General features: G+C 40.8%; 5 protein-coding genes across 11 annotated transcripts; 3 read left to right on the plus strand and 2 right to left on the minus strand.

Moving 5' to 3' along the window:
* The first annotated feature begins 8043 nt into the window (after window positions 1–8043).
* On the plus strand, window positions 8044–46272 carry FAM169A (family with sequence similarity 169 member A). 3 transcript variants are annotated; one of them, XM_085213645.1, is made up of 13 exons: window positions 8044–8101; window positions 27178–27315; window positions 28529–28628; window positions 29725–29810; window positions 31688–31859; window positions 32399–32578; window positions 34559–34681; window positions 34889–34968; window positions 38467–38521; window positions 38859–38997; window positions 39458–39620; window positions 41049–41252; window positions 41930–46272. In XM_085213645.1, exons 1-13 carry the CDS (start codon window positions 8060–8062, stop codon window positions 42497–42499), a joined length of 2052 nt encoding a protein of 683 aa, XP_085069771.1. In that variant the 5' UTR covers window positions 8044–8059; the 3' UTR covers window positions 42500–46272. The 3 variants fall into 3 exon arrangements, with proteins under 3 accessions (XP_085069771.1, XP_085069768.1, XP_085069772.1); XM_085213642.1 differs by having other exon boundaries at window positions 8060–8194; XM_085213646.1 differs by lacking the exons at window positions 28529–28628; window positions 29725–29810 and having other exon boundaries at window positions 8060–8194.
* A 2306-nt stretch (window positions 46273–48578) lies between these two features.
* Window positions 48579–52647, minus strand: NSA2 (NSA2 ribosome biogenesis factor). Its single transcript, XM_085213651.1, has 6 exons — window positions 52488–52647; window positions 52075–52262; window positions 51304–51454; window positions 50775–50954; window positions 49458–49650; window positions 48579–48833 (listed from the first exon to the last, which is right to left on the minus strand). The coding sequence occupies exons 1-6, from the start codon at window positions 52488–52490 to the stop codon at window positions 48766–48768; spliced, it is 783 nt and encodes a 260-aa protein (XP_085069777.1). The 5' UTR covers window positions 52491–52647; the 3' UTR covers window positions 48579–48765.
* Window positions 52648–52766: 119 nt separating this feature from the next.
* Window positions 52767–72113, plus strand: GFM2 (GTP dependent ribosome recycling factor mitochondrial 2). 3 transcript variants are annotated; one of them, XM_085213640.1, is made up of 21 exons: window positions 52767–53108; window positions 53230–53319; window positions 54010–54094; window positions 54850–54895; window positions 56165–56262; window positions 57320–57445; window positions 57821–57909; window positions 59071–59159; window positions 59402–59462; window positions 59552–59737; window positions 62845–62925; window positions 64447–64595; window positions 65058–65201; window positions 65283–65382; window positions 65973–66162; window positions 67744–67820; window positions 68331–68469; window positions 68632–68817; window positions 70247–70362; window positions 70587–70769; window positions 71231–72113. In XM_085213640.1, the coding sequence occupies exons 2-21, from the start codon at window positions 53257–53259 to the stop codon at window positions 71357–71359; spliced, it is 2337 nt and encodes a 778-aa protein (XP_085069766.1). In that variant the 5' UTR covers window positions 52767–53108; window positions 53230–53256; the 3' UTR covers window positions 71360–72113. The 3 variants fall into 3 exon arrangements, with proteins under 3 accessions (XP_085069766.1, XP_085069765.1, XP_085069767.1); XM_085213639.1 differs by having other exon boundaries at window positions 52767–53027; XM_085213641.1 differs by lacking the exons at window positions 52767–53108; window positions 53230–53319; window positions 54010–54094; window positions 54850–54895 and adding an exon at window positions 55029–55081.
* Window positions 72114–72675: 562 nt separating this feature from the next.
* HEXB (hexosaminidase subunit beta) lies at window positions 72676–87859 on the minus strand. Its single transcript, XM_085213647.1, has 14 exons — window positions 87513–87859; window positions 87253–87404; window positions 84501–84566; window positions 83701–83747; window positions 83378–83488; window positions 81249–81350; window positions 80792–80921; window positions 78585–78765; window positions 77444–77530; window positions 76779–76851; window positions 75959–76133; window positions 75074–75164; window positions 74764–74868; window positions 72676–72867 (listed from the first exon to the last, which is right to left on the minus strand). Exons 1-14 carry the CDS (start codon window positions 87803–87805, stop codon window positions 72804–72806), a joined length of 1677 nt encoding a protein of 558 aa, XP_085069773.1. The 5' UTR covers window positions 87806–87859; the 3' UTR covers window positions 72676–72803.
* Window positions 87860–114393: 26534 nt separating this feature from the next.
* ENC1 (ectodermal-neural cortex 1) lies at window positions 114394–127578 on the plus strand. Of its 3 annotated transcripts, none has more exons than XM_085213426.1 (3): window positions 114394–114597; window positions 119483–121293; window positions 124509–127578. In XM_085213426.1, exon 2 carries the CDS (start codon window positions 119495–119497, stop codon window positions 121262–121264), a length of 1770 nt encoding a protein of 589 aa, XP_085069552.1. In that variant the 5' UTR covers window positions 114394–114597; window positions 119483–119494; the 3' UTR covers window positions 121265–121293; window positions 124509–127578. The 3 variants fall into 3 exon arrangements, with proteins under 3 accessions (XP_085069552.1, XP_085069550.1, XP_085069551.1); XM_085213424.1 differs by lacking the exon at window positions 114394–114597 and adding an exon at window positions 114645–114794; XM_085213425.1 differs by lacking the exon at window positions 114394–114597 and adding an exon at window positions 114836–115011.
* Window positions 127579–142906: the final 15328 nt, after the last annotated feature.

Genomic DNA, 142906 nt, shown 5'->3' on the forward strand with positions numbered 1-142906 from the left:
ATAAAAGGAACGAACACGTGAGGAGGAGGAAGAATAACATGTGTGGCATAACACAGTACTGCAAACACAACTGAAAATGAGTCTTGATCTATCCTACCAGCCTTGACTGCTAGTATGCCTGGTATGAATTACCCTTCCAAGTGGTTTAGTCTACACAGTAATGTTAGCTTATAAGGCTAATGATGATAAAAGATATTGAAGAGACTGAAGTATTCAGTACCTAATTTTTAATAATAAAAATTTAATAATAAAATTTTAATACATTTAGTCTTTATGAGACAGATAATTGTGATGAAATATCATGATTAATTTTAATGAAAAAAAAATAGGAACAGAATAATTGAAAACCAAATAGAGTAATATTTAGAGAGGCTGAAAACAACTTTTGCGCATACATTGACACAATCTCTGACCTGCTAGCATTTATATTCTAGGATGGAAAAGGTGAGCTCCAAAAAGAACACCAGTTTTCAACAAGAAGAAAAAAAAAGGAGGAGGAGAGATGTAAACTCTGTCCTGCTTGGCTGCCAAACAATTACTGGAATAAAATCTTATGCAACTTCTTACTAAAAAGCGAGCGATAAAGAATTACACAGTCAGGATTTGTCAGGTACTACAAAGCTAATTCTTCTTTGACAGGATAACTGAATAGTAGGTAAAGAGGAAATGTCTGAAGAGATTTTTTTTTTTTCCAGTTTAAAAGGATTCACAAAATTGGTTTCACCTGACAAAGTTGTAAAAAATTGTAAGAGCATGTTTTGTATGAAATCTGAACAGTATATCCACAACTGGTAGAAGAACTGAATTCAGAGAATGTTCATTCATTATCTATAGCTGGAAGGGACTTAAAATAGGGCTCTTGAGAGAACTACCTTACCTCCAGCTGCATTTCATTTTTTTTTAATGCCAACTTTTATGATGCAGTACACAGTATGATTATTGTATTTGTGGGTGACACCTCAGCAGGAGAAAACCAAAGAATACAAAGGGAGCTGAACAAATTGGAGAAGTTGCACTGAATATCACTTTACTGTTTTTAGGGAAAAAAAAAAAAAAAATTAGAAACACTGTATTTGAAAAGAGAAATAAAAGGTACATTCATAACAGAGAGACTAAAAGGGCACATAACAGTCCTTAGAAAAGGACCTGAGTTTTATAGTACATCACAAGTTGAATGTGGATCAGCAGAGAACATTACTGACAGAGAAGCAATTCTCTTCAAAAGACCACAGGATAATTCAGGTTGATCTTCAGGATGTTGCTAGTCCTAGTTTCTTCTCAACACATGTCCACCTGTGTGGTCAACTCAGGTTGCACTGGGCCTTATACAGTCTGCTAATGAAAATCTTCAACCGCAGAGGGCTGCACAGACTCTCTGGACAACCTGTTCTGAAGTTTACTGTCTTCATCATGAAAATGTGATTTTTTTAATGGCTAGTCATAATCTCTTTTCTTTCAAATTTTAAAAGGATATATGAAAAGAAGTAGTGATGACTATGGGCATTATTTTGGTCTACTCAGACTAGTGGAATCTCAATTCTCCAGCTTATAGCTTTTCTAACATTTTTCCCAATGTGTTTTACTTCACTTTAAAAGTGACAAGCTGTAGTGCTGAGAGAACAAGAAAGAATGAAAAAGGGAATGGAAACTATCTCTGTGACAAGCGTGACGTGCGGAATCAAACTCTGTAACCCAAGTAAGATGACAAAGCAGCTATGTTTATTCCACCGGTGTGTATACGCTGGATGCAAGGGGGATAGACCCGCCTAACTTGCACCCCATGAGGAAAAAGCGTGCTACAGATGTAGGCCAAACTAATACATAATCAATTGTTTCCAGGAGTTCGGGTACATATTCATTAGATTTCCAAGAACACCTTAGCATGCAGACTCTCCCCCCTGTATGTGCATAGTGAGTTGTGGGGGTCTCCTCCTGGTGGTTGTGGGGTGAAGAATCATAGTCTTCCTCGCTGTAAATCTCTGACCTGCGAGAGGGGCAGCCCCCCAAACTGGTTTCTGCTTGCCCTGTGGACATCTAATCACCTCACTGCTAGATGTCCTCAGGCTGTTCTCAAACCTTTATTTTTATGGTCTTCATCCCTCTCATTATCTCAGACACAGTTTCTGTCATCCCTTATTTTTCTAACAAGCTCTACATTCTTGCTTCTATAAACTATCTCTAACTACCCCCCTATCCTTATTCACTGTGAAGACCTTTTCTCACTCTTTTACTATGAGGCCCTTCTCAGCCTTCAAGCATGAAAACACATGGTGGTTACTGAGACCAACGTACAGCACTACGTGTGAAAACGTTGTCTTAGGCTGTAAGGAAGCAATCATGCTCATGGATACAATGACAAGGCACAAATAGCAATTGATCTGATATGTAATCTGGTTAAACACCAAAGAAAGGTTTGGTGTTTTTTGTTTGTTTTTAATACAGGGCTAATTTTGTGGATTCCTCTTCACTGGAGGTAAAAGAGCAAGTCTAGATAAAAATCTGACAAAGTTGTGCCCAGGATCAGCCCTCCCTCAGTACAAAGGGATGGTCTGGGAATCCTTCTGGTTCTCCGAGAAGGCTTGCTGCTATTAGATGGAATTAAAGTTGTAAAAAAGCATGCTAGGTTGTCAATATCCTCTCTGCCCTCCTTATACTCCCACAAAGGTCTTACATGCTTGTCTCTGTGACCTTATTACTCCCTGTCCAGTTTTAGAGCTGTGGTGACCTTCTTCACGACCTCTGGTTCTTTCTAGGCCAAATGACCCTTTGTTGGCACTTTCCCACCTGCAAAACAGTCTTCCCTACCTGTTGTGACGTAAGTACTTACTGTTTATAATGCTTTTGAGGAGATTCATCAGGTTTCCAGGCACTTCTTCAGAAGTTCTTTCTATTACCTTGTCCCAAAATAGTACCTCTTCTTCCCCACACAAAATGCTCTTCAGTAATGACAAAAAGAAATAAAGACTTGACATTTGTATTCATTCACTGCAGAAATGCTTCAGCAGCTGCTCTCCTCAGCTGTTTCCTTTGGAGCCAGTGGGAAAGGGTAGGCATGGTCACACAGCACTGAGTGCTGATGCCACTGCTCTCCTGTGCCCAGAACCGGCCTCCAGTATAGACAGACTCTCCCCATGAGGAGGTGTAGGGGAACCAGCCTATAGAAACAAACAGTACGTAAGGAGAGGTGCAAGAATAAGTGAGATTTAAATGCAATTTTCACTCTGAATTTTGGGAATAAAAAAGCAGATTTGCTTTTAAAAATGTGACTCTCAGTAGATGAGGTTGCTGCTTTTCAAGCAACAAAATAATCTGAATAAATAAACTGCTAAAAATTAAACAGAATAATTACTGAATTCATGTTTTGTGATGAGAAATGCATACACATATTGGTAGATGGAAAAAAGAAAAGCTCTTTTCTACATCATCGGCACTAAATGTGTTCAGCTGGAACAATTGTTCTCAGCATTTTCTGCACTGCAGACCTCTGGTTTGCATTGTATATTTACTGTAAAATTAATCCTAGGACAGCATATTCATTTTTCATAATTATCTTTCAGAAGTGGTCAGAAACCCACAGGGATGCATATCCACATATTAAAATCAATATGTTAGACAAGTGAAAATATAAGGCAGTGAGAACTTTTAACCTGCAAAAAAATAGGATAAGCCATTCCTGCCATAGGCAAAAGAACCTATGTTTCTTTTGGAGATGTTGAAGCTATGGGATGAACTCCTCCTGGCTCTGGGACTCCTGCCTGTGTGTGGTTATGTGTGTGGGGGACTTCCATTGTGCTTCCATTTCCTCCTTGTCATAAAACTTGAATCCTGCCATTGATAGGGGATTGTCATATGAGAGCTGCTTTGGTACTAATTGAAAAAATCTTTCTGTACTGCAGAGAAGTACAGGGGAAGTGCATGTATTTCTGCCAGAAGTTAGAGTAAAATTGCAGTTGAATTTTTATTTTTTAACAATTGCAAGGGGTAACTGCCTTGTAATTAATTTGCTTATACTCATCGTCGTAGAAAGTTGTGCTCACAGATAGCTTTGATTGGTGAACTAAAAATGTAAACTAACACTATGAATTTCTTCACACTACCTTGTTCTTGTCACAACACAATATATACTAAGATAAAATAAATCCAGCTTGATGACTTTGTTCTTGTTCTTCCCTATTTAAGTAATGTCTTGCAAATGTAGTGCAGTTTATTTGAAAACTCTGTCATCTGTGTCTTTCCCCACTTTCTTCCCATGTGTGCCCTGTAAAGACCCTTCCTAACACTTGAAGTCTGCAGCTAGTCAACACATGGCTAAGTTTTTCTGCACAGGGTGAATGGGGTTGCTGCAATGTTTCATCTCACGTCAGTAAAGCTGTGAAGGGCTGTAAGCCTTGAGACCAGCAGGAGTAGTAAGTCATGACGCCAGCAAGAGGATAGAGGCCACAGGGCCAGGTTTCTAATTAACTACGTAATAAGTGCATTGTACAGGGAAATGGGAGCAGGAGAAATGCATCCTGTAGAAGCCAGACTACTGATCGCAGGCAGTACTGGAGGATGTGGACAGATAAACAGTGAACAATCTACATATTTGAGCAAGAAGATTTAGGCAGTTTTAGAACTGTGTAGAGTTGCTTTTTGTCTTTGTGAAGTGTTCTCTCTTGGGTTGCTCTGTGATCTAGAACACCTTCAAAACCTAAATTTTCCCCTTGGTGTTTCCAAACACACTGACAATTCTCTGTGTTAGTAGTGACTTTTTGTAATCAATAGTAGAGCTGATGTGGTTAAAGGCTGCACACTGTGCACACCAGTATGTGTACCTGCGTAGACAACACATCTCTGACTGCAATATCTGCATGATGCAAGAAAAGGTCTATGTGTGGCTTACAATCCAGTTCTACCTGTATGAGGTAAAAAAGGTAAACAGCTATGTGATACGACTCCTCAAAACAACATTACTGAAGGATTATGCAGATTCATTCTTATCTTCCTGCTTTTTACAGGAGAAAGATCTCTACTTGGTTTATCTGCAGCCCCTATGGTTTGTCTATTGATGCCCATTCTGTATGTGAGAAGTACGGAGATTTTATCAAGAAATGGAAGATGCAGATGAGCAAAACTTATGAAATAACCTTGAACTGATCCAAGAAAAAGTCTTCATCTCCTTGTAAAACTTACTGTAACCACACTAAAATGTTTCCTACTAGAAAACAGAGTATCTCTCTGGAATGTTTCAGTGAATAGGGGCTGGGCACATTAAATTCTGAGTGGGAAAACAGAACTCCTATGCTACTTGGAGGAATAAGGGAGATTTCAGGCTATGAAATTAGAAATTAAAATAGAGATGTTCACTTAGGACATGTAAATTCTGCTATATACTGTTGGATAATGAAACTTCTTATGATACAGAAAAATCCTTTTGCAAGCGGACTAAGCTGACCAGAAATGGAGGTTTCTACATTTCTTCCAATAGTACCAAAATATAAAAAGAAAGAAGAAAAAAATTCTTACAAGATTTTGAAACACAAAAGTTTGTTAATGAGTCATTTGGATAAATCAAATAACTCACAAACTGATATGCTGAGATCATTTACTGGAGTGAACGTGGCCCTGCAAGGGATGTCAAGGCTGCATTTGTCCCTCATGTGGAGACTGGTGAGGTAAGCTAAAGAGGAGGAAGCTGGAAGGAAGATGCACTGGGTAGAGCTGGTCTAAGTGCTCTTAAAGACTTTGTCGATAAAAGGAATTACGAGATGCACATTTCATTTCTTCCTTTCCATCTTTTTTCCTCTACATCTATTTTCATAACATCCCTACTTTTAAGATTTCCCCTTCTTGGAAGTGAAAAGATAGAAATACAGCAAGATGGTCACTGGCTGTGATTTTATACTGTTATGCATGCTTGGTTTGTTTTGCTTGGGTCTTGTTACATAAATGTTGCAAAAAGATTGTCCTTTTTTTCCACATGGATTAGGCTGATTCATTAGTGATGAACTAATAAGTCCTTCTTGGCTGCTGAATCTTGCTGGCCTACTGTTGGACTCTGACACGCCTGCAGTCGCCAAACTTCCGCCAGTGGCATCTGCCACCAGTCCTTTACATGTCAAACCCTTTCACTGGAACACCCCAGTGTTTGGCTGTTAGATTCTTGATTTTCTCTAGTGATTGATGCGAGTATCACTCGCTGTAATATCTGCTAAAAAGTACATTTCAATTACATCACATGACCCTGCAAAGCTTCTGTTAGGTCATTTAGCAAACGATATTGACAAATACACCACCACTTTTTCTTTTTATTTATTTATTTTTTAACTGGAAAGACACTTAACCTAACCTATGCAGGCTAAGGGCATCTCATTCAGTGGAGATTAAAAAGGGGAGATCAAAAAGTGGAGTGTGGGAATACAAGAGAGAACATTCAGAGCAGACGCTGTTGAGCAAGATGAACAGTATGAGAAAACTGAGAAGGCTGAGAACTAAGGATATCTCTAGAAAAAGAGAAAAGCAAAAGAAATGGCCCAGGGCTCCGACTGGATAAGGAATGTTTGTGGAATACTTTGTTGACATGTAAAGGAGGATGGGAAAGTTCTAAGGGTGGATGGGAAAGCTAGAAAAGGAAACTTCTGAATGTATATGAGTTATCTGAGAACCTGTAATAAAAGATTTCAATCGTTCACATCTGAGTCCACGCCTGGTTGCCACCAATCAACAACTTAGACAAATGTCTCCCAGTCTTGGTCTTGCCTCACTGCAAGATGGGCTAGGGAATTCAGTAAGGTTCCTTCCAACATGACATTTCTTAGAAAGCATCAGTTGCTCTTTGAGACTGGGGAAAGAAAATATAAAATTACAGAGTAAGATGCCAGATCTTCCACTTGTACTTTATCTCTTTAATGCAAAGGTTTTATGAAAATATTTATTTCTGGGACCACATCCTTTTCCTGTGTCCAACTAAGGGCTGTGATGGGACACAATTTTACTGTGTAAACAACCCTGGCAACCCAAAATGCCCATCACTTCAATTCCACACAATGCAATCTGTGAGATTCCCCGTTGAATATAGTACATGCCAGTAGTGTCAGCAATCCTTTTAGAAGGTTCAACATGCAAAGAAAACATGATATAGGAGAGGAGAAATGGATACACAAACACATAGTGAGAGTTATACAAGTATACAAAAAAGCAGTGGTATCTTCTGACAGCTGTTCTTTAAGCCCCACAGTGTAAGTTAGGTTAGAGAGAAAGAAGAAAGTGGGCATTTCCTCATGCATTTTGCACAGAGACATAAAAGCAGAAAGAAATAATAACAATAAAAAATAACAAAATGCAGATTATTTTTAAACATTGGTGAAGGTGACATGTGAGGGCAATTTTTTATTGCAAGATGTCTTCTTTCTCCTCACAGGTTTTTAATAGCACATCCATATCTTAAGCAAGTAAGGAGGAAAATATTTTATTACATCACATATTGTTAAGGTTGCCTTTGCAATATTACACTATCTACCAAATGAACATGCTAAGAGATGAAGAATTTTCCATCCAAGAGGGTAGGAATTTTAATTTATCTTGACAGAAAAAAAAAAAAGAGGCAGGATGCAGGGTTAAATGGTCATCTTGTGTCTTATGCTATTATTTATGCTACATCATTGCAAAGCAGTCACGCTGTGTAAAATTTTTTTCTGCCTTTCTTCGACCAGGAAGAGCAAAATACAACCAGTACAAATCAGGAGGGAGAAAACGAGGTAGCACAGACCCCGGTCCGCTTGCACGAGCTGCAGGAGCCACCTCCGCGCTCGCAGCGCCCACTGACGCGACGCACCGCGCGATTTCGCTGCTCTTCGCCCCGCGCTCCCCCCGAGCCCGGACCCCTGTGTCGCCAGCCCACGCGCGGCCCCCTCGCTTCCACCCCGGGGCGGTGCCAGCCTCCTTTGTGCGCCGGGTCCTCGCGGAGACGGCGGCCGGGGGATGGATCAGGTACGTCCGTAGCAGCCATGGCGGGGCCAGCGGCGCGTCGGGGCGTAGCAGATGGAGTGCGTCACGACGAGGGGCGGGGTGCGGCGGAGGGATGATATCAGGCGCCGGGCGGCAGGAGCCGGGAACGGAGGAGGTGAGTCTGCGAGCGCTGCTGGGGAGCCCTCGTCCCCTCTCATCCCTGAGCCGCGTTCTCCTCCTGCCCCGCGGGAGGCCTCCCGGGGCTGAGGTGAGGCTGCTCCTGAACGGCCGACTTGCTGGAGCCCCCCGCGGCGTGCGAGCCTGCCCGGGGGGTGGGTGGGCGCGCTCGGAAGCCGGGGAGGGGAGCGAGAGAGGCCCGGCCCTGCCGTGCCCTACCATGCCCTGCCCTGCGGGGCGTGCAGCCCGCCGGCGGCAGGTGGACTGGCCGCGGAGCCCGGCTCCAGGTGTCCGTCGCCCCTGGCGGGCAGTGCCCGAACCCGGCCGCCTTCCAGGGCCGTGGTGGGGAAGGGGGGGGGGCTGAGGCCCGGGATGGGGGCGGGGTGGCTCCGCCGGGCTCTCCCCTCGGCGGGACCGGGTGCCATTCGTCTCGGCCGGGCTGAGCCCCGCGGAGGGCGAGCCGCCCGCTGCCAAGTTCTGGGTGAGTTTTGAGGAAAGCAGCACCTTTTCTTCTGGCCCGGGCCGGTCTGCGTGGTGTAGAGCCAGCCATCTTTTGTGGAAGGAGTCTATTGTACCGCTGCTATTTGCATATTTAGGCACGTATGTATGTGAGCTCTGCTATCTGCGGGTACATTGTGTGTGTGTGTTTGGAAGTAAAAATGACCGTGTTACAACAGATGCTTCCACAAAAGATAGCTGTGTGTGTGTGTGTGTGTGAACTGTGTATGGGGATAGAATCATAGAATGCCCAGGTTGAAAAGGACCACAGTGATCATCTAGTTTCAACCCCCCTGCTGTCTGCAGGGTCGCCAACCAGCAGACCAGGCTGCCCAGAGCCACATCCAGCCTGGATGCACATGCATGCTCTCTCTTCTCTTTTCGTACACGTGATATGTGAGGTTAAGCATTTTATTTTAAGGGAGAGTCAGTTCTTCCGTTGTAAAACAAGGGGAAGCATCCTGCCTAAGGTGTTTGGTATAGCATTGCCATCCTGCTTATGGAGGGTTAAATCCGACCTGAGAAAGTGGATTATTCTGGGAACTTGGGTTATAGCACCGGGTTTTATGTCCGTTAATGGAAAACAAAATGCATCAACCCTCTGGTTTTATATTTGAGCTCATGTCCTAGTTAGAGAACAAATTAAGAGTCATCTCTGGGTGCCATTGGCTGTGGTGTTTGTGTTATTAAAAATGAGTAATTCAGAACACCTGCCTATCATTTGGAGATAGAGTCCAGTGATGCTTGGTTCCACATTCATGGAATCATTATGGTTGGAAAAGACCACTGAGATCACCTAGTCTAACCACTAGCCCATCCCCACCATATCCACTATCCACATCCCTCAGTGCCACATCTCCACGCTTCTTGAACACCTCCAGGGTCAGTGACTCCACCGTTTTCCTAGGCAGCCTGTGCCATTCTGCCTTTCTTCGACCAGGAAGAGCAAAAATTTTTCTTAATAACCAACCTGAACATCCTCTGCTGCACTGTGGAGACGTTCCATCTCATCCTATTGTTGTGTGTGAATGTGTGCACAAGTCAGAAAAATAATTTTTTTTCTGCTTGTTATTCTGCTTATTTGTGGATACTGGGCAGCATTATTGGACCAGCTCTTGTGTGTAACTTGACAGTTTTTAAGAGGAGTTAGCATAGTGTCATAATGCTCAGGGTAGTAAATTTGGTGCTGTGTTGCTGCTGGAAGTCCTGCAGGAGGCTGCTACAGATGAATGATTGTGGTCACTCCTCTCCTTCAAACTCTCCTCTATGGGAACTTCATGCATCTTCTGTCTGATTCCTTAAACACACCAGCATCTTCAATTGAAACCTGCCAGACTTAAACATTGATAATTTCTCACTTCTTAAGAATGGTCAATAAGCACGTGTTTCACTGGGGCACCTATTTCTCTCTGTCCCAGTGCTTTTCTGTGTGAGGTTTAAGCTATACATATTTTAAGTTCAAGTGTTATTGACCTCTTATTTCAACACCATTTTACAAACAAAAAGCCTGTTGGGACACTGAGATCTGTATTTTAGTTGCTTTCCGATCTTTCTTTCTCCAGTCTGGTCTTACTTAGCATCTGCCATGTTTGGAAGTGAATGTGAATGTTTCAGTGTCATTGTCTACTGATGTGAAAGACAGATGCTACTGTATTTTTTTCATTGAGATCTCACAGCAGTGCATGTCAGGACACACAGTACCACATTTTTGGAGTGTTTCATCATGTAACTCCTTTACAATGAAGCAGTACTCAGACAAATGATTTGTAAGAAAATATTCCTAATTTCATTCATGTGCACATCAACGTAATGTCTCTTCATTAATTAAACATGTTTTTTTTATGTCTATTAGTTTTGCTAAGGTAACACAACTTAAAAGGGAAGCTTTACCTTCATTACTTGCACAGACATCTTTTTCATGCAAACTGGTTTAAATAATTCTAATATGTAGCTATTAGAGATCAGAATCTTAACCAGTACAAGGTAGTTGGAATTCACTTGGGTCTTTAGGCTGATGTTCAGTAGTGTTTCTGTTTCTTATTTTAAATGCGAGAAAATAAATGTTTGTGTGAAATTCTGTAGCAGTAGAAAAGCTCATGAGAGTAGAACAGCCCTTTACTTATGTTCTTAGGCACGAGACTTGATTTATCAATATCTCTAATTTGTATCATTCAATGAATATTGGGTACTTTTTTTTAATTAAATCAAATTAACTTCAATTTTCCTCCCAAGCTTCTGTTTCTACTGCTTCCTGTATAGACTAAGCAATCTTGAGTGCAAAAGCCTGCTTTAATATTGTTTTGTCTACTGCATTTTTTATAAAAAGTATGTGTTGTCTTGAGAGCTGTTAGCTGTCATTCTAACAGGTATTTGTGTTTATTTTTTGTTGGGCTTTTTTTTTTGGTTTTTTTTTTTTTTGCTACTGCTGACTTTTTTTGTGAGGGGAAAGCAGGTAGCTAAGTCAATGGAATGTGACAGCTAGTATTTATTTAGTCAGTATAAATTTAGCTGGTGTTCAATGAGCCTGAGATTTTGAGGACTTTTTGAGATTGCTCCTAAAATATGTAAAAATTCTTCCTCAAAAAAAGTAGCAAGTTTTCAAAACTTCCCTAAAATCTCACTAAAACTTAGTAAGAATTATCAGAGCTAATGTATCTCTTGTTTTTTCAAAGTTAACTGGAAAGTCCTGTGTTCTATGTGATATATCTAAATATCTCCATGTATTTAAACAATTCCTTGAGTTGCAAATCTAAAAAGATTAGATTTTTTTTTCTGAATTGTGTAGTAAACTGTTGTTGTGCAGCTATTCAGAGTAGCATTTAGGCTTTTTATTTTTTCTCTTGGTCCTGTATTTCATTTTCATAGTAACGTATCGTGATTTTATTGTTATCACTGTAGATTAGGAGATACACGTTGTCAATGCCTCACCCTTCTCCTTATGGTTAGACATCCTTTAAGGGCTGAGGTGATTCAGTTACTCTTTCTTCTAGGTTTCATCAAAACATGTAAAGTAGGGATAGTTAAAAAGCTTCTTAATTCTGTGGAATCGCTGTAGAGGAAGAATAATCAGGAAGGATCAAGTCAGAGTCCCTGAGGCACTGCTAGAACAACAGACCTTATTCAGAAGTTGTGGCCACTGCAGTGGCCAGTCCCAAGCCAGGACTGTTGATGAACTTTGAAGAATATATAATACTGCATCAGCCTGAGTTAATGTTACCCTTTCAGTATGCCAGATGGATAAGTATGAAATGTGCTTAGGTTAGCCAGTAAGTTACTAGAAGATTTTTGTGTAACTCTTCTGCAGGTAGTAAGTCCTGCAGCTGTGAAGCCTTTCTCATAACTGCTGCAGAATTAACCATCAAAATTTGTTTCAGCAAATTTGAATGATCTGTGGGTGGATAATAATGAAATTGCTGGGGTTGTCAGGAACCAGTAACAGCAGAAATGTTATTGCAATGCAGTGCAGACTGCCTAATGATGATTAACTTATCTGTGTTCATAATGCACCTCAGCTATAAAAAGAAGTAGTATCTGTATCTCTAGAGGAGAGACGGTTACTAGTTTTGCTTTGTAGATAAAGGCCTAAATCATTCTTTCAAAATTTTGAGTACATCCAGAACAGGATAGCTTTGATACTGAAAGGTATGACTTATTAATGTGGCACATATTACTGTGAGAATGGGAAATGTGGTATGTTCCCAGAAGCATGTTACGTTTTTGGAAGTATATTTGATGGAAGAATGGTTGATGATGGAGATAAGGACAGGATGGCACGAGGGAGGAGACTGTGTGCACATTCCTTTCTATATTACAGACATCCTTGCTGACATTCTCAGATGTAGACCTTCAGTCTTGTAGTAACTTGTTCACCAGTAGCTAGTGAATTCATGCTAACAAATATTTGATATTACTGCTGTATCAGGCTGAACTGATTCAGGAATGGTTATACAGGGGCAGTTGTGAGGAATCAAAATGAACCAGCTGCAAGTTTGAGACTGCTGGAAGCAAAGGCAAACAAATGTGTAGGAATGTGAACTATGTGATGAGGAGTTTGCTAAATATTGGTCTTGATAGCAATAGGTATGGACAATAGGGAGAAGTGGGTAAGACTGTGCCCTGAGCTGCTGCTGATTTGTTTGGGCCCATTGGAAAGCTTAGAGAAGAAGGATGAGAGCAGTTGATTTCTAAACAGATTCCTGAGAGTTTTGAGCAATGGAATAATACTCCTTTGATGTTTTAGTTTTCCTTTATTCTGGGAGTAGGACTTTTACATAAACAAGAAATGCTGGAATTTACTCCTTATTTTTACTTCTAGCTGGAACAGCTTAGATGATGTCTTACTGTTTGCTGGCTTCTGAATCACACTAATATTAATTTGCCTTTGTTTCTTGAATGATTCTTTTTCAGAGGACAAAGTTTACTTTTTAATTTGTATATGCCATTTTTCCATCCTTTTGAAGATGTTTGAAGGTGCAATGAAAGCAAACATACCAACAAATCCAGCTGTGAGCTGGATTAGAGTTGGGATAGTCTGTGTTGTCTTTGTACAGGTGATGAAGCATAGGTGCTCTTTTCCAGGGTTATATGAAAGTTCGTATACCTACCATTGTATTTGCTAGCATGTTGTCTATGGCCTGTGATGGTAACTTGACATATCTCTTTACAAAATGACTGGCCTCAACCTGACATTCAGAAATGGCTTCTTGGCATATCTGTGACTGAAAGTCCTGATTACTAGCTTTGAATGTTATTCTGTAATGTGTCTGTAACGTTCATGTCACCTGAATTTCATGCTATCTTTCTCTGAAATAGTTTTATTTACTTCGTCTTTCTAGTAGTCTTTATCTTCTGGTTTTCTTTAATCCCATGCAGTTTTGGTAAATGAAGTTCATTATTTTGTTTTGCACTGGCAAGGCAACATCTGTGTACAGCTGAAAGAACTTGCTGCTGTAGAACACACTGCAAGAGGCAGGTGAAAATTCAGAATTCATTTTTATCCAACACCATATTTTTAGCTGTCTGTCACCTTCTGAAGGTAATAGTAATAATGGTTAGGGATATCTGCTCATTTCCTGTGTGGAAATAGAGTAAATCAAAGGTTTTAAGGTAAACTAAGGTTTAAGTTCTTACTGTTCCAAATGTGTTGTACTTACTGCAGTGCCAATTTCCAGAATTATGGTCCTCAGTTTTATAGTAAATGGGCCATGTGACTGTATACTCAGACTATGAAAAGCCTCAATTCCACCTTAATCTGTGAGGAAGTTGACTGATAAAAACCTGTAGTTACAGCCCTTCGTATCAGATTTACCTGTCTCATATCCTGGAATTCTGGGACATTCCCATATTTTTACTGACCCTTTTACTGACCCTTTTACTGACCCTTCTCTTCTTTTTGTTTGGATCACACGAAAAAAAACAAGGTAAATACTGCTCTCAGTTATAGGTCTCTTCTTCCAAATGACTTTTGGAAACTGGGAGAGGGAAGATCTCTTCTACTCACATACAATAAAAAAAAAATAGAGCAGGAGATGGAATACCACTTATCATTTGCATTTCCTGGGGCTTTTCTGCTGAAAGTGAGAGCATCCTTAGACTTCATGGCATAGTGGTTGCTCAGACAGTTTTAATTCTTCCTGTGTTATGGAAGAGTTGATGAACTGCTGTTCACCATTAGTAGCTACAGTCACCATCACATTTGAGTTTTCATCTGGAATATTCTCAAAGCACCTATAGAGAGAGTTGCTGTTGTTCAGCTGATGAGCAGTAACTCAGACGGGATAACATGAGGCTGACCTAATCTGCACAGCTTTGTCAACTGCCCCACCTGGGACAGAGAAGAGGACAACACAACCCAAAGTTTTGAAAATAAAAACAAATGCATACATAGAGTTTCTGCAGTGCCATTCTCACCACTAGATTAGTTGTGTTAGGTTTGGAAGTCCATCAGCTGTCTAATTGTATTTGGTGTTTTTTTTCTAAGTGTGATCAAGAGAAGAGTTTGCTTCATTGATCTCATCTCTGTACATGATATAGCCTATATCAGAAGGGCTGGTTTAGCAATAGGGATCAGTATACTAATTTAAGGACCAGTATATTAGTTTAGCGAAAGACATCAGAAGTGCTAGTTCTAAAACTTTCCAGTTTAGCTTTGCTTGGTATGTGAGCAGCCTTGTTTTTGTCAACAATTCTGCTTTTCAGGAGTACTGGAGTCATAGTAGAGTATTTTTATCTTTGCATCCCCAGGTGCAAGGACTTTTTTCCTTGGATTTCGCATATTGGTTTGGGTTATAGTGTATCAAGATAGAAAGTCGCTCGTTGTGACATAACAAGCAATGAAAATATGATAAATTGGTGAAAACCAGCTGAAGGTTGGCCAGAAGTCACTGTAATGAAGCTGAAGGAGAAATTAAGGGGATGAAGCCAGGTGGTCTTAGACCAACTTAGATGCAGTCATGTGTGCCAAGAAGGAAATTGGCATATATTAATGAGTTCTTGGAAAAGATTGAGCATGTGTGCCAGTGTATTGCATCTTTACTGTTTAAATGTAGAACTTGAACCCTGAGAGCACACAATTGATTTATCAATTCACCTGGTATATATCATGAGGAATAAAGGAATGTTGGCTTTCCAACACTATGTTGGATTTTGAGTGTTTTCTTCCTGGATTTTGGATGGCACTTCCAAAATGGAGGGATGTTAGAGTATGATAACTTAGCAAGATACCACATGGGAGTAGGAGGTTATCTTCTGATAGTAAGAGGCAGGTAAAACTGAAAAAATATAGTGAAGGAAGATTTTTTTACTTATTATACAGAGGAACATCTTTTGGAAGAGGTACCTGGAGAAGCAGGAGTGCTGAGGGACATGAGGTGAGAAGTGAGCAGGGCAAGATCAGTGCAGCTGGCTGCCTCCCAGAGGAAGGCAGGCTGTTGGTTTACAAGTGATGAGCTGTAGGAAGGCTGTTCTTTAAAAACAGAAGCTGTGTTGTATAAAGTGCAGAAATAAAATCAGAGCTGAGGGTGGAGCTGGAGAACTGCAGAACAGTAACTTGAAAATGCTGAGGAATGGAAGAGAGAAAGAGGAGTGACTGGAAAGGTAAGTCGTGACCAATTTTGTGTGGGGTTATTTTTTTTTGAAAACACTATGCAGACTTGTCTTGTAGAGAAGAAGCCGCAGAGGAAGAATGAGTGCTGAGCACCAGAGATCAGTTGCATGTCAAGAGATGAGGATCTAGGAAGTAAAAATCTTGCTTAGCCCCACTGTTCTGTCTTACTGGTGTTTATGATCTTCAAGCAAAACTGGAATTGATTTAATTCTGTGTGTATATTTACTTCAAATCTGAGAGGTAGAAATCTTTCATGCATTCTTTTCCATAAGAAACTTCAGCTTTATTAGTTGTGACTCTTTGAAGTTGACTCAAACATAGACTTTGAACATGGTTAGGAAAGTGTGCCAGAAACATACTTTTGTGTATCAATTTTTGCAGTCTCTGTACTGAATAAAGTGCTCTTCAAGAAACCAAGTGATGATCTCATTAAATGTTCAGGAAAATGTTAATAACAGGTTAGTATTTTGTATACTGAAGCACTTAGTCTTTGATTGAATAGGCTACACAACCTAATGCCTAATTTTAATCACTCGAGGAAAACATCAACAGTGTCAGACTGGTGCTTAATCAAGCATCTGCTTAAGAACCTTACCTAGCTATGGTGGGTTTTAGAATGTAGTTGCATAACCAAGTCTCCTAATTCTGTCGTGTGGTATTATTCTTGACAACTGGTAAGATCTCAGTCCTATTTTCATTATTTCCTATTTTTCCTATTTTCATATTTCATTTGAAGCTGACATCAGGAGTCATGTTTACTGTAAGAGAAACTCATTTAATTGAAGGCGCTTCTAATATTGTTCATATATTAAGGTATACTTTTGTTACATATTTTTATCTGGTTCTGCAGAAGTAGATTTTGGCAACAGTTTGATCTTCTGTAGCTACCAGATTTTAATATTTTCATTACATGTTAGAGCATTCTGAATAAATTTAATTGCATAAATGCTTTTTTTTTAAAAAAAAAAAAAAAAAGATTGCATTGTACAGAAATTAATGTACTATCCTCTTTCTTTTAAAGGAAAAACAAGTCATATGCAAATACTTATATATGTGAAAGACCTCTTTTTCTTCATTAGTCAGCATTTAATTCCACAAGATACTGTATGAACCCAGACAAATAAACCTTTCAGCCATAGCTCTTGCTTACCTCAACTGAAGTCATTTTATAGCAGAATTGGAAAGTAGATCCTTTGTGTAGATCTCATAGTTCTATGCTATGCAGGTAAATTAAATTATGGTAGCTAATTAACAGACGGCAAAGACTCATTGTATTTACATTTAAATGAACTGCTTTCATTTGTCTGTGATAGAAAACCAGAGCTGCATAAGCTGCTTCCAGCAGATTATGGATTTCGTGGTTGACACAGTAATCCAGAGTGCTTGGTGAATGTTGACAGCAGTTTTTAAATCACTGTCCTGTGCTTCCATAAGAGGTTTTGTTGTTGTTGGTTGGGCCTTTGTAAGGTTGGAAGATTGTTATTTAGAGTTTACTGGGATTTCCTATTAAAACAAATGATGTAGATGAAAATATTTTTCATATTTTTCTAGGAAAACAAACCTCTGCGAACCAGGGCAAATTTATGAGTTGGCAAGAACTTGAATTTAAAATTGACAAGACAGTTTTCTTTAAAAACTTGAACAAAACCCATGCAGCAGGAAGTGATATTTATATGCGTTAGTAGTGTGATGCAGATGATGACTTGAAGCATAGTTAAGGAATATATAAAAGCAAACTTCTGGAATTAAAATCTAAGAAAACATCCCTTCAAATTTGTGGCTATTTGAGTGGGGAGGGTTGAAGTTGTCTGTTCAGTGTGGCAGATCAAGTAGCCTGTTAATTCCTCAAGCCTGTAAGATTTTTTTTTTTTTTCCCCAAGAAATCCTGATTTATATTCTTTTGCTTAAAAAGCAACATCTTTCCTGAAATGTTGTCTTCTTGCTTCAGTCTTTATTTGTTACATTGCAAATTAAAACAAACAGTTTTAAGGATTAGAAATAATTATAAAATATGAAAGCTGTTACGATAGTAACCTAAATTGGTTGTTGTACAGACATTCCCTATGTATTTCGAACTATAGGGTTAGTAATAAGCAAGACAGATAACTGATCACTTAAATCTGTATGGAGAGTACCGTAGTGTAAGTTTAAAACTTAAGTTTTTATGTTACAAAAGGATGAATAACCTTTTAACCTAATCTTTTCAGACTCTGTTGGGATAGAAATGAGTGAAAAGTCCAAATGCACAATATATTACAAACACCTCCCCATTCATCTTTGAAGTAAATAATTCTGAACAAAAAAAGCAGAAGTGATGGGAAGATTTTTGTGTATGTTACAGCTGATAGTCTAAGCAAATAAACAGCTGTGGAATATGGCTGTTAATAGAACAGTGTGATAGTAGGACTAAACAGTTTTTATTATTTTGGTGGCAGGAATCGTGTTGTTTTTTGTTGTTGGTTTTTTTTTTTTTTTACTATAAGCTGGAAGATTAAATATACTACTTCTTTTTAATCACTTTTTATTGTTATTTCGACTTTTATGTGGCTTCCACTTTCACTGAACTAGCAATTGAACGTAGCAAGATGGGAAACTAAAATAGCAAAACAGAAATGATGTTCCTGCTGCTGTGATTGAGAAGGCGATTGTCAGCTTAGTGCATCGTCAGCTCTGATGCTGGAGCAGGCTCGGGACTTGCACAGTCCCGTGTCTTGTTTTTTTCTGGAATGACAGAAGCTGCACAGGGAGATTTAGTTTGTAATTTAAGTTTCTTCTCACATTGCTGCCCCAGGTGCAGCATGTAGATGGACTTCTGTATCATCGTTAATCGCAAGAGTCCTTGAGAAGTTCTGTGATGCAGTACTCTAGTGATTGTCTAAATACTTTAAACTAACGGGCTGTGTTGAAGTTCACTTTTTGTCAGAGTAGGCCAGAACTTTGTTACAGGAGTGGACCCACTGTGTGCGTGTACATTGGCTGTGATTGGATTAGTTGCCCTGGTTTAGCAAAAATGTTCTGCTGATCATAGCTTGAGCACCATGATGTGCTTGCTGCTAGTTTCAAATTCTGACTTAAAGGATTTCCTGTTTTTTAAATACAAATTCAAGTCTGAAGATTGATAAGAAGTTACGCAGCAGTTGATTTAATTTTACGCATCTGTGGTCAGTTGGTTTATGTTGTAAGCTTGCTGGTGGATTATTGATGATTTTCAGTTGTATTGTTTAAGCATACTTCTAGTATGGAGTATCTCATGGCCTTGGTGAAGTATTCCTCACACTGATATTTCTGAGGTACTGATTAGTACAGCTTCATAGGTGAGGAGTTGATGCAGATCGAGTAATATGTCTTCACTCACATTAAGTCTGCTAGAGCTGTAAATTTATCCTCATTCCTCTGAAGCCTTGGCTAGCTACCTGACCACTTGGACTTCAGTACCTCTAAGACAGAGGCACACAAAGTAGGTTTTAAACTGTATTTATGCTCTGTTAAATAGCTGCGAGGAACAGTATAGCTTTTTGGCTTCTTATTTTTGTCATATAATGGCATTCAGTACTGAAGATCTACAGTGGGATGACTGCTTCTCTTGATTTCCAGAGCCTGCTGAAATCCTCATATGGGCTAGAAGCTGTGTGGTCTGAGCCTCTGTCCTTTGTCTTCCTTCATCTTCATATGCTTCTAAGATGGCACTGGTGCTGCAGCTATAACTGACATTTAAATCAGCTTGCAAGGCTACCTGCTTACTCTCTAGAAGAAAAAAATTCAATCTTAATGCTTACACTAATGAAGATTTTGTGAGCTAAGAACTACCTCAATTGCACAGGAATGTGCTTTACTCATCCTGTTAAATGTGTTTTTGTTGTTTGTTGAATTGATCTATTATCCTTTATTGCTGCAGATGTTCCCAAAAAGGATGTGCCTTTTCTCACGTAATGACTTGTGTAATGTTGAGGAAAGGAAATGTGATACAATTCCACATTAAAGGAAATATTGCTTGTATTTGTTTACTATGTACAGTCTTTAATACCATTATGTGAAAATATATGGTTATGAAGAGTTTAAGATTTATTTTCTTTCAGTTGAAACGTGAAAAGAATAACTTGCATCATCTGGAAAAAAAAAAAATCTTCCTCTTCCTTTCTGCTATTTATTTAATACAAATGGTTGTGATGAGTTTAGTTGCTTGAGACTACATCGTGTGTGTGCAGTCAGCCTGATTGTTGGCTGGCCAACTGGAGTGGCACCTCATGAGCAGAGCATGATCCTGCAGCGTATGATAAGGATTTGACCTGACAGTTTTACAGTAACGCTACGCATGGAGGCTTAGAGCAACAAAAAAGGGTATGGTGGACTTCATGGCTGAGACCTGTACTATTCTTGCTGTATAGAAAAACACATGATGCTCTTTTCAGGAAAAACAGAAAAGCTTTCTTTCCTCTTTCACATATTGCTCAAGAGTCTTTGTGGACCCATCTGTACCTTGTACTTTTTTAAAGACACTGACAAAGCAATTGTGGTTTAATTTGGGGAATTTTAATTTATTACTATTGGTAGTCATTTACTTTGTTTTTTAGTAGGTTAGTTTGCCTTTCAAAATGAAGATGCTTGCATTTTGGATTGTTAGACTACTTTTCTATGATCTTCTGTAGATTAGCATGGGGCAATCGTTTATCAGCTCTTCAGTGCTTTCAGTATGGTTTTGTAACTATATTGTTAATGATTTATTCAGGGATCTAGTGAACTGATATGTTGTGAAATATTTTAGATCTTACCAACCATAAGGCAGAAGTAATACCACAAAAAAAATTGTGACTTTACATGTTTAGTCTGTTTCATGATGCAAATAGTAAGTGATTATTAAGCAGGAATGTTGAGTTCTCTGTGATGGTTTACTCTTGGAAACTGACTGCATTCTTCCCTCTTGCAATGATATATGTTGAAAAAGTTATCAGTGCAGTTATTTTGTGTGAAGATGTAATTAATGAATTATACGAAAATAGAAAATAATCCAAGCAGCTGAGTAGGAAAATCATAAAATTATTCTCAAAATAATTCAATAAATTTATTGAATTATTTTGAGAATAATGAATTAGTGGAAAGCAGTTTTTGGCTTCTTTTTTTAATAAGCAAAGATGTGATTGTTGCTTTAATTTTTCTAAGTGATGTCATGATCATAACTTAGATAATTACTAAACTTCTAACTGCATGTTTTTTCCTTTCGACCCACACTACTTTATTTTGAAACATGTCAGGAATTTTTACCTAGAGGCTTTCAGTTTTAACTTGTAACTTGAATGTTTCTTTGTCATACAAAAGCAAAAACTCAGCTCACTCATCTGTTATTCTTAGGTTTATCTAAGCAGTTTAATAATTTCTTTAATCTTTCTCTTCTTTCTGCCTGCAGACAGAATTTCCTTTTTTTTTTTTTTTTTTTTTTTTTTTTTCCAGGTCTGTATTCCTTCAAAGCAGAGGGAGTGTTGTGCTGTTGCAGTCAACCAGGTGATAAAGCTTCATCCTACGGTGGAAGCAGTGGCAGTCTCACATCTCATGTAACTTCCTGTTCAGGCTGTTGCAATGTGTCTCTATCAAGATGGTACACTTACTAAGGGTTCTAAATTTCTTAGGTGTTTGGTGAAGGCTGTTTATTTCTTGATGTTACAAAATTGCACCATTAGTGCAGTTTTGTCCTGAACAGACTTGATTTTTAAGCTTTCATTTGCTCTTCCTTACCTTCAGCCATTTAAAATATCCAGAGCTGCAGTGTCTCACCCATCAACTGGGGGATAAATTTACCTAGTATAGGAATCTGTAAGAAGAGGATCTGAGATGAGTAATGCTCCTGATATGGAAACTCCAGTTAGGAGTTCAGTATTAGTGGAATGGATCCAGACCTTACTGTGGAAGGAACTGGAAGCTAGGAAGAGGCTTCAAAGTGAGATGATTAGATCTGCCTGACTGCCTCTGGCACTTGACATGACTAAGAAAATTAGGATAAAACGTTCAATTAGAAGGGGCCTCCAAGGACTGACCACTTCAGAACTACCCTGAAGGTCAAAGACATTACTGAGGGCATTGTCCAATGTCTCTTGAGTACTGACAGGCACAGAAATCAGCCACCTCTCCATGAAGCCTGTTCCAGTGTCTGACCACCCTCATGGCACAGAAATGTTTCCCAGTGCCCAGCCTAACTCTCCCCTGGCAGCTCTGTGCCATTCCTGGTCTGCCATCAGTTCCCAGGAGGAGAATCTGACACCTCTGCTGTTCCCCTCCTCAGGGAGCTGCAGGGAGCACTGAGGTCCTCTCGGCCTCCTCCTCGCCAGTCTGGGCAACACAAGTGTCCTCAGCCTCTCCTCACAGGACACACCTTCCTGCCCTGTCACGAGCTGTGTTCCCTCCTGGATGCTTCAAGTTCCCCAAAATGCATTTTGATGGTTAATTCTGCAGCAGCTTCACAGCTGCAGAACTTACTACCTGCAGAAGACTTATACAAAAATCTTCTAGCAACTTATTGGCTAAGCAAAGCACATTTCATATTATCCATCTGGAATATTGAAAGGATAACATTAACTCAGGCTGATGCAGTATTATATATTCTTCAGAGCTCATCAACAGTTCCTGCTTGGGACTGTGCACCAGTGCAGTGGTCACAACTTCCGAATAAGGTCTGTTGTTCTAGCAGTGCCTCAGGGACTCTGACTTGATGGATGCTTTAACATCCTTTTTATCATACAGTGTGGAGTATGAGGTTGTGCCAACACAAAGTATAGCCGGAGAATTCTCTCTTTTGACAAGATGGCTGTGCTTTGTTAATGCACTTAATGTGGGGGATTTGTCTGCAAGGCCCCTCCAGTTCAGTGTCATCAGCAAACTTGCTGAGAGTGCACTCCACTCCTGCACCCAAATCACTGACAGAAATGTGGAATGGGACAAGCCCTGGAATTGAGCCCTAGGGAATGCTGCTGGTGCCTGGCTTCCAGCTGAGTGTAAATTGTGAGTTTAAAATGTGTGCTAAAATATTGCTGGTGGTGTCTGTATTTGCTAGCACTGAGAAGATCTCTTTTGGATGAATGGTTCCTCCAGAAGAGATTAAATCCATGAACTGGTGCTAGTTTGTACTTCAGAGAGTTTGAGCTCTAACATGAAAGGAGCTGCTGATGGGTCCATGTATAGTTTTATAGACTTGACAGAGCTTTAAAAGAAGAAAATTCAGTGTTTTTCTGGTGTTCACATTAATTTTAATCTGAAATTACTTCAGCAAGATCTTGGATTGACAGTATTTGAGGAGTTCTTGCTCCTGTGGTGTCAGTACTTTAGTTCTTACCTTGTCATCTCCCTTAAATGTCCTGCTAGTCTGTTGGGGGACTCTGATTTTTAACTAGCTTGTAGTATATCCTGTTCACAGTTGAAATACTTCTGGAAATAGCCAGCTGCTAGCCAGACTGGGTGGCCAGTTATGTAGGAAAGTTCTTAATAACAAATCAACTTCTTCAGATATTTAAATGCGAGCTTTTCAAAATAAATCAGCTGCTTCTTCCTCTTGTTATCTTAGAGCTGTTTACTTTGAAACTGTCTGGCCACTTGTTGCTGTGTTGTTGTTCTGTGGCTTCAGCAACATAGGTTAGGAGTAAGACAACTGTGTAGCTCTGCCCATGGCTCTGGCCTGTCTCATGATGACAGCTGGGCTGTCCATTCATGCACTGCTCTTGCAGGAGGTGCAGAATGGCATGTGGCTTGCAGCTGGAGTTATTTGCACTGAAGGGTGTAGCAGAGAGTTGGGTGGACTTTCCTAAGTGTTGATGTGAAAGGAGGTATTGGAGGGAATTGCTGGCTGGTACAAGCCAGCCAGTAAGTGTTGAAGATATTGGTAAGTTTCTCTGATGTTTAGATTCTGTTGTCTTGAATTTCAAGTCAGAAGTGATGGGTGTGAAGGAGGCCTGGTGAGAAGAAGTGAGTTTGGGGTGAATGAAACACCTCAGGATGAAAGAATGGTCTTGCCACACTTCTGCCTGCTCTCCCATACACACAGACTGAAACCTTCCTTTTCCGCTTATTGAGCACTGTTCGGGCTCATGTACCTCTTCATAGGCTGGACATTAATAGGCACCATCCTAATTAACATAGAATCATAGAATCACAAGGTTGGAAAAGACCTATAAGATCATCTAATCCAACTGTCTTCTCATTACCACTGCTACCACAAGCTACTGAACCGTATCTCGCAGCTCCTCATCCAGATGCCTCTTGAACACTGCCAGGGATGGTGACTCCACGACCTCTCTGGGCAGGCCATTCCAGTGCCTGACCACTCTCTGAGAGAAAAAGTTCTTCCTTATGTCTAATCTAAACCTCCTCTGATACAACTTGCGGCCATTTCCCCAGGTCCTGTCCGTTGCCTGGGAGAAGAGGCCAAACCCCTCTTCACCCCAACCTCCCTTCAGGAAGTTGTAGAGTGCAATGAGGTCTCCCCTGAGCCTCCTCTTCTCCAGACTAAACAATCCCAGCTCCCTCAGCTGCTCCTCATCAGACTTGTGCTCCAGACCCTTCACCAGTTTAGTTGCCCTTCTCTGGACACGCTCCAGGGCCTCAACATCTTTCCTGTAGTGAGGGGCCCAAAACTGAACACAATACTTGAGGTGCAGCCTCACCAGTGCTGAGTAGAGGGGGATGATCACCTCCCTACTCTTGCTGGCCACATTATTTCTAATGCAGGCCAGGATGCCATTGGCCCTCTTGGCCACCTGGGCACGCTGTCGGCTCATGTTCAGCCGAGCATCAACCAACACCCCCAGGTCTCTTTCTTCTTCACAATCAATTCTGGAGAATTGGGGGTTGTTGTGGCCAAAGTGCAGGACCCGACACTTGGCCTTGTTGAACCTCATCCCATTCTTCTCAGTCCAGCAATGCAACTTATCTAGATCCCTCTGTAGGGTTTCCCTACTCTCAGGCAGATCCACACCACCTCCCATCGTGGTGTCATCTGCAAACTTACTGAGGGTGCACTCAATTCCCCTCATCTAGGTCGTCATCTATATTAATATTAATAAATATATTAAACAAGATGGGCCCCAGTACCGACCCACTCATAACGGGTCACCAGCTGGACTTAACTCCATTAACCACTACCCGTTGGGCATAGCCCTCTAACCAGTTCCTTATCCAAAGAAGTGTATATCTGTCCAGACCACGGGCAGCCAGTTTCCCCAGCAGAAGCCTGTGAGAGGCCGTGTCAAAGGCTTTGCTGAACTTCAGGTAGACTACATCAACGGCCTTTCCCTCATTTACCAGGCTGGTCACCCAGTCATAGAAGGAGATGAGGTTGGTCAAGCATGACCTGCCCTTCATGAACCCGTGCTGGCTGGGCCTGATCCCCTGGACAACACGCACGTGCTGTGCAATCTCACCCAAGATGATTTGCTCCATTACTTTCCCCAGTATCAAGGTCAGGCTAACAGGCTTATAGTTCTCCGGATCCTCCTTATGGCCCTTCTTGAAGATAGGAGTCACATCAATGTGTGATCACTCCAATCCTCTGGGACCTTTCCAGTTAACCAAGAGCGCTGATGGATGGCCGAGAGGGGATCGGCAATCACCCCCATCAGTTCCCTCAGCACCCGAGGGTGTAGCCCATCCGGTCCCATAGACTTGTGACAGTCCAGATGGAGGAGAAGCTCTCTGACTGTCTCCACCTGAATCGCCGGGGGTATATTCTGTATAGGGTCCCAGACTTCAAGATCAGGGCATAAAATACCCAGTGGATAACTGGTCTGGCTATTAAAGGCAGTTGTAAAGAAGGCATTGAGGACCTCAGCCTTCTCCTTGTCCTCAGTGGCCACATTCCCTGCTGCATCAAGTATAGGATGAGAAATGTCCTTGGTTCTTCTTTTGCCATTGATATATTTATAAAAGGATTTTTTATTGTCTTTTACTGCACTGGCCAATCTGAGTTCAAGTTGGGCTTTTGCCTTCCTAACTTCCTCCCTGCATACCTTAGCTACTCCCTTGTAATCCCCCCAAGTAGCCTGCCCCCTCTTCCAGAGGACATAGACACTCTTTTTCTCCCTGAGTCTCAACAATAGTCCCCGGCTCATCCACACCGGTCGTCTTCCCCTGCAGCTCGCCTTGCGGTACTCAGGGACAGCCTGTTCTGGCGCCTTTAAGATTTCTGTCTTGAGGTGCATCCAGGCTTCCTGGACCCCTTTACCCTTGAGAAGCGACTCCCAAGGGACCCGTGCTACAAATGCCCTGAACAGATCAAAGTCCGCCCTCTGGAAGTTCAAGAAAGTAGTTTTACTTGTCACTCTTGACTTCTTCAAGAATAGAGAATTCTACAATTCACGGTCGCTCTGCCCAAGACAGTCCCCAACCTTCACTTCTCCCACCAGCCCTTCTCTGTTAGCAAAAACCAGGTCTAGCAGGGCACCATCCCTGATAGGCTCTCCTACCAGTTGCATAAGGAAGCTGTCTTCCACGCAGTCTAGAAACCTCCTGGACTGCTTCCTCTGTGCTGTATTATATTTCCAACATATATCAAGGAAGTTAAAGTCTCCCATGAGAACAAGTGCTGGCGATGCCAGATGACGTACCAGAGTCATTTCTCCCCTCTGGCTTAAATGTGAAAGATGTGGTTATACTTTATGCCAGTTGAAATGACACATTTAAGTACTGTGGAGAGAGGCAGGGCTGAGGAAGAAGAGGCAAAATTAAGTTTGTTTTTGAAGACATCGGTGCCTTTGTCACCTGTCAACGGTTTACGGGCTGGTTCGGCCCGGTTCCGTGACTAGAAGGGCGGAGGGATCCGCGGATCCGCGCCCCCGGAAAAAAAGAAAATAGGGGACCCCGAAATAATTGAAAACAGTGGCAACAATCTGAGGTAAAACAAAGTAATTTCCTAAATATGGTATCAACAGAATTTTATAAGGAGAGAGAGAATGTGAAATTGATGGTGGATCGGCCTTACCACAACGCTGAGATGAGAAGCGCAGGCAGAGAAGCGCAGGCGAGAAGCGCAGGCAGAGAAGCGCAGGCAGAGAAGCGCAGGCAGAGAAGCGCAAGCGAAGCAGTGCAGGCAAAGAAGAGAGCATCAAGTGACCTTGCCGGGAGTTATATCTCCTCGCTGACCGCAAAGCCCCCTGGGGAAACGTAGCTGCTCTTCTCCTCTGGACAGGCACCCGGAACTTGAGCATCAGCAGTCAAACCCCCAGTGCATTGCATGATGTTATGATGTGGAATACCGATAATGAAAAATCATGAAATCATGACATCACCCTAGGCTGTACTTGTGTTTGAAAACTAAGCTATGTAGCCAAGGTCGAGTCATACTCAGTGCTTGATTTGAACAGTCTCTCCAGACAGCAGCCAAGGGGGTTATGTATCTATCTTAGTTTTTAATTTTTAATAGCTATGAGTAATAGACTATGCATTGTTTCCCTCAAGCTATCTCCAGTGATAAGTTTTCTTTTTTTTTGTTTTTCAAGATAATGGCATTCCCTGTGGATATGTTGAATGGCTACACTCATGAAGACTTGGAGAGCTCTGCAGAGGACTACTTGTCTGAACTTCGTTATAGGGATCCAAATCAGCCTGAATTCTTATCCCTGTCAGACCACAGCAAAGTAAGAACGAGCAAATAACTTAGTCCCAGTTCTCTTGATACACCTGTGGATTTAAAATACTTAAAAATACCTGTCTATAACTGTTGAATTGTATCAGTATTTAGACATCTTTTTTTCTAAATTCCTATTTGTTTTATTCTGTAATTGCAGAAAATCTGGGTGTTACTATTTACTGCTTCTAGGCAATGCATCTGTATGCATAGTTAAGGGGCTCGTGATTTACTAAAACTAAATGCCTCAGTCTGCATCTCTTCCAGTGATCTTGATGGCAGAATTCAATTTTTGATTAACAAATTTTACTGATTTCAGAAGTGATTATTTTACTTTCTTTTTATGAAAAATATTCACTGCAGTTAGGAATTCTAGCAGAGGCTGACTATGTCATTTCATGTTTTAAACACTTAACCCTTGAATGATCTTGATTCTATTTAGATGAACACTTCTAGTAGTAACAATAAAAACAGCAGCACGTAGCTAGCTTTAATGAAAGATTTGTCTGTGCTAATGTCATGGTTAGTGGCATAGCATATCATAATCCTTTTCATATTGTTTTCTAGGAAAGAAAGTCTATTTAACACAGTATTAACTTCTGTCTAGTCTTTGTTTATTAACAAAATACTGAAAGCATGTGAATTTAAATAGCAAAATGCATTTTCAAAAAGGTGTCAGCTCCCTAAAGATTGATTTATTTGACTATTCTTATGTTGTTGTTGAGAGGAAAATTAAGCATGCAAACCTGAGATTCATAAAGGGTGTGCAATTTTAGCGAAGAAGATGCTTTTGAATCAAGCCTTTCTACCTTGGTACATCAGGGTTCATGTAACAAACAGCAGTTCAGCTCTGCCAGATTATTTTTGTGCCTACCTGCCTGCTTTGTTCTTCTGTTGGTTTTGGCAGCTTAAGTAGCTGGAGCAGATACAGACACCTAACTACAGTTGTGCATAGTAAGCTGCAATCAGCAGAGAGCTGTAACAGTATCGGTTACTGTAGCTAAATCTGCAGAGCCTGAGCTTGAGCTTTTTGCAATGTAAACTTTCTAGGAAGAAATGTCTGAAGTGATGGCCAGGATCTGATGCTTCTCTTTTACAATTAACCATTAAGCATTTGGTTTTCAGCATTCGTCTTGCTTACCCTGCTAAACCATTCTCTCTGTATATTTTATTAATGATGTATTAGTAAGAGTCTACTGAAGTATTGTACACTCTTGTTTCAGATTCCTATTAGCTTGTCAAATGTGGGCTTCGTTCCTCTTTATGGTGGAGAGCAGACACACAGAGTTCTTGCTTTGTTTGCACCAGAGGACTCTCTCACAGGTTTCATTTTAAAATTCTAATCTGTGTTGCTGTTTCTTTTTCTGTGATGAATACATGTAACCCACCCCTTGCTCATTCCACACTAGCATAGCTTATAACTTTGTTACTTCTGTATTAATTGTTTACTGCCTACTTGTTCCTATACTATTCTTTTTGTTGTGAATTCATGTACAAAAGTGATTGAACTTTGCCTGCTGATTAGAGTAGGGCTGGACCTTTTGAATACACAGTATGTGTAGCATAATAACACATTACTCATCTGAATCAAAGTACAATATGCGTCTCTTGATTACTTGGATGTACACATCACCTCTCCAAATAATTTGTTGAGCATTCATAAATCCATTAATTTGCTGATGAACTTAGAAGCTTTTGATTAGAAGTGATTGCTCAGTACCATTTGTGAATTTGTCTTTACCTTCAGTTCCTGACATAGCTCTGGCTAAGATAACATCTCACTGATATATATATATATATATATATATTTTTTTTTTCCCCCTCACTTTTCCTTGTGTTTTTTTCCCCTTTTCTCCCTTACAGTCTTCCATATAGTACTAGGTATATGATATCCAAGTGTGCCACAAATGCTAGCAGAGCATTCTTCCTAAACACTAATCGTCTGGCCATCAGCCTTCTTACACTCACGTGACTCTCTAGAACAGATCTATATCCATTCAGTATCTATCTCAATTCACAACCCAGAAATAAAGTATGCACACACACTAGACTCCTCTTCGCAGGCCCAGATTGTGATGAAAAGAGGTACTAGAGTACAGTGGTGAAGGACAGCATTTGTGTCTGAAAAGCAGTTTCTGTGTTATACTGTACAAAATCTACATCTAATTTTACTGTTTTTGCTTTTAAAGCAAGATTTTAACGGGACAGTTGCGTAAGGGAGGGGAACAAAGGGGGTATGTAGCACCAGGAATATTGTGCTAAGGTAGTGTAGTAAAAGCTGCATTAATCTAGTGCCAGGTAGTAGATGTTTACTTTAATTACTATAGTGGTATTCCTTATTGTTTGACAGCTACAATTAATATCTTCTTTTGGAATGATAAGAATCACTAATTTTTTTTCGCTTGTTGACTCTCTCAAGCTGTAGCCCTGTTTCTTGCTGACCGGTGGTGGTTAGTTGATGACATTTTGAAAACATCTGTTCCTTCTAGAGAAGGGCTTCAGCAGGTAAAGTTTTATGGTGTTTACCTAGCACTTGTTTCTATCCTTCAACATGTGATGGCAACTAACTATTGTCTGAGATAATACGCTCTTCTACTTTATTCAGAAATGAGTTAGCTACCTTACATAAGAAAACAAGGGAGAAAGGAGTAGTACTAGTGGGAAGAGAATTTTCTAGTGAAAGTGTTTACAGAGCACTTCAGTGCATTAATTATGTATGCAAGGTATTTCCATGTTAATGGTGCTAAGACATCATTAAGTGGAATGCATTATAATGAGTGTGGCCAGTAGGTCGAGGGAGGTGAACTTCCTTTCTCTACTCTGTCCTATCAAGACCACATCTGGAGTACTATGTCCAGTTCTGGGCTCTCCAGTTCAAAAAAAAGAAAAATCATGTAGAAAGAGACCAGTGGAGCACCATAAAGATGATTAGGAGCCTGAAGCATCTCCCATATGAGGAAAGGTTGAGAGACCTAGATGTATTCAGACTGAGAGGTGACTGTAAATATTTTTAGAAATATCTGAAGTGCAGGACCCGAATGGGTGGTATCACATTCTTTTCAGTGTTCTGCAGCAACAGGAAAAGAGGCAATGGGCAAAATAAATTCTTTACTTTGAGGATGATAGAGCACTGGAACAGGCTGCCCATGGAGTTTGGGGAATCTCTTTCTATGCAGATATTCAGCACCCACCTGGATGCTTTCTTGTGTGATCTACTGTAGAGAGCCTGCTTTAACAGGGAGTTGGATTAGATAATCTCCAGAGATTATCTAATCCAATGTTGGAAGGTCCCTTCCAACACCTGTGATTCTATGAAATGTTTTTTCCTTACTCTTCAGAATGCAGTATATTTGGTTATACTGGAACATCTTTCCATGGAGCACTGTGTTACAGGAATACATATCAGTCTTATTGGGAAACTGGTAAACTAAAAATATTGAAAGGAACCTGTTTGATAGAGAAGCATTGGAGCTAGTGTTCTGCAGTAGGCAACACATGGGGTTTGGGAAAACAACTTGTTGGTATCTGCTTTTTTTGTTCATTAAGCTTTGTCAAGACTACTAACACTTGTGCTGTTTTTTTTTCCTGAAACTGGAAACCTCTATCTTTCCAGGAACTTCATTTTTATCTGCTGGTGGAATTTGGGCAGTCTTTGAATCTTGTATTAGATTCACTCTAGATAATTTGGCATGTTGCATTGTTTTCTGTGTTCTTCGTAAGTGTAGGACGGTGTGCAACAAGAAAAGCTGAATCTCTACAGGTGGGGTAGCTGAAACCTTAGGCATTGGAAAGGGAACATGGTTCCTTCATTCTTCCTTTACAGTGGTTAGGATAGTAGTAAATTTAAATCACATTTGTGAGAGAAACCCTGCAGGACAGAGAAAATGGTATTGAATTTCTTGTTTTGTCCCACAGAAAATGCTGCAACTGGTTTTCCCACTGCATTGCACTCTGTGCTTATCACTGTGTCAGCAATCATTGAGTGTGCTAAATCCTGCTACCCAGTGTGTTTTCTAATGCCTCCTCTGTAGGATTTCAGTTACCTGCTAGCCTGGGAAGATTGAGGCTGCCATACTGCTATTGTAGCGACAACAGTTTTCAGTTAAAACATTCCCCGCCTCACACACCCCTGGTACCTCTCTTTTATCCATTGGATTGGGATTGACATGTTGTGAAAGATACTCGATCTGTGGTAGTGCTTTATACTTTCTATGGCATGAAACTATATCCAAGCTCTCAAACCTAGGAGCTTGTCTAGGTTGAACCTGCTTGTCTTGACTCCATTTACAGATTTGTTAGCTGGCAACTTTGAAGAATAAAATATCTGCTGTGTATCACCTGAATTGATCACTCTTCTGAAATGTTATTCTGTGTTTCTTTAGGTGAATTCTGTGGGGGAGAGGATAGTTCTGTATGTTCTGAATCGAATTATCTATCGCAAAAATGAAATGGAGAGAAATGAGACCCCATTCCTTTGTCACAACAGTGATGACTATGCTAAGATCATGTGGAGAAAAGGAGAGGCTGTTGGGTTCTATTCTGTTAAACCTGCAGGTAAAAGACTTATGAACTGTGGGGAAATGGGGAATGGAGATAAGGAGGTTATTTGGAAAAATAGCCTTAGAAGCCTTGCAAGTCTAGTGCGTTGGTGTTTTCCTGAAGTCAGGAAAAGCCAGACTGCAGTTAAAATTTCTTGCTAGTAGTTCTTGGTTCTTAGTTAATCTCCACGTGGAGATCTTCAGATACAGACGGTTAGGAAAGAGTAGTGGAGCTTGATAAGTTTGCCAGAGGGCATCTAACTGATGTAACTATCTGTCCTCATTTTTAAAATGAAGCACATTTGTTAGTCTCAAGACAAAGTATATCTTATAGGCAACTATATGCTTCTCTGCTTCTCTCTCTTTCCTTATTAGGAGAAAGGGTTGTGGTTTTTCATTTTTGTTTTCTGCTTGTTTGGTTTTTTTTCTTGCTTTTGATGTGGTTCGCAGTAACTGGCAAAATGAGGTCTTCAAGATAGATACTCTAGATACTCTAAAAATACTCTAAAAATCTACTGAAATAATAATGGATATTTCTTGTTTCTATTAATTCAGGAGCTTCTGTAAGCCCATACCATACTTACTGTTACCAGCTACCAGTGCTGGACACAATCTTTGTAAGAAAGAAGTGTCGTGGGAAAGACCTGGGGCTAATGATATTAGAAGACTTTGTGGAATCTTTTACTGAAGCCCCTCTTGGTCTACGGTATCCACTATCATCTTTCTTGTTCAAAGGCAAGTTCTTTGATTTATTATTCTGATCTTCTTTGTGCTTTCTTCACATGTCACATTATTGCTGTCATTCCAGCTGTGTATTTATGGCCACATCCTCAGTTTGTGTGAAATGTTCTGCTCTTCATTGAAGGCTGAAAATCCTGATTTGTATAATATTGCCGAGTATTTCCTGATTAGAGTTTAATCCTCTGTATGAAGTTAAATTATTGGATTTCTGTTGGCTTTATGCCTAGCTGTGCAGGTTACAGCTGTATTCCTTCCAGAGTGGGCTGAGTTGTTCTGGGTATGATCTCTCTGTATGTATCTTCTTTGTACCACCTTTTGCTTACTTGCTTGAAAGTCTCAAAAGGTCATTGAATTCATTCTTTCTCAGATCGTCTTGTCAGGTGAGCATGCTAGGCTGTTTAACTTAAATACACAAAGGAAAAAAAACGTGCAAGGAAACCACTTCTGGCTTTTTCATTGATAGCCTGGGAGAGTGATGTCGCTAAGAACCACAAACGTTCAGGAAACAATATTGCTTGGGACTATTCAGGGAAGAAATGTTTCCTTTGCCCAGGTTCTCTGGGCTTGTCTTATTTTCTGTATATCTGCCAGGCTTATTTCGCTTATTTCTGTTAACATTTTCATCTGGCCTTCCTACTTAGCCTCTGGAAATTTTCTACTTTTCTAATTACTGCTGTTTCCTGTTGGATCTGGCTGGAGAATTTTTTTTTTTCTCCTGCTAGTTTTAGCCAACAAATTTTACTGAATATAATTTAACAGCTAATCCGTTTCCCTGTTGGAGCAGTCATGGAGTGACTGTGTTGATGGGTAAGAGAAGAACAGCTGATACCCTTTTCTTAACTTTTGTAAGGCATTTCACATGGTCCCCTGCAATGGTCCTTGCCTCTAAACTGGAGAGAGAGAGAGATTTGGTTGGATTATTCATTGGTTAAGGAATTGGCTTTATGGCTGTATTCAAGTAGTTGCATTCCACAACTCAGTTTCCAGATGGACACCAAGATGCCTCTCTGGGGTTAGTGCTGGAACCAATACTGTTTAAAATCCTTAATGACATAAACAGTGGGATTGAGTGCACTCTCAGCAAGATTTTGGGTGATGCCAAACTGAGCGGTGCAGTTGATAGGCTAGAGGAAATAGATGCTGTCCAGAGGGACCTTGACACTCTTGAGGGTGGTACATGTGGACTTCATGAAGTTCAACATGGCTCCATCAGATCTGGACAATCCCAAAGATGAAAAAAGGCTAGGTGATGAATGGATTGAGAGTAGTTCTGTGAAGAAGGATTTGAGAGTGCTGGTGGATGTGTAGTAGTACAACATGAGCTTGGTGGGGGCACTCGTAGTTCAGGAAGCCAACTGAACAGAGATGTGCATTAAAAGAGGCATGGCTAGCATCAGAAAGGCATTATACTTGTTATAATGGATTCAGATAAGAGCCTGCGAAAAAAGGCTGAGGGAGGCTTGTTCAGCCTGGAGAAGAGGAGGGCACAGAGGAGACCTTACCGCAGCCTTTCGAAACTTAAGGGGGGCTTATAAAAGAGATGGATAGAGACTTTTTACAAGGACCTGTACAGACAGGGCAATGTGTACTTTCTGCTGAAAGAGAGTAGACGCAAGTTAGATATAAGGAAGAAATTCTTTACTCAGAGGTTGTCGAGGCACTGGAACAGGCTGCCCAGAGAAACTTGTGATCAGCAGGGACAGTGAGAAATTAAGTTATAAAACTCTGAAGAGGGTGCTTTGAGAAGAAGGGGGAAAAAAGCCCTTCAAATTTTATTTTCAGCTGATGATAGTAACAGAAAGCAAGGAAATCATGTTTGTTTAGACTGGGCTGTTTTGTCAAGCAGTTCTTTCTGTGGTGATTGATGAAAGACTGCAAATTAACTTATTTCAGATAAACCTCAAAAATGGAGGTAAGAATGAATATATACTGTTTCTAATACAGTTTTGTTTGTTTGTTTTTTTCTCTTCTCAGCTTGTAATCACTATTTTGAGAAGCACCCTGGGAATAATGACCTTTTTTGCGAAGTGGAAGGAGCTGGATTTTGGTTCCAGAGAAAATCCATTGTCTCTGTATTGCAAAAGAAAGAACTCGCAAGTATGGATGATTTTATTTTGTTGTTCCCTTATGGTTTATGAAAGTTGTATTGGTTTGACAGTGACTTCTGTGAACGTTGCCTATGGAGACTAGTAGAAAGACTTCTTCGCTGTTGTTCTGGTATCATATTAGAAGTGGTTAATTGATATATGAAGATACTATAGCTGTCTTTTTTTCCCCATTGTCACTGAATGTTTTTATTAACAGAGGGCTCTCAGAAAGCAAGTGTGAGTTTCCGGCAATCTGCAGCAAATGAACGGAAGACTGAGCCAGAAACACAGCTAAGTGTAGGTACACATACAGTTTCTTCTTTACTAATAAAGCTTGAACTGTAAGAGTCTTCCATAATCATATCATATACTAACTCTAACTACCAGTTCTTCATGGTCAGTATATGTTTTTAACTCTACAAAAGAACGAATTTCTGAACTTAATGAAGGATTTTAGCAGATTAATGCGTGTAATCCAACTAAATGCTGTGCATGTTTGATATTTGTTTCAAGTTCTTGAAGAGCAGTCTTTGGTTTTGCAGGCAACCTATACTTTCCATGCCTGTCTTCCAGCCCTCTGCATGGCTCTCTGGACCCAATCCAACAGCTCTGTGCTGTTGTTGTTTATTTCAGAATTTAATTGGCTCACATCTCCATTATAAAAGACAAGTGCTTTAGTTACTTTTTGCATGGAAGTTGTCTTCCACTAATGTGACAAACTAACTTGGGATTAAAAATACCCCCTTGGTTGTGGGGAAAAAGAGGTCCTCACTTTTTTCTGCTGAGGTCTGTGTAGGGAGGTCTGTGTTACAACTATTTGCATAATAGTTGGGGTTGTCACTTTCTAATGGTATAGAAGAGGAGAGAGTTTCAACTGGCTCTGAGATTGAACTGTCTAGAAAGGCTGTTGAACAGCAGAATCACAGGAGAAGTGGAGAAAATGAGGAAAAGTGCTTATAGAAGTTCACATTCACATCACAGTTCAATACAATTGAAAATGTTTGTTTGGCATTCTGGGCTGCAGATTATCTGTATAGGAGTAGGAGTACTGCAACTTCCTGCAAAGTAGTGACATTCTTAATCTCTTTAATCTCTGTATGGTAAGAAGCAATAACTCATAGTTGTCTTTGATGTGTATGCTAGTTTTAAGGTTATAACAGTCTTGACACCATCATCACTGATAATCACTAATGATCATTTCACCAAAAAGATCCAAAACCTCATATTTTGGTTGTATAGCTATATAGGTATCCTTGGAGGGAACAGCAAAGAGATATTAGTAGTTTTTAAGACATTCATGGCTCTTTTTGAAGAACAGTAAAGTAACAGATTCCAAAGTGCTCCCAACACCTCCCAGCTTGAAAGAATTACTGGCACCCCTTTACTGGCACTTCTCTGCTGTACTGTGTACAGCTCTACATGGAAAATACAAGCTGTCTGCACAACCAGACTGTTCTTCAAGAACTGGAAACAAGGCTCTGCAATGCTTTGAAAGCTGTTGGATCACTAAATAAAACAAAACCAGAACAAAAAAACAGAAAAACTCACCTTTCCTTAAAGCTGAAGAAAAACATCCTGTGAAGTTATGCTTTCACATTATTTTATAGTGTTTTATTTTATGTTTTAATGCTAGAATGATTTATCATTACTCTATAAATTCTTATATATTGAAAGCTTGATTGGAACTGTTTCAAACTGCAGAATCTGCATGGGGCCACTTGTTGTGGGTTGTTTTTTTTGTGTGTGTTTGGTTGGTGGGTTTTTTTTTGTTTGTTTTTGTTTTTTTTTTTGTTTTTTTTGAGTTGTGCTGAAAATTAGGTTAAAAAAGAAGCAGGAAACTGGATGCAGGTTATTGCCAATGCTATGTTACCTACAGCAGCTAAGAGCAATAGCTATATTCTTACTTTGATATTTGTAATTTGTGCACACCTCAGATTGTCATGTGCTCAAACACAAAATCCTCTTCTAACTTGCAGAAAAGAAATTGAGATACTGGGATGGTATGGATGAGAGAAGGAAAAGAACATAAGGAGAGAGGGTTTAACAGTGTGTGCTGGCTGTGCTTGCAACCTGTGTCACTGCTGCATCAGTAGGCTCTTTTTTTTTTTTTTTTTTTTTTGCTGATCTGATCTCTTAAAGATAACCTATGGGATACTGTCTTTTGTTGACTACATGGTTAAAATAAAACTACGAAATAGAATTCAAGTATAATAAGTGTCCTGTTAAATTTTGTCAGCTACACTAGTATGGACCCTTCTCTTTGTACAGAAAAGAAAGGCTCCTAGCATCCTATAGATTCCTGTTTTAAAGTGAATAATCAAGAAAAAAACCTTGTTATTTATATCGGGTTACTTTCAGGTCTTATGTTGGAGCCAGAATAAAAATGCAGAAAAAATATTCATGCTTTTAGTAAAGATGATTTTAGAAAAATGAGTTAGGAGATAAGAAACATCCATTGCTGCTTTGGAAGAAGCAGCTTAACTTCATCCCAGTCAGACCATCACAGTTCTTGTCTAGTCACTTTGGAAACAATTTTCCATTCTTAATTGAAATCACTGGTAGTGGACACTATGCTACATTTGGATGGCTTTCTGGTGAGGCCATCTGGGATAATTGACCCTTCCTCTATCAAAGTGTGCACTTAAGCATGTTATTTCAATAGTGAAGTACTTTTATTTACTTTCTCCATGAGAGATGACCTGCCTTTGATCGGCAGCTGTGCCAGCTTTCTCTCTCTTCCAGCTAATATCCTTGGGCTTTGCAAGGCCCACTCCATAAACACTGCTGGTCTCACCACACACTTGCTTCCACTTGTCTTTTAGCTGCACTGGGGCCTTCCTAGATGGGGCTTTACAAGACTTTGGTCTTCAGAGCTGGCTCTGCTGAGACTCTTGTTTTCTCAGCTTTTTCCTAACCTGCTCTATCTGTTCCAGGGCAGATATGCACAGACACCTGTTATTTTCTTTGCCATATAACAGAAATAAGGGAATTACACTTGAAACACTTAAGAATGGACAAATAACAAGCCAGTAATGGAAGACGGCAGTTTCATTATCTGAACATTTCTGCCATTTTTTACTCTAAGCAAATAATATATCAAATTTCTTCTTAATCAAGATCTGCTAGTTAGTAGAGGAATTGAATGTATTTGCAAAGTCTCTTTAGGGCAGTATTTAGGGCAGCTGGGAATATTTTGCCAGCTGTCTGATGTCTTTTTGCCAGACTCTCTCAGACCTGGATTAAAGTTGACTATATATGCATTTAAAAACAAAAGAAACTTTTGCATTAAAATTATTAGGACTTTCAAGACATAATACAATTCTTTTAACCGTCTTGTTTACTTAAATTGCTATTTTTGTACAGACTTGTTTCTAAAACAGATTCAGAACAGAAAAGAATTACCTTCAATTCAGACTGTGCTTTAATGTGAAGGGCTCTTACAGTTTACTGTGGCAAGAAAATAAATATTCATGTACCAAAATTCTTGTCAGCAGCAATCACTTGCGTATTAATCAAAACAGACTTGCTATAACAATGCAAATTGCTTGAAAATTTTGTCTTCAATCTTCTTTAAAGCACATTTTTTGCTTTCAAGTGTAGAGTACTCTAAAGCAAAAGCTTTCAGTGCTGTGTGTATGTAAGTATATACATACTAAATTAGGAGTGGTTATAGTCACTCTTCCCCACTATCAGTTCCATAAAAATATTTTCAAAGATACAACCATAGATAGGGAATTGAAGGTATTTCAGAGATTTCTGAATTTTTGAGTAATACTGGGTTTGCTTTTTTATCAGGCTGACTCTCAAAAAGACCAAGAATCATTGGATGACCATGAAAGCACATCTGAAGGTAAGAATAATGTTGATTATCAGTATTGTAATTATAATGGATTAGTAGGTCAGCAAGCTCTTTTATTGCCTTCTAGCTTAGCGCGTTCATCTAAGAAGCATGTGGAAAGATGCCTTCCTCTATGGTGCTGTGGCCCAACTCAAGCACATTTGGAAGTCTTTGGATAAAATTATTTGTTATGGGTCTTACTAAAAAGCTATGTATGTATATTCAGAAAATAAGTACCACAGTGAAATGCTGTTTTACTTGCACTTAGTAGCTTTAATGAATGATCAGGGTATATATCTTAAACTGCATTTGTTCACCTGAGCTTGTTTATTTGTTTATTTTTCTGAAGAGCCGAGCGTAGCACACGTTTCCATTCAGACACGAATCAGTCATTTAAAACGTCCCAAGACAGGAAAAAATAGCCAGGAATCTGGACCTGAAATATCGCAAGGAGATGAGGAAAATGTTCCTCGTGCATCAGCAGGCAGGTAAAGGAGATGATTTTTTATTATTTTTTATTCTTTTGCTCGGGCAGTCACCAATTATAGTAGTTTTTCCCACTGTGGTAACTAGAATTTCTTCTGTTTTATTTATACTTTGCTTGCTTGATCTTAAAATTACTGTAGATAAAGCCTGTTGTGAGAAAAGAAATTGAAACATATGGAGAATGATAGCACCAAAACATCCATTTCTGATACAGATACTGGAAATAACTATAATAAAATAGGGAGGCATTAAGTTGTATTTATAAGTGAACTTTGTTCTATCATAGATTGGTCATCATTAGAGTAAAAATATCTGTACTCATACAGCACAGACTATTGCTGTAATAACTGGAGGTGTATCTGCAGTGCTGTGCAGTCTGGGAGACATCTCTGTCTCTGACCTCTTGTTATGCTGGCATAAAATAAAATCTGACTGGGGTCTACATATAACTATTTGCTACAGGCCAGAACTTCCCACTCGCACATCTAAACGCTTAGAAGTTATTGAGGAAGAACCTGAGGTTGATGTTGAAAGTGGTGAGGAAATGATCACTTCAGAAGAGGACCAGAGTGTATTAGAAACTGAGCTACATACATCACCATCTGAGAAGTTGAGTGAGAAGGAGGTAAGATGGTTTCTAATAATCACAGGAGATGACTGTATTCAGAGTGTGGCTACAGTTTCCATTGAATATGTTTCCTTGCTGCCTTGATCTATGTGATTGTTCAGTTTTTGCACCAATGCTTTGTTGAGTAGCATATCGGAGAAGCTAAAACTTGTACAGAATTACTGATAATAGAAAATTCTTTTAAACTTATTGCATCAGGCATGACATTGCTAGCTGTTTGAGGGAAGGGGTTATCTCTCTCTGCTCTGTGCTGATGTAGCCTCACCTCAAGCACAATGTGTAGTTTTTGGCAGAATATAAAAAGAATATAAAACTATTAGAGAGCATCTAAATAAGAGCTGTGAAGATGGTGAAAGGTTGAGAGGACGAGATGTTTGAGGAGCAGCTGATATCTTTGGTTTGTTCAGCCCAGAGAAGAGCAGTCTGAGTGGAGGCATCATGGCAACTTCAGCCCCTCATCAAGGGAGCTGAGGGGCAGCACTGAGTTGTGCTCTCTGGTGACAGTGGCAGGGCCCAAGAGAATTGATGAAGAGGCCTCATGGGAGGGTCAGGTTGGTAATTAGGAAAAAGTTCTTCACCAGAGTGTGGCTGGATACTGGAACAGGTTCCCTGGGATGGTGGTCATAACATAAAGCCTGTTGGAATTCAGGAGATGTTTGAAGAAGTGATCTTGAAGGTAAGATTTGGCTTTTGGATGTTCCTGTGTGGAGTCAGGTGCTGGAGTTGATGATCTTGTGGGTCCCTTCGAAATCACAGTATTTCATGATTTTTTTGAAGTAGAGTTCTTAGGCTCTTCAGCAGAATAAATGTTTAGCTTGTTTATTGACATAGCGTTCTTGATTAATTTGAGCTTCTTAGATATTGCAGAGAACTGGAATAAGGTCAAGGTCTGATCCAGCACCTCTGAAAAAAGGGAAAAAGATTAACTGAAGAAATCAATAGGTGATGTGCTTCACTGACAACTGTTGCCTCTTTCTTCTCACTGTAAAGCTTGCTTGGCTTTATAGATAAAAGTTGGATTTAAACAAAGTCTTGTTACTGTATACAAGCTTAAATTTAGATCTTGGAGTATCCTTAGTGCCTGATGATACCTACAGGATTTTATATTCTTACTGATTTCTGAGAAAGTGGAAAATAAACTGTGCTGGGCTCATCATCTTGCATATCAAGGAATGATTGTAGCATATATGCTACTCGGTTTGGCTGTTAACTGTAAGCTATAGTCAGAAACTTAGGAGAGGTAACAATGCCAAGTTAATGTGCTGGATTAGTAATTGCATAGCTGGTATGTGCTGGATTTACTATGTATTTCAAGCTACCTGAAGGTAGGTGCTTTTCTTACTAAAGAACAAATTTACAACACATACACTGCTTGTGTTAGGGATAAATCTTGGCATAATCTTGACTTTAAAATGTAATTTTTAGGGAACTCCATCTGAATCTCTTAATGGGGAGGTAGCAGAAGAAACTAGTAAGACCTTCATTATCACTGAAGAGGAAACTGCAAGTGAAGTCCTAGGAGTTGAATCAAAGTTGCAGGCTGAGAGTCAAGAAGAACCCTTAACACTGCTTGTTCCATTAATCCTTGAGTCTTCAACAAAGCCTTCAGAAGACACTGTGTCAGAGAAGGTGAGAGAATTGAAACAAAATGTTGTTTTTCATTTGGAATGTACATATTTTGCTGTTTCCTCTTTCTGTTATGTAACAGTTAGGAGGAGGCCCCCACCACTGTACGAAATTCTTGGGAGATGCAGTTACTAGGCCAGATGATGCAAATCCATTGACAAAATATACTACCATTTCTGCTTTGATATGCAGAAGTGGGGCATATATTTACGATAATTTTCTCCAGTATCCCTTGGCAGTACTGAAACAGCTCTTTCTGAATTGTTTGTTGGATATGTCTGAAAGCAACATCTATATTTTATCTACTACATCTTCACTGATTGAGTATACAAGCAATTAATTACTGGTAAAATACTCTTCAATAACACAGATTTTACCATCAGTGGTTTTGAAACACTGGTATTTTTCCATGGGTATAATTTCAGAATATGTCTACTCTTTTTTTTTTTTTTTTTTTTTATAGTTTGAATATGAAAACATAGTGGGGTACTCTGGATATCAAATTCAGTTCACAAAATAGTTTTGTGCAATGAGGAGGAGAGGGTTGGTTAATTGACTGTATATGCATTAATGGGAACTGTTGAATGCCAAAATATCCTTTGTAGTTGCTAGCTGAGGTTAAAAGTTGTTCATCCTCTTCTATCTTAAATTAATAATCCCTTTGTTTTGGACACCCTCAGGTTTTAAATGCAAATGATTCAGAAGTACTGACTGAAGAAAGTGCAATGGTGGAGAAGAAGGGCATTGAGGAAGACAAGCAAGAATCTGAAGAAAAAAAATCATCCACTGAAAATGTAAATGCTTTAACATCAAAGGAAGAAGTCTCAAACAATGGGCTACCAAACTCTACCAAAAGTGAAGCAGTTAAAGAAGCTGATTCTGAAAGCGTGGCACGCAAACCAGCTTCCTCAGTGGAAGATCAAAATGAGGAAGCAGAGCAGAACTCACAGGAGGCTTCTGTTGCTTTGGGTCAGAGCTCCTTGATAGTGGTTGAACTGGAGAGTGTTTCTTTTCAGCAGCCTTCTGGACAGGAAGGACAGAAGAACCAGACAGAAGAGCACTTGGAGGAGTCTTCTGAGCAGACAGAGCAGTACACGCAGACAGAGCAGTACACGCAGACATCAGAGCGGGCGGCTGACAGCAGCTCTGAGGAAGCAGAAATTGAGGTGCCCGTTGTGGATCGGAGAAACTTGCGGAGAAAGGCCAAAGGTTACAAAGGTCCACCCAAGAAAAAAGGAAAGCCGGCTTAAAATAAGTTGTTAATTCATCTATTTGTACAAAAAAAACTTATGTAAAACACTAGGGTGTAACTGAAACATATAGGACACAGACATTCAAAATAAATACTGGGTTGGACTTCCTTTTGAGATTCATCACCTTTGCTCAAGATTTCTTAAATTTTTAACCAGTAGACATTGATCTTCTTCAGAGTATGAAAATAAGCAGCTCGTCTCCTTCTTTTATAAAGCATACATGCTAAATAAAGTTGTGCTAGCAAAGGAACAGTTTGCATATTTCAGGTGTCAGTCTTGGAAGGAAAAATGAAGTGTGAAATTCTGGCTTTGTTAAAGTTACTAAAATTTTCATAGAATTTCATGAGGCCATTCATCACAAATTATTTTAAAAGAATTTAAAACATTCGAGTGTTCTGCATCTCTCCGCAGTAGAGAACAAGAAACATCCCTCCTCTCTTCTTGTTAACTCCCCACAGGCTTTTTCAGATGAGATTAGAAGAATGCCAGATTGTAATTCTAGGTCTCAAAATATACAAGAAGTTATAACTCTGTAGATCAAAACAGCATAATGGAGCATCTATCCTTCATTGAGTCAAACTGGAGAGAATGGCTCTGCTTCTGACTCCAAACTAGCAAATTTGATTTGCTAATCACTTGAAACAGCTGAGTTACCAGTAACAAAAGCAGCGCAGCATCTACCATAGCACACACCTGAAATAAAGTTTAGAGTTTAGAGTTGTGTGCACAGTAAACTATATCTGTAGCTTCCGAAGTGAATGTCTTATTAAGTGTGAGTTTTCCCAGAATGTATGGAGTGAGGGCTCCAGTACACTTACGAAATTGTTTGAACAGCCTTCCTAACTACTTGCATGTGCTGAATGGATACTTGCTTACTTGTTATGTTATGGGACAAGACAATTTTTGATCTAGTATTGGTCTGATTGGAAGTGGTGCTTTGTGTTTTCCGGATAATTAGCTGATGCTGTTAAAATGTTGTAACTGCCAGGTATGTGACTCCTGTGAACTCTGAAATTTCAGGTGATTGTGACATTTATTAGTGTCAAAGTATTAGTGGATGTTTCAGCGAATGCTTTTTTTTTTTTTTTTTTTTTTTTTCCAAACTTCTATGCCTTTAGGTGTTATCAGGAGATTGTTGCAAATATTTGTGATTCCCACTTCCTTTTTGTAAATTGATTGTAATTTCTAGACGATTCCCAGTTCATAGATCTTACTAAAAACAGGAACTAAACCTTGCTATATACAAGCAGAAATACAAACAGGCTATTATGCATATTTATTTTCAGAAATTCTCCTAGCAAAGTATATATTTAATATAATTTGTCAGCTTTACATTGAGTTACTCCTTAATTTGCAATATGTTTATATCAGTAAGTGAAATTCCTCTTGTAAAGAGCTGAAAAGTAAGGAATAAGAAAGAACAGTGGTTCTAGTAACATGAAATCACACGGCTATTTGCCGTGCTATCTAATCTTAGATTAATAAACTAGTCTCCTACTGTGACTTGGAAGTGCTGGGCTTCTGAAAATTGATATTAGGCTTCGCTTGAATAGTTGCAGTGCTGTCTTAATTTTTATCCCTCCATGAAGCTGAAGTAAGAATCTATTTTATGCCTATAGTTTAAGCCTATTTATAAAGTGTTTTAGCTAAGATGTACTCTTATTATTTATTTCACCTGTTGAAGTACAATCCTATTTTTAATCTGTTAAAAAAAAGGCTTATGTGGGAGGTGTTGCTTTTGTTTTTATTAGACACATGTATTACACAAATTTTTGATTCAAACTTCAGAGTTCAGAGTGGATAAGATAACTGAGTTTGTTGGATGTTGAGCATGGTTGTAACTCCCTGTCAACGTGCAGTTACTACTTATGAACACTGCAACTGACAAATGTTCAAGATCTCTTATGGTTGTTTGTAAACACATTCAAGTGAACCTTAAGAATTCCTAAAACTAATTAAACATTTTTTATATAGCATATGGAACAAAACTTGTTACCGATAGTATGATTTGTCTTATAATGCAAAGTTACTGTAGAAAAACAACAACAACAACAACAACAAAAATACATACAAAGCACACATCTGTTACATTGCTAAGGATGAACCTGATAGTTTAAAAAATGCTCTTTGTATGCAGTTTTTAGTCATTCATTTTGTGTTTGCTAGAGCAAACTTTACTACGTACTAATCTGTTAAATACTTCAATTGGTACAAATATATTCACATTCAAGAATTCTGTTGTTCACAAACAACTGGGAGCCACTTATTTCCCTTAGATGGATTTTTTTTTATGCATATGTTTGTCATTTGGTTTTCCCTGTAAGGATGGAAAACCCGTTGTGAGAAGGTTATTTAACTTCTGATATTTCTTTTCGTGGCTAAGTTGGAACTAGTTTCAATTAGTATCTTATTCTTTGGACATTTATGTATTGAATGCAGGGAAAACAGAATTATTAAATGAGGTCAGTCTTGGTTTCTGCTGAAAACAGTCAGGTATCTGATCAAATTCCAGAAAGTTTTGAAATACTGAGCTAAAATTCATGTCTTTGGGTGTACTCTTGGGTAGCTAGCTCTGTTTGTTTGGGGTACCTGAGATAGTAGCTAATGGCCTGATTGTTATCTACCTATTGTGGGCAGTCATGGTGCAATTAGCAGTTCTAATAAGCAGTATGGTCTTGAAATCTAGAAATAGTTCTTAACTGTGATCACAGGAGTACTTCGAGCTAGAGTGGAGTTTGTTTCTCTAATAATTTCTTGGGCATCAGTTGTCTTGCAGTAAATATTGAGTAGCCAGACCAAACTACTGATTTAAATAATAGTTTGTATTGTTGTGATGATTGTCCAGTTGGAACAGTAGTTTAATAATCTATACCTTTCGTTACATTGAAGCAAGGAAACTTATCTGACAGCAGTATCGACTGAAATGTTTTACCTTGGGAAAAACTGTTTTATGCCTTGACAGTTTTTCTTTTGTCGGTTCACTGTCTGACTTGAATTGCTAAAGAATTTAAGATCTTACCACACCAGCAACCAATGATTAAAACATCAAGTTCATTTGTTTGTACCAGATACTGTTACGGTATGCTGAGAACTAGATGTGTATGGTGAAAGCGAGCAGTATTATTTTGAGCTTTATTTAGCCTGGGAATGGAGTTTAAAGAATCTTTATTTGTGATTTCAACCTCACACTTAAATAGTAAATGGTTTTGTGTTTGAATGCATCACTTGTTAAAACGTTTCTCTTGTACTGCTGCTTAATTTTCAATAGAACTTGCTTTGTCTCTCATGGTTTTTTATGGTTTCTTCATTTCTTGCAGAATTCTTGTTTGCCATTCTTATGTTCCATAGCCCTTTACATAAAAATATGTATTTATTCCAATTTGGTTTAAATTTGCTTTAAATAGGTCATACTTTGTTTGTTGGTGTACTTCTTTTCCATTTCATTTGTGGGTGTCAGTAATCAAATCGATCATTTAGAACTTATCAACACTACTGGGATGAAAACAGCAATAAATAGGCCTAAGTTTCATCCTTTCCTCGAGTGACCGTTAAAAGATATTACCATGGGGATATACTTCTATATTTATTTTCATGAATGTGGTGTTAGATGTTTTTTAAACTAGTGTTTATAAATCCTATGAAAAATGTGATGCTGTTCTAGAGTACTGTACTTAGAGCTAGTTAGTGCGTTCTGAATTTTCCTTTCTTTGTATTGTCTTGACTGCTTTGGAAATGTTTTGAAAAAGTAATAAAACTTATTTTGTGATTTATTTTTAAGTATTTGATTCCTTTCTGCTATGCAGGAGGCATCTTTTAAAGTGGTTTAATTCACTAGAACAAAACAGTGTAGTTACATTAGGTGGTATTTTGCAATCTATTATCTTGCAATCTGTCTGCTACCGAAGAGCTTTAAATGCTGTAAGCATATTCATTGAAAAAGAATTCCTGTACTTTAAAAAAAAAAAAAAAAAAAACCGTATTAACTTATGCATCTTACGAAGCAGCCTATTCTACAGCTTTTTAAGTATGTTTACTGTATGCATTTTGCAGTTCCCATCATCCTGCAGTACTATGATCTTATCAACTCTGTATAGTGTTTAAAATGTAATTTTATTTGCAATAATTGTATTACTCAGCCAACAAGTCATGTATTTACAACACAAAATATAGTAGTGCTCTTGAGGCAGCTGAGTTTATTCATGTTATTAAAATGCATTAAAAGGTAATGTAACATTTTGACAAAATGCCCTCTCCCCAAGCAAATTACTTACTAGCTTGTGACCTGCTTTTAGTTTTGAATCACTTACCATTGCAGAAATAGACAAGAACCATAGTCAGTTACAGTACAGAGTCCAGTCTAAGGCAAACTGGTAAACTAACAAAGTAGCCTGTAAGAGAGGGAAACAGTTAAAGTACTGCTTTTGTAAGATGGTGTAAGAGAAATCACAGAACGTGCAGAAGCAGGAGGCTCCTGGCTAGAGTTCCTGATCTGGAAATGCTGTTACGGTCATGAACATGATTGGAGCATCGCTTGTACATGAGGCTGAGAGTTTAGTTAAAAGGTCTGAGGCTGGGGCAGCAGACATCTTTCCCTTCTGTACAAATACCTGCTCTGAGGGCATAAAGATGGAACCAGATTCTTAGTGGAGCTCAGTAACAGAATCACAGAATCAGAATCACAGAACGAGAAGCAGTGGCTACAAACTGAAAAAATTCCATTAAACTTCCTAACTTATAAACACTCAGGGTGGTCAAACACTGGATCTCATTGCCCATCGCAAGTCACCATCCCTAGAGATAGTTAAAACCTGTCTGAACATGGTCCTCAGACCACTATAGTTGACTCTGATTTAAGTAGGAGGCTTAGACAGTTTCGGCAGGTTCTTTCAAATTTTATCTGCCATCATCTGATACTCTGCTTATTCCTGTAGCTTGTTGCAGGCATGACAGGTGCAAGTAGCTGCCTCTTTTGTGTTTAAAAACAACCCCCCAGACTTCTCACTATTTGGCTTCTGAAGAACCTTGAGCTTTGTTTGAAAGTCCCCTCTTACAATGTTGTCGGAATAAGAGGGTTCTCATAAACTGGAAAAAATTAAGGATTTTACTTCAAATTTGTGCTTAAAAGCTCCTCTGCTTGAACTGAAGTACTCTGTAAAAATAGGAATAAATGGTGTGTATATCAGTGTGTGTTTGTAGTGATAGATGGTGCCTAGTTTATTTACCACAAAATTCTTGTCTGGAAGAAGTCAGTGTAAAAGCAGTTTTTGTTTCCTGTATTTTGAAGATGGAAGCTAAATATACACTACCAACTGATGCTTGCGACTTCAGTTTCACTGTAATGTTTCTTAAAAGCACCCAAGATTGCTGTGGTGAATTGTAATATCAGTACTGTTGTGCCACTCTCACATTACTGCCTTCTGATATTTAAAGGAATATTACAAACAGGAGGGAAATCAACTTTCTACACAGGCCGATAGCGACAGGACAAAGGAGAATGTTTTAGTTTTAAACTAAAGGAGGGAAGATTTAGATTAGGTGTCAGGGAGAAGTCTTTCACTGAGTAGGTGGTGAGGCACTGGTACAGGCTGCCCAGAGAAGCTGTAGATGCCCTATCCCTGGAGCTGTTCCAAGATTGGGCTGCATGGGGTGTTGGGCAACCTAATCTAGTATCTGATCTAGTGGCTGGCAACCTTGCCTGGGGCAGGGGGGTTGCAACCCAGTAATCCTTGAGGTCCCAAGCCATTCTGTGATTCCCTTCCTGCACACTCACATAGCATTTGTGATCCAAACCCATCCTTCTCCAGGGCAAATACCAAACTGAGAGTTAAATTTCTAATGTCAGTCTGCAGCAAGACTGCATTCTTCCACACCCCAACTGCATTCCCAGCAGCAGGCTGCAAGTTCTTACGTATCTCCATAACTTCAGCTTTACAGTAAACCATCGCAGGAGATAATGGCTGTACTTCCTGTCACTAGGGATGTGAGCTAAATATTTACAGAAAATAATCTAAGCCGCTTGACTGCTGCTCTAGAATCACGAAGAGTAAGATCAAATCCGTAACATAGTAGCAAAACATAAAAATTGAATCTCTTTATTTGGACAGTGGTTAGATAAAGAAACAGATTTTAAGTATAAAAATCTGAACAGTCTTTTCTGGCACACTTAAGGGGTCAGCATGCCTGACTGGTTGAAGGTTCCAGAGATCTTCCAAAGTTGTTGAAACTCCACTGATTTTGTAGAAGGCAGTGTCCAGTGTGTAGTATCAAACAAGCAGAACTGCATTAATACAGCCATCATTTTCTGGATTGTTTGTTACTTGTGCATATTTTCCTAAAGAGAAAAGGAAATTAAAAGTTATATAGTAAATTACAATTCTTCCATTTTGAAAATTTAATCCACAAGGCCCCTTGGAAGTGGAAGGAATTCCTGTTTCAAAATTGAATGCACTACAAATCTAATGCAGCTCATCAGCTTTCTGATCAGCTGCAAACTTCAGTTCTCAAAATATCTTGCTCACGCTGTCTTTATAACATACACAGAACCTCGAGGAATTCATAAAAATCATAGGTTCTGTCATAGTCCAAGTCAGCCTCATTGTTAAAACAAGTTACTCAGATTCGATGAAGATGTTTGTGCACATGACTTTCACTGAAAACATGGCATAATCATTCATAATTCACATGGATAAATCTTAACAGCCTTGTAATACTGCTTGATATGATTGCTTATGTCCTGCAAGTCCTTTTTCTGATCTTCACCTAATTTGATGTTCAAAGTGTGAACTGAAAGCCTAAGATTAAAACTTTTCAAAGCTGTCCCGGAGTTGCCCCTGCTACAACCAAAACTCAACAGGGATAAATTATTACACTTTACAAGACGTGGGCTTCTCAATACACTCAGGCAATAAAGACTTAAAACTTGTTCTGAAGTGCTGCTACTAGATAAAGTACTTACCCCAAATAACTTTGCCCCCTTGTGTCACGAGGCCCAGTTCACTCACATTCACTTCAATGACAGTACCTTTGGTAATTACACCCAAACTTGTATACAAAGGAGAAGAAGGATTCTTTTTTACACCAAGGATAGGCAGGCAAAAAGTAGCTTTAAGTTCAGGATGTGTCACATGTGCCTTCTTGAAACGTAAGCCCTGTAGCACAAGGTGTTAGAAAACATTAGTATATACTTCAAGTCCTCACAGCTAATTTAACACTTCTAGCATTACATCCTCAGGTTTATGCATTTTATGAAACCGGGAAGAACAAAACAAGTCAGAACACAGAAAGTAATTTGCTTACTATAGAAGGCTTGTTAAGAACGTGATTAATGACGAAGTTAGGTACTTTTTTTTTTAAACAGCTAGTTTCAGAATGCAGTTTCTTTAACAGTAATAAAACAACAATCGCTTCCACAAATAAAGTGCATTTCATGAAGAAGTGAGGTGTTCATTGTAAAGCATTACCAGTTTTTAGACTTAATTTTTTTCCTTCATACTTGTAAACCTGAAAATGCTTTTCATGTATTGTGAACAATTAAACACTCATCTATTACACCTCTTTCTGTCTAGGTAGCTGTACACTGTAATGGGGACTTTATCGCTAAATACAATATCACTTTGTGTGTCAATAAAATCTATCCAAGGCTTCTACTCAGTATTTATATAAATAAACTACACTGTCATAATGAATCTGATTTTTCTTCTGTGCTGCTAGACTGCTAAGGCCTGTACACTGTTACTTGTATTTGTGGAAGAAAAGGCCAGGCAGATACAACAGCTACTTTGCATACTGTCACCACTACTGTGCATTCAGCTTAGCTAACAAATCAGAAGGAGGGAGTACTTGAGTCTGACAGGTTAGCCCCTGCAGCTGACAGAATCCTAGTAGCTTGAAAAAGAAAGAAGCTTTTGAAGTGCTTCTGCTGAAGATCTTCCCATGCTAATTTGAGAACTTATGGCTTTAACTTATTAATGTCATCTCAGTTATGGGAGTCTGGATGTAAATATTCCAATGCAGACAGAGACTGCAGGGGTACCTCCAGCTAGTCTAAGTTCAGATTTCAGAAAGGAAAGTAATACGAATTTTCTAAGTCAGTAGTAATCAAGTGCATTGTCATAGAAGAAGTTCCTAGATGAAACTTCATTCTACTTCATCTAGCTTTCCAGATGGTCTTTAAGGTCCCTTCCATCCAAAGCCATTCTGTGTGATTCTTTGCCAAACCCCAAACAGTTAAAATAATTACTACCAAAGTATCTGAAAGTTTCAAGAACATTACCATTGGTCGAATGAATCGTTCATACTTAGGAGGTTTCCTAGTAAAGCCATCTCCAACAAAACAAACTTTCGTAACCATTCTCTTCCAGGCCTTCTTCTTTCTCTTTCCTGTACGAATCACCTTTAAAACTTCTGTTTCTCCCTGCGCTCGGACCTTTGGCAAAGGAACCTCCCATTTCCCCTATAGGAAACACAACTGTTATTAGGTATGTGCCATTTCTAAATGAAACAGGATAGTCAAAGTATAAAATAAAATTTAACTAATCAGAGTAGCTGTAAACCATGTGTTTTATGCAACTAATAGCTACTTATAATAGCTACTTATTTTAATTAGCATTTAAGCTTATGGAAATCAAGACTTTGCATATGCTTACTTTGCTCAAGGCGGCTATGCTATGCAAAGTTTTACCTTTTGTACAAGATCAATAATCAGACCTTGCTTGTAAGCTGGATGCCACTTAAGCATCAATAACACAGTGATCATCACCACAGGAAATACTAAGTATCTGAATTTTAATCCAGCTACTTACAGCTTTTTCTTTTCGTTTCTGTTTGATCATGTTAGAGAGAACCTTAGCCCGGGACTGGCCCTCTCTGTCCAGCAGATATGCTGGTACAGCTCCTTTAGGTGTTTTTTCCTCATTCTTTTCCTTTGTATTTCTCTTCTCATGCATCTTAATTCTTCAAGGAGAAACAAACAGCAACAGCAACACAATATTAAGAACAGAAAAGAAGCAAGTTTTGAGATACAATAGCTTAGGTTGTGCCTATTCAAAATATTCTTTAAAGGAAGAACAGAGTTTACATTTAAGGAACAGAGCCCAAGTACTTTTCATAGGAAGCCAATAGTTTCTCTTAACACAACAGCTGGCAGATTAAAGCCCTCTGAAGCCTGTCAGTTTGTTCAGACTGTAATACAAGACACTTACCAAGGAACTGCCTTAAAGCAAAGGGCCTAACAGACAAAGCCAAGCCTATTCTGTAGTCATACTGCCATTAGATTGAAAGCCAATAAAGTGTTTTTGTATTCTGCCACAATTACGTTATTGCAATTGCTATTACTAATTAATGCATGTACTAAGGAATGCTTTTAGGAAGAGTGTTCATTGCAATGGTAAAAAATAAAAAATAAAAAAGGCACTGAGAAGAGAGGACATCAGAAGTGTCTTAAGCACTCTGTAACAGCATTAAGCAAGATGTAAGAAGTAAAAGGTGCCACACAGCTGACAGCCAGGCCTTTGTGGCAGTCTCAATCCCGCAGACGCCGTGCAGAAGCACAATGCCAGGACAGCGCTACTCACGTCTTCTTCATCTGGATCTTCTCGGCATGCCGCTGCTTGTGGTACAGCTTGGCCTTCAGCCCAATCATCTTCTTGGCCTTCCTGGAGCGCTCGTGAGCCTCGCGCCCTTCCTTCTTCCTCTTTCTCTCATGGTAGTCCAGCCGGTAGCCGTACCGCTTGCGGTGCAGCTCGATGTGCTCGTTCTGCGGCTGTGGGCACAGGACAGCGCGTTCAGTGCCTCACGCCACTGGACGAGACCGGAGAGCACCCCATCCGCACGGGACAGCGGGGCCGCCTCCGTCCCCGTCCCCGTCCTCCGTCCTCCGTCCCCCGTCCTCCGTCCCCGTCCCCGTCCTCCGTCCTCCGTCCCCCGTCCTCCGTCCCCCGTCCTCCTGTCCCTGTCCCTGTCCCCGTCCCCCGTCCCCCGGCCCCACCATGGCGGCGGCCGCACGTCCCGCTCACTCCACGCCGCTCGCCCTTGCGCAGCGAAAAGGGCCGTCCCTTCTTCAGGCCGTCCCGGGTGGAAACGCGCCCTGCGGCGCTTTGGTTCCGTCTTGAAGACGGGCGGCACCCTGCTCTGCCAAAGGGTCTGCGACCCGGCTCGGTGGGGCAAGAAAGGGGCGAAACGAACAGAAAAGGCCGGAGTGGCTGTTCGCCCGCCTGTGCCTGTCAGCCGGCGGTGGGAGTGAGGAAGGCAGGGCCGCGGGGGAACGCAATGAGGAGCGCACCTTCCGGTGCGACGAGGCGTCTGCTGGGCCGGCTCGGCGCTGTTGTGCAGTGCGACGGACACCGTGGTGCGCCCTGCGGCGCTTTGGCCATGTAGCGTCTGATTTTGTCTGCTTTAAAAAGCATACTTTTCACCGCCTTCAAGAGCAAAAGAGTGCGTTCCCGGAACCAGCACTCTGTGTGGAACGCGTTGCTGCGTGTTCTGCTCTGCTAGCTGCGGCTTTCCATGGGAAATGCGCTCGCAAACCGTGAGTGTGTGTGGCTGTGCCGTGTGGTGAAGGACCCACAGTACTGCGACTGCAGTCTGACGAGAGAAAGAGCGATCCGAGGTGAAAAGCTGTTGAGTTCCCTCATGTGTTCATGTGAAAACAGCGCCCACAAAGGACAGTACAGCTTCCAGAAAGCAATAGGCCTTCGGTGCAGTGCTTATCTTATTTTATTTTTTGGCAGAGAACGTCTTTAGAGACAGCAGCCAGGATGTGGAGAATCATGAGGAAGCTTTCAGGGAATGCATTGAAATTGTCAAGTTTGTGCAGTCAGGTAAACGCCTTCCCAAATTGTAATACTTAATGCGTGTATTTAAAAAGATCACCTAAGTTACATCGAGTAAACCATTTTATTGCATTTTATTTTATTTTGGTCTTTTGAGATAAAATAAGTAACATAAACTCTTGTTGAAGTCAGGCTTCTCATGTGGAAGTTGTGTCATTTTTTTTCTAAAGTCTTTTAAACACCTCTGATACACAACATTTTTTACTGTTGCATTTGTATGGTATTTAGGCACGTGTAAAATGCTGTGGCTGCTGACTACTTGTTTTGATAATATCACACATTTTTACTGGGCTTCCCGAATACAGTTTTGTTTGCACACTTGTTTGAGCTCAGGCTGTGCTGCTACTTCCACACTGGTGGCGATTTCAGTTTATGTAAAGACCTAATGAGCATCAGTTGATTCAGATCACATTTATATTTTGTTTTGTACAACTGGAAAAATTATGCATGTGGTTGCCCAAGGATGCCCCATCCCTGGAAGCATTCAAGGCCAGCCTGGTCTGGTGGTTGGTGACCCTGCACATAGCTGGGGGGTTGAAACTAGATGATCGTTGTGGTCCTTTTCAACCCAGGCCATTCTATGATTCTATGATTGTATGCTTACAAATTAATAATGAGTTATGGTTATTAGTTCATTATTGTGATAGTTGTGTGTTCTCTATTTCCTTCCATTGCCAGCATGCATGTTTCAGGAAGCCAAAAGTTATAGTCCTAAGTGTGACGCAGCAAAACAGCAGTGAAAGGAACTACAGCTCTCCATCCGGTATGCTTTCAGATTGTATTTTTATTCTTCTGAATTTAATTTATGACTTACTAGTGGGAGTTACTTAGAAGTGAGTATAATTGCCTTCAAAGTTTCATTGATAACATTTGGCATTTGAAACACAGAGTTAAAAGTTCAAGGAAAGAATGGTTTTGAATTGCTGTTGTTTTCTCAGTGGTTTTGTAGTAGAAGGATTTAGGAAATAAGAAAAAGGGAAAACAGGTGGAAAAGCCAGATTAGCTATGAAGGATGCAGTAATCCCTGTCCAGTTGCCTGAAGTATTAATACTAATAGGTCATTGGCTAATTGATGATAGCCAGCATGTTGCACAAAAGCAAAGAGAGACATCTATGGTTGAATAGAAGGAAGTCTGAAGTTACCATCATTCTCTTTTCTTTGCAGAGTTAGGACGAAAGAGAATTGTGGCCTGGTTAGTTACTGCTTCTTCAGAGTTCACCAAATTTCACTGATCTGATGACACTTTTTTTTCCTTGTGTTGTTTTTTTCCTGTTATTTCCAAGTTCAAGCTCTGAAGAGTTCTGTGTGTGAAAGAGATTGAGAAATGTTTTGAAAGTGAAATACATATCTTTAGTAATTTGGGATGGGTGAGAATTAGGAGTTTTCAAGAGTTGTGGCTCTGAATCTTTGTTTCAGATAAGCTTTTTAGGAGTTTTCTTAATTCACTTAATTTTGTTAAAATCAATAATTTCTTGTTGGGATCAGTCTGGCAAGTCTTTTGTTTTCTTTGTCTCCAGGAGATGTTAAATCTCTGCGTTCTGTCATTAATCCTCATATATCCAGGTACGTCATTGTAGCTTATTCTCCCTATGTAACTGATAGTGAGAGGAACTGATGTAGTACAATGTCAAGGGCGGTTGCTATTGGTGTTACTTAAATACATGTTTTAAATTGCAGTTCATACTTCCTCATTTTCAACTTTCTGACGTTGCAATGTGAGTGTCAGGGAGATCTTGACTGAAAAAAAATGTGAGTCTTTTGATAGTGTTGAAATGAAAAATGATCTCTCAGAGAAGCTGAAAGTCCACAGTGTTTGCTGATGGGTAAATAAGGGGGAGGAGCTTCTTGGCATGCAGTCCACTACCATGGGCAACACTGTATTCCTTGTGTTTAGCTGTAGAGATGATGATTGTCCTTATTAATGAGGGCAAAGCAATTAGGGGCTGGGCTGTGATAGAAATGGCATGAGGGGTGCAGTTCCTGTAAGACTGCCTCTTCTTGACAGCTAATTCAGCTAATCATAATGATGGCAGCTAATCACAAGCCTACAGTGAGAAGAGCTGCTTGGAAGCCTCTTGGCAAGATACCTCAGAAAAGATCTGTCTGAACAAAATCTCATGCAAGTTCTCATGAAGCTGTATGCTAGATTTGGGACATAAATATCAACACTTACGAATATCTTATGGTCAGTGGATGGGGCCAGGCTCTTTTGAGCGGTGCCCAGCAATAGGACAGAGGGGCAGCAGGCACAAACTGCAGCACAGTAAGTACCATACAAACAAGAGGAAAAACTTTACTGTGATGGTGACAGAGCATTGGAACATGTTGTCTAGAGAGGCTGCAGAGTCTCCTTCTCTGCAGGTATTCAAAACCCACCTGGACACTTTCCTGTGCAACCTACCCCAGGGAACCTGCTTTAGCAAGGGGCTGGGGAGTATGATCTCCAGAAGTCCCTTACAACCTCTGTGATACTGCTGGTTCTGTGATACTGTTTTAGTCACCAGGATTTAGGGGTTGGAACATACAAGAAGGTGATGGGGCTGTTCCCATCCGTAGAGGGGGAATGTTAGTGCAGAATGAGGCTAAGCAGGTACAGAAGTGAAGTGTGGGAACCTGTTCCAGAACTATTGAGTATTGCCATTTTGAAGAAAATTCACCATTTCAGTGCTGTCATACTTCAGAATCAGCACGTATGTTGTATCAGTTAAGCGACAGGGGAAAAAACCCTGTTCATCTTGTGTGCTATGCTTAGTGAGTGTGAATTGTTCATGCCAAAAATTGGAATCACTGGAAAAAAAGTGCCACAGTAAAGGCTGTATTTGCTTTATGCAGAATCCGTAACATTGGTATCATGGCCCATATTGACGCAGGGAAAACAACAACAACGGAAAGAATGCTGTATTACTCTGGATACATAAGAACACTTGGAGGTTAGCAATATATATGTATTTTTATTTCCATAGCTGTGAGAGATTTGACAATTGTGGCAATCTCATGCAATGAGATTGATGGTACAATTTTTAGCATAGAACATTTTGTTTAAAAAGTTGTTTTTCAATTTAATGAAATTGCAATCTGTTTTCTATTGTGTTTGAATGTGGTTGCACTTGTGATTCTAAAGCAGTTGAGAGCTTCTTGATTCATTTTTTTTTTCTTTTTGTTTTTCATACCTTGTTATTTGTTTAACACTTACGCAGAAGTTCGTTTTGTTTTATGTATTGTTCACTGATTGTTTTGGCAAAGCTGCTCCTCCGGATCCATTTTGATGTGTCAAGGGGCCAGATTACCAAAAACTAATCTGTATTTTAAGTCCTACCACAGGAAGAATTCCTTTCTGCAGCAACTCTCACTGCAATCTTTTAAGACTGAGAAAATCAAAGCAGCCTTCATTTATGGTACCTTTGACCTTTTTAAATTTAGTGGCGTTTCCTCTGCTACACAGGAGAATGTTAGAAGTTGTGAGCCTTGGGGACTGATTGAACTTGGTGGTATGCTTATTTGAAACTATGGGACTTTCTCTCTTTTTTATTAAAAATAAAAATAATAAAAATTCTTAGTTTTTTAAACTGAAGTCTATCTTTAAGTTTCAACTATTAAATTTTAAAATGTCAGGTTGTATACAAAGAGTGCAGCCTGTCATTTCAAAAGTGTCATTCATTCATGATTTTGGACTTTGGTGTAATTTTTTAAGTTTCTCATGGTGTTGCTTAACTTTTAAGTTTCTACACAGTGTATTTCTTTGATTAAAAATGAAAAGAAGGTTGCTGGAATTGCTTGTTTTCAACTTACAAATGATTTGTTCCTTACATTGGCAACCTGGGTGTATGGGCCAATGTTATAATTCCATGACTTAGAGTAGTTTTCATAACTTGATCATTTACAAAAGGGGAAGTATTTCCAAATATCTCTCTCTGTCTTTATTTCAAGACAGCTTCAGTCTTTGAATTATTTATGTACCCATCTGTAATCCTGTTTTCTTGCTCACAGATGTTGATGATGGAGACACAGTAACAGATTTTATGGTACAAGAACGAGAACGTGGTATTACCATTCAATCTGCTGCTGTTACTTTTGACTGGAAGGACTACAGAATCAATCTGATTGACACCCCAGGTACTGTGCATTAGTGGTACTCCTGTAATAATTTGAAAGAGTAGATGAGGTGAAGCATTGCTGAATTTAGGTTCTGAATGTAGTACGATATTTGGCTGGTTGAATTGCTGCAGCAAATAAGCCTGCACTGAGTTCTGTTGATCTTTGACTAGTTAGTGTTTTCTGCAGCCTGGTCTGACTTGTTTAAGGTTAGCTCAGGAACAGCCTGTGTGTTTCAAGGACTTAAGGGTGTAGTTCTCTGAAAGGTAAGACAGTAATTGTGACATGTTTTTAAACATTAAAGAAAAAAGTTGTAATGATCTGTTGATGTTGCTTGTTTGAGTTATGATAATGGTAATTCATGTTATGAATTTGAGTTTTTTCAATATTTTGTAGGTCATGTGGACTTCACAGTGGAAGTTGAACGTTGCTTGAGAGTGCTGGATGGAGCAGTAGCAGTGTTTGATGCTTCAGCTGGTGTCGAGGTAAAAATGACTGGTAACGTTTTTTATTTCGAGATTACTTAAAAGAAGCTGAAATTATTACCTTAAGTGTATAGGAATTCCTATGGTAATGAGGGAGAAATAAACGGGGTTCTCTCTAAAGTCTGTTATCTATTGTTGCTTTGGTTACTGCTTTGTTTTGTTGTTTAGCTTTTTTTATCAAATGCGGATTGATATGAAGGCTTCTGGCTAGCTCCAGCTGTGGATAGAAATGGCCATCAGTTCACATCTTATTTCCTGCTTCCATGTAAAAAATTAATAATTTTCACCCAGAATTAACCCCTCCTCCCCACACTGTGCCCTGTTTAATAAACTCACTGGGGCATAGTGCAGAAAATGTGTAGCCAGGCTAGTGTTTGACTTTGACTTGGTGCTTCAATTCCATAGAGAAGTTACATGTCATGTGGAACACTGAATTCAATACGTATGCTAGGTAAAGGATGAGGGAACTCTTGGTCAGTGTTAGTCACATTTTTAACATACTACTGGAAAGCATTTACTTAGTGTTGTATATGAGCCTGAAACCCTCCACAGCCATCAGCAACAAAAAATTAGAGCTGCTTGTGTTTTGTTTTGTTCTGGTTTTTTTCTGAATATTTGTAGGAAATGTATTATTTCCATGTGCTGATAGCAGACTTTTTCTAAATCTGCACTGATTTTCATGCATACCTGTTTTAAGATTCAGTGGAAAATGAGCCTCACAAAAGACACAGCAGTATGTAAATAATTAGCTTAACCACACTAATTTGCCGTGTTCTCTGTGTAGCATTAGAAGTACATGTATAAGTGTTTTGGCAATATCTTAAGCCTTAAGTGTAGGCTGCCACACTCCAGTGAATAACTTCATTGTAGATCCCATGTAGTGCTTGTCTTCTCTCCATGTTCTCTTTGCTCTATGCCCTTAGTGGAGGAAAGACAACAGATGAAGGAAGAGCTGTGACAGAGCTGCTTGTGGAGCTCCTCTGTGTGGATAGATAAGGGCTTGTCACAACGCATTCAGCACAGTTCCCTTCTCTACTCTGAGCTCAATCTCTTAGCAGCAGGAATACAAGGTGAAGGAAAGATGTTTGATTTCTTGTCTTAGGAAATGTATATATAGTTCCTCTGTCAATACTAATGTTACCATTTTGCCTTTTTGTGTAGGCCCAAACTCTGACAGTGTGGAGACAAGCAGACAAACATCAGATACCACGAATCTGCTTTTTGAACAAGATGGACAAAAATAGGGCAAGGTATTCATACAGTTGTTTTAATCGCTGTTAAAAGCCTCATAAGAGAATGTTTCTGGTCAAATTGAAGCTGTTCTGTTGAGCACAGAACTAGTAATTTATGTTAATATGTACTGTACACATCTTTCATTGTTTGGTTACGTATGTTGTGTAATTGTGGAAGTACTTTTTACAACAAATAAGAGTAAACTTTTTTTTACTTTATCATTAAATTTATTGTAACAATATCTGTTGTTTTAATATAGTTTTACATATGCTGTTGAGAGTATCAAACAAAAGTTGAAGACAAAACCTTTGCTTTTACAGGTAAGCTTAGAAATTTACCTGCATTTCTTTTGAATTGAACACCTTTATTATTTTCTTTTAACTCTCTAAAATTTCTGTTCTACTTGCAGTTGCCCATTGGGGAAGCCAAAACCTTCAGAGGACTGGTTGATGTTGTGACTAAGGAGCAAATGATTTGGAAACCTACATCTGATTTGGATGATGGAAAACTTTTTGAGCAAAAGCCACTGCTAGAGTCGGATGATCCCAGCCTGTTCCAAGAAGTGCAGGATGCTAGAAATACCTTAATAGAACAAGTAAAGTTCTAAAGTAAATGCATATTGCATTTAAAACAGTTATTTAGAACAAAGGGACCTTTGGAGGCATCTGGTGCAATGATTTGCTAAAAACAGGGCTAACTTCAGCTTTAGATCGAGTTGCTCTGGCCCTTGTTCAGCTGTGCTTTCAGGGTTTCTAAGGATGGAAATTCAGTCTTTCTAGGCAACGTATCCCAGTGTTTGATCATTTTTGCAGACACATTATTTCTTTTTGTCCGTATAGAAATTTCCTGAGTTGTTATGGCAGCGCTTCTCGTCCTTTCCTTGTGCACCTCTCTATGTAAAGAATCTGGCTTTGTTTTCCCTGAAACAACCATTTCAGATCGTGGGTAGTAGGAGGCAGCATATACATTCTTCCTTTTCCCAAATTAAACATACTCATCTCTTTGGGTCTCCCACTGTGTTCTGACATACCATCTTGTGGTTTTCAGTTGGATTTCCCACTGTTTGTATGTTTTTTTGTGCTGGGAAACCTAAAATCACGGTGTCTAAAATGTAGCTTCACAAGTAGAGGGTGAGTAGCTGGTGATAACTGCTTGCCTTTATCCACTCAGTACTTCTGCTGATACAGCCCATTATGCAGTTAGCATTTGTCAAAGGGTGTGTTGCTGATTTATTCTCGTTGATCAAGCAGGACCAGAAGTTGTCTTTATCTCCACAGACCTACTTCCTAGGTATTTGATCCCCATTCTGTATTAGTACATGGATTTGTTTTGTCACAGGTGCAAGGTACTGCATTTGTCCTTGATGAACTGATTTCAAATTTTCTTCATTTGCTTTTCTTTGATAAAAGACTTTTACTGCATATTGTGACGTGTGATGGCAGAACGTGCTTAATATAGTCAGCTGGACTCTGTGGCTGCATGGCTGCGTGTTACTTGTGCAAAATGGCAAATACTCCCTATTTCATAAATAGTGAGCTCATTAAAAAAAGACCCTAAATTTAGTATCAAGTTGGTTAACATGGCATCTTTTGCCATCTTAGATCCCAAAGGATACTTGGAACATTCACATTGGGCTCAAACCCAGAACCTGCAGCTTATTCATACTCTTCTGGAATGACAACTAGAAACTGGATGAGTTATCAGGGTCTGTTCCAAATAACACTAAATGCTATGCTAGAGGAAACTGGATCTCATCATAAAGAGCAAATCCATCCATAAGGTCCATTGGAGAGATGAGAGGAAATTGTAATAGAAGCATGGTTTGCCTGATCCTAGCGTCTAATGGGTTTTGCAGAGCTGAGACAGCTTAGAAGTTGAAGAATAATAAAGTGAAAGAGTGTCTGTGAGCTACGCAGGACTTTTGAAATAGTTTCCTTCCAGACTGTTTTTCTTTGAGCTAACTTAAAAGTCCCACATTGTTCTGTGTAAATACAATGGTAAGAGCTGGTTGTACTTCAGAGACTCCAAGCACATCTAATCTCCAAGTTAAAAAGGTGGTTTTGTAACCTGTTTGCTGTTCCACAGCTTAGAACTTTAATTGCTTTAATACAGCCTTAGAAATGTAGTGGCAGTTACATCCAAACGTAATGCTTTATATGCAGAAATACAAGAAGTTAACAGTTACGTTTGTCAGAGGTTTTGATCCATTTTGCTATAAGAACTGCCTTCCATGCAAATTTGGATCACATATTGCTAGATATGATAGATGATGATGGGCTTCCTGTTGCATGTAAAACATCAGTCTGAGTGATCCATTTTGATGTGCTGAGTTCAGTAAAATACACCACGTTTTCAGAATATTCAGGTTTTAAATGGGAATGTTGTTGCTCAGCCTCTCCTCTTAAGAAATCTCAGATAGAAATCAGGATAAGAACAGTGTTTTTTTAAATTTTTTTTTACTATTTTTTTTTTTTTTTAGCTTCTGGGCCTTTCCTGAAGCAGGATGCCGTGGCCCAGTAGTGTGATAATTCAGATAACCTCCTTTTTTTTTTTTTGCTCTACTTTAACAGAAATTTAAAATGTAAAATTTAGTAATTTGACTACTGGTCATCTCGTAAACTTGGCTTTCATTTAACCAAATAAACACAAGATTTCTTTTCTCTCTCTCGTGTTTTATCTGTTGGCTTAATTAGACTTCTAATTGCTTATCAATGATTTCTTTCAATACTTGGTCAATTCCTGTCGTAGCTACTGGAAGGAGCATAGTACCTTAGTGGATGTGCAGTGGAGCAATGGTATATGTGAGTCAAGGTTTGAAGTATATTTAATTAATAAGCTAATCAGAACAGTTTGAAAACACTGATGATCTCTTAGACCTACAAGCTTATGACATGAAGAAGGTCAAAATACCCTGAAGGCTTATCTGGTTTTTTTTTTTTTTTTTTTTTTTTCTAGCTGCATCCACTGGCTCACAAAGGTCACTTTCTGCTTAGTTCAGAGTTCAGCTTTTTTACAGCTCAAAGTATATTCTGTTGTGCCCTCCATGGCTGTCACAATACAGCTGCAGGCTTTTTCATTTTTGGGGAGACATCCCAACATTCTTTCTCCTACTGATGTTATGCCTGGCAGTAGCTTTAAGACATTGATTTTTTTTTTTTTTTTTCCCTTGTGCTTTCTTGAAACTATTATTTGCATAATTTTCTCTGTAAAACTGGTTCTGTAAAGGCTCTTGCTTTTTTTCTTCAGAGGAGATTAATTCTGCAAAAGCAGTATAAAAGCCTTGAACACTGGGAAGGACTGCAAAAGCTTGTCTACCTAGCTTATGCTGTCAAGTAGAATATAATTAAAATACTGCATTTTTAAAAATAATTTAACATGCTTTGCTTAGCTCTCACAATAGTTGCATTATTGAGAGAGGGATGAAACAGTTTTGCTTATAAGTAACATTCTGTAATACAAGTGAAGGATTTATTTTTTAATATGAAATTTAAATGATACTCGTAAATCTGAGGAGAAAATTTATAATAAGTGAGTTGAGATAGGAGATGTGAAATGTATCTTCTGTACCGCTTAAGTTTATGATCTCTGATATGTTTAAAAGCTTAATTCCTTCTCTATTTTGCTGAATTTTCTAACTATCTTTTGTGACCAGTGTGGAAACTACTATCTACCAAATAATAAGGCAGAACTGTTCTATTGAAGGTTGCAGATCTGGATGATGAATTTGCTGAACTGATTCTAGGAGAATACAGTGAAAATTTTGACCTAATACCATCCAACAAGGTAATTTTTACTTTTTGTTATTTATAAATATATTTTCACTATCTGTCATCTTGAAGGTTGGGACTACTTTGCCTGATACGTCTGATACTGTGCAGATACGGTTTTACAGTTGTGCATTTTTTAATGAACAAAAAATTCACCAGATTTTATAGTGATTCTATGGTATTGTGAACTTAGGACAGAATACATTCAAGCTTAATATGAATTATATATGATAATATGGTAATTCTCAAACATGCAGGGCAGAGCTGTAACAGTTCAACCTTTATGGGTGATCTTCATTGACAGGCTGCTGCAAAAAAGTTTAGAGAAACGTGATGAAATCTCCAGATAGAATCAGCCTCGTGTGTCTGAACTACAGGGTCTCGCTAACAAAAGTAGCATTTCAGTCGCGAGGAGTTGGTTGGCTCTTGAGACATTACATGTTGAAACTGGTGAGGCAAAACTTTCTGAATAAAAAAGAGTGATTTTTTTGTAGTTTGAATTTAGTAGCACAGTCTCACATGCTCTGACTGGAAAATGATAGCCTTGCTAAAATATTTTTTTTAACTGGTAGAAGTGAATAAATTAATTATTCTTGTCTGTAAATAACATATTGATGTCTATCAAATTTGTACTGGAATAAATGGGCTTTCCCAATAAAGTTGTTACAGGGGAAAGATGAGAACTTATAAATGCAACACCAAATAATGACTGTACTAAAACAACAGAACACAGGCACTTTTACATGGAGGACTAGAAGCTGGCAAAGCTTATAATCAGTGTGAAAGTAACATCTTCACACTGCAAAGACGTAAGCAAAAATCAGCGTTGTTTAAAATCTTGAAACAGGATCCTTCTGAGTAATTTAATGAAGCAACTAATCTTTATTGTTCTTGAGAACTGGGCCTCTGCAGGCTATCTCCAGCCAATGGAAGGTGTTGGGCAGCACTGTGCATGCAAGAGCAGATACTGACAGCAGTTCTGATAAGTAACTTGGCTGTCCATCAGCCATCCATATGCTTGCAGATGGCACTGCCCTGCAACAGCACAGTGTACTGTCTGTGCAGATGCTGCTGCCCAAGACAAACGTGGTAGTTCCAGTCATCTTTCTTACTCTGTGTTGTGTGCATTACTTGCTATAATCTGCTTATTCCCAGTTTCTGGAATCACTTTATGAATACTTACTGCTACCTGCAAAGCCTGCTGGTTATGTGGTGACAACTTACATGTCAAAGTGGTACTTTAGTACAATGTTTGAAGTCTGTTAGATCTCCTAGGGCATTTTTTGGCACACTAATAGTATAGTCTTATTGTCATGCTTAATGAAGTGAAAAAGGTGCTATTTACCAGTAGTAAATATTCTTTGTTAATTTTTTTTTTCTGTAAATGAAAAAAATCTATAAAAGCGTTTGTCATTTCCTCGGTGTTTGAGTGAAATCTGATAGTAATATCTGGAATAGCTGGAATAGCTGGAATGCTAAGGTTAAAGTGCTGTTTACAACTCAACAGAAAGCCCTTTTTTTTTTTTTTTTTTTGCAGCTACAGTCTGCCATACGCAGAGTCACCCTTGCTCAGAAAGCTGTACCAGTGCTCTGTGGCAGTGCATTGAAGAACAAAGGAGTGCAGCCATTACTGGATGCTATTACTCTGTATTTGCCCGCACCTCATGAGCGTTCCTATGAGTTTCTGTAAGTGAAGTAAGAAAGGGAAGGTCAATGAAAAGGAAAAGCAAGTAGGAAAAGTATAAAGAGAGAAAATAATATTGACCACTAATATCTTTACAAATGCTTATTGGTTTTAGATGTTAAATATACAGTACAGATGTGCAGACCTAAAAGTAATCGAGTACTGAACCTGCCGTGCAATTAGAGTTCCAGTCTTTTAGTCTGAGAATACTGACATTTTACAGTCGGAGTGTTGGAGTCTGGGGATCATCTCTAGTATTGGTTGAGTCACATTACCTCTACCATATTTTACTAGAACTGAAAAAGCTTAAGTTAGCATATTTGGTACATGTATATATAAAAGTCTCTGCTAATATTGCTATTAGACATATACAGGTTCTTAAGTGAGTGGACGTTTATATAAGAGTGGGTTGGAGGTGGATTAGTCCTATAAGTGTGTTTTTTCTTGTGGCTTCTGTTTTGCAGACAGTGGTACAATGATGATGACCTATGTGCCCTGGCATTTAAAGTTCTGCATGATAAGTGTCGTGGACCATTAGTTTTCATTCGCATTTATTCAGGTTCACTGAAACCTCAGTCGGCTGTATATAATATTAACAAAAGTTGCACGTGAGTACAAGCAGGCTGTGGGTTAGTGTAGCATTTGGATGTCTGTTGAAGTGATGAACAATTAAATGATTTAATGTGCAGGGAGAGAATGAGCCGTCTGCTCTTGCCTTTTGCTGATCAACAAATTGAAATACCATCACTAATGCCTGGAAACATTGCCCTTGCTGTTGGCTTAAAACAGGTAATTGAAAATACTTACTCTTAAAAAAAGCTTGTTTTACTAGTGTGTCTTCCACCTCCGTGCTCCTGTATCTCAAATATGTTCATATCTTGATTGTTGTTATATACGCAAATTTGCATTATTTTAAGTATACGTAATAAACTTCCCCCTAAACTGGAAAATTACAGTGCAGACGTAAATAAATGATGTAAGAAAGTCTGTGCTGATACGTGGAAAGAGCTGAACCTCAAGACGTATTTTAATAGGGTTCTAACCTTGTATTTATAATGTAACTCTCACAATACCAATGCTGCGTAATGCCCTAGGGAGGCCTCAGAGTGATATTGAAAGTTAGTTTTAAAAAAACAGCAGTATAAGTTGGAATATACTTCTTTCATGGTCCCATTAGCTGACTAATCAAGTGTTTCAGTGCCTGAGCAGGCTGGATAGATATCATTTGCCCACATTTTCCAAAATGTAACCTATTCTGGAATGCATAAGCACATTTTCATATACCGATGTGCTGTTCTCTGTGACTTTGGTTTCATTTTAACAACCCCCTATCCCCTACTGCTTCCTCTCTTGTGGAATCATTGGGAACTGATCTGTAGAGTGCCACTGGAGATACACTAGTGTCATCAAAAGTTTCAGCTGTAGCTGCAGCACGCCAAGCTGGAAGAAGCGCTGGGGGAGAGCAGAGGAACACTGGTGACATAGAGAGACTTCTGCTGGCAGGTGTTGAGGTTCCGGAGCCTGTCTTCTTCTGTACCATTGAACCTCCTTCAATGGCCAAACAACAAGGTACAGTGTAGCTACAGAGGAGGAAAGGCGTTTTAGATTGTGGTTGTCAGTATTTTTGCTGTTACTACTCCAGTGATTTTTGTGTTTGAAAAAAGTGGTAATTCTTAATTTTGAAGGCATAGAGGCATTTGTCTCCCAGAATCATAGAATGGCCTGGGTTGAAAAGGACCACAATGATCATCTAGTTTCAACCCCCCTGCTGTGTGCAGGGTCACCAACCACCAGACCAGGCTGCCCAGAGCCACATCCAACCTGGCTTTGAATGCCTCCAGGGATGGGGCATCCACAACCTCCTTGGGCAACCTGTTCCAGTGCATCACCACCCTTTGTGTGAAAAACTTCCTCCTAATATCTAACCTAAACCTCCCCTGTCTCAGTTTAAAACTATTCCCCTTTGTCCTATTACTATCCACCCTCATAAACAGCCGTTCCCCCTCCTGCATATATGCTCCCTTCAAGTATTGGAAATTTCCTTCTTCCTTTCTTACTATCATGCTTAGTTTTACTGCAGTTATGCAAGGATGCTGTGCAGTGTCTCTGTACAGCAAGCCTTGAGCTATCTTATGCTTTTTTTCAGTCAGCATTCACAGTTTTATAGCGTTGTGCAAAGTCTTCTCTTAACCAAAACTGCTGTATGCCTAGTTAGGGTTTGTCTATGCAGTGTGACCTTTAATCTTGCTGTCTTTCACAAAAATCCGTATCAGAGTACCTGTTTGAAAGTTTTTACAATCCATTGACATTCCAACAAAGCTGATCATATTTGGAGGGTGAAGGCGAAAGAAAAATAAGTACCACTGTAATATGATGGCATGGAGCAAGGTGGAAAGTAGATTTTGCACAACCTGTCTTGCAGTCTGAGCTGCTGGGTTGCGAACTGTTTCTGTCACGTTTTTGGTTTTGTTTTTTTTTTTTTCCCAAATTCTGTGAAGTAGATAAATGCAGTTTCAGCTGTGAGTTTATTTTTCCATCATTGCTCTTTTTTATAGCTATTTTCTTTGGCAATTGTACAGCATAATGGGGAATCAGAAAAAAATACTTGCATTTTAACTTCTTGTTGAGCTCATCTGTAAAAATATAGGTAAATCATATAAGATGGTTATTTTTCCCATCTGTAAAAAGGGAATGGTGCTTTTTACTGTTTGATGAAACACTTACATTTTCATGTATGTCTTTTATTTTACACTATACAAGTGTAAAATACGACTTGGAAAAATGTATTTTTCGTGATAGAATTTAAACAGGTTATTTTTCCAGTAAGCTATTATTTTTATTCGAAGGCTTCTGTCTCTAAATGTTGCATGGAGATTGTTCAGCTTTTGCTTGCTGTCATTAAATTTTGCTATTTAAGAACACTAATCAGTTATGGAAGCACTCTAGCATGCAATTAATTTGTTGGAGAGAAGTTGCAAGTTGCGTATAATTTGAGTTGAGTGTCTACAAAAATACATGCTTCTCTAGCGTTCTTTAGACTATTTCTGAGAATAGGATATGACCTTACAAGGAAAGTGATGTTTAGGGATTCACCGTGATTTTCAAATTACTGAAGACTCTTTGGATATGGTGCTTGTTGTTTATGTACAGACTTGGATAATGCATTGAGCTGCCTTCAGCGTGAAGATCCAAGTTTAAAAGTGAAAATAGATCCTGACACAGGGCAGGTAAGATGAATCTTCTATTCCTCACCTTGTAGTTAAACTTTATTTTAGAACTGTCAGGACCACTCTTCAGTTAGTTTACGTACTTAGATTACTGTGAATGAAAAGCTTATCTCAGTGTTCGTATCATGTGGGTACAAAGCTGTGAGCCTCTAAACAAACTAAAATTGAGCCTTGTGCACATCTACTTTACAGAATAAAGGAGGTCATCCTATTTTCTGCATATGTGTTAAGAGTTCTTCGTGAAGTTAGAAGAATTTGAATTATGTAATCTTTAAGCTAATGTAAGATGTTCTTTTACCTAGTGGTTTTACAACAGGAATTGCTGTTTCACTTAGGATGTTTCTTGGATGACATGAAGTAGTCCTGTTGTTTGTTTTTCTCAAGGGTCCTTAGAATTTGAAATACTTTTAAGAAGGTAGTAAGAGCCTGTGAGCCCTTGTTTAAACAGTTCTTATGAAAACCTGAGTTTTCTATGTTCTTCTGCCTCTCTCTTAACTGTCATCTCATTAGACCATTCTCTGTGGCATGGGAGAACTGCATATAGAGATCATTCATGACCGAATCAAACGTGAATATGGAATAGAGACATATTTGGGGCCACTTCAGATAGCCTACAGAGAAACCATCCTGAATGCTGCACAAGCCACGGGTAAAAAGAAGGAATCTAAGAAATATCTTGTATCTTGTTCTGTTACTTGATTTACTTGAAAAGATTTTTTGTTATACTTAACTGCTTAAAATTCATCAGAAAGTTACTTATTTATGTCTTGTTTATTTTGCCTCCAAATTCCTGTTCATTTGTTTCCTGAAGATGTATTGGACAAAGTAGTAGGAGATAAAAGACACTTTGTGACTACAGAGCTAGAGGTGAGGCCTGTGTCAGGAGAAAGAACGGTGACCAAACCTATCATTGAATATGCTGAGAGTGTCATTGAGGTGCTACCCAAAGAACTCCAGGAAGCAATAGAAAATGGAATCACAAATTCATGTGTTCAAGGTAAAGGAAGTGCTATAATAGCTACACTGGTCTAACTTTTCTGCAACAATCAATTCAGTATGATTCTGGGAGGAAAAAAAATCTGGTAGCTTGAAAGCAAAAATATATTCCCTATGAATATACTTCAGGTACAAAGGAAGTTCTGGAATTTTCTTAATTACAAAAATGGCTACATACTCCTTTTGCCAGACCAGCAGTGGAAGGCAGCATGCCTTTGGTTTTAAGCTTGACTTCTTCTAAGTCCATTTATAATATTCATTTTCTTTGGTATGTTTTTTGATCTAGTGTAATAGGTAAGGCACTTGTTTGATGACATCATGTAAAGCATAGCATTGTGACGTGAACTGGTTTTGAAGCCCAACATGTCAATACCACACTTACATTATTTACTGATATTTTTTTTTTTTTAATTTTTGTAAATTCATGAAAGTATATGAAGTGTATGTACTAATATATTAACAAAATAAAAATAAAAAGCCTTATCTTATTGTAAAGTGTGGGGTCTCTTAAGAACAGTCTCTTACATTTAGTTTAAAACATTATTTAGTAATTTGTGACCAAAGGACTCTCCCTTACAGTAAACTAACGGATAGTGATTTAATAAAAAAGAATTACTACTGAAGAGGCAGCATGTGGTGTTTCTTTTGAAATTGCTTTGTATCTGGCCGTGAAATGAGTCTTGACTGCTTTTTTCACACACCATGAAGACTCTTCAGAATTGTGCAGTCTACAGCATAAAATTCTTACCACTAAAGGCTTTTTTTCCTTTAAAAGTCCATTTAGCCATGTGTTCTGCAAGAAAAAGCTGTGTGTATCATTCTTTTTTTTTTTTTTTCCTCAGACATGTTTCAAGCACCATATCCAGCCTAACAGTGTTTTTGGTCTAGTTAAGATTTCTCAGTTGTAGTGAGTTAAACTGCATAGGTTATTAGAAAGGCAGGTGATATTTTATGGAATCGAGTTAATGCTGCAGTTTTGGTAATGTGTTGATACTAGGAATTTCCTGCAGTCACTCTTGTTGAAAATACAGAAGATATTCTGCTTTTAAGTTAAACAAAAGACTCCATTACTTTTTTCTTTTTCAGTTGATGTCTTGTTTTAGCAGATGAATTTTAGATATTGTAACTTTTAAGACAGTTTCGGAACAGTTGTTTGGATGAGTGTGCTCAGGAACTTTCAATTCTGAAAATCATTAGCTGTGTTTTTGATAAGGAGAATAAATGAGTCTATATGCTTTTCTCTGTAGGCAAAGCTATGTAATGATAAAACAAAATAACAAGTAGCCATGCCCTTGGACATAAGGAGGAGAAGGGAAAGAGAAAAACGAGATCCTGGAACTTTTTTTTTTTTTTCCTCCTCTGTGTCATAATATTCTGAAAAGAAAGTGTCTGTTTTTTAATGCACTTCTTTTCTTTTTCTTTCTTCTTAGGACCCTTGCTAGGTTTTCCTGTTCAGGATATAGACGTGACAGTGCAGTCACTGACAGTGCATCCTGATACCTCCGACACAATGATATCAGCCTGCATCTCCCGTTGCTTGCAAAAGGTATAGCAAAGCCGTAAGCTGTTGTAGAGCACAGGAGCATGATGTATCACTGGGAAAAAGAGGTATATCATTATCTGGCAATCGTTCTTGAACATTGTAACTTGGGGAATTTATAGCTTTTTGAGGTAGAAAATTTGAGTGGCAGTACTAACGAACCTTGTAAGCATTTCTTATGTCAGTTTTTTAAAAAGGATTTGGCATAACCCTCCATCATTTCCATGCAGGCTTTGAAAAAAGCTGGTATTCAAATACTGGAACCCCTGATGAGCCTAGAAATCACAGTAAGTGAAGATCACCTCAGTGCAGCACTTGCTGACCTTGCACAACGAAGAGGCAGTATTCAGGAAATCCAGAGTCGTCAAGATAACAAAGTTGTGATTGCTGCTGTTCCACTAGCAGAAATGATGGTACGTAACTGTTGTAATGCATAAGAAGACTTACAGACTTCAGATCACTTTTCCTGTTATATATAAGCAAATTTGGAATTGATGTTTTTAATTGTAATTTAATGATGGAAGGTCTGAAACAAGTTATTCAGAGGTTGTGTGGATTTAGAGCCTATTTTGTTACTGTGCTTGCAGTATTTTGAACATGATTCAGTTTGTTAAAATGGTATGTTTTCAGTTTTATGCCAGAGTAGTAGTAAAAGCTGGTTTTACAGAGAATAGTAAAAAAAAACAAAACAAAACAAGGTTAATTTTTGTGTGCGTTGCCCTTTTAATATAGTAATGTTAAAAAAATTACTAGAGTGTTGCAGTGTACTTAAGATTCTGTCCCTTTTTCTCTAGACATTTACGAGCCTTCTCTGCTAGTTTATCTTCTCTGTCCCTGAATTAGGTGATATGTATGTTTTCTGTTTTTTATTCAGGGCTACTCAACAGTTCTGCGTTCTTTAACATCAGGCTCAGCAACTTTTACTTTGGAGTTAGCCAGTTATCAAGCCCTGAACAGTCAAGAGCAAAGTGCACTTCTTCAAAGGAGGATGGGGTTGGTGTGACTGCTTTGCTCAGTAGAAAAATAAAGATACGACCTATCCTCCATAATAAATATTTCCAGGAAACTGCCTACATTGACCAGTATGCTCTTCTGTGACTGATTATGGTAAATGATCATAGAATCATAGAATTATTCAGGTTGGAAGGGACCTCGAGGATCATCAAGTCCAACCAGCCTGACCATAGTACCCTAACTCTAACAACCCTCTGCTAAATCATATCTCTGAGCATCACATCCAACTGGCTCTTAAACACATCCAGGGACGGTGACTCAACCACCTCCCTGGGGAGCCTATGCCAATGTTTAACCACCCTTTCTGTAAAGAAGTGTTTCCTAACGTTTACCTTGGTGCAACTTGAGGCCATTTCCCCTCGTCTTGTCACCTGTCACCAGTGAGAAGAGACCTACCCCGCTCTCACTGTAAGCACCTTTCAGATACTGGAAGAGAGTAATAAGGACTCCCCTCAGCCGCCTCTTCCCCATGATGAATTAGCTGCAGCATGATAGACATCTGCTTTTGACTTTCCAAGGGAACATTCAAGAGACTGTGTTCTTCAGGCAAAGCCTTCTAATTGCAGGGCGGCCCACTAGAGATGCAGCCACAATCTGCTGCCTTGGCAGTCCTTATCTTACAGATAACCACAGTGAGAAGTGATGCAAGTCCTATGTAAAGGAATGAACATTATGTGCACATTAGTGTGTAAAAGAGACTATTTCTTATATACTAAGTAAAGTTTGTGAAGTTTGCAAGTTAATGTGTGTGGATGAATAACTACAGTTTTGTCAGTCTGTATCTTGATTCGTTTTCAGCTGTAGACAAGACTGTTCAAGAAGCACTTTTAACTATGAAAGTATGCTTCTGTATGGCTAGAAATCAATTTGAAATAGAATCTGGAACACCAGATTTAACTTACTTTAGTTTGCTTTAACAAGTACCTGGAATATGTGCATCTGCAAATTGAGTAAGCAAAAAAAGAACCAGAGTTCTCCCACAACAGCAGTCCCTACCTGCTACTTTGGTGTACACTGAAGATTCTTCTGACGTCTAAGAATGACTGATTGAAATTTTAAATGGTCTGTGTATTTGCTGTGTATTACAATTAATTTGACATTTGCAGTTATTTGGGAAAGTAGCAGATGACAAAACACTTGGACATATAAAAAGCAGACTCTCTATGCAAGTAACTTTACATAACTACAAATGAAGGAAAATAAGGACTTCATAATGAAGAATCCCTCTTTCTAATTAAAGTTTGATATGGAACTAACCTCATCATCCTAGATTTAAAAAAAAAAAAAAAAAAGGCCTACTCCAGCAAGCATGTGAAATACCTTTATTTTAGAAGTGAGAATGTTTTTGGTTCAACAGTCAAAGCACATGTATTCATCTACGCATCTTCACCTCATAGGCACTTCAGGTTGCTGAATGGAGGTATCCAAAGCAGTCACTGCCATCTTGCTTCATGGGGACAATAGCCAACAAAAAGAGGCTCAGCTGCTATGCCTCTGCTGTAAAAATAAATCAAATATGTATGAATAAATCAAATAATGGGCTAGTAGTTTAGGAAGGAACAGAGATAAGGGCAGCCAGTTTTAATCTGCTTTATGTAAACAAATGGGCTGCCTATTTGTAAAAAAGGGCCCTATTCTGTCAGTTGCATTTTTGTTACTAAGCCAAATACAGTAACCTTGTTTCAGTTGAACCTACCAGAATACTAGAAAGTGAGTTGAAAAGGCAAACTTCAGGGCTGATGGTCTTGCTGTTCTGTAAAATCTATTGCTTTTAAGATGAGTGATGAATATGAAAACACAAGACAGTTAACATTGCACATTCTCCTCTAAGGTTAATATTTCCTTCGCATGCAGCTCTGATTATGTCATTTTCATTCAACTCATCACTACAGGAAGCTGAGTTCAGATTTGAATGAAAGCTATTGCTTTTGTAGTACAGTTTCAGTAGCAGTAACTTTTCCTTTAATTTAGAAGAGCTATTGTTCTTCCACTGACTGTGATCTAGCTGTTAGAAAGTTTCTGCCTGCCCCTTCACTCTCTGCCTGGTAATCTGATACATACATCAAGCCAGAGCTGTTTTATTTGGAAAGGCTCCTCAGTCTGCTGAAACCATCATCATCTGCTTATACATATTCCATGTACAAAAACAGTATCAGGGACATATTTGCCCACTTTCTAAATTTTCTGTAACAGTTCAATTAATAAACTCAGCTCTTCGGGGTTCAAACAAAAGTCAGGAAATCTCATGGAAGGTCCACTGACAGTTACAGTGTAACTGCAGTCAGAAGGAACCATCATTTAACCAATGGGAATGGGATGGTTTCTCTACTGTTCTTCTAACTTAAAGCCTACATAAATGCAGTGCTTTTAAGGAGGACATGTCCTTAAAGCAAGGTTTTTTTCCTAACAGTCAGTATTCACCATGAGTTTATGTGCCAACAAAGCACATGCTGAGGTACCTACAGGAATCTGGAGAGAGTGCTTGAATTTTGGGTGCTGACTGTAATTGCCATGTATCCTGTCCTCTAAAAACCCGATCTGTATATATCTCAAAATCCTTCCTCTCGGGGTTGAAATTTTCTATGGTTTGTCATGAACTACTATAAAACTAAATGGTATGCTCATTCTTGCTTGCTTGTAGACAATTGCAGCAACATTTGAGCAGTCATAAACTGCTTTCTGGCTGTGTACTTTTAGAAGTGGAGTCGCGCTGAAACTTAAGACCCGGAACTGACTCATTTCTACAGCCACAAATATACAGAGCACTAGCAATAAACAAGCAGTAAATTGTCTACACACTTTTTGAGCAAGAACTGCAGTGAACAATCTATTATGAACTGATATAGTTTATGGTAGTTTAAAAAAAAAAAAGTTTAATTCAACAGGGACTCCAGATCCACCCCTTCACTCTCTACATTAAGGCAATACCTGAAAGAACAGGTCATTCAAGCCCACCTCTCATGCAAGAAGCTCCATTTGATTACCTCTGGCAACAATTACCTATTTCCAATAACTAAAAAAGTCAGTCTGTTTTTTTTCCCCTATCTGTGTACTGTTCCCATATGTCCTTTAATATCCTTCATAGTCTGAAATAAGTCAGTCAGGGAGTATGTTTTTTCTTTAGAAGAAAGCAAAACAGAGATAAGTTCTAGCATTTCAGTAAAGAGGGTTCATGGTTTTGAGAATGTTATCTGCAAGAATCTTTTGAACACCTGTTGTGATGTAACTGTTTTTCCCCTTCTGAGGACACTGAAACACTTGGGATGATATTTATGTGATCAGATCAGTCTGCTAGCTTTCATTCATTTTGCAGCCAGCAAATTATGCCTGCACTTTAACTCCACTGGCTCTAAAATACGAGAGCCACAGGCTTAATAGAACCTCTGATCTTACCTGAGCATGCGGCATCGATGGTTAGACAGTCTTCTATAGGCATCCTGCAAGTTGGTCACATTTTTGCTGCTCCAGAGTCTTTCCCCTACAGCACTTGCCCGAGGCCTGTGAAGATATACTGAGTTTTAGAGGAGATACAGCCTACAACCAAGAATGGATAAAAGTTTTAAATACCAGGTCTTTTTACCAGGAGCATCAATTTTTAAAGCTGCTTAGGGTCAGTACAGAACTCTAGCATTGTTACCACTAACATACAGTACTGTTTAATTCAGTCTTCTTGAAGCTTTCTAAAATACAAAGAAGTTCATACCATAATCTTGGTGTGAGGTTTGTGGCATCCACATATTCTCCCCACAGGCAAGCTTCTCCACCTATTAAGAGCCTTTTCTGTTTTTCAGATCCTGTATTCAAAGCAGAAAGTTAGAATTTCTATTTATCCAGGGAATGGGCATGTATCACAATTATTTTTTTCTTCAATACTCAGGACTGCTCTTCAGCTGTAACTTATTTTTTATCAAATAACATATCTGTCCTGAGCACAAACTTAGCATTTTGGTAGTAGAGTGTAAGAATGACTAGCCCAATTGCTTGGAGAACACATCTCCATTTTGTGGCAGAAAAGATTGTAACTTTTATTTTCCACTGTTTAGACACTCTTCAGGGATTCAAGTTTTCATTTAGACTGCCCCCTCTATTACACACAGAATGTTTTTTGAAGAAGCTGTGGGACTCAGTTGTCCCTAACACTTTGCATAAAAAGAAAACCTAGGAAATGGCAAAAGTTCTGACTGTCAGCTTCCGCCAAAGGGAGAGAATGTACCTTTTTCTTTAACAGTCTAACTTTCTATGAGGTTGCTTCAAAATACAAGTTCATTGTCCACCATCAGCTGTTTTGTGTTGTCCCTAAAGCATGACACGTCAGTTGATGCCATCCAACTTCCAGTCTCACACATGCACTATTGCCACATGTTGGAGGAACTAATGCTTTTCCATTTGAGAAATCAGAAGTTGCAATTTTATTTTTCACTTGTTTATCAGCCACAACTCTGGAAAATGCTCAAGACCTTTGATTATGGAGTATTTGATCATACCAACTGCATGCATCCCTAAATAGCCTTATCTATTCAATTTATGCCTTATTATGAACCAAATACATTCACACACAGAACAATCGTATATGAAAACAGTAACAAACCAGGGAAGTTAAGTGGTTCAACGCGGTAGTATTTTGTCCAGTCTTGTCCATAACTAATGTAGTCCAAATACCAGGGGGCTGCCAGGATAGCAGTGTACCCTGCTCTAGTGACACGGCTCAGTTCGTGTGCATAGTTATTTGCCATCCACACTTCAACTACAGTGTCTGGTTTCAGCTAGAAGGGAAAAATAAGAATAATTTAGAAAAATCAACATGAAAGACAATCCTAATTACTGTTGACAGGAAAAAAAGAACTAACAGATTTCAAAACTGGGAGGGGGCATTTTGCTTTGAAAAGGAGCACACTGGAAGCTAACTTTTGGCAGTGTTTTCTTTCCTAGACAGTCAAAAACTAAAAACCTGTTAGTTTTAAACACAGTTCACATTAGAGTGAAGTACAGATTGTAGACAATCTGTTTCCTGAGATGGCTCCTACGTGCACCAGCTACTTGACAACTTTAAAAAGCTGAGCACCTGGTGTACTAGTCTAAGTGTGCTGTTACCTGGGAAAACTAAAAGTATATAAGAAGGCAGAGAAACTTTTCTACTCTTTACTCCTGCTCTACATTAAGTGATATTATCTACTCCTACCTTGAAGAAAGTGCAGCAATGCTGCTGTTCTTGTTTCACCTATTTTACCTACTAGATAAATGGTAATTCCAAGTTAGGCTCCACACCTTTGTGGACTTACTGGTATTGTCCACAGATTTCCTTTAAACACTTACAGGACACAACCAAAACTACTTAATAGTCTATTTTGGAAACCTCCCATGATACTGTGTTGTTTTATGAGAGTATCCTATTTACTTTTCCATCTTACCTCTGCATTGTTATCAAACACTTCCTGCCAGACCACGTATCCTTTGTTGTAGGAGGAAACAATATCCAAAATCCTAGGATTTAGAAATAAGATCATGCCTGTGAACTTCAAGCAGCTCAAATACAGACACCCAACGCAGCAGTATTCCTACTCTGATGCATATTGCGTCTTTTCGTTCCTAAGGGACCTAAAGAAGCTATACTTCTCTCATTTTGGCCTTCAATGTTCTTTCTAGAAGAACATGTGCATAAGGAAATGCATGTACATTAACACAGACTTCGGTACAGAACTGCCAGTAACTCAGAAAGATGTTGAAATGTATGCCACTTAAGAAAAAAAAAAAATCAATAAACATCTGCAAAAACTTTTAGATTTTCTCTCCCCACCTTGTTTACTGACAGTTCAGTACACCTAGTTTAAAGATACCCCATACATTCAGAGTGTGTTTAGAACGAGCCAACGTATCCTTGGTGTGTCCACATTTTAAAAATGTAAACTCTATATTCTGTGTAAAAATAGGAAAGAAACTGGGATGTACCCCATGCATGGGAATTTTTGAAATCTATATATAATACAGTCTAAAATATTACATATCTGCACCCTGACATCCCCCTCAGATAGCGGGTGTGAAAAGCTGGGCAGGAATTAAAAATTAAAGCACATACTTCTGAACATAGTATGACTCCAGTTTAGCATAGTCAATGCCAAATCCTTGCTTCTTCATGAAATCTTTCACTTCAGGGTTAGATTCCCTTAAACAGAAAAAAATAAATCAGAATAATTATTTTTTGTTTGTTTTAAACCTCATTTCCCAGTTAGTTTTATCCACACACAGTATATTAACAGATGCCTTAGACATGTCACAGCCTCAAATGCACAACAGAGCAGAAGTAGCAGAATAATACGATTTAGGTATTTTGAAACCAAATTTAATCATGATTTGAAACAAAGCCAATAGTCCTAATTCTCTGGGAAAGCTACTGGAGTTCCTGCCCTCAAGCAGCTTCTGGCAGGGTTCCTCAAGCTCCTAAGAGCTCTGGGGTTCCTGGCGCCTGTCATTTTGTGGGAAAACTGCCAGCAGGTCCGGAAACTAAGCAGCCAAAGAGCAGCAGGATATCTGCAGGAGTTACATTAATAATCAAACTTGAAAAGAACTCCCTCAGAGCAAACCAACACTTTGTACTGAAACATTTGACAGAACTTATCTCTACTTCAAAAATTAAAGCAAGCTTTGAGTGTTCAGATTTGTTTCTTCAAGAGAATTCACAAATACTAACTATGATCAATTTGAATGCTAATCCTATTACATCAGCTCTGAATTCTGTATTATTATTAGTTACTCCACCAGAAAGATTTAAAAATAGCCCAAATCCACAACTTGAGGAACTGTATGCAGTACTTGTAATGTAAGCACCCAAGAGTCAGTAATGTAATTCTTAACATTAGCAGATTTTCTATAAGGCAGGGCTCAATGAAAAGGACTGGTTCTCCTTTAACACAAAGCACTTCAGCATTAATGATCTTCTATAGTGCTTAACTCCCCAAATTTTTCTCCCTTCTGAATGGTTAGTTTTCATAAAGAAATCCTTTAGAGTATCTCAACATGCATGAAACACAAAGGGTCAGAGCAAAATTCTGCACAACTGTAACTCCTACAGACTTGCTTGTTGAAAATGCTCTGCCTGTAAATTTTTACAGAAGCAGGAGTGCAGAGTATCTTCAGGATAAGCAGAGAAAATCATCTCACAACTGATGGATTTAGGCAAGTTTAAAAGGCACTGGCTATTTTTTGAACTGTAACCATACCAACAATTGAAGCTCACTTCATCTCCTCCCAGATGGATGTAGGCATCAGGAAATACACTGCTGATTTCTTTGAATAATGTAGCCATGAAGTCATAAGTTGAATTCAAAATGGGATTTACAGGTCCAAACGATCCACTTGGTTGTTCTCCACTGTAACAAGGGGTGAGAAGATCTTTTTGACCTAATAGAAACAATTGATAGAGGATATTCAGTTCCATACGGGTGTGCTACCTCTGCTAGCAGGAAGTAGTTCACTCATATTATGAAGGCTAATATTCATTACTAAAGTGCTCACCTATTTCCTATTCCATACAAAATTGAATAGAGGAAAGGTGAAACAATTTTGCCCAAAGCTGAAGAACCCTCTAACTGAAAATGAAGACTCTAACTTTTCAACTTCTGATTTAAAACCACAAATTTCTAGAACATACTCCACTACCTAGAAAGCAACTCCTGGATGACTACTTGAATAACAAAGCTTTAAATATGCCAATTAGAAGGAAGCAGGGTCTGTAGTGAAAGAACAAGGGGAAATGGCTTCAAGCTTAAAGAGGGTAGATTTAGGCTGAATACAAGAAAGTCTTTTATGGTGTGGGTGAGGCACTGGAATATGTTGCCCAGAGATATGGTTGATGCCCCATCTCTGGAGGCTTTCAAGGCCAGACTGGATCAGTTGGCCCTGCACAACCTGATCCAGTTGTGCGTGTCCTTGTTCACTGCAGGGGAGTTGGACTAGATGACCTTTAAATGCCACCCCCACAGTAAGGAATTTCCTCCTGATATGTAGTCTAAATCTATTCTCTTCCAGTTTAAAGCCATTTCCCCTCAATCCTGTCACTATATGCCCTCATAAAAAGTCCCTCCTCAGCTTTCCTGTAGGCCCCCTTCAGGTACTGGAAGGCCACTATAAAGGTCTCCTCTGGCCTTATCTTCTCCAAAGCTGAAGAGCCCCAACTCTCTCAGTCTGTCCTCTTAGAGGAGAGGGCTCCAGCCCTCTGACCATCTTTGTGGCCCTCCTCTAGACCTGCTCCAACAATTCCATGTCCTTCCTGTGTTGGTGGCACCAGAACTGGACGCAGTCTCCAGATGGGGTCTCACAAAGCAGAGTAGAGGGGCAGAATCACCTCCCTCAACCTGCTGGTCACGCTTCTCTTGATGTAATCAGATATGGTTGGCCTTCTGGGCTGCAAGCACACATTGCTGGCTCATGTTGAATCTTTTATCAATCAATGCCCCCAAATCCTTCTTCTCAGAGCTGCTCTGAAGCCATTCTCCGTACTACCTGTATCTGTGTTTGAGATTGCCCCAGGTGCAGGATCTTGCACTTGGCCTTGTTGAACTTCATGAAGTTGACATGGGCCCACCTCTCAAGCCTGTCCAGGTCCCTCTGGATGGCATCCCCTAATGCCTCATAACAACCAAGACTACATAAGATGAAAGATTCAGAAAAATTGTTTACCAGTTCAACTTCTATGTTGCTCATTTCCTTTTCATGTAAAGTAAGTGAGAAAGAGCCCGAGGCATCTTCCAATGTTCTGGCCACATTTCCCACAGGATGAGCACAACTTATCCTGTAGCTAAAGGGACTAGAAAATGTATACTATTCTCCGTGTAGCCAAAACTTCTGCAGCTTAACTGCAGTCCATGCATCTTGAATCCAGGCACAAGGTTTCCTGGTCTCTGAGTACACGTAATCACCGTAATTCTGGACTCTATCAAGAAAAATACTACTAGTTTGAAATCTAGAAAACAGAATAAAGTAAGCATCCAACTTTGCTACCATTTGTACACCAGCAGAGCATGTCTTTACTAGTGAACAGAAATATCAGCCACTTTGAAAGAAAAAGTATCTCCAGGGACAGCAGTTCACTGTTTCTAGCCTCTGCCTTATTACTCTAAAGTCAAAATGATTGTATGGGATGAAAATATCAATATGAAACCAAAGCAGATAGAATATACTTAGCCTTTGCACACACATCCAGCACAGGAAATGACTGCTCAGTTTCAACTTCCTCCATTCACTTTCGCTTCTCTCACATCTAAGGTCTTAAACTTTGCTGATTCTTTCCCTCGCTTACCTCTTTCAGAATGCCTTTCAAAGTACTTCAAAAGCTGCTTTTAACAAGCCCACTTACTTTCATATAGGAATATTATGCTACACTTTACTCATCACAATCTTTTAATCATTAATACTTTCTTTGACATACCTTTTCCCCAAGACTGTGTGTGTCCAGGGGTATCAAACTCTGGGATAACTCTAATGCCTCTTAATCGGGCATACTCAATCACCAGACGGACGTCAGTAGGAGTATAGACATGGTTATAAGAGTAAGCCCCCTGTGAAGTGTACATATTTAGAGAAAGTTTACATAACATTATACCATCACGTTTTTTAATAGATGAGGGTTATTTATTTATTTACTTATACAAAGAAGTAAATTTGACTTTCCCTCCTTCTCTTCATCACTGATTCTGAAACAAAGGACCCTCGTAACGTTACATTCATTACTAACGCAAACATACAGATGATGGTGTGAAACTCCGTTTCACAATAGGCCAAGGGAGATATAGTTAACCATTTATAGGTTCTTGTGTCTGCATTTGGTTTTCATGAAATATGCCAGATTTCTGCCCTTCCGCTGTACTCTGAAGATGTCTACTCACCTTGTTACTAAGCTCAGGAAAAGAAACACTCTGGTAAGGAAATGACTGATCATCTACTATATGCCAGTGGAGAACATTGAACTTGTTAAAAGCCATAGCATCCTGTAACAAACAATGCAAGACAGTCCAGTTAAGCATTTTACTCTCACAGAAAACGTATGCAAAAAAAAAGGTCTTGTCCCAGTATACCCTGCAATCCTAGCTCAACGACTAAATCAAAGCAAAATATCATTTTTGAACTTAGAAGTAAATAGCTATAAATTCTTGTGAATTTTTTCCACTTTTCAACACATCTGATTGATTGTCTATAAACGATCAGCTGTTTCAGATTATAGGAAAGCTTACATTTTTCTACCTAAATACTTTATACTTGAAAACTAAATTCCTTCCATTGATTACATCCTCATGTGACAATAACCTCCTCAGAATGCATTTCAAATGCAGGCAAAATAAAACTGTGCATTTTTCAGTCAATATAGTGTTAGTATTTCTATTTTGTTAACTGTACATTATGAATATAAATGTAAACACATTTATTATAGAACCATAACTCCAGATGGGCGCTAACACACATACTGTGGGCTACATAAGTTTATCAGAGTCACTGGAAGTGCTGTATGCTGGAAGGAATTTGTACTCTTCTGGGACAAGTAATTGCAACACAGTTGCTTCCAATTGCTTGCACAATCCATCTTTTCCCCTCTTTTTTCATCCAAGCTGAATTTTCTGAAGCAACTGAATTATTGCTTGTCTTCATGCATCTCCACCGACTCACACCTTTCTACATAAAAACTACACTTTCTGATCCTCCCTCAACCTCTCCTTCCCGATGGACAATGCCCTTCCTTGTGATACAGCATGGTTGTCAGACACAAACAGGAAATGTACTTAAACTGCTGCCTTAAGCATCTAATTACCACATGTCAGTGAAGGGATTACTGCTGCTTTTTATTAGGCTAGTCTGGATTCAAGCAGCCACAGAGGAGGAAAAGCACACTTTTTTCTTAAACTGGTAAAATGGCATAAAACATAGCTCTGAGGAAGTAGCTGAACCGCAGACATAATTTAAGGAAAGAAAACGGAAGAGCAACAGTTACAAAAAGTCAAGTTATACTTCAGGCACACATCTGCTCTTTCAGAAAAGACAACAAATATTGACACAGGAACTACCTGAGTAGCTGGAACATTCTCAGTTGTATAAGAATACCCACACAAACCTAATTGCTGAGCATGGAATGATATTACAGGTAAAAACAAGTTGTAAATACTCATGGAGGGGCTGGCTCCAAGTGCAGTTCAAGGAGAACTTCAGAAATAAAGGCTGTTTTTTCCTGCACTCTGTTTTTGCCCACCTAAGCCTGCTCTGCAAAGGTCTGGAAATAGAAGGGAAGTATTTAAGAAAAATTCATCCTGGAAAAACAGGACAGACAAGACAGGGAACTGCATATTCCCTCATTCAAAGACTCCTCCACTTCAACCAAACAAGACCTGCTACAAGTACTTTAAGAGGAAATACGACAGTAGGAAGTAAGAAAACCCACAGCTTCTGGTGCTGAATTAGACAAATCTCTGACCATCTCATCAAGTGAGAGTGAGAATACGCATTTCTTACTCTTCAATAAGCTCTTCATAGAAATTTTACTACCTTCTCTTTTTTTTTTTGGAAAGAAGTAGTGAAAAAAATCAGCTCACAATGAACATACTAAAATTTGCCTGTTTGTACTTCATTACTGAATCACTCCTAGCAACTTAAGAATTGACTACATGGTTGGTTAAAAGACTGTAGTCTTACTGCAACCACGAGCACTCAAATTAGTGACTGCACGGTCTCCCCTGTAATGCTTGCAAAACATTCTTCCAGGAAATATCTATGCTGGTTTAGGCAGCAGCAAATACCGAAAACCCAAGGTGCACAAAATCACTCCCTCCTCGATGAACTGCAAATCACTCAATTTGCCCACTCAATTCATATCCAGCACAGACTCTGACCTCCACTTAGAAAAGTCCACCCTTTCCTTTCAGATGTTAGCCAGGTTCTCATTTCACACCAAGATCAGTTGCTACCTGCTTTAGAGAACAAAATATAACAAGAAGTATTCCTTATTAATGATACACGACAGTCCACTTACCAGGTTTGTGAGAATAGATTTCAATGGCAAATAGTGCCTTGAAGTGTCAAGTAAGATTCCTCTGTGTGCAAATCTTGGGAAGTCATAGATTTCAGATTCATTGATAAGAAACTATAAAAATGAAATTTGAGAATTAGAATTCCCATTTTATGTTCATCATTACAAACATGAAATACTTCTCAGTTTCTTAACAGCTTTCCAAACATTATTTTCTGAAAAAGTATTTAATGAAACTTGCAGATCTACTGTTCCTTGAGAAACACCTAACAAAGAACGTGGCTGCTTGTTATCAGATTGTGTTTTTAGTTAACATCTATACTTACACTTCCATAATCATCCTCGTGAACCAATTGACTGAAGGTTTCCAAACCTGGAAAAATCAAAGAAAGGAATCTGGAGTACAACCACTGTTATTTCTTAAAATTTTAGTAAAAACAGGACCCAAATTTACAGCAAGAAGGAATGCCTTATTACTGAGTTTCTTTCTTGTTATCACATTTGCCTTTGTTGCTCAAGCAACAAAGTTAACAAAGCATCAAAGAGAGAACAGTTCAAACCCTCCATTATACACAAGCACTGAATATTATTATCATGGCTCAGACATACCAAATTAATCTATGACAGAATGATTGCGACAGAGAGTAAGGTAGGAATGTCTGGTGCTATCATGCATATATACCTCTCATTTCTGGAACAGGTGAAGTTTCCAATTCAGCATTAAAAAATTGCTAATTTAAATACTGTTGAAAAAAAGCAGACTGAGACTTCAGCATCACAGTCTTCTTGGTGATGATGACCTGCACGTTGTTATTAGTGCAGTCACAGAACAATCTGTTGATACTATAGATCAGAGAAATTTTTAGCACTCAGAATTTGGTTGGCCTGGCTGATTTTAGATAAAGCAAGCATGCAGTTATGGATTGCCACTGGATCTGGGATAGAGCACACAGATTGAGGGAGTATGCAGTGCATGTTTTGGTACCTTTAGGCCCTCAAGCCCAAGTCTGCCTCCCATGAAGGACTGAATCAGGGCAAGCCTCAGTGGTCAGCTGATTCCTACTCTGCTATGCAGTCTGTATAAGCTTAGAACAAAAACAGCTCCGTATGGAAAGCATCAGCTTACCTCTTAAAGCTCCCCATACCTCATCAGCTTTCAGTATAGCCACAGGCTCAGTTACAGTTAAATGATCTAAAGAGAGGAAAAAAGAGTTATTCCTCGAGAAAGCAAGGATTGCTAAGATATTATCAGGCAGTAAGATATTCAAGATTCCTCCCCCCTCCCTTTTTTTTTTGTACATTTTCTTCGTAATTCAAACAAATGCTCTTTTTAATGGTGATACTATGCAGATATTTTTATTTTTACGTGTGCTCCTGGAATAATGCAAGCTCTCAGTCAGAAGCCATAGTTAATAAGATGCTAAAACAAAAATGTCTCTGAAAAATGACTATGTTAAATTTTGTACAGTGGCCAGAATACCAGCCTATTTTAGCTTAATTGATTTTTACACACATTAAATGATGCTTTTGCATTTAGTAAGCAGGCGACGAGGTTGAGTAACTAAGCCAGACATAGCCACAGAAATGCACTTCCCCTTTTACATTCATTTTAGATATTTTATGCTTACAGATTACTTTTTTTAGCGATATTGCTTATAAAGGTCTAATTACAAAGTAACAAAAAAATGAAGAAAGTATTTAGTTTTCCATTTTAACTTAGAGACAATTCTGTATGTACTGGAAAATTGGGGAAAGAAACATAAGATGGATACAATCACTATGTATTTTCTGGGGCTCTTTTTTTTCTTGCTGTATTATATATATATATTTTTTTGTGGTAAACTGTAGGCCCGTCAGTGATCTACTTCTGTGACAGCAACTGTTTTTCTCAACATATATCTTAAATGAATGCAACACAGCAAGTTTTGCAAGGATAAACCGAACCTTCTACATGAAAAAATAAGAAGTCAGCAGGGAGGAGGGCAGGTAACCTGGATTTTTATTAGGTAGCTATACTCTCATCACAGAATCATAGAATGGCTTAGGTTAGAGGGGACCTTAAAGATCATTTAGTTGCAACCCTCTGCCATGGGCAGGATTGCCACATACTAGATCATGCTGCCCAGAGTCCCATCCAGCCCAACCCTGAACACCCTCAGGGACTGGGGCATCCACAACCTCTCTGGGAAGCTTATGCCAGTGCCTCAACTACCCTCTGAGTAAAAACTTTCTTCCTAACATCTTATCTAAATCTCCCCTCTTAATTTCAAGCCATTCTCCTTTGTCCTATTGTTATCAACTATACACAAAGTCAGCTCTTCTCCTGTCTGTAAGCTCCCTTCAAGTACTAGAAGGCCACAATAAGGTCCCCCTGGAGCCTTCTCTTCTCCAAGCCGAACAAGCCCAACTCCCTCAATCTTTCTTCAGAGAAAAGGTGCTCCATCACTCTGGTTATCTTCATGGCCCTCCTCTGGATCTGGTCCAGCAGCTCTGCTTCCTTCCTGTACTTGGGGTCAATCCCCTCCCTCTCCCTGCTGGCCATCCCTCTTTTGATGCATCCCAGGATATCAATGGCTTTCTGGGCTACAAGAGCACACTGCTTTTCATCCACCAGGACTACCTTGGTCTTTCTTTGCAGGGCTGTTCTCATATTTGAGTTCTTCTCACAGGCTGTACTCATATTTGGGAATGCCTCAATCCAAATGTAACACCTTGCACTTGTTAAACCTCATTAGATTCTCATGTGCCACCTCTTACACTATGAGATAACCATTCGCTAAACCATGCCATTTCTGTTTAGGGAAAAAAAAAACAACAAACTGCTCAATGCAGCAAGTGAATAATTTCCTTACAGAACAGAAGAACCAGCTTTCATTAAGAACTGAAGTTTACACAGCTGTCCAAAGTTCAGCTAGTAGTAAAGCAATGTAATATCCTGACCACAGTAAAAAAATTCTGAAGCATTAATGATTTTTCACACAGAGGGTGGTGACGCACTGGAACAGGTTGCCCAAGGAGGTTGTGGATGCCCCATTCCTGGAGGCATTCAAGGATGTGGCTCTGGACAGCCTGGTCTGGTGGTTGGTGATCCTGCACATAGCTGGGGGGTTGAAACTACATGATCACTGTGGTCCTTTTCTATGGTCCTTTTCATTAACAAGTCATTTTATGATTCTATGATTTTGCTGTTGCACCTCATTTTCACAGAAATGTGTGGCAAATCTGCACACTAATATTGCACTGCTTGACTACATGTACAGAAAGGACTAAGTAAATTTAATGTCAGCACATTTTTAAACAAGTCTGGTAGAATTAGTTCTGCTGCGGACGTATGACTTAAAAGGATCTTTTCCGAAGGATTTGTATCCTGGATACGACATAACTGCATAGACTGTTACAGAAGATTACCTCAGAAGAGAACTAGGTGAGCCGAACACAGTGATTCCTGTGATAACTGTGATAAGAAACTTCTTTAGTGGTTAGGAGTTGATTTTAGAGTGTTTCTCCAATCTGGATGTCAGCCATGGAGAATCAGGGCAGGACAAATCCAGTGTAATCATCGCGTTCTTAATCCTGCCTTGTACGTGTTGACAGAACAAAAGCGTTCTTATAACCCCGCAGGACGCAGGTGTAGCAGCTCAGTTGCTCCTTCACCCAGCACTTCATGCTGAGGAGATCACAGACTACGCCACTGACTAATATCATGACTTGGCATGGTCTCAATTTCACAACTAGTGACTATGTGACTAGCTAAGAGCTGCCGCGTCCTCACGAGCCTCCGTGAGCCTATTATCTCCCGAAGGAAAAAATAAATAAATAAATCACCGTCTGACTTCTGCGCTGGCCGTTAAGCCCGACCACAACGCCGCGGTACTCACAGGCCTCGTTGGACGCGAGGTGCGGGAAGCTGTCACAGCCGGGCTGAGGGGAGGCGATCACCACCTGCAGCTGCAACAGCTCCCCTTGCGCAGACGGCGACGCTCGGTGCGGCTTCCTCCAGCTGGAGCGTCCGAACAAGTACTCGTAATACCTGCGGGGAGCGCGGAGCTCAGGGAGCCGCCGCCGCTCCCGGAGCCCTGCCGCCCGCTCGCCGTCCTACCGCCCCTGAAGCCCCTATCGCCCTGCCGCCTGCCCTCACCTGCGGAAGGCGTCCTGCAGGAGGCCGCAGGCCGGCCCCGCCGAGGAGCCGGCGCCGTGTACCACCTGGAAGCGCTCGGGGGCCAGCTGCAGCCGGAGACGGGACGTGCGGAGCGACTGTGGCAGCGGCCACAGCGAGTCCTCGGGGACGGCGTCCGACTCCGTCCCCCATTCGGACGGCGCTGGCTGCGGGTCGAGGGGTGGCTCTCCGCGGCCGAAGCTGGCGCCTAGCAGCACGGCGGGCACGAGGAGCAGCCCCGCGAGCAGCCCGGCTACTCCCATGGCTCTGCCCATAGCGCTGCTGCCGGCTGAGGCCCCGCCGACTGAGCCCGCCGCTCCGCCTCCGCCATCACGGGACCTCCGCGCACCGCCCTCCGGACCGCCCCACGGCGGGGCTCGCCGCACCTCACAGCGCCAACGGCCGCGCCTGGTCCGCGGGCTGTGGAGTTGCAGTCTGCGGCCAGCGTGGTTCTTGTTTGTGCAGTCGATTCCAGCGCTCCGAAGCAGTCGTCTGTATTGCCAGAAAGCAGTTTCAGCCTTTTGCAGAAGCGGTTTGAAGTGCTTTCTGCAGAATGGAGTGTGTAAACCCAGGGAGGTTGTTGGATTTTCCTTCCAAGACCTGCCTGGATGCCTACCTGTGCGGCCTGCTGCAGGGGGCCTGCTTTGCAGGGGGATTGGACTCGGTGGTCTCTAGAGGTCCCTTCCAGCTGCTACAGTTCTTTGATTTGTGATTCTGTGAACTAGTATGCATTAGCAGCACACTAGAAAGTAACAAAGTAACATCTGCACTGACAGGTCCCACTGTAAATTTTGGAAGTCGTGAGGTGTTCTGGAGGGCAAGCCACCTGCTTGGAAGCTGGAAATTCCAGTGGGAAGACATTCTGTCTTGAAGGCAGTGCTAATTAAATGGTTAACGAGAGCAGTGCGTGCCAGTGCCCTTGCTCAGGTGACACAGGACAGCAGCAGGGAGCTCTCAGCTGCACGCTGCTCCTGTGGTGCCTCTGCCAGCAGCACAGCTGCCAGCATCACCCACCGTCATCCTTTCAGGAGACAGACACATGATGTGGATACAAGAAACAGAAGGAATGGGTCATGGAGAGGATGCTCTTGTGTTGTCAAGGTTGCTTCCCTGTGAAAAGCATCACTTTTTTTGTGACTAATTGTAGTGGGTTTGCACAGTAAGGTGAGTCCTTGCCACTGGTTTTCCTGATGCTGGTGTGATGCCACAGTGAGAGCATTCAGGTGGCTGGCCAGTTTGGTGTCTCACACCTTCAGTGTGGTGACATAAGGGGAAGGAACAGAACCTGGTGAAGGCTCAGGCTTGCCAGGCGTGCTTAGACTTTGAAACAGTGCACAGGAGACCCTCAGGCTTTTCCAGAGGCTGTACTGTACATGCAATCCAAGCTCTGGCGCAGGCTTCCAGCTGCTTGATGCACTCTTACCCTTTCCCCTCTCTGACCATCTCTTCAGTTGTACTGTTGGAACTGCTCGTGGTGTCCATTTCTGGTCATCTTTTGGGGCATATTTAGGAAATCTGGATTCTTTCATACATTTTTGTAACACAACTGAGAGATCAATAGGCAATCAATAGCAAGTAGAGGACGTGGTGACAAACTGAAGTTGGTAGGGGACTGTATGTTGTAACAGCAGGCCTGCTGACTGGAGATAAGCTCCACCATCCCAAAGGGCCCAATGAATCCACCCCACCGGCCTTTCTTTTGCTTCCAGTTTTGTTTTCTCTCATTATAACTTTGGTATAGCAAGGCTGTTCTGTAACAATTAAGTACATTTATTTCTTGATGTCACTCTTTAAATGTGCTGTTGTGCACAACTATATAATTAAATCAGTTTTGCATTTTCTTCTCTGTGTGGACCTTCTGATAATCAGTAAGATAGCTTTTTCAGCACACATTTTTTCTCTTACTCAGATGTTGTGAAGCAACTTCCAGGAATACGATCTCCCTGAGACATCTACCTCAGCTAGTTTAGTTTTAAATTGGCCACTGGAATTTAAAAGTTGTTGGATTAGAGGGTGGGATGGAGCTTTATGTGGAGGACCACTGAAGTGCAGGCTGCAGTTCTCCGGTGTGTAAGCTGGCTGCTGATTTCCACTGTGTGTAGCAGGCTGGGGGAACTGCAGCGCTGGGACTGTAAGCACTTCCAGCATGTGCATGAGGAGCTGGATGAGAAGACATCAGTGTTTTTCAAGACCACGTGCTATTTAACTAAGTAATTAAGTAAATAACTGAATAGCTTATTTGCTTTGAGGAACACATCAAGGGGAAACAACAAAAGAAACTGTGCTTGTGCTACCGAGGTATGAAATGAAGTATGAGGTTAGACAACAGCAGACTGATGAGAGCCCTTGCTTTTCTTCTGTATTTCATGGGTAGGAAAACATGAGATCTAGAAGATTGAGTGGTTCCCCCCCTCTCAGTTCTTTAAAGGCGACTAAGAAGGCAGAAAAAAATGATATGGATATGGATATGGCATAATTCAGTGTCAACGTCATATGACTTCCTGTAGATTAAATAAATCCAAAATAAAGTTTTTATTCAAAAGGGCACAGGGAAAATAGCCAGATTTCTATATGATTTTAATTATTACTCAAGCCAAGGAAGTGACAGACACCCTGCTCAGATGGCATATTTAGTTACCTTGTTCGTTAGGAAGTTCATAACCACACCCCATAACTACTCATAGAGCTTCCTTCCATTTCCCCTTCCCCAAATACATCATGCCTTCTCTTCAGTGTGGGTCACAAACCCTAGTATCCAGTGATGGCAACACATCCATGGCAGAACAAATGATTGCTTAACTTCTTAGGAAAAGCAGAACACTGATATCAGATATTTTATGTAGTGCATTGTTTCCTGCTAGTCCCAGGGAAGGGGTCTGCGAGATAAGGAGTTTTTTAGTGGGATTTATGAATATAACATATAATTGGTGAGATGTGTCATAATAGTTTCCTTAGCCTGAAGAATATGCACCATTGGATTTAATTCTTGAATAACTTTTCTGCCTTTTGCAGAATCATTAATTGTCTCTATTTTGCCTTTTTTTTTTTGCCTTTTTTTTTTTTTTTTTTTTTTTTTTTTAGAAAATCAAGTATAGATTTGGGCAGGGAGGAGAGAAACGAGGTAGAGTAGAAGGACTAAAGGTAGATGAAGCAGGAGCTGGGAAAGAACAGAATTTTTTGTTCTTATCTGTCGAAATAACAAAATGGGTCATAAGAGGTGGAAATAAGGGTGGAGAAAAAACACCTCAGCTGAGACATTTTAATCTCATATATGCAAAGAGGCTTTGACAACAGAAACAAATTTCAACAGCAAAGTAGACTTCGTTGTCACTACTTATTATAGTGGGATACGAAAGTGTCAGAGTTATATGGAAAAATGCTCTATTTGGTTTTCTTTTCGAATTTTGTAGGTAGGCTCACGCATCAAGTGATAATCAAGACCAACTTTAATGATGACAGATACGGTTATTTTTCCAGAGTATACCACCATTAGCAGCTGCCATTCTAAAATATCTGTGAAGCATTTATGAGTTTGAGCTTCTAATTCACAGATGAATAGATGAGCCTCTAATTCAACAGTGATAGTATTTCTCAGAGATCGTTGTGCTTTGGTATCAGTTCCAAGTCTTGAATGTGGAAAGCTATCATGCTTTATCCTTAGCGTGTGCTGTATATTTTATATGCCTCTGAGAAGTATGGATTTTGATGATTGATCAGTCTTCGTTTTTATTGTAGACTTCTTGCTTACACTGTAAACTTGTCCTAAGAAAGGGATGTGCTCTTACATATGTTTGTTAAGACTTGTGTAATATTATAGCTCATAAATACCTACTAAATGATTACTAGGAGTCCTATTTTGCATTTCTGCTGAAATTTTAAAAAATTCTTAAGTGCAAAGGTGAATCTTTACTGCATCTCCTTTCTGTTAGAGATGCTTTTTGCATTCTATAAGGTTAAAATTGTTAATCAGTTGCAGTCTAACGCTTTCTTCAGAGAAGTCTTAAAAAATGACAATTGCTAAACATGACATGACGTGACATGAATCTAGCTGGGGTTGGCTAGAAAGACATTGAGGCCCTGGAGTGTGTTCAGAAAAGGGCAACAAAGCTGGTGAGGGATCTGGAGCACAAGTCTTAGTAGGAGTGGCTCAGGGAGCTGGGATTGTTTAGACTGGAGAAAAGGAGGCTCACCGGAGATACTAAGTCTCTACAACTATCTGAGGGGAGGTTGTGGTGAGGTGGAAGTCAGCCTCATCTCCCATGTAACTAGGGATAGGATTAGATAGGAATGACCTCAAGTTGCACCAGAGCAGATTCAGGTGATCAGGCAATGGAATGGGCTCCCTAGAGTGGTGGTGGAGTCACTGGCCCTGGAGTTCAAGAAATATTCAGATGTACTGAGGGATATGGTTTAGTGGGAGATATTGATGATAGGTGGATGGTATGATCTTGGAGGACTTTTCCAACCTTGGTGATTCTGATTCTGTGATTCTGCAACAGATTTATACAGATACCTTCACACAAAAATATGCACACGGCCACTAGATGTGGGGAGGAAAAAAAAAAAAAAGTTTTGACATTGAAGTGTCTTGATTAATCAAAGCAGTGGGCTGGATAGAAATATTTTTTATTCAAGAAAGTGGTAAAGGTACTTTCAGGTTATTGAGTATGGCTCTCCAATCTTCATATTGTGCTCTGGCTATAGTAGGCACTTATAAGTGAGTAGTGCTCTCATCAGTGTTTTCAGATCTGCAGAGGGGTTTATCACAGAGTCTCCGCGGTTCACTCCCCTTCTTATTTGAGAAATAGCAAAGAGACTGAGAGAGGAAATAGTGATTTATCAGTAATATTCTGTGGCCAGTGTAGTGAGGAATTACTGTTGAGGCTGTGAATAGAGACCATACCAATAATTTCACATTGGTATCTCTTGAAGACATTTTCAGAGTATGTTAAAGCTTGTCCAGTGGTTTTTTTTTAAGAAGCTTTAAGAAAGTTAGCAGTAAGTGTGATTTTTCTATTATTTAGAAGTCAATTTAAAAGCTAAGATAAATTTCTAAGTTAAATGAAAATGGCTTGTGTCACAAATAAATACTTTCATAGTGGCTAAAAGCAGTTCAGCTGTTCCAGTATGTAATCAGATTGCTTTGCAGATGAGTCTGACTAGTACCTTTGCATGCAATGCTTTGCAGATGAGTCTGACTAGTACCTTTGCATGCAATGGTTTACTGTCTTGGTAAATGATGTATGGTACTTAACTAAGGACTTGCCAACAAAGAGGTATTGTGGCAGAGTAAGGTTAAGATTATAATTTCACGGTACAAGGAGCTGCTCACATTAACTTTCTAACAAGAAAGCCTTCAAAGATTCTGCAGCTTGAAAATAAACAGCGACCAGGAAGTGACTTGCACTGTAAATTCTTCATGTAAGTTATACTTGATCTTCAGTATAGTGGTTGTATGTCCACTTTTTACTGGACATTATCTTTTTTTTTTCCACCTGGTGACTTAGTACAGATTCTTTTTATTTTTTTAAAAAATATATTTATTTATTTAAGGACATCCTTTATGTCCAAGAGGTATAAGGTCTAGTAGGCTGGAAACCCTCAGCAGCCTAGAAATCCTGTATGTGACCAGAGAGTGCTCACACTTGAGATTACAAGAAGCTGTGTGTGAACTGTATGCCGAGAATGCTGGTATTGATGTTGACATACAGAAGTAATTAGGGATGAGAGCTAACCAAAACAGGATGTTTAACTGGTGTAACTTGACCACAGGACAAAACTGCTTCAAATAATAGCAAGGATGATTTGTGAATGGATGCACATGCCAGAAGCATGATCAGTGTAAATATAAGAACTAGATACAAGGCAAACTGTAGACACAGTACACATATGTACATACACATATGTAATATGTGCATATTGTTTTGTAAAGGGAGCTGTGCTGCCAGCCTTACTGTGCGCTACTGTCTAATGTTTGCTGTACTACCTGAATACAAGAAAATCTGACTGACAGTTATAATACTGAGTCAAATCTGTGACTTCAGTATTTAAGCTCCTTGAAGGTGTGAAAAACAGATGTTAGAAGAAAGTGACAGCATATGTCAGATACGGGAACATTATAGTTTACTGTACTTATTGGATGATTGTAAAACTCCTTGTGGTCTTCTGTGTATTTTTTTCACAGTTATCTGGGGATTCTGAGGCATGGAATTGTGCTGTTTGGGTGTAGAAGTGCTGCACCCAAATGCATTGCTTCTTCAGGATCTTTAGTTTCATCAGTCCTGGTTCTTTGGCATTCAAGTGATTGCATGAGATGTCAGAGGGGAAAAAGGTTGAATTGAGTAATCAAGTAAGGGCTCTTAAACAGGTTGTTCTTTAGTGATGATTGGTGCCTGATCATTACCTGCTGCTTTCTTGGGTTTTGTTGTCCATGTCTGCAAATATATTTTGCAGGATAGGACAAAGCAGGATGGTGCAGGATCTGAAGAAGTCACTTTGCTGAGCAGAGAAGAATAAGGGCTATTCAAGCAGAAGGAGAATTTCTTACACTTCTAGGATCCATACCTAGAGATCCATAGATCTTTATCACTATAGATCAAACAGCCACATAATTCTGGCCTTCTACTAAATAACATTGACCCTAAAATAGCTCCATTTTTTTCTTCTTTTCTCAGAGTAGAAGTCTTCACAAATATGAATGAGCTTCTTATCTTCCTGCATCTGAATGTCCTCCGTCATGTAACTCTGAGCCATGAAAGGTTTTTTTTTAGTGCAAAACTTTTTATTGTGTTGGAGATTCTTTGTACATGTACAGAGAGGGTGCAACTCAGAAAAGGAGACTCAGAAGTAACTACTAGTTTTTATGAGACAGCTCTGAGAGCAGTGCAAGACTAATTTCCTGAAAAGATTCCTGATGATAACTAGGTATTTAGGGCACCCTGCTTCTTTGCTGCATCCTGAGGAAATAAAATCTATAATCCCAGCACAACTCCAGCTGATAATGTGACAAGGCAGCATAGCACATAAACCAAGTTTGAGTTTGCTGGCTAGACACTCTTACTTCTGAGCTATGAGGATGGAAGTGGACCATGCCTGAGGGTACAGCAGTGTTTAGTCAGAGAGGTGAGGTTTCAAGGCAGTAGAGCACACCAACAGAAGAAGACTAGTGAATCAGGAAAGGTATAGTACAGGAAGATACCTGGAGAACCGTGAATACATTATGAACAAAAGGCAGAGCCATACAATCAGAACTACTATATGCTTGAGGTTAAATTACTGTCAATTAGAACATCTTTTACATCACTGTGACAAATTACATATTGCAGATACTTTTGCCTCCATTGTTTTATATTACACTAAAATGGTTGTTTGTACAAGCTCAAAAAGATATTCTAGAGAAGCATCTAATAAGTATTAATAGTATGTAATATTTAAGTACTAATAGGAAAGTGAAGTAATTGAAGTGGCCCAGAAATACCTAGTAGCAGTAACCACACAACACCCATGGCATAGAACTCTTGAAAGTTTTATGTTAGAGATTTCTTTAATAATCAAGATAATTAAGTATATACTTTTCCTCTTCCTCTTCCTCTTCCTCTTCCTTTTTCTTTTTCTTAGAGCTAGCAGTATTATCTGACAAGGCATTAAAAGCTGCTTTTCCCCGCTGAAGCTTTGACTTTAGCGGTAGGTGGTGCTGTGCTTTCACTGAATAAGCATTTGGCTCTCTCACTCCTGGGTATGATTCCCTAAAGTGAACATACAGCAAGATGAAAATAGGAATTAGTTTCGTCTGCATATTTTGTTAGCTGATTAGAAGCTGCCCCTGGGTTCCATATGCATTTCTGTAGTGATTTTGTCTTCCGTCCTTCTCAGACACTTGTAACTGAGCTTTATGGGAGCTGCTTTATGCCACCTATTTGTTCTGTGCCTCTCACTTCTACCTTTTTTCAGCTGGAGGCAGACCTAGCAGCTTTAATGTGGCTGTGCCTTGCTCTTAGGGCAGTTAGGATCTGGAACAGCAGATCTGGACATGGAGCACGGCTACAACCGCTTCTGTGTAGCCCTGGAAGGGAGTAAATCTTGGAGGAAGAGAAGAAAAAGTGTGTTTGTATCACTTAGTAATCCAATGAAGTACAGTCCCACGAATAAAGTTCTGGCTCATAGGCAGCCAGATCTCCTAGACAGAAAGGGGTTAGTAGAAGATGAAACTCAGAGATCCTACTAAATATACTTACTTACTATACTTTTATATACTATATATAAATTTACTTATTTACTATGTTATAACTTGCCCTACAGTATCTATTCAGTATTTGTGTGTCCAGAAACTCAGATTGTGCTGTGCTCCACTAATGTGTTCTAGTGCTTTGCCAAGCTAGGTATGGTACATTGTTTAATGCTGATTTTCCTTATTTTAAAACAAGTCTATGATATTGAAAAACAGCTGTTTGCAGTGTAGTCTGTTAAGACAAAAATAGTCTGAAATCTTGTTTTGCAGGGTCAAATGCAGACTCCTTTGTGCAGAATGGGATGATTGATAAATATGGACGTACAAATTAGCCTCCTTAGGCTCATTTCTTCTTTTTTTTTAATCACAAACTTTGATTACAGAACAGGCACGCTTTATAGAGCAGTAAAAAAAGCCAGTGGATACAAGCTCTTCTATTGGTTCTTATAAAATGAAACAAGAACATGTGTTAGGATTTACAGCATGTGTGCAAACAGGGTCCAGAGTACATACAAGATGGACATATTTTCTAGTCCAGAAAATGAATGATAGATGGATATCCTCTTTTTCTTGGATTTCATGTGAGCTGCAAAAGGAGTACCCTATATTTTAGACAACAAAATAGCTAAGGGTGTATTGAAAAAAATCTCCAGAGGTGCAAAAAGAGGACATAGCTCTGTTTTTAACAATACTTTCCTTTTTCTTGGAAAATAATGTTATAGTGAGAGCTTGCAGACGCTTTCAGTAAAAATATATGGAAGTGGGACATAGGTGAATGCATTACTGTAAGAACTGAGGATGAAGCCAATTTTACCTGCCATATAATTTGTAGCTGTTCTACTTTAGCTTGCAGTTTTTCCATCTCTGTGACTTGGTTACAGTGTTTTTGGCTAGCATGTTATATTTGGAGAAGTGTCTCCTTTGCAAGTATTTGGAGACCTCCTAACATAAACACTACTGTTAGTTTTTATAGTCTTTATGTTCTTAGCTTTGGAAAAAATATCCATATTGAGCTTAAAGATGTAGATCCTATGATGTTTGTAACAAAATGCTTGTTTTGAATTCTCTCACTATTATGTGTTTATATTGCTGTAGTCAGTTAAGTCTAGCTTTTGACTTCATTCCAGTAGATACAATACAGGCATATTCTAAATGACAGATCTGATCCCTAGAGGTGCTGCTGTGTTAGCAGCACAGAGAAACCAAGTTGTTTTTACTTTCAATAGCAGGAGTCATGCAGAGCCTCAAGATTAATTTAACCAGAGCTTCTTAATGGGATCCGAAAAGGAACAATTCGTTTAAGTTTCTAGCACAGAAACTCTGCACAGAATGTACACACCATTTTTCTTCTAGCATTGCGCAATTGCATTGTCTCCCCCTTTTTTTTTTTTTTTTTTTTTTTTTTTTTTGGTGTTGTTCATACATAAGATAATCTTGTATGCTCCCATCTTCTCTGAGCAATTATCAGACCGCTTTCTGTCCAGATAGCATTCCATTTACTGGAATTGAATAAAGAATTGGAAGGAGGAAGGGGAGGAAATCATGCAGTAGGGATGAGGCTGATGCATACATTGAGAAATATTAATTACTTCCTTAATCTTATCACAGCAACCTCAACTATTGTATACAAACCTTTTAAGAGGGGAGATGAGAACTCACCTGGCTTTGGCCACATTCCACTCTGAAAAGTCCCACTAAGGAGACCACTCTGTTACAGCAGTGAGTCTTTTGTTTACCAGGGAGAGTTTCTGTGGTGTATGACTGTCATTCCATATTTCTAGATGTATGGTCTTGTAGTTGACAGTACAGCAAACCTCAAGTTGTCTGAGTGGTTGGAGAAGCCTGCTGAAATCCTAATAAATGAGGCAGCCACTGGACCTTTGGAAGAGAAAGCAAATTTCTGCAGCAGGACAGGCCTTAACCTGACAAGTAGGGTGTAATTGATGATCACCCTAACTATGTCTGAGGAACTACTGGTGGCAGTGAAGTAGCCATCATGTCCATTTTATGGACAGCATGATTAATTTTTTTTTTTTTTTTTTTTTTTAGATGACCATATTACTCCCCAGGAGTTACAAAAAAAGAAGTTAGGATGTGAGAGTATTACGTAGTTTGAAATAGGACCCACGGTGAACTATGGAGAACATTTAGGTTTTCAGTGATGGCATAAGAAATGTTGCACAACAGAAGAGAGCTTTGGTCGACGTTACTTGTTAGAAGATAGGAGATTCATTTATGATGCCATTTTGAATAGGATTCCAAAGCAAATTTAGTATAATCGTTGCAAGTTTTTTCAGGGATTAAGTCAGAAATCATATCAAAACTCCAAATATTCTAAAAGCTTTCTTGGTAGTTTTCACATATTGTATAGCTTGTGCCTCACAAAACCAAATCCTGTGCTTACTGAAATGCTCTTTCATTAGGAGAAAAAACAGTTGTTACTTTCTAACCCCTTTGTTGCTGTGTACTTTCTAGTAGAGTTCTTAGAACCCTTTCATTTTTACAATTGCTGTGCTCATACTGTCGCTTCTGACATTTTGGTGAAACAATGTTTTTATTATTTACTGCCTGCTGCTTTTCTTTTATGTTATACACTCATCTACATTTTTCATCCTCTACTTCATACTGTTCATGTTTTTACACAGCACTAAGAGATCTTAGAAGACTGAGGTTTGTAATGCAATAGGGAATGATCCAAACAAGCTTCTCAGGTGTCATATGGCTCCTTGAGAACTGTCACTTTCATTTCAAATAATGTTTGGAAACAGATTTCTGCCCTCACAGATAAAAAAAAATAAATAAATAAAAATGGAGAAAGGCTGAGAAAAAAGTCAGTCCAACTCCAAACTAGAGAAACTAAGGCAAGCATGTCCAACCCGCCGAACAGTGATGTGTGATGGGCACTGTCTACACTGAAACTGGGTCATGGGGAGCCCTGAGCAACTGTTTTCAGGGGTGAAACACAGAATGAGTAAAATTTCATCAAAAATCTCTGTCAAACACTTTGAGAACTCACTGAGAATTGCAGTCACTGCCATTGAACCAGTCTGATATATTAGTTTCACAAAAACAAGGTTGAATATCCCACTAGCCTTATGTTTTTGCTGGTCTCTTTTTTTAATCTTTGACAAAAAATGTAAAAAAAAAAAAAAAAAAAAAAGATGTTGTTACTCATTTACATTAACTGTATTATTTATTTTATATATATGGCTCAAGATAATTCACTCAATGCAGCCCAGGCAAGCCAAAAGGTTGAACACCTATGATCTAAAGTAAATTTGTTTTCAGTACCTGCTGTATTTTCATTCAAATGCTTGATACATTTTTTAAAAAGTCACCAGTTACCACTGCCTTTTGTACTAACTGTTTCCATTTCATTTCCATTAGTTGCTTGGTCTGCTTATTATAAATACTGCCTGCAATTATGTGGCATTTACTGCTGGAAGAATAAGTTCCTATTTATAATGAAGTCTACTGAAATTTTAGTCTGAAATTGAATTTTTAAGTGTGTCTCTTCAAACATGATAATGCTGGTGATTCAGTCATGTGATTTGCCATTAACTGTATCACAAACATTTCCTGTAGCTTAGCTTGCTATTCCTGTCCCTTGCCCTCTTGAAATAAATGGACTTCCAGCAACAATTTTGACAATACTCTTGTCTACAAGTAATAAAACATGTGGAAATTAGGCTAGATGGATAAAACAGTTCCATGTAATAATATGTATCTGGCATTGATACAAACTCTGTATAAAGCATGTTTTTTTTTTATGGACCAGATGTGGTATTTATGTGTTATGAGGAACAGAGGCATGTTCAGTCAAGCTTTTTATTGCATTTAAATGCAAGGTATATTTTAATAACTCTCAAAGGGAATTGTCTTCTATTGATTAGAGACTGTCAGTTGTGTTGGACATAAACCTGAAAAAGCAATGAATCTGTCAGAAAACTGTAGATACAATTTAAACTGACATTTAGTTGTATACTTGTTTCGAGCTGGCTTCAAACAAATAAAAGAGAAAGCAAAGATAAAGAAAAGGTAACTAATAAATATCAACTTATTCCTCCAGTGAAGGTGATCATGAATCCTTTGATCTAAGAGTTGTTTATTTCTTCTCTAGAACTGTTGTTACATTTACAGGTCTATGAAATAGTGATTCTTTTATGTTTGTTCTTCAGACTTTCACATTTTCTCATTAAGACAACAGCTTTTCATAAAAGCCAGCTGCACACTCTCCATTTTTATACTCTTCTATGGTATATTCAATTACAATGAATTAAATATATATAGAATGGAGAAGGAGTTCCACTGAACTCTGTCCATCTTGCTTTTGTCATCATGCCTTTCTAAGCACCTTTGAAAATTATGCAACTGCACTGCTTTCTCCTCTTGACACTTTCTTCATCTAAGTTTTGTACTGTTTTCAACCTGAGTCATAACTGCTTTTTCAAGAATAGCACCCATGACTTACTTGCGTTTACCTGATTCTTTTACCTAATTTCTGGTTTCTGCTGAGCCCCTAAGCTCTGTCTACATAAGATGATCCTACAATATTCTGCATTCACTGTAATCCTTCTGTTCCATGTTCCTCTCTGTGATCATTACCAGTGAAAGAACTATCAATGTCAAATCTCTTGCAGCTTCTTTAGTTGTTTGCGGTGTTTCTGTAAACAAATAAATCCTCTGCGTATGCATTTCCAATTAGATGTTAAAGGCTCTTTTAAATCAAGCACATTTCATCCTTGACAGGTGTCAGTACCAGAATACCACTGTAATTCTTCTAGTGCATCTCCGCTTTCCTTAAATTTTATTGAATGGCAGGAAGGAAGAGCCTGCAGGGATGCTGGCTTGGCAGGTATTATTATTTTTTATTTTTTATTTTTAGCTTTGTAAGAACAGTCCAACTAATGCAATAATTTGCTTAATTACCTTCTACAGTACTGAAGGCCAGAAATCTTGAAAAAATGTTTGAATCTGAACCAATTTTTCAGTTCACTACACCCCTTACAGTTCGGGTGTGTGTCAGTCATCTCTCACGAACTCTACAGCACCACCTGGCTTTTTCCTTGCTTCAGCTCTGGCTCTGATGAAATTCTTATTCATACTTGAATAATTTCCTGTCTCAACTATTTCAGTTTTTTCTTTTATATTTCTTCTAAATCCCTGTACTCTCAAACTTCAAGAGATCCAGAATACTGTGCTTAGATTACTTTTTAATCTATACTGTTCATCCCTTCCTCCAACCCAGGCATCCTTCAGTTCAGATTTCTCCTTTAAAGAACTCTTCCTGGATTTGTATCTCCTCCTTGATTTCTGATCTGGAGTCTACAATGAGCAGAGTGGATATGCATGCCTTGTTCAGTAACATCATAAAATAAAGTAAAAGCAAATTATGACTTAGAGAAAAAGGCCTTACATTCAAGTCCAAGATTAAAACAGTGTTTTTGTCAATCCCTTGATTCTAGTAGTACAGTCACATTTGGACTTTCAATGAGATCTGTAGCCCTGATAGAGATGGGCTAAGGCACTTGTGTGTACTACATAATTTAGATATGTGGGACATCACAATGTGGTTCTGTAAAAAAAAAAAAAAGAAAGAAATTAATTCTAAATCAAAATACTAGAATCCTTCAAAAGCTCAGATTTTTTTTTTTTTTTTTAATGGAAAAATAAAAAAATGTTGCCCTCCTTTTTTTTCACGTAGATTCAAGCCGCTTGTGTCTAACATTTGTTGGTCACTGAGATTACCCTGGTGTGGAAATCATACAGCAGGCACTGCAGGAAACCAGTGCAGTCAAGCAGAAGCTGTGTGACTGAGCTTGAACACAGAAAGAAATGCTTTCTTTGTTTCAGTCTTTACTGCAGAATCTTCTACAGGTTTCTGTAATTGCTAGCAGAGTTTGTGGAAGAGAGGTAGTACCCAAAGCAGAGGAGGATCAAATTAGGAAATACTCAGTCATTCCTTTAACACACAGTCAATGCACAATCATACTTCCCAGAACCTAAAGAATTACTTTGAACGTTTCGTTTATTGTGCTAGTTTAATGTACAAGTGCACTGGAGAGCCTGAGAGTTGTGATCTGAAAGCAATGACTCTGAAGACTCTCAGAGATAGATCTATAGATAGAACACTGAATCACGATTGAAAAAGATACTGCAATATAACTAAAAGGCATTTGTGAGAAGTATTGCTCTGTGTAAAGAATAAGACCTGTTGAAAAGAATTTCAAGATTTATTGTGAAATATTTTGGAGAAAAGCTTTTTTAAGCGATAAAGAAAATCTTGCAAAAGATCAGGTTTCAAATAAAATAGTATACATTTAAAGTGACCCATGGGTTTTAAGAGCTGTGGAATGGTTTTGATTGCAGCTAAATGCTAATATTTTCCCTGTATGGACCCTCGTAACAGATGCTGCATTCCCTTTTGGCTATCTGTAAGTAATCTCTTTTGTTCAGTGAGCTCTAATGCTTGTGTATTGTATTTGCAGTTTAATTTGTCAGCAGAAATAGTCAGATCATGATTTAACTCCTGCTTCTTGTAGACATTAGTTGCTTGCATTACCTGGGATACTTTGTGCAAATGTTTTCATAGTATTGATGTGAATGAATAGCATCAGAAATAGGCTCTACTCACTAAATACCTCTTACTACTACGACTGCTCCAAAAGCAGTGCCTCCTATTTTATTATGTCATCCCATGATGTCAGGGGCAGATGTTTGTGGTATGGCAGTAGGGGCTGAACCTTCCCACCAATATTCCATTACATGTTATTGCCATGTAACAGATGGCAGCAGAGGGACAGTCTGACAAAATGGCATCTGACATGGAAGTGTGGATAAAGCAAAGGTGTGTCATTGAATTCCTCCATGCATGAAAATAGCACCTACTGACATTCATCAACAGTTGATGAATGTTTCTGGAGACCAAACAGTGGACGTGAGCATAGTGAGACAATGTGTGGTGTGTTTTAGCAGTGGTGACAGCAATGTGAAAAACAAGCTACATTCCAGATGGCCACGCACAGCTGTCTCCCACAAAATGAAAGAGCATCTTGACCATCTCATCCATGTGTATCAGCAGGTTATGACCAGAGAACTGTGTACAGAGCTGAATATTGGCTTCAATCTGTTGGAAATTATGTTGGCAATGTTGGAATCTCATGTAGTTTGTGCCAGGAGGATTCCACAAATGCTCACACAGAAACAGGAAGAAAAGTGTACGGAACTCTATCAGAACCTATTGAACCAATACTCTGCTAAAGCTAACAGTTTCCTGGGTCACATCATTACCAGTGACGAGACATGGTGCCACCACCATGAGCAGGAGTCCATGGAGTGGTGAGACGTGAATTCACCATCAAGGAGAAAGTTCAAGATGCAGCCTTCAGTGGGTGTATGCTGTCTTTTGGAATAGGGAAGAAGTGATCATTCTGGACTTCCTGGAACCCAGCTACATCACAGTTGACAAAGCTGAAGGCTTGGACTTCCAGAGTCAGACCAGAGAAGAAGATGCCTTTCTCTTGCAACACGGTAACACCAGGCCCCACAGCAGTTTGAAGACATTGGAGCACATCGCCAGTTTTCACCAGACTGTTGTACCACACCTACAATGTAGTTCGGGTTTACTGCCTTCTGATTTCTGTCTATTCAGGCCTGTTCAGATCTGTTTTTCTGCATCCTCTTCCTACGGGCTACTGAAAGTAACCACCATAGAAAGAACAGAGGTGGCATTTTGCCTTGGTTGTAACTGGAACTGGAGAAAGGAAAACAAAGAGAGGAAGAAAGTTTAAGCCATATTTGTCTACTGCTTTCAGTTCTGCCAAGAGCTGCTGTGCCAAGGGGCCAACATTTTAAGGAGATTGCCTAATTTGATTAGTCATGTATTTTGTCATATGTAGATTTATTATTTGTTTAAAAAATAATCAGACAAAAAGAAAAAGAAAAAAAAAAAAAGATAGTAAAAATACATACCTCTAGGCAGAGTGTGCAATAATAACATTTTCATAAAGTTCAAGTTGATTTTCTGATTAAAAATGAGATGTGGATTTTTATTTTTTTTATCTTATGTTTTCTCAGTACTTTGTATTATAATGTGCAGAACAGTATAATAAGGAATCTACTACTATCTAGTTTACAGACTTTGCTATCCGGAAGGAAACTGTAAAATCCTAAGCTCCTGAAAGAAGGAAAAAAGTAAGAAAATAGGCTTGCTGATAGGAGTTTGATGCCACGTGTGCTCAATATCATGATGTTATAGTCTATCAGTTCATAAATTGTGGTTTGAAGCCAAGATGTTTAGGACTGCATCTTCCAGCAAAAGAAACCTGTAGAGAATGTGGTGGTTTGCTGAAGGCACCTGATTCTGTTGCCAGCAAAGGCAAAGGATAACTTGTCTCTCTACTTTGCGGAAATTACGATTGGAAATAAAATTACAGTGTAATGCAGCATGATTGGCAGCTCCCACTTAGGAAGCCAAGGAATAAAATAGCAGAGGTGTCGACATTCACTGGCAAAGCTCCCATTACTTCCTAGTAGCTGGATTTTAACCTTCATTAATAATGGTGAGAAAAGGTACTTCAGAAACTTTGAGTTTATCTGTTGATTCAGATCAGGGTAAAGTGGACAACAATGCTTGCAGGCATTTGCATGTCAGACCTATTTTTGCATGGTTGTGGGATTTACTGAAATAAGTGGATCAGATAGGGGGTGTGGTACCAAACCTATCAGGGTGGAATCTGTGCAGTCATTCCAAAGTCAGTCCATTACCAGGGCGTGACTGAGTGTATTTTAGCTGTGCAATTGGCAGTCTCCTCTCTCTGCAGCTTCTTTTACCTTTACAGATAAATATAGGTAAGTTAGGAGGGCTGCAGAGAAAAATGGATAGTCAGGACATGGTATGAATGCACCATCCCAAGATGGAGCAACATAGGAATGTACATAGAGAAATACATGCAGAAAACAAAGGAGAAAGTACTGTTGTTGTGAGTTTCTTAAGAATATGCTTATCTGTTAAGAATAAATAATTGAATATAAGTTATAATAAAAATGTGAGGATGTATATAAGGATGGGACAGCAGAGTTAGTTTTATTCCTGTGAACCTAGAATATGTAAATAAATGTCTGCCTTGCTGAACTTAATTGCATGGCTCTAAAATACTGTGTCAAAACCATGTCTCTGATCTTCTGTCTACTAGTTACAAGACAGCCAGGATTCACCCATTACCTTCCAATTAACTGACATTCGTTGACAACAATTGATTGTAAGAGTGTTTCTCACAAGCTTTTGGCCATTTCTCGCTTTGCCATGTGCTCATCTCCCATGCAGAGCAGACGAGAGGGTGTCTGTTTCCCAGCCAGTCTGCCAGTGCATCATCTGCCAAGGGTTTCCTAAAGCATTGCAACTATCCAGCGAGTGCTTCCATGTAATGTTTATTCTATGGTAGTAGTGGTAGTGCTGTGACCATGGCTTGTTCTTCAAATGCTTGAAGAGGAATGAAGGTTTGAAGAGAGTTCCTCTTCTTACAAACCCTAAAACTTTGTTGTGGTAAGAAATTACTGAAGGATTTTTAGAAATGTATTTATTGTTTATTATTTTATTTATTATCTATTTATAGTCAGTATAATGGACTGGAATTGTTTGTGCTTACTTTTTACATTAAAGTGTATTAAGATATGCTAAAGTATAGCATACATATATAGAATTCTACACACTGCATTTTGCATATAGAATATTTGGGATATATTAGAAGGAAATTTGGCAAGTTAAGGAGTCTACAATGAGCCCTTGTTTAATGTTATTCTGAAGACCACTGACGAAACTTTTTGGTTTGTATTTGTATGAGCTAGGAGCCCTGTGTTATTAATGTATTTTCTAGTCTATTACTTTTTATTGGGGCATTAGCATGGAAAAGCTAAACCACATCTCATTATTTAATGCATATTTTAGAACTTTGCAGGTTAATGTCATTTGGTAGGAAATAAAAAGTAGGAACTCTAGAAAATTTAAAACTGTTTCATTCGGACAACACAGCTGCAATGCAGAAACCCATCTCCAAAAAACTTTCCCCAAGAGGCAGTCTAAAGTGGTTTTCTTTATTGATTATATGAGAACCATGTGGAATCTGCTGCGTCAATAATAAAGCAGAATACTGTGCATATTTTTCTTAGAAGTCCTTTTTGTTTTCTTTTTCCCCCTTTTGGTCAGACTGTGATCTGGGAAAAGCAGTTATGTCTTATGAAATCACTTAGTTTTTTTTTGTCAGACATTTTATACCCCATTTTATTCTCCCCATTGAAGTTATTGAAGTTTCAGTGACTCCCGACTGAAGGAAAGCTGAAGTGTTCTTGAGTAAGAGAGAAACAGAAGCTATGTTCAAAGCATCTTAGTCCTAGGAGCTCAGGTAATCCTTCAGGCATGTTTTAGGATTGTTTGCATATGCTTGAAGCTTTAATTTGCATTAAAAATCTGGTAGCTGTGTTAGCTGTTATTGGGGTAATTACAAATGTGCAATTTTGATATACATAGCGAATATCTAAAATTTGCTTGGAATTTTTTGAAGTCAGATTTCCAAAGCTGATGAATTTTCACAAAACTGATCACCTGAGGTATTTCCAAGTTTTCATTTTTATGTTTCTAGCTGAGAAAACAAGACTGTGAATGTACACACGCTAAAGATCTGACTGGGCTCTGTGAGTAGCATTGTAAATGTGCTGGCCCTTTACACAAGCTGTTGAGCACTTAAAGACATCCGGTTAGATTTTTTTGTGAACTGCTGCTGATCTACAAAATGCATTTATTTGTGCTTAACAGCTGCTATTCGAAGACTGCTGTCTTAATGAGGCCTGTCCCTGCCTCCTCCTGTTTATTCAAGTATTTTTCAATCCAGAATATTTGCAGTATGTGCAGTTTATTGCATTAAGCGGTAGTGGGCATGTTCTAATCTTTTAGCCAGGATAGGATTTTTTTTTTCACAGCTGAATTTGTGTTACTCCTTTAAGGAGACCCCAGTGTTAGCACTGATTGATTACTTGGGTGTGGTGAATCACCGTGGTTTGTTACTCTGAGCAAAATTCCAAGTTCACATACAAAGGGAAAGTAGATGTCAGAAGGGAAATCTCCCATTAACTAAAAGCTTAAATAAATTTCTTTAAGAAAGTCCAAGTGATCCGTTAGCAATCTTGCAACTCTGCACTTCGAATTCTTCCTAGTTTAATATATTACCTCTTTTACTTCTTAACATGTGACCTATTACAAAAGGCAGAAGCTCTCTTTTGCTTTTCCAAACTGCTGTCTTAAAGAAAAGCCAAAATACACATATGTTGACATGCCAAGTGGTTCCTTCTTCAGGTAGGAAAGTAGAAGCATGTTCAGACTTGTCCTGGAGATTGGGACAAATGCCAGAAAATGTTTAGCTCAAATAAAGCATCCACAGTTTCATTTTTACTGCTTTCAACAGCAATCAGATCTCTAATTAAACACCATTAACCTAAAATAAACCAGAGCTTTGAAGGTGCAAATCAATAATCAGAGTAAATGTCACATTTACTGCATTGGGAAAGTTTTGAAGCTTTGCCCACACTACAGATCCTTCCAGTTTTAAGCCCTCTAACTTGCTTTAGGCTTAACGAAATCATCCAGATTAATATTTAGAGCAGAGAGGTAATGGGCCTTATGGAGTACAAGCCAATTAAGGAGTCTGGTTTCCTCTCACTGACGAACATGAGACTTGCAAGGTTTTGGCTATTAAGCTGCTTATCCTTTGTTTGGAAGTATTTGCTGCAGATCTAAATGCACCAGCATTGGACCAACAGCATGGTCATCTAAAACGGCTTGCCTGTTATAGACCTCACAAAGAACCTGCAAATGTTGGTATAACACACAGGCTCTGTGAGAGTATACAATCCACTAATTTTCTTTGTACATAAGAACAATAAAGTTTCGAGTAAATGCTTTGAGAGAGTCCACAAACAAATCTTTTAAGGCAACTGAATGCGTCCTTTTAAGTCTTTCCCATTAAACAGACATCGGCTGATGAGGCTACTTGTGCATTTGAATGCCTGGGAAACAAGCCCTGCTGTAGGCAACATATTCAAAAGTAAGATCTAAACCACAGAAATACCAGCTCAATAGGACACATTTCATCCTGCTAAAATGCATGGAATCAGATTACTTAGTCCTCACAACCATCAGGCTTCACAGTATAAGACTAGGTAACTGAGATTATTTTAACCTTCTCATGTTCTGCCAAGCGCCTTCAGAAGTGTTCCTTTCTTAAGTGTTCTTAGGTAAAAATGCTATTTAAGAACATCCAGAATTAATGTGGCCTCACAACTACTAATAACGCTGTTCCAGATGTTTGTGGTGAATTGTTCAGCAGGAAAATTAATAAAGCCATACTTACACAAACAAGCTTGCTTTAAAATGCTTGTCTGGATCTGTCCTAATCCCATAAAAATCAGGAAATTCTCTACTCTGTCTCTTTAAAGCAGCGGTCCCTGGCAAACCCTGTTACGCTTCCAAATTTATCATGTATTCTTATCATCAAACTTTTTGAATTGAAAACAGTATAAACTTTACATTTTACTTTGGTTCTGTGGTCCAACTCCCATGACCTCACAGCCTGTAGTTTGGAAACCAGTGCTCTGTATATGATAATGGAAAGCATGACTACAAGACACAAACCAGTAATTACATGAGCCAGCAATGTGCCCATGCAGCACAGAAGGCTAATGGAATCGTGGGATACATTGGGTGAAGCAATGCCAGCAGGTTGAGGGAGGTGAGCACTGGTGAGGCCACAGCTAGAGCGCTGTGTGCAGTTGTGGGCCAGCCTGTACAAGAGACACAGATACACAGAGTGTCCAACATAGGGCCACAAAGATGATGAAAGGACTGGAGCATCTCTTCTGTAATGAGAGGCTGAGAGAGCTGGGACTATTCAGACTGGAGAAGAGGAGGCTCCAAGGGATCTCATCAATGTCTACAAATACCTGAAAGGAGGGTGTGAAAAAAAAATGGAGCCAAACTCTTGTCAGTGGAGTCTGTCTATTGCAGAAGGCAATAAGCATGAGCACCAAACACCAGAGGCTCCCCCTGAACACCAGGAAGCTCTTCTGTGCTGTGCGGCTGGCTGAGCACTCGCACAGGCTGCCCAAAGAGGCTGTGGAGAGAGTCTCCTTGGAGATCTTCAGAAGTCACTTGGACATGGCCCTGGACACTCTGGTCTGGGTGTCTCTGCTTGAGCTGAGGTTAGGCCAGACAGGCCCAGAAGTCCCTTCCAACCTCAGATCTCAGCTGCTCTGGGATTCTGGGATTCAGTGAAGATTGAATGTTGGCCTTCATTTTGAGTACAGTGACGCTAGTATTAATGATACACAGGGAGGCTAAGCAACCTGAACTTGCACCCAGAGTTCTGATCTACTTATACATCTGTAAGGACAGATTAACTTGATGTTCCTCAGGCACTGAAGAATAGAAATAGAAAATTTTTCTCTCATGCTTGCTCTTATCTATCTATCAAAGTCATAAATGTTCTTCTAAGAATGTGACACACAGCATTTTACCTCGTAGGCATTGCCCTTTTTTTCGGGTGATAGCTGTTGGTATATGCTAATTCAATTTCGAATTGTTGGCAAAATAGCATGTAAGTTGAGGGAACAATGTAACAAGTCACCGAGCTAAAACATAAAATTTTTAAAGTGCAGGTTTATGTGTTTTCAAACTTCAGTGACTAAATTTGCACCATCAGAAAAGAACACCTATTCCGATTTTGTGTCAAAAGTCCTTATCTTTAAATACCCTGAATAAAAGTCCTTAAACGGTGCTTAAGTACTAAAAGACCTTAAATACCTTGTATTTCAATGTATACTTAAGAATGCAAACATAGCTACTGGGATGTGTATTCCTATTCTTACAAAACCAAAGCTATTCATTTGCATGAATACATTATTGTCTTCCTGCTTTCAGTACTGACATAAAAGACAAGCGAAAAGAAAGGAAGGAAGGAAGGAAGGAAGGAAGGAAGGAAGGAAGGAAGGAAGGAAGGAAGGAAGGAAGGAAGGAAGGAAGGAAGGAAGGAAGGAAGGAAGGAAGGAAGGAAGAGGAAGGAAGGAAGGAAGGAAGGAAGGAAGGAAGGAAGGAAGGAAGGAAGGAAATCACTTAGAGGTCTCCCTAGATGACACAGTGTTCTCTGTTTTAATGATCTAGTCCCTTCTAAAAGACTAAATGAAGATGTAAGAAATAGCTCAGTTCTCAGAGACTTATCAGTGTTTGATGCTTCCAAGCTCAGATGTTTTTGGGCTGGAAGGAGTGCGAACTGGCCCTGCGGAAGTGGAAGATGTGGGGAACGCACAAGTTCTTAGGCCGAGTTCCTGCTAGAGCATAGAGGCTTTTCAACCCAGGCTGAAATAACCTGAAACGGGAAGCCAGCTCAGCTGTCACCACTGGGGGCCACTGCTACGTAGCAAGAGAGAAGCAAAGGGAAACTGCTGCAAGGGCTGCAGCGAGGCTTGAGGCAGCTCCTGAAAAGAAGCAAGGAACTGCCTCTGTGTGAAGTTCAAAGCAGGGAATTGAAATCTCCTGAGTATCCGAATAAGATGCAAAGGCTTTTGCTGAACGTCACCATGAATGTCATTCTGTTTTTATTTGTTTAATTAGCACATACTTCTGAAATAGTGCAGAATTGTGAATTCTGGACTAGATGCAAAAGTAAGGCTTTTCCAAGGGTTTCTCTTGAGGATTAAGAAATCTTTGGTGAAAATTTTTCTCATTCCAAACAGTACACACGTCTATAATGTTATTTTAAAACCACATTAACCCTTGACTGATGAAAATCGTTTGTGTAGAACAGATTCAGCCATACACAGAAACCAAGACCTATCTTTCCTATCTCTTACACATTGTTGTGATGTCGTCGCTCTCTGCTTCAGATGGGCTGGTGTTCACATACTATGCAAGAAGTGAAGAACTGACAGCTCACAGCCATTTGTCAAAACAAGGCAAGACAAATGTTTTGGAGGGTAGCACTTCCGTGCCACTTGCCCAAAAATTTGTCCCTTAGTGCTGCTGCTGGTTTCCAAGGAGCAGTAGATGTGAACAGCCATTCCATGCAGGAATGACATCTAAGGGCAATTCTGAGTGAATGGAATCCTTTAGAAAAATTAACACTGACAAAGGTGAGGAGAGCAAGGCAAAGAGGGACTTACTGCCCCCACCCCAACCTCCCCCCCCCCAAAAAAAAAAAAAAAAGGAAAAGCTGGTGTATTTGTTGCTAAGAACAATTCATTGTTGACCTTCAAACAGCCCTGGTGTACAGTAAGTCACACTGAGCTATATTGACTGAATCTCTGTTTCCAGGCCGTTCTGGAGAAGCTCATCAAAGAGAAATTATAAGGAAAGCAGGTGTGGGTCACCAAGGGGTGCTCCTGGCTTCATCCCCCCAAGAGATCGCTAGCACTGGTACTCCTATTGTACACTGTTAATTAGATCATCCTAATTAATTCATTCAAAGTGTAAATTAAGAAGGAATGAAGATAAATTACACTAATACATTTAACCCCATGCTGTTTATTTAGCAGTTGAACAAAATAATGTGGTTAAAAGAGTCTAACAAGGCAAATGCCCAAGACACAGATGTTTAATAGCATTAAAAATGAGATCTCAGCCTGTGCTGCGGGCACATACAGCTGATTTGCATTTAAAAGGGTTGCCAAGATAGCTGCACTGGCAAACCCTGCTAATGTAGATGCAACTGATACCAACAAAACAACACAGAAAAAAAATAAAAAATTGAATCTCCTGATTGTGGTAATCTGGATTAGTAAATGGATTATTCTGGTAGTACAGCTCTGTCAGTGTTAGAGCTCTTGCTGGTGTGGCTGGGCTAGTCTGGAAGATGTTTCAGCTGTAGAGCCATGCCTGCACAACTCTTAAGAGTCAAAAAGGCCATGTTATAAAGTTTGCTATACATTCAGTGATCCAAGGACTTGTCTCAACACAGAAGCCAAACCAATTTAAATGAAGCTGGGAGATGAAACTCATTTAGTCAAACCAGGAATGCTTTTAAACATAGCAAGTTGGATTTGAGTTGAATGAAGAAATTTTTGCTGCCTCAATTGCACTGGAGTCAAATGTGACACTTAAAATTCCAGGGGTGAAAACAGAAAATAGTTGTGCTTTTGTATGTATGTCTTCCGTTTTCAAAGGCCACACTTCCATTCCACATAATTATCATTAAAACTTATTATTAAAAAAAAATATAAGCCCTAAGAGATCATCATTTTCACATGACTCCAGAAACTAGGACTTTGAGAAAAATGCTGATTGTCTTGTGATTTGTGATAAAATCATGATATTTAGCAATATTTCAAAGATCGTATCTATCCTGGTATATGAGTGCTAGGAGAAACATGTTCTAACTAGTTCAGTGGGCATGTTAAGCTATGTCCTGGGATAGGCTAGGTTAACTTTGTTTTCAGCAGTGTCAAAATACAGATTGGCCCATCTACAAAACTGGCTTAACCGGAACTGTGTTTAAATGTGACCTAACTTAGGCCAATGTAAACTGGGCCAAAGATTTGCTTTGGACCAGGTTAATTTGTTGGGTGTTTATCCCATGCTAACCAGACAAGCACTCTAGTTACGAATGTGTTCTGCATTTACAATGACAGCTACCTAGTCCTAAAACTTTTCCAGAAGGAGTAGAGGTGGTATGGATGCTCTTTTTCTTCCAAGCATGAAAAGTAGCTCCCATGAAGACATACAAGAGAGCTGCTGCTGTGGATTGTAGAGCGTCCAGATATGGAAATGATAGAAGACTATTGAGTTCTTCTTTTCCTTCTCTCTTCTCCCACCAGTAGCACTGTTTCACACAGTGCATGTGTGCTGTTACATGCACGCAAAAGGGGCTGTTGACTCTATGGCTGTTTCTCCAACAGGCAACATGTTGCTTCATCCAATTATTCTGCCCTCATTAACCTCAACAGGTTTCTTGTTTTATGGAGGTCGCTCAGAGGATTACTGTCTTATTTCAGTCACCCAAAGCATTGTCCAAATATGCGTGCCATGAGCAGCTGCATAAGCCTTACATATTGTCCTCTCTACAGAGTTTATTTTCCACTGACTATTCCTCATCACTAGGAGCAAAAACAGACTCACATAAAAGGTGTGGCCGCTGAACTATGGCCTATCTAATATTGTCCTCCCATTTATGTTTTTCACTCCTGGTGATCATTTTGCCTGCATGGAGGGAGGAGAACAAACCTGACACTTATGAAATTATGTGACCCCATGTTTTTAGTTGTATGGGATGACAACGTCTGACTTTCTGACACCAGGCTATGCAGAATTCGCCGTAATAGAATTTGTTCTACTAAGGCAGGATTTGGCTGGAATCTGTGAATGTTTTGTTGGAGGTAAAACAGGAGAAAGCAGAATCAGATTTTATGGAACATGATATGATGAAAGGAAAAACACCCCATTGTGCTAGAAAATTCAGTCATGAACTGTAATAAATCCAGAATCCACTAGCGCTGCCTGACTGAAGTGAGCACCAGATTAGGCCATTTTGTCCATGAATACCCCTTGTACAAGGTGATTTGCAATTTCCAAGAGCTTCTCACACCTAGATAGCTTTGAAATACACTTTATTACATATAGATATGCAACTTTGCATCTTTAACCTTGCAATCTACAGAATTTCGTGCCGTAATCAAACTACTGTCAGCATACATATGAATGAGATTTCTCTTTCACCTGCTCTTTGTCTAACAAAAATCACCATGCTTGCTGTTATCCCCAGATTCTCCAGAGTTTTCAGATGTGTCCTGCTACACACTGAGCTCATGTTTATCTGCAGCATTGGAGTGCAGCAACAGGAACACAAAGTAACCATATACATGTTAGTGAATTGCTTACAGGGGTGGGGTTTTTTTTGTGTGTGTGTGTTTTTTTTGTTTGTTTGTTTGTTTGTTTTTCTGACAGAAGGAACGGTGATGTTTCCTCATGAGGAACAAATGAATTGTGCAAACTGTTACATGCAGCTGTGAGGGGTAAACTAATTGTTCGTATCTTTCTTGAAGCTGCTTTAGACTAACACCATTGCTGCAAGTAGTATTAGCAAACGGTAAATCAGCAGTGTGTAGAATGGTCGAGAGCTGCACAACGCCATTATGTAAACACTGCTGTTATGTCTGTGTTTGTTTTTCACATCGGCCTTTTGCACACGTGCGTTTTTCTCATACTTCGTTAACTGGGAAGTAACTAAAGCCAGGCGCAGCCTCGCGCTGCAGCGCGCAGCCACCGAGCGGCAGCAGCTCCGTCGCGGCCCCAGCGCTCGGGAATGCACGGCCGCGCGTTCTCCGCGGAGCAGCGCCGGCAGCAGGATCCCGGCTCCTGCCCGCACCCGCGCGGGTATTCCTGAGCCCGCACAGCAGAGCGCGCCCCTGCGCTCCTCGGGACCGCAGCCCGGCCATCCTCACAGCCCTAGAGGAGCGGCGCTGGGGTATCCCGCACCTTCCCCGGAACGCGAACTCCTATGACAGCGCAGCAGCTCAGCAGCGAAGCCGCCCGCTCCCTCCCCGTCCCTCCCCCGGGTGTCACCCTGCCGCTTTGCATAGCCTCCCCGCCCCCAGCCCATATACCCATCCCCGCGCGGCAGACGGGGCAGAGTTGCGGCTCGGCGGTGCCAGCAGCAGCCGCCTCTTCTCCCATCCTTCTCTCCTCCTTCCCACCGCGGCCCGCCTCCTGCTGCCGGCACCACCTCCGCCGGCCGCCTCTCCGCACGGACGCCTCTCCCCTCCCATGCGCGGAGGCCGAGGGACGCCCGCTCGGCAGCAGCCGCTGTAAGTCGGTGCCCGGCGAGCCGCGCGCGGAGGGAGGCGGGAGGCGGGAGGGCAGCGCGGGGCTGCGCGCAGCCGGGGTGGGACGGGGAGGCTGTGCGCCCGCCGCACGGCTGCCGCTACCCCGCACCGCTCTGTCCCTTCCTTCTGCCCGCAGCGGGGAAGCGGACGGATGCCGAGCCTGGGATTGAGTGTCTCCGGTACGCGGCTGTCCTGCGGAACGCCGGGTGCTGCTGCGAGGCTGCCGGGCAGCCTCCCCGGGCCGGGGCATCCCTCGGCGGTGACAGGCACGGGGGAAGGACCGGCGCCGCGTTGCTGCCGGAGCTGGCTTGCTCTGGAGCAGAAACTTTTCCACGTGGTTGTTGCTCTGTATGAAAAACAGATGCGCTTTGACTTCTCGCACTGTTTCTGCATCAGGTTGGGAAGAAAACCGGGAAGTTTTGTTTCGGAGAGGGGGTTGTTCAGGAACCGCGATGGAATGAACTATAGGGAATTTAGAGCTGGGTTTCTTTGTCTGCGTGTGGTGAGCAGCATTGCATTCCTCGCAGGAGCAGCGTGCGCTGCAGGTCCTGGGGAGCCGCTAAGCTTGTGGTAGAGGAGTTCAGGCAGGATCAGGGCTCGGCTCAGCGAGACCGACAGTATCGCCGCGGGGTTAGCAGCTGAAAGCAGTATCAGTCAGATCAATGGGATGTATGGCAGATTTCCTTTTCCCCAGCGGTCTCACTGATTCTGCACTAAAACTCAACCAGCCCCAAGTAATTACAGACTTGTATGAAAATGAGTCTACATCGTGACTGTGTCGGTAATTTGAAAATACTTAATTCTTTATTTGATTTAAGCTGTGACTGCATGCTGCAGAGTTGCAAAGAAATAGGGCAGGGAGTCTGTTGTTCAGTTTTAAAATCGTGTTTACTACAGGGCTGCTGTGACAAGCAGCCTGTTGAAGTGTAATTATAAATCAAAGTCTTGGTTGAACCTCTGTTCCTAGATAAAATCTGTGTCTGTAATTTACTGACCACTTCTTGTTTTTTACTTACTAATATAATTTCTAAGGAAAAGTCGCCTGAAGGGAGTTGACTCATTTTATTCAAGATGAACACTTGCTTACTGACTGTAAATTACCTCCGTTGAAGTATTTGAGGCTTGCATAATTTCCAGCACCAAACGGAGGAATCGGAGATATCATTTATACCATTTAACATTCTTGTAGGATTCTGGACGGAGCTAATTGTCAGAAGCTGCAAAAAGACATGTTCACAGAAACAGAGCTCGTTAGTGAATTATGATAATTACTCTTAAGGGCTCGTCTATGTGTGAGCTCATCTCAGCAACCACGGAGGAAGAAAAGATGTGTGTAGATACATATCTTTGTTCTGTTTGGGGAAATATGTTACCTTATCTTAAATGTGAACAGGCATACTTTGAATTCTTCTCAGTGGATGGCATTGTGATGATAAAGACAGTGTTACCGGAACAGTTAAAGACCAGCACTGCAAATTCTCCTTGAGAACTGGGATTACTCATCCATTAGAATTGGCATTACTCGATGAGGGACCAAGTCTTCTCCTTTGGTGGGGTGAAATGTGACTGCCTGACATTGCAGCTGCTTCAGAGAGTTTTGTTTTTGTTTTTTTTTAAACAGCAGTGCTCCTTACTGGGGCTATGGGTGGGCTTGGGCAACATGCAGCAATCTGTTCCTCCCTTACACATGTGCCTGTAGCTCTATACCCCCCGATGTCTGCACTGTTGCTGGGTGAGTTTTTTAAGTTTGCATCTATTTTGTTGTGGTTGTGGTCTCATTCCAAGTGATCTTTGCTAGTAGTTCTTAGTGGACTGTAGGTGCTGAATGTTTGCAGCCCCTGATGTGAACTTTACCTGCCCTAATACTGAACCCTATGTGCATGGTAAGAGGTTTTCTGCATGCTCTGAGCTTCCCCCAGTATATGGGAGGAAAAGAGAAGAACTGTATTCCCTGACCTACTGTGGAGATCCTGACATGCCAAGGCTGTTTGTCTGCACCTTCCCTTGGCTAGGACAGGGAGCAGGGGCACTGAGCACCATCCTTGGTTCCTGGTGGTTCTATTATCTCACAGTGGGTGTTCAGCTGCCATCTCACTGCCTGGCAAAGGGGGCCTTCCAGGTTTATTCCCTCAGTGTGAGGAAAGCTGAGATCCAGTTGGTGCTGTCCATGGCATTGTGAAGGCATTAAAAAAGGTAAAATGCTTGGAAGAGTTCTAAAAGCTTTCAGGGAATTTTTTGTTGGTGAAGGGCTCATCTCACCTGCCTCCCCATTGTTTGTACATATATACTTTAAGCCATGACCCTTTCTGTAATCCTTCATTTCCAGCAGGCTTCAGCCTGAGAGAGTATGTGGTCAGTACAGTCTTTTTGTCTATAGATTAAGTGGGTTATTTTAGCCTGAGATTAGTGTTGAAGATCCTTGAATGACATCTAAGTCAGACACCATTCTCTTTGCTATTTAATAGAATTGTTCTAAAGGTAATTTCATTTTTCTTATGAAAGGATTTGTGTTGAGAAGATGTACTAGCCTCCTGAAGCTGTTCTGTATCTAGGTGCTTGGTATCAATGCATTTTGTAGTTGGTCATGGGATCAGAGTTTTAAAATAACTTTCTAAATTTTTGTGTGTCAGATACTCAGGTTGTGGCTCTGATGGGGAAGGATTCCTATGAGCTTTGAAGGATTTTGGACTGAGCATTCAACACTGAGCTGTATTGCTTGCTCTTTTAAATCCCAGTTGAATTGTACTAGGGAAGTAATTTTCCATATTAAAGGAAGTGGGTTATGCTAGTTTTGCAGTAAGACGCCTCTTTGTTTCCTAATTGGTGTTGGCTTGAGGGTTTTTGTTTTTGTTTTTCCCCCCCCTGCAACTGAAGTGAAAGGTGTGTCACAAACTTTCTGTTGTATGTGACAAATTGATTATTCTGTATATTATTTAGCAAGCAGTATGGTATTGGTTGTGCTGCACATGTGGCAGAATGTGTGTATCTTCCATTATGCATAAATAGGATATTCTGAAATGAAGTCTGTTGTCCAAGTGAATCACGTGTGGTTTTGATTTTGTTGAGGGTTCTGAACCTAGAAAAACAAATGCATTCATTAAAGGATTTTTTTTGAGGCTCTTGAAGCTCCTGTGTCAGCTTGAAGCATGAAATGTGGGAATAGAGTTGTACGGTTGTGTACTGCTTAAACATGTTCAGGAATATGAAAATGTTCAAGTCTGTGAGAGAGGGAAGTACATCCACATGAAAAACTTCTGCAGGTGGCCCCAGGTCATGGTCTGACTTTGAGCACTGCAAGCTTCCCAGGTAGGCTCTTGCCCTGTTCCTTATTTGAAGGTGCAGTAAAAGGGACTCTGTGTAAAGAGTATCATAGCAATCGGGAAGCCTGGTTCTCTTCTTTCTCCAAGCTTCCTCTGCAGTTTGGAGTGAGAAGTGAGGTTATAACAGTAGCAGTCACAGTCTGCAATGGGCTCTGTATGCTTCACCTATTCATTGCACTCTGTTTTTTCAGCCATTAGCTCTATATAACTCCCAGTATTCCTCCCTTCCTGTGTACTCTGTGCTGTTTTGGCTCAACTCTTAATTAAACCTGGAACCTTGCTCTGGTAATCATATAGAATCACAGAATCACAAGGTTGGAAAAGACCTATAAGATCATCCAGTCCAACCGTCTTCTCATTACCACTGCTACCACAAGCTACAAAAGCACATCTCGCAGCTCCTCGTCCAGATGCCTCTTGAACACTTCCAGGGACGGTGACTCCACGACCTCTCTGGGCAGGCCATTCCAGTGCCTGACCACTCTTTGAGAGAAAAAGTTCTTCCTTATGTCTAACCTAAACCTCCTCTGATACAACTTGCGGCCATTTCCCCAGGTCCTGTTCGTTGCCTGGGAGAAGAGGCCAAACCCCTCTTCACCCCAGCCTCCCTTCAGGAAGTTGTAGAGTGCATATGTAGACCTGCATATCATGGCAGATAACAGGAACATTCACCTGATAAGAACTGAGAAGCACTGTGTTTATCAGGAATAAAGCAGTATAGGATATTTCTCTTGTTTTGTCTCCTCCACAAAAGCAGTCAGTAGCAGTCTATGGCTTGTGCTCTGAGTACCTGCCTCTCGAGATAGCCACAGCATGGTGATGCCTTGATGACTTCAGCTGGTAGTGAAAACATCTTTCTGCTGACTCTGCCTATTGTGTGTGCTGTATCACTGCAGCAGGCAGCCGCTGGCAGAGTTCAAGATGTAATCTATGAAATTCAGTTGTAGTATTTTTTAAAGATTTTGCAAGTCTAAACTTATGATCCTTGTTAAGTTTTCCTTTTAAGGTTCCCCTTTTCATTCTCTGCTGTTGCATATGGAATTGTTGTAACAAAGCGAAGCTTCCTAATGGGATTAGTAGTTTTTTGTTCATCAGGCCGCTTTTGACATTCCTTAGGCATTCTGTCTGGTAGCTCTTCCTGCTATGATTCAGTACAGGAGAATGTTTCAAGCATGTGCATATGTACATATGTAATGAATCAGCTGGTCTGGATTGGGGAAGGGTGAGAAAATCAGCCCTGGTTCCTTTTCTTTCTCCTACGACTTACTTGCCTACTGTATTGCTGTGGAAGTTGGAAATCAGGTTTCCCAAGATAAACCTGCTCTTGGGCAACAAATTTAGAGTATGTAATTTATGAAACTCATCTTATAAAAAATAAACACATTCCAGAGGTACACGCAATTCTCTGTCCAGTCATCTACAAATTAAGTTGTCGTTTTTTTTTCCCCTCATCTTATACTGAGTAATAGATATACTTCTTGTTACGTGAAAAGAAAATGAGTTAAACTCTCATTAATCTCATTAATTTTTTTTCTCTCTGTTTGTAGGTGTGGAAGAAAATGTCAGTCAGCATGCATGAAAATCGCAAATCTAGGGCCAGTACTGGCTCCATAAACATATACTTATTCCACAAGTCATCCTATGCTGATAGTGTCCTGACTCACTTGAATCTTCTGCGTCAGCAGCGTCTCTTTACAGATGTTCTTCTCCATGCTGGGAACAGGTCATTCCCCTGCCACAGAGCTGTCCTGGCTGCCTGCAGCCGCTATTTTGAAGCAATGTTCAGTGGAGGACTGAAAGAGAGCCAGGACAGCGAAGTCAACTTCCATAACTCCATTCACCCAGAAGTCTTGGAGCTGCTTCTGGACTATGCATATTCCTCCAGGGTTATCATCAATGAGGAGAATGCAGAGTCGCTGCTGGAGGCTGGTGACATGCTGGAGTTCCAGGACATCAGGGATGCTTGTGCAGAGTTTCTGGAGAAAAACCTTCATCCTACCAACTGTCTTGGCATGCTGCTGCTGTCAGATGCTCACCAGTGCACCAAGCTTTATGAGCTCTCTTGGAGGATGTGCCTTAGCAACTTCCAGAGTATCAGTAAAAGTGAAGACTTCCTCCAGCTGCCGAAAGACATGGTAGTGCAGCTCCTTTCCAGTGAAGAATTAGAAACCGAAGATGAAAGGCTCGTGTATGAATCAGCTATGAACTGGGTCAACTATGACTTGAGTAAGCGTCACTGTTACCTGCCTGAGCTACTTCAGACAGTGAGACTGGCCCTCTTGCCAGCCATATACCTGATGGAGAACGTGGCAATGGAAGAACTTATCACCAAGCAAAGGAAAAGCAAAGAGATAGTAGAAGAATCGATACGATGCAAGTTAAAGATCCTACAGAATGATGGAGTGGTCACTAGTTTGTGTGCCAGACCCCGCAAAACCGGCCATTCACTTTTTCTTCTAGGTGGCCAGACTTTCATGTGTGACAAGCTGTACCTGGTGGACCAAAAGGCAAAGGAGATCATTCCGAAGGCTGACATACCGAGTCCGCGGAAAGAGTTCAGTGCTTGTGCCATAGGCTGCAAAGTGTATATCACTGGGGGACGAGGGTCAGAAAACGGAGTCTCCAAAGATGTGTGGGTGTATGACACCCTTCATGAGGAGTGGTCAAAGGCTGCTCCCATGCTGGTGGCTCGCTTTGGCCATGGCTCTGCTGAGCTGAAGCACTGTCTGTATGTGGTAGGAGGACACACTGCAGCAACTGGATGCCTCCCAGCTTCCCCTTCAGTATCCTTAAAGCAAGTAGAACAATACGATCCTGTGACCAACAAATGGACCATGGTTGCCCCGCTGCGAGAGGGAGTAAGCAATGCAGCTGTGGTCAGCGCAAAGCTGAAGCTGTTTGCTTTCGGAGGGACCAGTGTCAGCCACGACAAGCTGCCCAAAGTTCAGTGCTACGATCAGTGTGAGAACAGATGGACGGTACCAGCAACCTGCCCCCAGCCTTGGCGCTACACTGCTGCAGCTGTCCTGGGTAACCAGATTTTTATTATGGGTGGAGATACGGAATTCTCTGCGTGCTCTGCTTACAAATTCAACAGTGAGACATACCAGTGGACTAAGGTGGGAGATGTGACAGCCAAGCGGATGAGCTGCCACGCAGTGGCATCTGGAAACAAGCTGTATGTTGTTGGAGGCTACTTTGGCATTCAGAGATGCAAAACGTTGGACTGCTACGATCCCACTTTGGACGTATGGAACAGCATAACAACTGTGCCATACTCGCTGATTCCCACAGCATTTGTCAGCACATGGAAGCACCTCCCCTCGTAATTGTGTGTGTTGCAATTAGAAAATATCAGGTAAGAAACAGCACCTTTGAATTCCACCATTAAAATGCTTTTCACACAGGTTCCAATCTCCGCTCTGGGGGGGTAAGTATGTGCAGTCCAGTGGTGCAGCCGGAGCAATAAGGTATGTGCGACTGGCCAGAAACCAAACTGTGACAAAGCAGGTGCTTCAGGTGGTTTGCCATGCTCCCTGCGTCCAGTTCTCCTCACAGGACCTCTTGCTGCATGATTTACGTGTTGGAAAATATTATTTTTCTGGGCCCTATCCTCGTGGGGCTATGCAGATGATATTTTTGAAACTGAATCCTGCTCTGCTTTTATATGCTAAGAGCATGCTAAACAAAAGATCGGAGCTGTTCTCCTGACTGTATGGGTCACTATGTACATCTAGTAGTAGGGCTGTGAATTCTGATCTGAAGCATTAATTCAGTTGCACTTCCAGGCAGGCTGCCTGCTTTCCTCTTTTGGGAAACTTGATGTCTTATGTCTGTGAGAAGTGTTTTACAAGGATTTCACATGAAATTTGCAGTCTCACCTAGACAGGAAGGCTGCACCTACCTGGACTAAGGTTGATTTTCTCCCAATAACACACTTTGAAATACAGATTTTTTTTTTTTTCTAAATAGTTACAGACATATATGTTGGACAGCATACAGTGTTAGGAAGACATATAATTAATATTGCTGGCTGAAATAATTACCTGTCTATAGCCCTTAGTGTTCCAATACAATGTAATTACACATAATGGGACAAGCTCTTACAGATGCAACTTCAGCATTGTATCTTCTTCCAAGCAAGTCTTAGTCTGGCCTCCCTGTTGGGATGTTGTGACCTTCCAGTTTTTAGAAGGAGGGGAGAAAACATTCATTAAAAAATAAAATCTGGGTAGATATACATTGCCAATATTTCCCCAAACTGTTTTTGTTGTTGTTGTTGTTGTTGTTCTAGACTACTATTGTTTCAACCATTTCTAGCTTTCCCTAGTTTTTATCTTTCCAAGAGTTACATCACATAAAGCAAGTTGCTGACATTTTCCAGAACTGTCACTCTGTCTGTTTTGCAACAAATCTGGCAGACTCCCATTAGTTCTGTTTTGCTCTTTCCCCGCCTGAGACATCAGGACAGAATCGCCATTACCACCAGCCAGCTGAAGGAACATAGTGGTTTGCTTAATCCTAAAAAATCTGTGCTCCAGGAGTGGCAACTTCTTTTTTGGATTTGAACTGTGTGTGTAATGTAACAATGAAGGCAGGAAGGCTGGAAGGAACCAGGGAAATAAATGCAGCTGAAGTAATGACATGAGCTTCGCATTTGTGTCTTAGTTCCCCAGAAGTCCAGACTAAGGTGGGTTCTCCAGAAGATAGAAAGAACATTGTGTTTGAAAACTCCCAGGGTCCTGCTGTTTGGGACCCTGATGGAGAGCAGGAGGGAAGCTTCGTTTCTGCAAAATGGCATTCCCCCTCACTGGTGAAACATCTTTACATCTTTGGTCAATTTCTATTATTACTCACTTTCAGCGCTTCTCACTGTTACCAGAACAGTAGTATTGAATGCCCGGACTGAGGTCTGTGCCAAGAAAAATATTGACTTATTCTTCTGAGACTGACTTAATTGTTCTAACTTTTGCAGCACCTGAGACAGCATGTTTTATTTTGAAAGGTCATCCTCAGAATATAGAGGTGCAAAAGCTTTCATTTGCTTTGCAGTATCTTGTTAAAACCATTACTTTAGCTGCACTGACAAACAAGATAACTGGATGAACACAGCCACAGACTGAAAGTCTCTGATTTTTGTGTGCTTATCCAGCAAGTGCGTTTTTTTCCCCATTGACTCCTGCTGCTTTGTCCGTGGGTGGGAGGGACAAAAAGGAAATTACTTCTGATTACCCTCTGTTTTCATGGCGCTGTGTGGCCCCAGTCTGACAGCTTTTAGGAAGACTTTAGGCTGCTTTGTCCCCTTCCTCTAACTTGGGGCTTTTGAGTAAGTTGGAAATATATATTTTTTTTCTCTCTGGTTTTGAATCATTTATATACTTTTTTTTGAAGTTCATCCTGTAACGGGGAAGATTGTTTTGGCTTCAGAGCTAATTTGTGTGTTCTTCAGTGGGAAGAATGACGTGCTGCCCCAAGGAATGTCTAGAAAACACTAATCAACACAAAGAGCAGAAGCTTTTTTGGATGTAATGAAGATAGCCTGTTTGAAGCCCACAGTTGCAAAAAAGGCACGATTCTTTGGGCTGTTATATGGGCTATTGCGTTTCCAGTGCGTCCCCCTGTTGTACTTAGATGTTACAGCTTGAGAAATACGTGTTACCTTCAAGCGAACTGAGTTCACTGCAGCTCTTTGGCATTGTAATGATTTGGGTTTGACTCTGAAAATGCTAGCAGTGCTGTCAGAAATGACTACTAACAAGCTGATGATGGTCTGGGAGTTAGCATTTTAATGCAGCTTCAAAGTGAAAATAGAGAGCACAATCTCAGGATCCAAAGGCTGAATTTTTCATTGAATAATCAGTTTTTATAAAAGACTCCAGGATGGAATTATTGATGCATGGTGCACTGCTGTGTAAAAAGGAATGAAGCAGGTTTCTGCTCTAATGAATAGCAGAGATGTTTTAAGTAAGGGGATTAATATGTCCTTTTCTATACCATGAATAAATTCAATTGAGAGTTCTTCATAGTGAATGGAAGCATTGGGGTGAAACGCCTTCACCTCCCTGTTTGCATTACTCCTGCCAGGTTTGCTGCGAGCCAGGGACAGAAGGAACTGTTCAGTTGGGCTTCTGTGGGAGAGAAGTTGCACAAACTTTGCTTAAAAGAAATCCATGGGCATGCAGGGGAACAGAGAAATGGTTAAGGTATGCAGAATGCAGAGCCCATCATGTTAAGCTGTGTTGGGCCAGTTTGAGCTTTCAAATGATTGGATTTATAACTGAAAATTTAGCTGACCCCTTTCTGTGGCTGAGTGGAATGGTTTATTGAGCAGGGCTAGCAAGACAAATCTGACCCTTAGTAATTATGTTCATGGCTGGTTTATTTATCAGTAGTTGAAACTGTAAGGTGGCAGGGGGTGGGAAAGTGCATCAACTGGATTGTGTCCTAAGCCTAGCTGTTAGATTTTCTTTGACATCTAACGAAAATCTTATGGTACCTTGTCTCTGCAAAGCTTTTTAAGCCTTTTCTCTCTCTCCTTCTTTATTTTATTTTTTTTTCTTCCCATGCTTTTAGTTTATTCCACTGTTTGGAGAAGAGAATTGGAACCTTGGATCTGGATAAGTGGTTTTAATGAAGAAAAATCATTCAGCATCTCTTACATTTGAAGAAAATCATCCGCACCTTGTAAATTATCTAAACCAGAGATGAAGGAATGGGAGGAAAAAACTGTCTTCTGGACTTCAGCACATGGTTTAAATACAAATGAATGAACCTATTATCTAGTCCTTGTGCTATTAATTGTGGATTAATGCCGATATTAATCAGTCCTTCAAAAGAGAGAAAGAACAGACAAGACTTCTCTGAGCAATGCAGCACACAGCTCTCAATTTTTGTGGACTCTGCTGTTTGTATGAGAAATTTGAAATGGTTGTCACTAATCTTTGTGATGACTTGAAGTGTCAGTGCCAGCTGCAGGGTAGCAGGCTGGGTCAGAAGCAGCAGGGTGAAGGGAGCTGTGCTTCTGAAGAACTCTGCATGCCAGAGGTGTTTGTCTGTGGGCAGTGCCTACAGCATCTGGACCTGCAGTGAATGACCTCCTGCTGGAGGAGGAAGAGCACAGTGGCAAAATCTTCTTGCAACAGTGGGGAGCAAAAGTGGCACCCCCAAATGCTTCTTGTTCCCTTTCCTCCCTGTATTTATAAGTAACCTAGACTGTCCTATTCTTGTTACGTTACTTGTTGTAGATACAGTTATTTATTGTTCTGTGCTTGCATGCTGAAACAATGCCTGCAATTGTCTTCATGTTGTAAGGGCTTGTGTGAATTGTTGTATGTTTTGCACATTTTGTGATTGCTGACTTGCTCTGCTGCACAAAGAAAGAAAACTGTTGGGTAATGGTGGGAGGGAGGGGGTGGCTTCTCGGTCAGAAACGGAAGGATTAAAAAGGAAAATCTTAAATTACACACTTACTAAAGGGAGAAGCCATGGAAGTCACTTTCTCAGGCCACCAACTCCCCAGGTTGCATGTGGTGCATCTTGTAGATGGTGTCCTTGCTACATTTCATTTGCTGGTCATGCCTTTCAATTTCTTATCTGGAAATAGCCAAAACCATGTGCAGCTCTCTCTTTGTGCAGCTCCCTGATTGCAATGCAAATACTGTGGAATAGCTTCTGGATACCAAGCCCAGATGAAGTCATTGTCCAAAGTTATTTATTTATTTATTGGATTGGAGAAGGGGATACCTACAATTCAGCCACATTGACCCTAGTGAGTGGAGTGCGGCTGATTCAGGAATAAAAGCAAAAAACCTCAAGATATGTTAGAGATGAAGTCTTAAATGCAAGAGCAGCAATTTTGCACTGACCGGATTGCCTCATCCATCTGGATTTCAGATGATCATCTAAGCGGGCAAGAATCAAAGACCCAAGTGCTCTAGCAAATTCTCATGGGGATAGAAAATGAATTTCAAAGCTCCTAGTCCTAAAAATAACACTGAGACTGTTCTGCCTTTTCTCTTCCATTGCCAGGTATGTATATAAACGCTTGGTTGCTCAGAGTGTCTGATACAGCCCTGAGAACCCAATCTTTTAATTTTTTAAAGAAATTTGTTTCTTATCCGTCTGGTCTTGAGACAGATATGAAGCTACTCTTTTCTTTCTGGATTTCAGAAGCTTATTTTTCACAGGTGCTTTCTTTGCCGGATTCTATTACAAAGCATGTATTGTATTGTGTTTTTCCCTAAATGTTTCTGGAGCCCAATTTGACTGGCACATTCAGTAACATGGTTGGTGTGTGCTGCAGTATAAGTAAACAGCTGCATGCGTGCATGCAAAAGAAAAATAGTCACATTGGTGATGCTTGCCTTTCTGTGTGGCTGTGGTGTAGCTGTAGTTGTGAAAACTGTCAACTGAAAGTATTTACACTGGTCACTGGAAATTTCTCTGTGCTGCCTTATATTTGACTTGCTGTTTGGAATAGACCTTTACATTTCAGAAATAGAATACTTGGAGTTCTGTGAATACTCAGACAACGTTGATTAGCAAAGACATTAGCAGCTTATTTTAAGGATAAAGCCCAGCTAGGTGCAAACAGTTACAGTTATTCTAGTTTAACTGATTTATTGAAATGCTAGATTAACAAAGTGTTTAAACCCACAGCATTCCCTCTGCCCCACATCAGCTCCTTTCTACTAGGTGGCTTTGAGCAATAGAAAAACATCTTAGGTAGGATAGATCTCCTCTCCACATCCCTTTGCATGCACAGGATGCCCTGCTGCCGGCTTGAGCCACTGGTGCTTTGCATCTCAGGGGTTGTGGGCACCAAACAAGCTCTCATGTTGGACAGCTGTGTTTTGCATGTCTTCTCCCAGGTGCTACTGGTGGTGCAAAGCATGGGGAAGTGAGGATCCAGGGCCCCTCCCTTCAATCAGGGCATCCAGATTAGAGACCTGTTCTCCCTGTCAAACTGATGAGAATTCAGGTGCGAAGCCTCTCTGCAACTTGCTACTCAGTTTACGTCACAAATCTGCTCTGTGGCACTATGTGGCTTCCAAAAAACAAATAAGCTTCTGCAGTGGTTTCCAAGGTCTACTTTCCTGCCCTTTCTATTAACTCCTGTGGGTAGGCTGGAGGAAGCTGGAGTTGGGGTGGGCTTCAGGCTCTGGAGGGAAGGCACTGGGCTCTTGCTTGAAGCTGTTGTGGGAATCCCGGTGGCATGCTTGGCCATTCCAGTCCTGTGCACAGCCTGTGCTTTGAAGTGAAGGCAGTTCACAGCAGAGTGCACACAAAACCCTTGGCAAAAGACGAGAAGGTTCCTCTTATTCTGCGGGCTGGTTGCTGTAGAAACATGTAACAAAGGACAGCCTTCCTCTCTTGGTATAAATGTGCAGCCCCTTTTCTCTAGGTCTGACACCTGTCTGAATAAGAGTGATTCGAGCAGAATAATATTCTCTTTCCTGGCTGTTGAAGAAATGTGGTTCATGTACTAAAAGGAAACTGTACAAGTGAAGAAGAAAAATGTCTATAGTGTGTCTTTTTGTTTGCTACTACATTTTAAGGTTTTGTAAAACTTGCTTTTTTTTTTTTTTTTTCCACAATGTGAAACTGAAGGTCAATAAATTATTAGAGATTTTCTCTCCATGGATCATTTCTTTTAAGTGTTGTCTCTTCCTTCCATCCCGCCCTATGTTTTGAATCCATGTCCTTTTCAAGTATTCTTAATAAAAAGAGGTCAACAACATGTAGTTTACTGCTTTGGTTTAAGCTTCTGCTTCAGTTGCACTTCCCTTCCCTTTGTTCTATGCTGCTGCTGTTACTATGATCAGTATCTCAAAGTTCAGCAGTTAAACCTCCCAAGAGCCTCAAAACATTTAGGAACAGGAAATGCAAGTTTGCTGGTGCTTGCTGCACAGTTCAGGCTACTGCCTGATATGACTTGGAAGTGGTATTAAGCATCTCAAATCCTTCATAATTATTTGCCAGGAAAAAATGCTGGCTGTGTATGAAACATTCTAGTCGTTACATATAAAATACACATAGAGCCAAGCCCTTTGATCTCTTAAGCTCATTTACATTTTATATATATACACACATTCATTTATTTATTTATGCTATTGATTTCTCCATGTTGTCTTAGTACCTCTCTGGCCCTCAGATATAACTTAAGGTCCAAATCTAATATAGCATTTTGCAGGGGCATTAATGTGTAGCCTGGTAGTTCAGTTCCTCATGTCTGCTACATGCTGACCTGCTTTCCTGCGTAATGGGACTTTCACCCAGTCCATTGCTTTGGAGCAAAGGAACAAGATCTTCCCCTCCTTGCTTTTCACTGTCTGCTGTTCCATCCTTTTGCTCCAAAGGGGGAAGGGAAATAGGAGATGCCCACGAGCTGTAGCACAGAGGAGGGATGGGCTGGATGCTCCAGGTGCCTCCACCAGCTTGTGCAAAAGTACAAATGTTGTGTTTACTTAGCATAGTAGAGAAAGGTAAAGCAGACTCAGAAAGAACTGTTTTCTGCAGCAATTAAGATTTCTGAAATTTTCTAATCTTACTTGTATCATTTAGTAAATTACTTCCTGTAGCTGGTCCTTGTTAACTGCAGGCATTTATCAGCCCAGAACAGCAGTGTGTGGCTGACAGGCCCTGATCCTGCTCATTTTCCCTGTTTGTTTGTAGTCAGTCTTGGCTGGGGCACACTTGACACAGGAAATAAAAAAAATACAAAAGATCTTGGAAGAAAAAAGCCATCTCAAACAGGATAAGGTTGCATCAGTTGCTATGCTCATGGTGAGCTTTATGCTGGACAGGAACTCTGAATTCTCAGTGCACAGAGGTCTGGGCTGCTTACTGTTGAACTGGGCATCAGCAGACCGACTTGTCTCATGTGGGCAATCTATTTCCTTTTCAGAGGGCTTTTATCCTATCATGGATTCAAATTCCACTTGCTTGGTACTGAACGTGGAAGACTTCTACTGGACATGCAGTATGTGTAGTGAGACCTTAAGCCTTCACACCTCTGCAAGACATGTAAATTTAACTCCCCTCCGTAGTACGAGAAGCAGCAATCTGCAATGTTAGCCTGGCTTATCACAATGTGAACCATACAGGAAATACAGTGCTTAAGAGAGAAAAATTTACTGTTTATTCAAACCTTTAAATTTATGCATAGGTGTGGCATGGAATAAAGTGCCAGCTCCTTCAGTGGATAACACATATACAGCAGGGCCATCTGTCCTGTACTTCTAATAATGGCCCGTGAATTTTGAAGTATCAGTACTTGTTAGAAACTGTATATTTGAATATGAGATTCACCCCTAAGACTGAAAAAGTACATAAGGAATGACTAAGAATTAAAATGAGTGCTTAAATAAACAACAAATCTCTTTCATCACCAAGTTTAGGCTCTGCTTCTGGCAGTATCTGGATACCATGGGAGACAATGTGTACTTAGAACCATTGAAGACTCTGAGTCTATACAGGACCACCCAAAAATCAGACCCCATGTCTGAGAGCATTGTCCAAATACTCAAACTCCTACAAGCTTGATGCCATGAGCACATCCTGAGGGAGCCTGTTCCAGTGCCCAGTCACCCTCTCAGTGAAGAACCTTTTCCTGATATTCAACCTGACCTTCCCCTGTTGCAACTCCATACCATTCACTTGGGTTCTATCACTGATCACCAGATAAATCAGCATCTGCACTTCCACCCCCCCTTCTGAGGAAGCTGTAGGTCTCCATGAGAGTTTCCCTTGGCCTCTTCTTCTCTGGGCTGAACAAATCAAGGGACATGAGATGATCCACATGTCTTTACCTCTAGACTCCTCATTATTTTTTGTAGGCTTCCTTTGGACATGCTCTAATAGTTTTATGTCCTGTTTGTACTGTGGTGCCCCAAACTGCACACAGTACTCAAGGTGAGGTTGCACCAGTGTTGTGTGGAGTGGGACTATCACTTCCCTTGACCTGCTGTGCTTGATGTGCCCCAGGATACGGTTGTCCCTCCTGGTTGCCTGGACACACTGTTAACTCATGTTCAGTTTGCTGTCAGCAACCTTTGACATCTTTCAGTGGGGCTGCTCTCCATCATCTCATTCCCCAGTCTATATGCATAGCCAGCGTTGCCCTTTCTTCAAGTGCATCTGCCTTATTACCCTAGAAACCTTTATCTATATTTCTGAAGGAGGCAAAGCCACTGGAATTTCTGCCAGGACACCTCCTAATATCTTTTTTTCTTTTTTTTTCTTTCCGTTATCAGACATTTAGTAAAATATTTCTTACTTCTTTACTCAATTGTTAGATACTTTGTAATTGCTGTGCAGAATTTGTGGGTCATATGCCATGCTCTGATTCAGAAGTAAAGTTTATGGTTGGCCATATTATTCAACTGCAGTCGAACATTTATGTAAATTAGAATCATACACATAAACTAATATTGATGCTTATGTTTTACAGGGTCTTCCATCAGATTTCAATGCACCTCATCACAATACATCTCAGCAATGGCTTTGGGAGTGAACAAAACCACTTTCCTGAGGGCAGGGAAGACTTGCTGGGCTGCAGAGGGCTGTGGGATTTCTCTATGTCCTATCATCCACTGCCTCCTGGCATCTCCCCACAGACAGGATTTGGGGCTGCTCTGTATAGCTGCCTGTGGGAACTCACCTTTGTGTTTACAGGGACATTGTCCTGCAATACTAACAGGAAGGGTCTTGCCACAGGATAGAGTTAAGTGATCTGGCTTTTCAGGTAGTGGTCTCAGGACAGGAACAATGGTTCTGCCACCAGGAAGGTTGCTGTTTAGTCAAGAAGAACTGATAGGAAGCAGCTGAGTTTAGGGTACAGCTGGTATTAGAGCTGAATCAAGGTGTTATCCCACGCTGCAGTGCAGAGGGGTACTGAGCAAACGAAAGAAAGAAGCAGGTCTGATTCTTAAGGCAGTATGATTTCTTATCTCAAAGTAGAACCATCTTGCTTTATAAATACTCAATTTCCATGTAAGGTGCTGTAGATGGTATTTGCTTATAAATTGCTGTTGAACATGGTCCAGAGACTGTATCCACCAGACTGATAATCCCCAGAGCGTCTGCTACTGTCTCTCTCTACCTGAATAGCACAGCTTTAGCTCCTTTTTCATGCAGCTCATCGCTATCAGCTTGTTTGAAGCTGCATTTGGCTCTACTCTGCATCTAGCTGTTTCTGGATAACTTTGCAAAACCCTGGAAATGCTCATGTCATAAGGTGAGATCAGATGTGTTGTGTTAGCAAGTGTTTTGTCAGCTTTAAAAGGGTTAGTCATCAGAGCTGTGTATGTCCTCCCTGGTTTAGCTGAACCATGCCTTTCATCTGTGATCCTGGATAAAAGGTTCTGGGACAGATGGATGCATGTGCTCCTGGTAAACGCGACTCACAAGCCTCAAAGCACCCCTTGTGTCACTGCAGGTCTTTTGTACAGGAAGTGATCTGCTGCTGCCACTGTCAGCAAATTAGCTTGAGCTGATAGAAATACCCCCTTCTCCATCTCCTCATTAGCCACAAGAGCAGGCCAGCTGTACAGCCTTGTTCCAGCCAGTGATGCTGCTTCTTACTTGCTTAATTATCTCCTCCCATCTACTTTTTCTTCACCTGATGTGTTCCTGTAAGTTCTCTTTGTGTATCCCCTTGCATGCTCAGTTTGTTGTACAAACAAGGGACTTTTCCCAGGGTGTGACAGAGCACCATGCCCTGCCCTGGCTGCTGTGCAGCAGCTGGGGGCATTGCTGGAAGCTGGGAGGGAGGAAGCTGGGAGAGTCGCTGACCAGTTGTGATGCTACGGGTGAGAAGCATGGGGCGTGTGGATGGAGGCATTCATGGAGCAGTTGGAAGAGACCTACTAGGGTCATCAGTTCGAAACCCTAGCTTCATACAGGACCACCGCAAATCAGACCATGCCTGAGGGTGTTGTCCAGATGCTTCCTGAACTCCAGAAGCTGAGGCCATGCCTACTGCCCTCTGGTGCAGACCCTTTCCCTAACCCCCAGCTGCCCCTCCCCTGGCACAGCTCCATGCCGTTCCCTCGGGCCCTGTCGCTGTCACCAGGCAACACAGCTCAGCGCTGCCCTCCGCTCCCTGTGAGGACCTGCAGCCTCGATGAGTGCTGCCCTCAACCTGCCCTGCTCTGGGCTGAGCACACCCAGGAACCTCAGCTGCTCCTCAAACACTGTGCCCTCAGATCCTTCTCCACCTCTGTAGCCCTCCTTTGGACACTCTCGAATAGCAGTTTATGTAGTGGCACCCAAACCTGCACCCAGCACTGGAGGTGAGGCCGCACAGCGCAGAGCAGAGCGGGACAGCCGCTTCCCTCGCCTGGCAGTGCTGGGCCTGACGCACCCCGGGGTATGGTTGACCCTTCTGACTGCCAGGGCGCACTGCCGGCTCAGATTCCATTTGCCATCAACCCAGATCCCTTTTTGCCAGGCTGCGCTCCAGCCCCTCACCACCAATGTCTGCACACAGAGCCAGGGGCACCCCATCCCAGGTGCAGAACCCAGCGCTCGCTCTTCTTTGTGCAGATGGGGACCACCCTCATTTTGTCCAGATCTCAATGCAAGGCCTCTCTATCCTCAAGGAGGTCAACACTCCTCCCAGCTTAGCATCATCCACAAATTGATTGATACTATTTCCAGATCTTTATTGGAATCAACAGTAAAAGCAATAAGGAGAAATGGCCTTACAGTGGAGCCCTGCAAAATCCCACTGGTGACAAACAGGGCAACAGTCACGCCAAAGCCAGCCAGTCACCCAATACAGCCATGTTTTGGTTCTCAAGGGACATTCTTAGGGGCACATTGCCATGGCTTTATGATGTCACGAGCCACCTCCCTGCCAACAGCTATCAAAATGGGAACCCTGACAACAGAACACTAGCTGTGATGCAAGGCAGCCAGCCAATAAAGGCAGGCAGGCAGGTAGGGGTCACAGTTCCAGCCATCCAGCCAAGGCAGGCAGGCAGGGGCCATGACTCTAGCCAGCCAGCCAAGGCAGGGTGGCTGGAGCCACGAATCCAGCCATCCAGCCAAGGCAGGCAGGCAGGGGCCACGACTCCGTCCATCCAGCCAAGGCAGGGAGGCTGGAGCCACAAATCCAGCCAGTCAGCCAAGGCAGGCAGGCAGGGGCCATGACTCCAGCCAGCCAGCCAAGGCAGGATTGCAGGGGCCACAACTCCAGCCTGCCAGCCAAGGCAGGTAGGCAGGAGCCACGACTCCAGCCATCCAGCCAAGGCAGGCAGGCAGGGGCCATAACTCCAGTCAGTCAGCCAAGGCAGGCAGGCAGGGGCCACGACTCCAGCCATCCAGCCAAGGCAGGCAGGTAGGAGCCATGACTCCGTCCATCCAGCCAAGGCAGGCAGGCAGGGGCCATAACTCCAGCCATCCATCCATGGCCGGCAGACAGGTGCCATGACTCTAGCCATCCAGCCAAGGCAGAAATGCAGGGGCCATGACTCCAGCAGGCCAACCAAGGCAGGCAGGCAGGGGCCATAACTCCAGCAAGCCAGCCAAGGCAGGCAGGCAGAAGTCATGACTCCAGCCAGCCAGCCAAGGCAGGCAGGCAGAAGTCACGACTCCAGCCATCCAGCCAAGGCAGCCAGGAGCCATGACTCCAGCCAGCCAGCCAGCCAAGGCAGGCAGACAGGGGCCACGACTCAAGCTGTCCATCCAAAGCCAGCAGGCAGGGAGGCAAAATAAAAAATAAATAAATAAAAAATAAAAAAAATAAAAAATAAAAAATAAATAAGTCTTTGGTTATGCTTGGTTTCTCAAGACCGTGCTGGGGCAGATCCTCGCCATAACAAAATTTCAGAGACACAACTAATTGAGTGGGTTTTTTTTGTTTGTTTTGTTTTGTTTTAGTAGATGTTAAAGCATTGTCTAATAACAAGTCAACCTCTTGGAGTGGGTCCAGGGGAGGGCCACTAAGATGATCAGAGGGCTGGAGCCCCTTTCCTATGAAGAAAGGTTGAGGGAAATGGGCTTGTTTAGCATGGAGAAGAGAAGGCTCCGAGAGGGGGAGACCTCACTGTGGCCTTCCAGTACTTGAAGGGAGCGTATAAAGAGGAGGGGGAATGGCTGTTTCTGAGGGTGGGCAGTGGTAGGACAAGGGGGAATAGTCTTAAACTGAGACAGGGGAGATTGAGGTTAGATATTAAAAGGAAGATTTTCACACAGACGCACTGGTGACGCACTGGAACAGGTTGCCCAAGGAGGTTGTGGATGCCCCATCCCTGGAGGCATTCAAGGCCAGCCTGGATATGGCTCTGGGCAGCCTGGTCTGATGGTTGGTGACCCTGCATTTAGCAGGGGGGTTGAAACTAGATGATCATTGTGGTCCTTTTCAACCCAGGCCATTCTATGATTCTATGATTGTATGCATATCTCAGGTTGGAAGGGACCCACAAGGATTATCAAGTCCAACCCCTCGCTCCACAGAGGACCACCCAAATGCAGACAGTCCTCCATCTGCAGCAACTCAGGGCCATGCCCATTGCTCTGGGAAGCCCTTCCATACACACCTCTTTCTTGTGCAGACCCCTTTCCCTAACCCCCAGCTGCCCCTCCCCTGGCACAGCTCCATGCCGTTCCCTCGGGCCCTGTCGCTGTCACCAGGCAGCACAGCTCAGCGCTGCCCTCCGCTCCCTGTGAGGACCTGCAGCCTCGATGAGTGCTGCCCTCAACCTGCCCTGCTCTGGGCTGAACACATCAAGGAACCTCAGCTTCTCCTCAAACACTGTGCCCTCAGATCCTTCTCCACCTCTGTAGCCCTCCTTTGGACACTCAAATAGCAGTTTATGTAGTGGCACCCAAACCTGCACCCAGCGCTGGAGGTGAGGCCGCACAGCGCAGAGCAGAGCGGGACAGCCGCTTCCCTCGCCTGGCAGTGCTGGGCCTGACGCACCCCGGGGTATGGTTGACCCTTCTGACTGCCAGGGCGCACTGCCGGCTCAGATTCCATTTGCCATCAACCCAGATCCCTTTTTGCCAGGCTGCGCTCCAGCCCCTCACCACCAATGTCTGCACAGAGCAGGGGCACCCCATCCCAGGTGCAGAACCCAGCGCTCGCTCTTCTTTGTGCAGATGGGGACCACCCTCATTTTGTCCAGATCTCAATGCAAGGCCTCTCTATCCTCAAGGAGGTCAACACTCCTCCCAGCTTAGCATCATCCACAAATTGATTGATACTATTTCCAGATCTTTATTGGAATCAACAGTAAAAGCAATAAGGAGAAATGGCCTTACAATGGAGCCCTGCAGAATCCCTCTGGTGACAAACAAGGCAACAGTCACGCCAAAGCCAGCCAGTCACCCAATACAGCCATGTTTTGGTTCTCAAGGGACATTCTTAGGGGCACATTGCCATGGCTTTATGATGTCACGAGCCACCTCCCTGCCAACAGCTATCAAAACGGGAACCCTGACAACTGAACAACAGCTATGATGCAAGGCAGCCAGCCAATAAAGGCAGGCAGGCAGGGGCCACGACTCCAGCCATCCAGCCAAGGCAGGCAGGCAGGGGCCATGACTCTAGCCAGCCAGCCAAGGCAGGGAGGCAGGCAGGGGATACCACTCCAGCTAGCAGCCAAGGCAGGGAGGCTGGAGCCATGACTCCAGCCAGCCAGCCAAGGCAGGCAGGCAGGGGCCACGACTCCAGCCATCCAGCCAAGGCAGGCAGGCAGGGGCCACGACTCCAGCCAGCCAGCCAGCCAGCCAGGGAAGGGAGGCAGGAGTCATGACTCCAGCCAGCCAGCCAAGGCAGGCAGGGGCCATGACTCCAGCCAGCCAGCCTAGGCAGGCAGGCAGGGGCCACGACTCCAGCCAGCCAGCCAAGGCAGGCAGGCAGGGGCCATGACTCCAGCCAGCCAGCCTAGGCAGGCAGGCAGGGGCCACGACTCCAGCCATCCAGCCAGCCAGGGAAGGGTGGCTGGAGCCATGACTCCAGCCAGCCAGCCAAGGCAGGGAAGGGTGGCTGGAGCCATGACTCCATCCAGCCAGCCAAGGCAGGGTGGCTGGAGCCACGAATCCAGTCAGTCAGCCAAGGCAGGCAGGCAGGCAGGGGCCATGACTCCATCCATCCAGCCAAGGCAGGCAGGCAGGGGCCATGACTCCAACCAGCCAGCCAAGGCAGGCAGGCAGGCAGGGGATACCACTCCAGCTAGCAGCCAAGGCAGGGAGGCTGGAGCCATGACTCCATCCATCCAGCCAAGGCAGGCAGGCAGGGGCCACGACTCCAGCCAGCCAGCCAAGGCAGGCAGGCAGGGGCCACGACTCCAGCCATCCAGCTAAGGCAGGCAGGCAGGTAGGGGCCACGACTCCAGCCAGCCAGCCAAGGCAGGCAGGCAGGGGCCACGACTCCATCCATCCATCCATGGCCGGCGGACACGTGCCACGACTCCAGCCATCCAGCCAAGGCAGGAATGCAGGGGCCATGACTCCAGCAGGCCAACCGAGGCAGGCAGGCAGGGGCTACAACTCCAGCCAGCCAGCCACAGCAAGGAGACAGGGGCCACGACTCCAGCCATCCAGCCAAGGCAAGCAGGCCGGGGCGTGACTCCAGCCAGCCATGGTCAGCAGGTTGGGGTTGTGACGCCAGCCGGGAGGCAAAATAAAAAAAAAATAAATAAAAAATAAATAAAACAGTCCTTGGTTATACTTGGTTTCTCAAGACCGTGCTGGGCCACATTCTCGCCATAACAAAATTTCAGAAACACAACTAATTGAGTGGGTTTTTTCTTCTTTTTTCTTTTTTCTTTATTTTGTTTTGTTTTAGTAGATGTTAAAGCATTGTCTAATAACGAGTCAACCTCTTGGAGTGGGTCCAGAGGAGGGCCACTAAGATGATCAGAGGGCTGGAGCACCTCTCCTATGAAGAAAGATTGAGGGAAATGGGCTTGTTTACTTTGGAAAAGAGAAGGCTCCGAGAGGGGGAGACCTCACTGTGGCCTTCCAGAATTTGAAGAGAGCGTATAAAGAGGAGGGGGAATGGCTGTTTCTGAGGGTGGGCAGTGATAGGACAAGGGGGGATAGTCTTAAACTGAGACAGAGGAGGTTTAGTTAAATATTAAAAGGAAGATTTTCACACAGACGCACTGGTGACGCACTGGAACACGGTGCCCAAGGAGGTTGTGGATGCCCCATCCTTGAAGGCATTCAAGGCCAGGCTGGATGTGGCTCTGGGCAGCCTGGTCTGATGGTTGGTGACCCTGCACATAGCTGGGGGGTTGAAACTAGATGATCATTGTGGTCCTTTTCAACCCAGGCCATTCTATGATTCTATGACTGTATGCATATCTCAAGTTGGAAGGACCCACAAGGATTATCAAGTCCAACCCCTCGCTCCACAGAGGACCACCCAAATGCAGACAGTCCTCCATCTGCAGCAGCTCGGGGCCGTGCCCACTGCTCTGGGAAGCCCTTCCATACACACCTCTTTCTTGTGCAGACCCTTTCCCTAACCCCCAGCTGCCCCTCCCCTGGCACAGCTCCATGCCGTTCCCTCGGGCCCTGTCGCTGTCACCAGGCAGCACAGCTCAGAGCTGCCCTCCGCTCCCTCTGAGGACCTGCAGCTGCCATGAGTGCTGCCCTCAAACTGCTCTGCTCTGGGCTGAACACATCAAGGGGCCGTAGCCGCTCCTCACACAACCTGTTCCCCATGCACTTCACCAGCTTTGCAGCCCTCCTTTGGATACTCTCTAACAGCTTAATGTCCTTATCTTATGTCATTACAATGGCACCGAGTGCAGGAGGTGAGGCTGCACAGCACAGAGTAGAGTGGCACAACCCCTCCCCTCGCCTGCTGGCAGTGCTAGGCCTGCTGCACTCCAAGTTGCAGTTGGCCCCATGGGCTGCCTGGGAACACTGCTGCCTCATGTTCAGTGTGCTGTCGACCAGAACCCCCAGATCCCTTTCAGCAGGGCTGCTCTCCAGCCCCTCATCCCCCATTCTGTACATGCAGCCAGAGCTGCCCCATCCCAGGTGCAGAATCTGATGCTTGCTCTTGTTAAACTTCATGATGTTGGTGATTGTACAGCTGTCTAATTTGTTTAGAAGTTAAAGCAGAACTTTCTCACATGAAGAAAGGGAGTTTCCCAGGCACCTGAAGGAAAGTGTGTGGAGTTTCTTAAACATTTGCAGTAGCTGGACTAGAGGGCAAGAATGCAGGAAAATACACCTCTCACTACTCCCTCAAGTAAATGCAATATTTCTCTCCAAACATTATCACTTTTTTTTCACATCACACAATTCATCTGAGTGTTTCTTTCTAAACGATGACCTTATCTAGTATTTTAACGAAATACAAGTACTGATCGAAAACCAATTGATATCTGTGATCCCTCTTGTACTCAGGGATGAGTAAGGCATGCTTGCCTCAAGGCTCTGCCCTGTTCAAGGCCAGGTCAAGCTACTCGTTGGACAAAAAGCAGGGAGAGATGACACTATCTCTTTGCCAGCTTTGGCAGATAAGCAGCTCACAGCAACTCCCTGAAACAAACAGGAATTTTTCAGCTCATGTGAGTCTCAGGAAGCTCAGATACCAGGCAGTTCTACAGCCACAGCCAAAACCAGCCCAGAGCCCCAGCACACACTGCTCACTCTGTCTGCATTTTATGCCTTGCTCCTTGCAGCTTCTTTGGTCCTCAGAAAAGCAAGTTATCATTCATGCTGCTCTCATACATATCAAAGCTGTAATGAAGAAAAACTCTTATGACTAAAAATAAATAAAAAATAGGGATATTTCTATTTATGTGGGCTCTATTAATCCAGAGGTAAAGGAGCAGGGTGTTTAGGCAGTTGTGCAGTCAAGATCCATAATAAGAATTTTTATACAAAAACATGCAACTTGATTTTTAACTTATGAATCAAAAGATTCATTTTGATCTGTAAAATATATATATATTTATTTATATATACTATATATCTATATTATATAATTTTTTATTTTATTTTTTTTTTGTTAATAACTGCTAACGTTTTGGCCTATAAGATGCCTTAATTTCCCTACCACCTCAACTGCGTCTTGTAACCAGCATGTGTGCATGTTTCATATGGTGTGGACTGAGTACTTCCGTTGAATTCAAGTGGATTTATTCAGAGTGCATAAGGTTAGCTTGTGTGACTTGCAGGACTGTGGTCGCGTAAGAAAGAAACAATGTGATAATGTAGGGCACAGCACACTGATGTTAAGGGATTGGAGAAAGCTAAACTGTTTAACCCTGCTCTCAAGGACATAAAAACTTACTTGTGTGAAAAGCATAGATTACCCACTTCTAGTGGCACTTGACCTACATTAGAGAGGCAACTAAGTGCAACTCAGATGACTTGAGAAATCCTAATACCAAAGATGTGAACACTACAGCTTCAATAGTTTTACATTGCCATCTTTAGAATTTATTTAGATTCTTTATGCAGTATTAATTTCAGTACAGGATAAAATGCAGGTGCATAATATGGTTAACTCCAATTTACCTTGTCTATATTGATATATGTGCATTAAAACAATATTGTATAAATTTCTTTCCAGCTTGTTGCCAAGAATTGTACTGACAAGCAGGGAAATGACATTACTTCCCTGAATAAATAGGAATAAACTATGTACATACTGATTCTTCTAGCCCACTATGGGCTATGATTTAAGCATGAGATGCAAAAGACAGATCTATTTTTTTCATTCTTATGTTCACGACAATGAATGATTCACCCACTCTCTGGTGCTCTTGAACACCATCAGCACCTCTGATGTAGGTGTGCTTTGTGAATGTTCTGTCAGCACTAATCACAGCTCAGGATCAGTTTTGTGGACAATGACTATGGTTAGGTTGGGAAAGACGAATGTTCCTCTGGTTCAGCACTTCTTGTATTTCAGGTTGTGTCTGTTGATCCTTGTTCTGTCTGGGGCACCACTGTGAACAGTCTGCCTGTCCCCACACCTTCCCATCGGATCATTGACTGCATCTTTTCTATTCTATTTTAAGAGCAGACAAAATTTCCTTTTAAAAATCACCTGCTGGAATAGCAATATAGTAGAAGGGTTATTCTTTTATTGAAGTTGCTTACATTACCATGTATAGTAATGTATAGTTTGCATACAATAGCGGAGGACAGGTATGATCAAGGTAACAAGATTTAGTACTAACTTTACATGAGAATGGTGTTTTTCAAAACAGCTTCTGAATTTATAGTCAATTTATAGTCAATATAGTGAATTTATGGAACAGGAAGAATCTGTGAAATTACAAAGTCCATCTATTGTGTCTTCTTTCTTCAGGATTTCTGCTTTATGAACCCTGAATATATTAACCAGGTACCATTGTATCTCTTCTTCAGAGATATAATCTGCCTCCACTTAAATATATATATCTGGAATGTCATATTATAAAGATCAGTCTCTTTATAGTAAGGCAGACACCTAGAATCACTACTATTTCATAGACAAGATTTATCTTCCATGGTCAAGATACATAATACGCTTTTATTTCTCTTTCTTTCTTTCTTTCTTTCTTTCTTTCTTTCTTTCTTTCTTTCTTTCTTTCTTTCTTTCTTTCTTTCTTTCTTTCTTTCTTTCTTTCTTTCTTTCTTTCTTTCTTTCTTTCTTTCTTTCTTTTCTTTCTTCCTTCCTTCCTTCTTCCTTCCTTCCTTCCTTCCTTCCTTCCTTCCTTCCTTCCTTCCTTCCTTCCTTCCTTCCTTCCTTCCTTCCTTCCTTCCTTCCTTCCTTCCTTCCTTCCTTCCTTCCTTCCTTTCTTCCTTTCTTCCTTCCGTTCTTCCTTTCTTTCTTTCCTTCTTTCCTTCTTTCCTTCTTTCCTTCTTTCTTTCGTAACCTAATGCCCCAAAAGATATTGGTAGGACATGAGTATGTGAAATAGAGTAGGACTTACATAGGCCCATAGACAGCTAAGTATAAAGCCTGCTAATAGTGCATTATTATGGCACCAGTATATTACAGACAGAAAAAGTGGTGCTGCAAGTTATAAAATGACAGAATAAGAGACTTTGTTATGAAGAGTAAGTATATGAGCAGGTGAATAAATAAAGCATTGTGTTTGACACAGATAGTAAAATAGATGTTTTATTCATCAGCCCAATATATAGAGATAAAATGCAAATCACCAAGGAACACTTCAGCCCTTTTGCAAACAATGATTTTGGACCTAAAATGTTCTGTTAGGTTTCAGAACTCCACAGCTCTTCTTTGGAATCATTCTCACAAAAACAAGAACACATTCACATTGCTGCATAGATAGTAAAGCAAACATATGTATGTTGTGGGAGCTCTCCTCTGGGGAATCAGCAATGATGGTGCTGTTGGGATTTTTAAGGCTGAAAGATTGTTTTTGTTTAATGACATAATTGTAGCCAAAAAACTTTTTATTTCTCTAAGGATCTGGATTAAATTCTGTTTGGCCTCCACTTAGTATTAGCTAAATCATCAAACCAAAGTTACAAAAGCAATTTGCCATGCAGGCAGGACAGGTTGTCAGATGGTTAACCACTGATTTACTGGTAAATTAAAAAGTTAACCTGTGTTATATAACAGAAAGAGAGAAACAGTTGCTTGTGTTTCCTCTTGGTTGTCTTGCTAGCACTGAGTTAGCAGTTGTAATAATAGCTATTAAAAAAAAAAAAAAAAAAAGTGGAAAAATGTGAAATTTGCCTTGACTACAGCCTTTGCCCACGAACACTTTCTCAATCAAATTTGTGAATATAAGATTTCCAGAGCAGAGAGAACTTTCTGGAGAACAACTTTTGTAGATTCAGGACACATTTATTCTCTTCTATGAACTGCATCCACATCCTTCCATTTTTTTTTTCCCCACCACAGTTTTCATAAATAGTTTCCTCCCAGAATGTGAAGAACATTTCTTCAAAATATCTACCATCTCACAAAAATGCTTAAAACTAGTCTCCCATTTTTTTCTCTTTGCATTAAAAGCATCATCATAATGCTATAGGCATTAGCTACAAAAGGGTTAATGAGCTGCAGAGGGTTGGTAGAAGAATCTGATCGGTGCACATCCAATCTCGCTTTCCTCCAATCAAATATATACAACCAGTTTGATGTGGAGCTGATCAAAAATGTTGTACTGTTTCATTAGCGAACAAACAAAAACCTAAAGAAGCTTTCTCCTTTTCTTTGGACATCTTTCCTTAAGTTTTAGAGGCAGTTGTCTGGAGTAGCCCTTGTGATATATACTCTTTTTTTCCCCCACAATTGTGAATTTTTATGTAGCCGATGCCTTATACTTGTATTTTCTAAATGCTGGAGACATACTATGAATAGGTGAGTGCTTTTTGTCACGTTGATCATGGAGTTTTGATTAGTCTCAATGAAAAGTGGCTTGACTGCTTGACTGTACCTGCTGTCAGCATGGAGGAGTTCAGACATTACCTGGCCGCTTCGGTAGAACACTACTTGGTCTTACAGAGGGGATGCTCTGTGAGCTCTTTGTGCTCCATCTTTGTTAGGCACTGCTGGGAAATGTACTTGTGGGAGAATTTGGGACGAAAGCTGCTTGTTTCCCAAAGGAGAAAGAAAGGGCTGAGAAAGTAGTGGGATGAGAAAAGGCTACGAAAGTTGGCCTTCGTCAGCATCTTTCACCTCGTGATTGATGCTGGGCGTTGTGTGACTTACACAAACAAAGCAAGCTGCTGTGAAGGAGTTGCATGGCATAGCACTTCACCAGCTTTAACCACAGTAGGGTCTGTTTTTTGTGATTGGTCTTTGGTCAGTTGATTACAACAGACCATTACCTTAGGAAAGCATGCAACAAAGAAGTAAAGCATTCTGTTAGAAGCACAGAACGTGTTAACCAATCAATAATGTATATAAATCTGTAATAGCTAGGAGAATGCTAGTTGGCCCCGTCAGAAAGTATGCCAAGACCTGTTGTAATAGTTAAACACTACAGATTAGTGGTTTAATGTATTGGCAAACGTGTAGCCCATGGGTT

Source organism: Meleagris gallopavo, chromosome Z (genome assembly GCF_905368555.1).
Source record: "Meleagris gallopavo chromosome Z, MGAL_WU_HG_1.1, whole genome shotgun sequence".
Lineage (NCBI taxonomy): Eukaryota > Metazoa > Chordata > Aves > Galliformes > Phasianidae > Meleagris > Meleagris gallopavo.

What these genes read in the sequence shown, in the direction of transcription:
- FAM169A (XM_085213642.1), top strand. Translation starts at nt 8,060, where the DNA reads ATGATATCAGGCGCCGGGCGGCAGGAGCCGGGAACGGAGGAGGTGAGT. An exon ending in CCCTGTCAGACCACAGCAAA is followed by an intron (nt 27,316 to 28,528) that starts GTAAGAACGAGC and finishes CTCTTGTTTCAG; the next exon opens with ATTCCTATTAGCTTGTCAAA. An exon ending in CCTCGTGCATCAGCAGGCAG is followed by an intron (nt 38,998 to 39,457) that starts GTAAAGGAGATG and finishes TATTTGCTACAG; the next exon opens with GCCAGAACTTCCCACTCGCA.
- NSA2 (XM_085213651.1), bottom strand. An exon ending in AAGATCCAGATGAAGAAGAC is followed by an intron (nt 51,455 to 52,074) that starts GTGAGTAGCGCT and finishes TTCTCCTTGAAG; the next exon opens with AATTAAGATGCATGAGAAGA. An exon ending in AGGGGGCAAAGTTATTTGGG is followed by an intron (nt 48,834 to 49,457) that starts GTAAGTACTTTA and finishes TTTTCTCTTTAG; the next exon opens with GAAAATATGCACAAGTAACA.
- GFM2 (XM_085213639.1), top strand. An exon ending in ATACATAAGAACACTTGGAG is followed by an intron (nt 56,263 to 57,319) that starts GTTAGCAATATA and finishes TCTTGCTCACAG; the next exon opens with ATGTTGATGATGGAGACACA. An exon ending in TTCAATGGCCAAACAACAAG is followed by an intron (nt 66,163 to 67,743) that starts GTACAGTGTAGC and finishes GTTTATGTACAG; the next exon opens with ACTTGGATAATGCATTGAGC.
- HEXB (XM_085213647.1), bottom strand. Translation starts at nt 87,805, where the DNA reads ATGGGCAGAGCCATGGGAGTAGCCGGGCTGCTCGCGGGGCTGCTCCTC. An exon ending in CTGCAGGACGCCTTCCGCAG is followed by an intron (nt 87,405 to 87,512) that starts GTGAGGGCAGGC and finishes CGCTCCCCGCAG; the next exon opens with GTATTACGAGTACTTGTTCG. An exon ending in ACGAGGATGATTATGGAAGT is followed by an intron (nt 83,489 to 83,700) that starts GTAAGTATAGAT and finishes TCATTTTTATAG; the next exon opens with TTTCTTATCAATGAATCTGA.
- ENC1 (XM_085213426.1), top strand. Translation starts at nt 119,495, where the DNA reads ATGTCAGTCAGCATGCATGAAAATCGCAAATCTAGGGCCAGTACTGGC.